The 110429-nt window shown below is 31.6% G+C and overlaps 1 protein-coding gene across 1 annotated transcript; it reads right to left on the bottom strand.

Moving 5' to 3' along the window:
• Positions 1-3820: 3820 nt before the first annotated feature.
• LOC118188926 (uncharacterized) lies at positions 3821-104039 on the bottom strand. Its single transcript, XM_035359453.2, has 16 exons — positions 103853-104039; positions 65906-66046; positions 50268-50340; positions 37888-37999; positions 35481-35646; positions 30900-30972; positions 30564-30759; positions 30208-30307; positions 27701-27840; positions 27485-27611; positions 22929-23042; positions 22671-22823; positions 18767-18924; positions 17250-17325; positions 9564-9730; positions 3821-7543 (listed from the first exon to the last, which is right to left on the bottom strand). The coding sequence occupies exons 1-16, from the start codon at positions 103908-103910 to the stop codon at positions 4244-4246; spliced, it is 5154 nt and encodes a 1717-aa protein (XP_035215344.2). The 5' UTR covers positions 103911-104039; the 3' UTR covers positions 3821-4243.
• Positions 104040-110429: the final 6390 nt, after the last annotated feature.

A 110429-nucleotide genomic window follows, 5' to 3' on the forward strand; every position in this document is an offset into this window, starting at 1 on the left:
AATGAAGTTTAAATCCTCAGATCTGAAATGGCTTCTTTACAGGTAAATGTTTAATATCGGACTGTGTGTTAGTAGTAAAAATTCTAAATTTAGAAATGCTGAAAAGAAAAGCGAAGAAAATGTTTTCATGACATTAAAAAAAAAATTATTTGATATGATCTTATAAGAAGCTTTATGATCATAAGGAACGAATGCTTCTTCTAATCCGTTGTTTGAGTTATTAAGAATAGCTTCTGTCTAGTGACGATTGTTTGAAAAATGTATTCACACTTCAAATGAACTTCAGACCAAATATTCTGAACAACTGAGACTGATATAAATTTCAGTTTGATGTGGATTATATTCAAAGAAGGTTCATTGGACCAAGACTAGATGAGATAGTCTTAAAAATATTTCTTTGCTCTGAAATTGTACTTTTACTCCCAAGGAGTATAATCTGATGCTTGTTAGAGAATGAATGGGATTTAATGTAATTTTTAGATTTAATTATTAACTAAAAATTTTATTTTGCATTAAAACTCACATTTTACAGTGTCTGTGGTTAGTATCATTAGTTGAAAGAAAATATTATATTATTGGAATCTGTAAGCCATCGCATTTACTACATTGTTGATAGCAAAACTGGAATGAAATCTAAGTTGAAATTTTAAAATGATTGTGATAAAGAGTGAACACTATAAGAAAATTCACACATCTGAAAAATGCACTCACAAGTTTTAACAATTTCTTCTTTCACTACATTGGATAGTATACCATTGTAATTAATTCAGCTGCTTATAGAGAAGAATATCTCTGCAACTTTTCATATATATGGGTGTATGTGAAGCAATTACAGTAACATATTTAAATATATATGTGTACTGATAATGCATAGTTTTTAATTAATTCGATTTTATCATTATACATAGTTGTTCGAACTATTTGTAAGCATTTTTCTTCTTTTAACCTATAACTCATTCATACGTAATGTTTTGAAATTTCCGTAATTATCGAAAAAAAAATAATAACGAAATTATAATGATTTCTGGACGGTAATTTGAATTTTTAGTTTTTAATTTGTTAGTTGAATTTTGTTAAGTAAATGTTATTTCGTTTATCAGCATTGTTTACAGTAAGTAAATAGACCTGACTACAGAGGTTGTTCGCACCTTTTTTTAGAAGATTTTATTTGTGTTGCCGAAAACTTTTGCGTTTTATATGTTCTTTTTGATAATCCTTATTCTTCTATATCTTTCTACATCGTAATTTCAAAAAGAATAGAGCCTTTTTTAGCGTAAGAAGAGGTATTTTACCTCATTCTTCTGAAACAGTTTTCCAAAATCTAAGGAGTGTTGTTGGTCAACGTTTGGACAATTCGTTTTTTAAAAGTTCCAAAGCGCAAAAATCCATCGATGATACATCAGAATATTTACTAGGGATTATGAATGAAGGGTAGGGGCTTGATACCCGTTTTTTGTTCCATTTTTTCTAGGAAATGAACAGTGGATTTTTGACGCATGGTTACTTGCTTTGTTTTGATGCAGTTCTACTGATTGATGGCACTGTGGTTAAATAGAAAGTATTTCATACTTGAAAACTGGGTATCAGATATGTTCCTGATAATATGTGGAATTGATCTTAACGTTCTCCTCTTTATTTTTTATTTGCCGTTATATGAAAAACCAGCAACAATCATAAATTCCTTTGAAAAACTTTCTTTAGATCCTTTGAACCATGTTTCAAGAATGTTTTCGTCCTCTTTGATGATAATAATGGATCTATTTTTATTGTAGTCATTTAAATACGCCCAAGATTCATCTATTATGGCAACATTTTTCCATTTTTGTCCGGATAAATGTTTCTCATCAAGACTTCTGCAGCATGTTCTGCGTTGGGTGATATCTCGTGGAGAAAGATGATGCACATTATGTTTTTTCACCTTTTTAAGATTCAAATCAACATTAACCACTTTGTTTGCAGTTGGCAGTGAGCATTTTAATGATTTTGCGATTGTCTTTCGACTTCTTTTAACATAAAAGATCTTACCTTTGCAAAATTCGAAACATTCAGTTTTTTTTTCGTGGATATTATTAGGAGCAATTTTTCTGCTTGCAGCCAAACTTCGACTTTTTTTTTCTTTCTTACTGACAATATTACCTATCGTAGTTTTAGATATCAAAAAACCATATCTTTCACAGATTTTTTAATAACTATATACGAATAATTATCTTCGGAAGGAGCACAAGCATAACCTTCCATTAATTGCTTGTTTAAAACCGACATTTTGCATGAAAACAAAACTGTCAATTAGCAGATGATAATTAATAATTTAAAAAATAAAGCTGAAGTTGAAAAACAAATCTCCAAGCTGACGAATTTTCTTATAGCATAGCAAAATCGTCTAAAAAGTGTGCCAACAGCCTCTGGGTAACCTAAGCCGACAATGCCCGGATGTAGGACGATACCAACATACAAATCATTCTGTTTTTCCCTTACGAAAGCAAGTACAGTAAGGCCTAGACTAGTGATGAGTCGGTACTACCGAACCGGGTATTTTGTAACGGGTACTTAGTTGTAACCGGTACTGAAAATCGGTACATCCAAGTACCCGTTACTTCAGTACCGAAATCGGTACTTTTCGGTATTCGTTACTTCTGTACCGAAACGGGTACTTTTCGGTATTCGTTACTTCTGTACCGAAACGGGTACTTTTCGGTATTCGTTACTTCTGTACCGAAACGGGCACTTTTCGGTATTCGTTACTTCTGTACCGAAACGGGTACTTTTCGGTATTCGTTACTTTGTAACGAAAATATGCGTCTCTTCTCGGTATTTCGGTATTCCTTACTGGAGGATGGATGAGGGTTCAACTCACTTCGGTTTTGGTACGAGGACAGTAGTATCTGGTTGTATTTGCGAAATGGTGATATGCGCTCCTTGTGTCCATGAATGGTTTGCTCCTCAGACACTTCCGTAGTTGACATGTTTTCTGATATTCAAAATCTTGCTCCGTACAGATAAAATCAAACACGTGGTGACGTGGCAGAGTTCTTTCAGTGCGCAAAATCGTTAGCTGCGTACCACCAAATCGTTACTAGGGCACTTCGGTACTCCAAATCGTTACTAGAATACATTGCTACTCCAAATCGTTACTAGGGTACTTCGGTACTCCAAATCGTTACTCGGGTACTCCGGTACAGTAAACCATTACTAGGGTACTCCGGTATAGCAAACCGTTACTCCGGTATTTCGTTACTTCGGTACTCCAAATCGTTACTTGGGTACTCGGTACTTGAAATCGGTTTTCGGTACTTTTCAAAGTAACCGTTACTTGAGTAACGGGTATTTTGTACCGGGTACTTGTCTGTACCCGTTACTCTCGTACCGGGTACAAGAATGTACCGAAGTTGCCCATCACTAGCCTAGACTGCTCCCTAAAAGACACCATGTGTTTTAAGGCGCTAGGATGGCTTAATCAGGCCCTGCTCGTAAGTTGCTTAAATGTATCAAATTACATAATTCGTATTTGCTCGTACATTATTGGGCAAATATCTTCGTAGCCTACTCTGCCATAATGTTCAATGCAGAGACCCAGAAAGTTCAATAAAAGAGGAATTAAACATCATTTAATTTATTGGCTTAAATAATATAATCAATCCAATGTAAGATTTTAAATGTATGATCATACATACATTGTCTTAATAATTTAAGTATTAATTATATGCTCACATATTTCATATTTTATTTTAGTGCTTATTCGTTTGATTGAAATTTGGAATAAACTCCACTTGGTAACTGGATAAGCATACGTAACACACACAGAAATCAGAATAATCAAGAAAAAATTATAAAAATTAATTTATTCAGGCTTTGTTGCATCTTCGCACATGAGCCTTACAAAACTTCAGCTGCTTTATTCGATTTAAGAACAATTACGTGTTTGTTAGCCGTAATTCACTTGAATGAAAACTGGACTTCCAAGTCCACAAAGTGTTGAATTCGTCACAAAGTACCCTCAAATGTTTATGCTGATGATGATCAAGTGTGACTAAAAAAAGAGATGCAACAGCAGCACAAATGGACCCGCCATCATGCGAAACCCAACATCTGTCTTATGGGTTACGTTTCGTGGAAAAGGCAAATACACATCCTTTTTTTAAGGTTTAGGATGATGAATGTCGAAAGAAATGAAAATAATTTTGAGTAAATGATAGCGTAATAATAAATAAAATTGCTAGAACTAAACCATGTTTTCTATTGCATTTCACTTTTCAGAATCTGAATCACGCGGAGATGGTTTAGAATGTTGCGGTTCTCCACCTATAAGGGACAGTACATGATTTAAAATGGAATAATCTGTACCATTGTCATGAGATGGGTATTTTTGCAATATATTTTCTGGAAGAGTGATATTTTCAAGTGTTCCAGGAGTAATAGGAGGTGGGGTGGAAGAACTATTTGAGCTGTTGGGAAGGATATTTTTTCTTCCAGCGTATATAGGTAGCGAAGGATTATTTGAATTATCACTGAATGACGTCTCAGCAGTAGAATAATTATTCTGTGTTTGGTAATAAAGTTTAGAATCAGAAGATGATGAATTATCGTTAATAAATATTGTTAAATGCTTCTCAGAATGTGAACCTTTAAATTCATTGTCCTTTTCTTCGATGTAATCATTTTTTGGATGGTCTGAAGCAACATATTGAGATATGGGATGATATGAATTAAGTCTGCTCTCGTCTGAAATTTGCGTAGGAGGAATGGTAGTTAAAGATTTTGGTAGTTCTTCTAACTTATTTTTTGACGGTAGCAAAATTGTTTGAGATTTGCGGCGGAACTGCATTGGGATCTGTGGAACAGGATAAGTAGGTTTCGGCTGGGTTGGTCTGCGTGGAACATCATAAATAGGTTTAAGCTCCGGATGCCTCTGTGGGGCAATATAAATAGGTTCTAGTTCTGCTGGTCTTTGAGCAGCAGTGTAGACAGGCTTAACCTTTGAAGAGCTACTTCCAGGAGATTTTAGCCTTGCACCAAATGGTACGTCATAATCAATATATTCTATTTCAGGCAGAGCTGAATATACATCAGAATCATTGATATCATGCTCGATTTCTTCATAAGAAGCTATTTCTTCTTTAATAGGTTCAGCAGCTGACGAATCGCTTTGAGAAAAATTACCGTCTACTTGTGGTTCTAAATCAACATTTTCAAAATCACTGGGATGAAGTTCCGATTGAATGGCATCGTTATTTTTATCGGTAAGAACTGCTTCCGCTTTTCCTGTCTCTTTATTACCATGAAATTCAGGTATTTCTGTTACAAAATATTCTTTCTGATGGTGATCTGATAATAATTCAGTTGGGATTATGTCAATGTTGTCTCTTTCCTTTGAGATATGTGCTTCTTTATTTATATCGGATGATGCGATATCTTCATGAATGTTTTCGGTGGGAGATAAAGTTTCCTCTATTTTCTGAATTTCTGGAACAGGTGATGAGTCTGGTAACTTCTCTGCATTCACTTTATTCGAATCTTTTGAGAGAAATGATTCTGAGACACTGTGAGGTCGTTTATCTTGAACATGTGTATTTTGATTTACAATGGGTAGTTGATGTAAAAACTTTAATGATGGGTGTACGTTTTTATTATTCTGTTGAGCAAGGTTTGGATTGAACGAAGGATTTTCATCTTTTATTTCTGAAGTTGATAAATCAATATCTTCTATCGATTTACTATCTTCAGGCCTTATAACAATATTCTTGTTTGGATTCCTTAAATGAGAATTCGGTTGAGATTCCTCCCCTGTAATAAACGTGGTGTCTGACATTGAATCTACTACTCTAATGTTAGCATTACTTTGTTTTGCTTGATGGAAAAGAATGGGTTTCTGTTGACCTGGAAAATGTTGAGCTGGATCTGTAAATGGCCCTTGCATAAATGGTTTGGGATGTCTCGGCTGTCCTAGTGGTGGCCTTCTTTGAAGTCTGTTACTATGCTGAATATCTATGAGTGTATTAGAAGGAAAGAGCCTATTACCTTGTTTAATATCATTAATTGGTATGTTTGCATGGGGTAAATGCATATTACTTTGCTGTATGTCATTAATTACTCCGTTATTTGGTGGCAGAGGTCTGCGGAAATTAAAAGGTCTTTGAAATCCTCCTGCTTGCATGACAGGTTGCATGGCAGGTGGCATTCTTTGCTGTTCGGGGCGGTTGTTAATGTTACTGCCTAATGGCGGCATAAAAGAATTGCCATCAGATGGTTTCTTCCTTTGATTATTCCCACCAATCTCTCCACCTTCCACGAAATCAGGGCGACGTTGTATTTGCTGCTGATGCATTACTTTATTAGGCTGCAAGCCATGTTGCCGTTTATGCTCGTTTATGTGCATAATTTGCAAATTTGGCCTTCGACCTATTTTTCCTTTATCATGTGCTGGATTTTGTAGAGCAATTTGTACTCTTTGGGATGATACTTGTGCCAGTTCTTCTCCCTGGTTTTCAAGAGGAATATTCGGACGCATTTTCCTTGGAAGTTGTACTGGTGCTATTTGATGCTGCACACGAAAGTTAGGATTCTGTTGTCGCTGTCCATAGCCAAATAAGTGAGCCATTTGATGAGCATCTTTCTGACCATGAAATAATTGGGGTGGTAATCCTCTTGATGGCGATGAGGGTCGTTGGATAGATTGTACTTGAGGAATAGACGAAAGTGGTACATTGTCTGCAACATGATTCTGTGGTTGTGATGACTCTAAATTGGTATAGTGGGAAATATCAAAACCGCTGAAGTCAGGAACGCCTGGTTTAAAAGTTCCATGGAATGGTATTGACTCATTAAACAAGAATGGTCTCGGTGGCCTTTGCATGTGAGGTGCAGGAACAACAAATTCTTTTGGCGCAGATGATTGTTTATCTTTAACAGGATTTAATACAAGAGGCACAAACCCGCCTTCAAACTGAGGCCTGAATCCTGGCAACTGTTGTAGTATTGGGCTACCACTATCTGGTGACTGAACAGAAGGCGATACATCACGTGGGCTATCCGTGTTTACAGTAATTTTATTTCGGCTAACACTGCCTTCTACTCCTGAATGGTTTGGAATATCTGTATCTGATCTTTCTGATTCGTCGTGGGGATGTACGATACCTTCGGTAAAACTAATAGCATGTCCAAAATCTGCAGAGTGTACCTCTTTTTCTATCTTTTTATTAGTACCTTGATCGTTTAAAATTTCAGAAGTTATTCTACCATCTTTGGATCTTTCATCAAAATAATCTATTCTCTTTTCAGACTGAATATTAAACCTTTCTCTGTCTTCGGGATCTCTATTTACGGTACCAAAATGATCACCTGACGATCCTTTCGTTTGAAAGTTACCATTTTCTCTTTCACCACTGGCAGCACCTTCTCTTTCCAAACCAGGCTTGAGTTTATGACCTTTGATTCCAGAATACTCTTTACGTTCATGAAATTCATTTTGTAGGTAATTGAGAGGATTGGTTTCTTCACAAAAGTCGACCACTCGAATTCTGCCACCGAGATGCTTTCCGGTAAAGCTCTGCAATAAGGGGAAAAAACTATAGTGTTATAAATTATAATGAAGATATTCTGTCTATCATTATTTATTTTATGGAGTACTTAATTAAATATACTACAAATTCGAAACTTTGCTTTTAATGCGGTATCATTTACTGTTAAACTTTTACAGTAAAAGGGAATGATTTGCATAGTTAATAAAATGCTTGTTGGTTACATTTTACAATACATCTAAATTACTAAATTTTTTGCGTTAACTGAATTGTTTGTAATATCTACATTAATTTACAAGAATTTCTATTATTTGTTTTCTTTTACTGCATGAAGTTTGCAATATAGATTGTTTCCTTAGGAAATTAAGCCGCTCCTGTTCCTACCGATGCCCAATTTCCTCCTCTACTAAAAAATGACTTGATCTACGCATTTATTTCATGTTGATATCATTATATTGCAAAACGTATTAATTCTAATTTAAATTTAAGATATAACAGCTAATTTTTTAATGATAAAATGTAGGTTTTGCTAGTTATAAAATTAAAAATAAATTGATCGTTTATACACCGATAACATAATCAGTTTTGTGTAAAATAACTGAAAGCGACGGAAAGGTAATTTCTAACTTTCTCTTAGTTACTTTGTCTTAGTAAAGGCTTTTGTCGAATGAGCTGGCTAATGCTACAGATGGCTGGCTATTTCGCATAAAGATCATCTTCGGGTTTTCGATATAAGATGTATAAAAGTATTAAATATAGTTATTTCATTATATTTTTCATAATTGAAATATTTGATTTCAAAACTTTTTAAATTTTTTAACAGAATTTTACTTTTTGCTGCACGAGAAAATTAGCAGCGACAATGAAATCTTTTAGTGAAATTTTCTTTGGTTTCTTAATAAAAAATTTCTGCGTCTTTTTCTCATATATTACACAAGTAAATCAATATGTATTTTATCAAATTCATTAAATCCATGCATCATTAACAGTCACAATATATAATTTTGCGCTTGTATTCGCTGATTCGGTATTCATTGTTTAGCTGCGTCTGCAATTTACATCAGGTTACCTAGAGCATGAACAATATTATATTTTCTCCCGTCATTTAAAAACGTTAATTTTATTATTTTCACAGCGATCCTAAATTCGAAAATAAGAATACTTCAATTTAGAGGAAATACAAACATAGCTATCGATCCAAAGCTTGTTTACGCGTGCGATCTTTTAAGAAGGCAAAATTTAAATACACCAATATTGCAGAATTCATCAGAATTACATTAACTGCTTTACAGCTCAAAATGATAATTGTATTTCCACATTGTTTATTCTTTTGAATACTTTTAAATACTTAAAATTTTTCACATTTAAATCTTTTCTAAAAATGTGTTAGCAATCTCCAAGTTTATTCTTGTTGCAACTCGTTTTTTGCATTAAATAAACAAAACCACTTTTATTTAAAAAAGTTTTGTTACAAAGGGTGTTTACATAGTTTTAAAACGATTTCATGGCAGTCTATTTAATGTTTAAAATGTAAAAAGCATTTTTTAAATGTTCGATCTGATAGCCTTTCTTCTAAGCTCTAAGTCTGCATAGTGATTTCCATGATAAAAGGGCTTTCTGTAAAATTTCTATTCTAGTTCTACTTTGCAAAGTGCATGTAGAAGTAATTGATTAACTGTTTTTCCCTCACTGATTAATAATGTTGCGTAGTTTGCACTTCTTAACGTTTCTGAGTTATTGGAATAGGAATATTTCTGTTCTGAAAATGCAGAAACATATCCTTCAATCTACAGCTTATTTACATGCGACATTTAAAACAAAATGAGTAAATTAAAAGTAAGAGACTACATTTGTCATTTCAAGTAATAAAACTGTTGCCAGAACTTTTTATACCAAAACATTTCTTTTTTTTTTTTTTTTTTTTTTTTTTGTTAGTTCTTTATCGAAATCGTTCTAAAAAATGTGTTAACACCTTCTGTAATTAATCTCTTGCTAACAATGTAAACAAAAGAAAAGTTTCATTAAAAAAAGAATATAATGCTAATTTACCTGGTAATACACAGTGTCTGGTGTTTCAGAATTTGGTGTCCAGATGAGCTGTCCGGATTCTCCTGGTTCACAGCGTAGAACTAAGGCTGAAAGCAAGTCTACAAACGCTGACGAAACTGATTGTTCTGGATCAACATCCGACACAGACCATTCGCAAAGTTTACCTTCTATATTCGAAAACCAGAATGAATTATTATAAGGAGCGATGAAGTAAATTTCAGGCAAACAAATAAAAATACTATTTTTGTAATTTATGAGGTACATATAAACATTTTTAGAAATAATTTTAATAACACATCAACTCAATAATTTTGATTTTACATAAAGCTGCAAATTAAACAATAGAATCGAATTTATTTATTGAATTCTCTTTTACACGATAATTTGAATAAATTTTTGAAATAAAAACAGTTTAAGAACAAATACATTTTTATAAAATATTTTTCTTATAGTAAATTATGATAATAATTAGGTAAATTTTGCAGTTAGAAAGTATTAAAATCAAGTTAATATGCTCTGAAAAATTTGCATAAAAACTTAACATTTTACTTATTTTTTTTTGTTATGCATGCATAAATAATTACTAAATTATGTATATAACAATAAAATTACTTATGCATAAATATATAATTTTATTAATTTGGTGCTTAGTTTTTAGAAATTATTTAAATAATTTTAAAATTATTTGTTTAAGCAAAAATGACGTAAGAATGATTTTTATCCTAAGTCTGAAGGCCTGATTTTCATGTCATATCTTATACTTTTTTAAATTGCCACTGTATAAGCCCCTGCTAACGTTAAAAATTAACATGTTTCAGATTGTGCGCCAAAGTTTGCCAATTTTGGCGATTGAGCAGGGCGGCTCTTTCAACAACCTAATATCTAAAAGACCCACATTTTTTCTATGCCAATTCATGAAATAAATCAATTGCGGCCAACTTCTGTCATACGAGCACCAGGCATGCACTAGCTTTGCAGGCCGTTCAAAATTCCTTTGTCTTTAATGCTCGAAATATTTAGCCAATAGTAAAAATTGCCTTCTAAAATAATATTTATCGGATACATATTAATAACATACAGGTGTAAGTCCCTCATTAAATTTTCTTTTCTCCTGGTGATGAGGGACCTGAACTCGCCAAACAGAAGGCTGTTGCTTCATCTAATTATATGTTTTACTTTGGGGTGTTTGCCGCCAAGACGGTATACTGGTTAGGGAAGTGGACTGCGATACCTGAGGGCCTGGGCTCGAATCCCGGAGAAGGTATAGTTGTAACTGTCCGTCCCTTCATATATAGCATATAGCACCATTGAGCAGGCTTCCGACCTAGAAGACATTAAACCATCATTTCTGGCCTTAGTTGTGGCCAAGTCGAACTCGGCTGAGGGCCTGCCATCGGACAAGAAAGAAACTTTGGGGTGCTTCTCTTCTCTCTTCATCTATATAATGTTTAATAACAGGGCCAGATGTTTTACAAATCAGAATATTTTAATATGCTTTATGGCTAACGGATAATTAACAATACGTTTACCGTTCGGAAAGAGATTCCAATGTTACATATTACTATCAATACCGTAGTTACTTTTGTTTTCCAAATGATCCTGTTTATGAAAGACAAGGGAAAAAACTTGAAAATGTAGGGTGTTTCTAAAAGAATGAATTGGTTTATCTGTTTAAAAATTTATTATTTCTTATAAAACTAAAAATGTGGCGCTTATCACCTAATGAACAGAGGATGTTAATTTTATTACCTCGCATTCAAATGTGCATCTCTGGTATGCAGGTATACATCAAAGCGATAATATATTTGAAACTGCATGTATTTATAACTATGCAATAGTTATGGAATGCACTGCTGAAAAAATTCCGTGATAAATTTCTTAAATTGTGATCGGTAACAAGAATATAAATACAGAAAAGGGAATTCTGTTTCATTACACGAGGATCGAGAGCTACCAGTTGGCAACCGGTGAAATAAAAAATGTCATATGTAGTTAACATCAAAATTTTATGACGCATTTTAAAAATGTATAACAAATAAATTAAACTATCGATATCAAATTTTATTATACTGAAAATAGTGGTAAACACACTAAAAATGTTTTCACATATTTAACAAATTTTTAATATGTTCACTGTTGATGATTGCCACATAAATTATTTGTCTGTGCTTTAAACTTTGATGGTGGACATCGGTGCGATACGTTCCAGTATGTCATGGTCGACCAAAGTTACAGTGTCAGCAAAGTGGTTGCGAAGAACTTCGAAAGTGGAGGTAGGTGCAAAGTGGGTAGGGGAGGTACAAAGGATTTGATGAATTAAGTAAGGTAGCAGCTTCTTACTTAATTCATCAAGTCCTTTATACCTCCACTACCAGCTTTGTAAGCAAATCTCAGCAGTTGTTGCTCTGGTAATGAGTCGGACAACTGTGCTTCGGTAAAAGAAGTAATCATCACTGCTTTCTTTTAAATGTGGCTCTATGAGCCTTACAGTATGTGCAGTTCCTCTAATGATGCACAAATGTTTGCCTTATTGGTAAAAATGGACACATTGAACGTTAGGGAAATATATATATAAAAGGTGAGTTTACTTGTATTCCAGTGTAATAAAATTTGATATAGGTTGCATAGTTTATTTGCTATAAGTTTTTAAAAATCTTTCGCAGATTTTTGAATAAGTCTGTATTTTAATACAGCAACTCATATATGTCATATTTATGACCTTGGTATTTAGCAATCATATTTCAAAAATAGCTTTGCTAACGCAAAAACAAATACCGTAATTTCGGGTAGATAAGCCGCGGCTTATACGTGTTTAAAAGTTGAAAATTTAGGTTGGCGGCGTATCTGAGGGAAATTTATTTTTCTTCTGTCCTTAAAACTTAGCTAATTCAGATCGTAAGTAACGCAGAAGCGAGGCGGGACGAATTTGCTGCAATATTCTAACCTCAGATTGTGCTAAGGCAGTGCAATGAGTCCGTCCAAATTCCCCTAAGATAGGTGGCGCTCTTTGTAAAGACACTGTAATGCATGTACTTCCTCCTAAACTCCATGGTTTTTCCCGCGTTTCCCTATGACTTTTGGTTTTACTGGCAACAGCTACTTTACTTGCCAAATGATGTGTTCATTTCATACACGTTTTTACTGCTTTGTAGCTTGCTTTTTGTTTGCCTTATCATTTCCGCTTTAAAAATATTATTATTGTTATGGCTCCTACTCGAAGAAAAAGTTATACTTTTAAGCTTTCGGCAGTGAAGAAAGCCATCGCAATTGGAAATCGCGCTGCGGCTAAAGAATTTCAAGTTGACGAGCGATGCATTCGGCGGTGGAAGTCTGAACAAGAAGAATTAGAGAAAATGCCTAAGAATAAAAGATCTCGTCGAACTGGTGTCATAGCCTGGCCTGTTTTGGAAGACAATTTAAAGAAATGGTCAATAGAGCAGAGAAAAAGTGGATTATCAGTATCAACAGTTAGATTTCGCCTTCAAGCAAAGGTAATTGCTCAACAAATGGGCATTAACAATTTTGTTGGAGGACCTAATTGGTGTTTCAGGTTCATGAAGCGAAAGAAATTATCCGTCCGAGTCAAAACAACAGTTGGACAAAAGCTTCCAATGAACTGGCTTGAAAAAAAGATAGCTTTTTGGAGTACACATCTAAGAAAATTAAAGAACAAAATTTGGAAAGAGGGCAAATAATTAATATGGACGAAGTGCCCGTTACTTTTGACTGTCCTCCGAGCAGAACTGTTTATCAGTGGAGTAGCGATGGGGGGCCAAGGGGGTGTATGATGCCCCGGACGCCGCTCGCAAAGGGGCGCCAAATGGTCTTCAAACGAGATTTTCCGGAAAATTTCAGTTTTTATTTTGATCGATTTCTGGAAAATATATTTAAAATTAATAATTATTGTAATATAATTAATTATTTTCTTGATTTGTCTGATAAAATGTTTGCAGTACATCAACCAAATATCTGCACATACAAAACGTTCTTTCTGACCACTTTATTTCTCTAAAATAGAGATATATTTTTATGTTTTAAAACGAAATGCACATATAGCTCTCGTTTTTTATTTTAAAACAATAACACGACATTGTCCCGAATTTCTCAAACATATCCAGGTTCCAGAAACCGATTCCATAATCTGGAAATGACATTTTCGGAAACTCCTAACGCTTCCGCTACTATGGATTGCGTTTGACTCTCCTGTAAACGACTGATGGCCTTCCTGGCTATCGATTCAAATAAGTTATCTTGTTGAGACATCTTATATTCACTGCTACAAAGCATTCAACGCGTGTCGATTGTTTTTTTTATCTCCTATTACAAAAGGAATGCTGCAGGTCGCTCCGTACTCCTTGCCTAAAACGCATAGTTTTAATAACGTCACAGACTAAATTTTCATATTCCCAACTTTGTAAACATTATAATTTTCCTTTATAATCTCTTCTATTTCCTTTTGTTTAAAAGGTTGTCGATTATATGGTTATTTTATACAAACCCCACAATATACCCTAATTGTTTTGAGCAGTGAATGTAACTGCAAGATGTTACTCCGCAGTAGAAAAGGAACGGAACTTAAAACTCCATCACAGATCTATAGAGAAAATGTTTCTCCAAACCTAAGAGTCGCACTTCAAATACTCCAGCTATTTCATTTTCAAATGCTACCCGTGATCGTTCGTTCAGCAAATTAAAATAAATTTTGACATATTTACAAGCAACGATGGGACAAGATCCCCTAAGTCATCTAGCCTTTTTAAATGTGGAAAGAGAAAAATTTGAAAGGATCGACTTTGGTGAAGTAATTGATAAATTTGCTTCATACAAGGCAAGAAAAATGTATAAATAGTAATTAATTGTATTAATGTATTATAATATTACATTATTATTAATAAATATATCTACTTATTTATAATATATATTAAACTTTTAATTGTATAAAAATTGTACATTTTTAAAAACAATTATAAAAATATGTAAAATAAATAATACTTTTTTAACTAATTCTAGATCATCGTATGTCTGATTTTTCCGCCGACACAGATACATTTCCGAATCCAATGCTAGTGCAGATAGGTAGTGACTATTCTTAATATATTTTAGAGTATTTTATGGCATATTCAGCATTTTATTATTTGCATTATTTTCTTATTACGAATATATTCTATACATTATACTGTAAGTGGTTTTTTTTGGGGGGGGGGGTTGGGGCGCAAAAAAGGTATTTTGCCCCGGGCGCCAGTTATGCTTGCTACGCCACTGCTGTTCATTCGATAGGGAAAAAACTATTTCAGTGTTAACAACCGGGAATGAAAAGACTTCTTTTACTTGTGTTTTGGGTTGTGCCGCCAATGGAGAAAAGTTAACCCCTTTGATAATTTTCAAAAGAAAAACAATTCCGAAAGAAAACTTCCCAAAAGTAGTTATTATTTGCGCCAATGTAAAAAGGATGGATGTACGAAGAAGTGATGTTGTTTTGGCTGACATAAATTTATCGGAAAAGGAAAGGTGCTTTTTTCCAACCCCGAGGACTCATTAATTCTAGATTCAATGCGATCTCATTTAGCGGATACGGTAAGATCTGAAGCAAAACAACTTAGCACCGATGTGATACCAGGTGTACCACCGATGTGATACCATGATACCACCGATGTGATACCAGATGTCTCAGTGATACCAGGTGGGCTTACAAAAATTGTACAGCCGCTAGCTCTCACTATAAATAGAACTTTCAAGCACGAACTACGAAAGCAGCGGGAGGAATGGATGCAAAGCGGACTCCATTCCTTCATGAATTTCCGGACGAACGAGAAAAGCTTGTATGAGGAGGCTGCCTTATGGGTCGATAAAGCATGGCAATCAGTCCGAGCTGATACGATCGTATCGGCTTTCATTAAATCGGAAATCATTGAAAAAGAAAATGAAAGTGAAGATAGTGACTTTGAAAGAAGTGATTTAGAACAGAATGATGAAACTGACCTTGATGGTCCTTTGTTAAATTTATTTAAATCAGACATCGATGAATCGGATTTTGAAGGTTTTCTATAAATAAATGTAGTTTAATTTAATTAGAAAATTCTGTTTGTTCATCTAATTTACGTATTCTTTTTCATAATCTGGTAATTTATGCTGATAAACGGAGTTTACCGAAAACGTAAGAATTAATATATTAGAAATCATCAGAGTTCGTTTTCGGCAAGTTCAAGTTAAGATGTTTCTTCTTTATTTATGTATTACTGATTATATTTATGTTATAAATGTTATCAATGATGATTACACCAAATATGGCAGGGAATTACTAAATGAATGAATATTAAATTGCCATGTTTCGGAATGCTTGGCTACTGCGGTGCCGGCTTATCCGATGAACTTTTATTTTTTTTTCAGTCAATTATCATGTGTGCGGCGTATACGCCAGGGCGGAGTATCTACTAGAAATTACGGTACTATTATTTATTATAAATAGTAATACTGGCGTAGCTGTGATCTTCATAAAAGCTAACTTATTTATGAACATTTCATCAATCTTAACTTTTTCTTTCTCATATAATGTCTACAAATACGTATTGTATGGTGCTGCCATCTATTAGCAATTATATGAGCTACAATCTCACGGGAAAGAAAAAAAAAAAAAATATTGCGGTCTAAAAAGAGAAACTTGTTCCGAATATTCTAAAGTATTCTTACAAAAAATTGTACGTGAGAAGAGGTTTTTGATAAGGGTTTTTTTAGTCCAAAGAGATTTGAGTCCCGAAGGACTATTACTTTCGTTTTCGCATTTTGCGTCGGACTCCTATAAATGTCGGTTCACTTTTCAAACTATTGCCCCAAAATGTTAGAGTCCTGCATTATATTTGAAGAAATTATATAATGAAAATTTTGCATAAATGTATGTATTTCTCGCATTGTAATAAAACAACGGTATCTAGAGCCATCTAATTTTGAATGACGTAATCCTACTGCAAATATGGGCATCTGAAATCCCAAATTTGAAATTTGGAATTTGCTTTATGATCGATTTCATATTTTGTAACACTTTAACGAATTTTTGAGTAACAAACTCAACGACTTAAATACGAGCAATGGCAACACTATGGCGGGAAAAAAACCTTTTTATCTCCAGCGCGTCGAACTGTGTATCGGAAATTCTAAAGATATGCTCATTTTAAAATTATTTTGCGACGTTGCTATTCAACTAAATTTTATGGCTTAAGTGCAAAGAACGTGATATTTAATAAATAAAGGTAACACACAAAACGTTAAAAAAATGCCCCTTTGGACGTAATTTAAAATCTGAAACATTTCAGATTTTTTTTTTTTTTTTTTTTTTCTTTTTCTTTTTCGAAACAGTATTCCTGAATAGTTGTTTACAAACCTTATTGAGGGATACAAATCATCCTTTTAAAACAAACTGGATATTTATTAAATGATAGCTTAATGTACATAATTTAATGCTTATGCTAACGTCACACTGCTGTTACATTTATTAGCTATGAATAGTAAAATAATAATGAATAGATTAGTATGCTAACAGAAATATGATCTCATGAAGTTAAGACTAATTTAAATTCGAGATATTAGCTACTTAATTCAAAAATATGTTCACCAGATAATTATTTTGTGAGTACCTGAAAAATTATTTTGAGAGCATGAGAGATATTCCCTATACAGCGAAATATTATTTACCTGCTGTTGGTAGATAAAATCCAGTTGCTATGTCTTGTTGGACACCGGCATACATTGTTTCGGAAGTCTGTCGACCCTGCTCGAATAAAATGAAAATTTGTATGATCAATTAAGCTATCATAAAACATTATATATACATTACTAAGTGCAACTTTTCCCTTGAATTGGGTATCCTTTAGCCATTTTATTATAAAGATTATGTGTTTATAAAGATATTTAAGAAAATTTTTAATGAGGATTGCTTGAAATCAGATAGTTTAGTTAATGATATATACATATGCAAAACGTAAATATTTTAAAATAGAAATCTTAATTTTTAGATAAATTTTAATTAGGAAAGGCAAATGTAAAACTTATTTTGAAAGGCTTTCTGACAAACAAAATGAGAATATGCAACTGAAAGCTTCGAGATCGTTAACATTGCACAGGGAATATTCAATACAGAGTTTTAAAAAAAAGGGAAGAGAGGGAGGGGGGAGAAAGGTTTCAAGTTGGCAAATATAACTTAACAGTAACTTAAAATAATTTTTTTTAATTAAATGTTTAAGAAGAAGCAATCACAGATATGGGGTCTAGAACCCGAGTTATTAATAAAAATGATTTATTTTAACAAAATGTCAATAAAATTTAATTAATTGATTGCCTAATTTCAGTACAAGATAAATATGTCAGTAAATAATCAGCAGTGAAATTTTGCTATTTTTTATCTCAATTAAATTTGAAATGAGTTTGAACTAAAAAGTAAATATGAATATAGATTATTAAATAAAATTTCACATGAGATAGATTATTAAATAAAATTTCACATGAGATAAGTTAGGATTAGCAACCTATTAATTTAAAAATCATTCGTTACTGTTTATAGAATTGGATTTTAAAAGCATCAGTATTTAGATATATGAAGTACATAATAAATTGGAGTTTATCTTGCATCAAATTAAGCAGAAATTCGTCTCTATGCCGTATTAGTTTTACAAAACTCAGGATAATAAATAATACGTGAAAGGAATTTTCACAATTATTCTCTTGTTAAGAATTTTGTAAAATTTGTTCTTCAGTCAATAATGCAAGATCGAATTTTTAAATGCTGGCTTGTTAAAAATGAAATTCAGTTCCAAAACAAATTGCTGTAATAAGAAAACGAACCCTATGCTGTTGATAGTGATTTTCAGAATGTTATACAAAAAAGGCAATATATTTTATTTTTGATTTTATTTAATTATGACAAAGCACACAACGGCTATTTGCCTAGGTGGGGGATGCCTTCGTGGAGGGCGTTCTAAGAGAAATTGGCTCATATAACACATTAAAAATACGGAAAACGACGAAAATGCCCAGGCAGCCAGCGCGCTCGGCACGATTCCGGGCACCGATCAAACTACCAGTGTTTAGCTACCTTATCGCTGGGCCGCTCGTGAGCCAAAATAATTTTGAGAATTGCTTCACAGTACCTAAATTAAATTTTAAGGGAAAATTTGTATAAAGTGGAAATACAGTACATTTTTGCGTAATTTTACCTGCAGAATATCTTGATATAGACCTCCTTCATTGCTGCTGGTGATATATAACGGATTTTTTCCGCCTTCAACAACGAATGTGTATGTGTTTCCTCTTTGGATTGTCAGTTCTGGTGTTGGTAATCCGTTTATAAACCATTCTTTCTTTACTCCGCTTCCTGCTTAGAAAAATGGCATATGTAAAAAAAAAAAAAAAATCACTCCTGTATAATACATTTATTAACAAGTTTATTTGTTGCTAATAACAAAACAATAAAAATAATGATATCTAATGTCTATGAATATCAAGAAAACCATACGCTATGACAATAATTTGGTATACAGCAGAATTTACTAGAAATAAGTGACTTCTCTTTAAAATTTTAATTATTAAAGGAAAAAAATTTCACACTCTGCTCGCATATTAAATCAAAATACATAAGCTTTATTGAAATTCTAGTTTCAGAATTTAATGTTTTGTAAGTATGAGTTATATATTTTAAAAGTTCTCTTAACGGACTAAATTAATATGCTCTAAAAGTCAGTCTACTTTTAAATCATAACTTTTTAGTTGGAATATTGGAAATTCTAAAAAGTTTAAAAGTACACATATTGAGTGTTTTATTTTCTGTATTGAAAAATTAATAACATAGATTACATGTCTAAGTATATTAAAGTTTCTTCAGAGATCTTGATATGCATTTATTAGTTGCAAGATCTATCCATAAAGAACAGAATTTTTCTACTGTAAAAAACATTTTCCGATGCCAAACTGTTATTTGAGAACTAAAAGCAGACTAAACAATAGAGGAACTAGAGTTTCGGAAGCTGAATGAACTAGTAAGAATAACTTCGATTCTTTTTACGAAAAGTGCTGTTCATTTACTGTTCATTAGTTGTTATGGAATACTTCTAGTTTCATTTAAAACTACCAAATTCTGTGCTTTAAGGAATAATTTATTGTTCCGTTTGATGATCTTTAAATGCATTAGCAAATTTTTTTAGTTTTCAAAACTTCATCTATCAAAAAATTTTCAAAAATTAGTAGCTTAAATGAATCCTTAAAGTTTTTACGACATTCTATTTTTCACTGGCAGAATTTGTCATTATACTTAAGACTAAAAATATCTTTTTTCATCACTGGGAAATAATTATGTGCGATAATCTAATACCCACCTAAGCATGAAAAATAACTGGATATATTTCTGATATACAAAATTTTTGTGATATATATTTTTGCAGTTTTTAGTATCTTTCTAATATTTATACATTTTAATTTTTGTCCTCAATTCCAAAATTTAATTACGCAAATCCTTGTCGAATAACACAATATAAAGCGTGTCAGCGCGGTTTTATACACTGTCATAGGCCGCTGCAAATTTTCAAACTGTGTCAACGTCATTTACATTAGTTATAAAACAAAAGCTGCAATATAGGAAGGAGTACTGGCTTTTCTTTCTTTCCCTTTTTTTTTTTTTTTTTTTCTCAGAAATTTTAATTCGAAACAGCACATTTTAATCTTGTGGTTGAATATTATTTCAAGATACAGTCTTATCTGATTTATGATATTTTTTAGAAGTTATTTAAAAAATATTTGATTTTAACTCATGGCAAAATGTTTGATGAGTGTCGAGAATATATTCAGCAAGGATATATCTTTTAATGTATGTGATACCAGTTCTAGATATTTCAATTTCGCCAATGAGAACCAAGCATCATCGAGAATTTTTTTTTTTTTTTTTAATGCTAACAGTCAAATCTAAAACTTCCTGAAAATAAAGAAAAAATAAAGAAAAAGTATTCACTTCTTCTAACTTCTAAACACGATTTTAAAGCAAACTCATCTTTTCTCTTAATACTAATCAGCAACTTATTAAAGATATTATGTTACAAATTAAGCAAAAAAAATTTAAGAAGTTTTTTTTTTTTTTTTTTTTTTTTTTTTGTATTCACAGATGTGTGTCAGTGACTAATGTCACTTCTGTGACCTAACCCGAACAAGCTTACGGAAGTTATCATAGCAAGGCGTAAAAGCGTTTTCATCTGTAACTAGCAAGAGCTTTGGACACCTTGTAGGTTGGACAGTACGATTTTGCCCAGTTCCACCCAAATTTTAGCACCCCGGAGGGTGTTCTGAGGGTCTCTCAGCCCTCTTCCCCTACTACCAAACCACACGAAAGGACTTCCGTCTCGCCATATATTTAGACTACTCTCCAGCTACAAAATTATTATACCCATACAAAATCCATGCTTTCTCCGGGATTGGAAACCGGACTGTTCGGCAAGGTAGTCAGATTAACTAGCCTCTATCTCACTGAGCGGGGGGGGGGGGTATCTACAGATAAATGAAAGGACTCGTGCACATTATACCTACAGACATCAATAAAATATATACATTGTTGGCCATCAAAAATGCAATACCATGAAAGAAACAGATGGCAAACTATATTTATTTTACTAATACATTATAAAGAAAGGGTGAAATTTTCAGGATGAAAATTTCAGGGAGCTTTGAGATAAAAAAAAAAAAAAAAAAAGAGCAGAAATCAGAATCAGTATCTATCAGAATCTATATCTAAATCAGAATCTATGTTTGGCACAAGCGGATTTCCGAGCATCCGCTTGTGCCAAACATAGAAGCTGTTATAAGACTGAGCAATGAAGTCGAAGAGATTTTTGACGGTAGCTGAGATATTTAAATCCAGTCTTCTTATCTACGCCGAAGTTCATCTGTTGAATTGGTTAGGTGGTGCTGTCCGCAACAATTCACTAGACATTTTCATTAGGTGAGAGATCTGGAAAACATCTCGGTCAAGGCAGGGGTCGAATACCTTGTGTATTGAAGAAACATATGACAAAGTTGGCAACATGTGGTCCAACGTGTGATGGGGCGTCGGAGGCACAGAAGATATGGCACAGCCACGGATATTAAAACCTTAATAATGTAACAGTGGCTGGTGAGAATACCGGATATATGGACTGCAGATGATTGAGAAACATACCAAATAGCACCTCATATCATCAATCCAGTTGTTCTCTTTGATGTCTTTACACACAAATACGTTCATCATGGTTCCTGAAAGCAAAAGCATTCACTTGTGCTGCATTTTAGGCGCCGATTCTATTCAGGAAGCATCAAGAGAAGCCCAAACAATCGTCGCCTTGCTGACAATCCATGATATTAAAAATATCATCGCATCATATACGCGTGCGAATACTTAATATTGTGCAAGACACCCTATTTCATTAACAGAGAACGTAATGTAGCTGTACGGTCCCTAATTAGTCGACAAATCTGTAATCTCAGAAAATCTAAGTTTCAGACACTGGTGAATGGGCGCTGTCGAGACATCACATGTGCTCCTTGTGGCCCTCCTAAACCTATTAACTGCAAATTTTTCACAACAGTCATTGGATCTCGAACAACGTGAACAGTAATTATATGATAATCTGCAGCAACTCTAAGAGGCACTTATCGAATTTTGGGACTTACTGGTAGAAGTCTTACTGGTTTCTTTCTTACTGGTCTTACTGGACTTACTGGTTTCTTACAAAAGACATAACACAGCTTTGAACACAAAAGCAACTAGTAAACGCGATTTACGAATGAAAAATCGCCATTTCAGTTTGTTTTTTCATACTGCTTCGAGGCACTGTTACTCTGCCTGTAATGTGCGCATACTTGTAATTGCGTGTAAAATGTTTATAATCTAGATATCTTAACATGATCTACTTTTCACGCAAATCTCAGGTATGCTGTGTACTTACGTTATGGTATTATAATTTTAATGTCTAGCGATAGGTATTTGTTATTATTTATCAAGGATTATATTTGAAATTTTTATCTGAATTATATCAGAAGTTTTATCTGGAATTCTAGAAAATGTATTCATCAATAACTGAAGTTTTACAGATAGCAACTTACGTGAAGAAGGACCCAACTGAGCTCGGAATAACCGATCACTTGGGCAATGTATTTCAGAAACCTTTCTTTTATTTTCAGCTGAGGAGGCAATTTCAACTTCCGGAGGAGGACAATTCCAATTCGGAGCCCGGCCAAAGTCTAGAAGCAGGTTTCCTGCATAGAAATGTATTTATATCGAATAAACTGTAATGAAAACGATTGCTACGTAAATTGGAATGATTACTTAATGATTATTAAATAATGCGTCAAAGATATTACCTCTTGATCGCAGCTGCGGTGGTCCAGTTAGTCCATTTTCCATAAGAGGGCCTACCGCCCACAAAATAGCTTGCGGTCCATCAGTGTAGATAGTCTGATCATATGTTTGGTCGTCTAGAAAAGATAATGATATTTAAAATTATATTCATTACCGTATGATACTTACTGAGCAAAAGGATTGCTTTGCACATATTAATGGACGGTAATGCATTAACATGGAATTTTCAGTTCTCCGATATTTGATTAATGAAACAAAATTTTGTATCGAATTATGGGCATCTTAGGCTGTTTATATTTTCAATCTTGAACTGGGAAATCCTGCATTACTGTCGTGTCCCCACGTTTTAGTAAGGGCTCAACAGCGGCCAAGCGATAAAGTCGCTGGAACACTGGTAGTTCGGTCCGAGGTCGAATCCCGCGAATGGGTAGGTTGCATGGGCGTGTTCGTGGTTTTCCCCTTGTGTAACGTGCGTACGAGCCAGTTTCCCTTAGAAAATCCTCCAGGAAGGCATCCTTTCCTTTAAGCAGATAGCCTTCAAGGTTTTAGAGGTCCCTATGTCATAACATATAAAACAAAGCCACCGTTTTAGTAAAAGCTTCAGCTTCGTGCCGTTTCTTAAATATTGTACTATGCTTAAATACCGATTTACCATCACAAAACAAGTTTCTTTTAATGGTACCAGTCATTCCTGTGGAGGAGGATTACCCGAAATCGATAAGAAAAGGAAAACTCCATGTTTCACAACACTTACCCATCTTAGACTTAGCATCTGTAACTCTGGTTAGTTTGGTTATTTGAACACGGCAAAGCCATTAAAACTATGTGCCTAAGAAGAGGGATGTATTTGTGGAGCGTTTTACGAGTGAAACTGACTCATATTCACATTAATAAGGAAAACCAGCCATGCAACCAGCCTGTTCGCCTACGCTTGCCGAACTACCAGTATGCAGCGGTTTTAGCTACTCGGCTATTAGTGGCGCTGTAGCACAGAGCTAGACATTCAGCCGGTATAGTGGTTATTGACAGTGATTCCCATAGCGATGGGCTAGGATTTGAAACCGGAATAAAATATGGGTGTTTACTAGGGTATAGGGTCTATGCGGCAAGGAAGCACTCAAAATACATGGCGAGCTAAGAGCTCTCGAGAGGAAGGTAGGTGGTAGACTTCGGACCGCCCCCATGGGTATTCGCCTTCAAAATTGAGGCGGAATTATACGACCAATGGTGAAATTCTGGTGTACAGTAGCGCTGCGTTAATTTTTCTTATGCGTTCCATCTGGTGTGAACACAAATGTATGCAGTTCATATGCAGTGTAAAATGATTTTAATATCAATAGTTTCGTGTAATAAAACAATTTTGTTTTTAATTTTACGCTATTAATAATGTTCTAGTTCTGTTTTTGTGTGACGTAATTATGGTATGGTCAGCCTACTATATCTTTTTATTCCGAAGTCAGTGTCTTTCAAACCGGTTCACCCTTCCTTTCTACTGACGTGGGTTTTCAAATGGTTTACTTTCGATATAAATGTATAACAATTTCCAGATGCTGCTTTTGATTTTAATTTAACGAGTGTTACCTAAAACTACTTTCTTCGTTATAGATTTAGAAGACAGGAAGTTATTGCACATTGCATTATTTGATTAAAATGCAGAATTTTGTTTCTTGAGATATGTTGGTAATTTTTTATATTAATAATAACTAAAGTATATTAATGGCATTCAGTCACTTCAAAATGTTCACAGAAACAGATGGTGCCTCAGCTCTAAGACCATATTAATTTTTGTAGATTTGATTAGTTTTTTTTATGTTTACTTTTATTTTATTAACAGAACATGGATCTACTATGAATTAATATTTTAATCTATCTACGGTTAGTTATTACAGATAGCACTCAGGATAGAACTTGAAATAATTGTTTCTTTTAAACACAGAAATTACTATCTTTACCCTTCTTATAATTCCAGATAATGTTTCATTTTTTTTTTTTTTCAATCGTAAAATTTTATATTCTTGAGATGACTTATGCTTTTATATATTTCGCAATTTACTTTACTTTCGTTGTGAAATTTCTAGTTGTTTTCTTTCCTGTATTCTGATGTTAAGATTTTATTTTACTCATAATTCCTTTATTTATTTGTTTGTTTTGAAATTAAATCTTTACCTTACTTCACGAAGGCTATTATGAAGCTTACAAAACTGAATTATGGATATGCTTTGTAGTGAAATGTATCTGCGTTTTCACCGATTATTATTTTATTCTGAAATGCAATTGTATTACAAAATTATCTTTACTATGAATTTTGATTCAGTTATGTTCTTTGTAACAAAATTAAGTTTTATATATAACCCAAAGACTACGTTTTTTTTTATCGCACTGATTTTAATTTGAGGATACACTTGTTCCCTTCATCAGTCTTTTGTAAGCCCCAAACACATTCATAATAAGAAGCATCGTACATAAGAAGACATTATTACTGTTTTAATTTGATTTTTTTCAATACGTAATGTGCTGGTAAATATAATAATATTGAGGTGTTGAGGAATCATCTATGTTTACGTTTTAACAATAATTTTTACAATAGCATGAAAGATTACACAAACGCACCTCCCAGCTACCGAATCAGAGAATTCATTCTACTTATCAAAATTCATTGTATACTAACAGTGAACAATGAATTTTAGCAAAATAGCTAGCAATAAGCAAAAATAGGTAAGCATGTGGTTCTTAATCGCACTGCTGTCAAAAGATAGCGCAAACAATTCTTTAGTTAAGAACATTTATGCACATAAGATTCAAACGAGGATTTACTTTGGGATTTATGTACCTCTTAACATTGTCATTGTAGTTCGAATTACTTGTCAATTAATCTATTTTGAAACTCAATAGTTGCAAAATTATCTGTGATATTTATACCTAAGGATTGATTCTGTAAAGCATTTTTCTCCTTCCTTACTCTCGCCTTTGTAGTATAATTGGAAGCATGTCCGGAGTTCGAACCGCGGCGAGGACATCGCTGATTTTTCACGATTCTCAGTTTAAAAAAATTCTAGATGATTCTATGAAGGAGATAAAACTAAACTTTAGTGGACAATAATTCGTCACCGCCTGGATTTGGCCAGCTGGGTCTCTGTCTTTTCATCGTCCTTTAACTAAGAGAGAATGTAAAGAATTTTTTCTCTTTCCTTATTGCGTATCTGGGTGGTGTAACCGGAAGCATATCCAGATGATCGTAGTCGGGAGGTCAGAAGTTCGAATTCCGGCGAGGTCACTGTAGATATTACTTATTTGCAGCTCTGATAAATGCTTAACCCTTTTACAGTTTTAAACAGACATCATAAAAAGTAAACAAGAACAAAGAAGGTGAGGCAAAGCGTAGAAGGCTAAAATCCTTTCATATGAATTAAAACACACAAGCTGAAAGCTAATTCTAAATTTTCTAATGTGCACTGCATAATTCTACGATACAGTTATCTATATGTATGAAAATTATTAATTAGTCTGATATATTTTCATATAAATTTATTCTGAAAGATATTCAATTATTCTTAGTAATCTTAGTTAATTTAGCTTAATAATTAAGGAAAAGAAAATTTAATACCGAAAGATTGTATCTGATTTCAAACAGATTTTCTTAACTCTATTTTATTATCGCAATTTCTTTACAAAACGTATTTCTGTAAAACACATGATAGCTTTTATTTGTATGAGTAAAGTATATAAAAGGTTATTTTAACACTAAACTATATTCACTGTCAGTCCAGTGTTTTAAGCCATGAAAAACTAATAATTTTATTAGCAGTACAATTCCAAGCAACAGAGCAATTCAATTATATAATATTTAGTGCTTTGCTATAAATCAAGCCTTAGCCTGATATAGATTTATGATTTACAATGAGTCAATAAGTAGGAAATAATAGCATTGAAATATCTATTACTTTAGAAAATCAATTACTTTTTACATATTAACTGAAAATAGGAGTTTTCTAACATTTTCCAATAAAAAGAAGTATAAAACACTTTAAAGAAGCAATAAGAAGTTAAAATATTCTGCCGTTCAAAAATTTAAAGGCCAATCTATGCGATTTTGTGTATTAGAGAATAAAAAAATATCTTTGGCAATAACGCAGATAAAGCTTTCTGTGTTATACGTACATTAGTAAACAGTTATTTCAAAAATATAAAAATGCTTAATGCATTAAGTTATATTATAATTTATATTGTTTATTGCATTATTATTTTAGTAAGTCTTTTCAGTTGCAGTTTGAGCTGCGATATGAAATGTTTTTGAATTCCAAATTTATTTAATGCTTTTTAATTGAACAACTTTTTCAATCGTTAATCCAATCCTTTTAAGAAGAAGTGAAGTTTCAATTGTTAGTCCTGCCTTAATAATTCATCAAATGTTACACACATAAACTGCAAACGAATATTTTCTCAGGTATCCATTCTCGGATAAGAGTTTCATTAGAACTCATTAATGTGAAAGAAAACACAATTTATTCGTTTTAAGTATTAGCTATTAGTACAACAGAAAAGAATGATTCGTAAGTACCTGCTTTCAGAGGACGTTTCAAAGTAACTATTTTTGTATCACCAATTTCCACAGCTTCTAATAATTCCAAATTATCTCTTGAACCTTGATGAACAACGTCAGGGCACATACCGTGTCCATTTTCGCACTAAAAAAGAAAATTAAATGAGTAGTAAAATTTTCTGATTCTCATTTCCTGTAAAAATGTTCAAAAAAATGTATAAAAATAACCTTCACCTTTTCAGTATTTTCTAGAAAATAATCGACGGCATGACCCTTGCCATCAGAACCAAGCCAAGCAACTACAGCATCGGCAGAATCAAATCGAGTTTCCGTATCATCTTTACTCAAACCTAGAGCCATGTATTCAAATTCCCCTGTGAAAATAATGGACAATTATATATTTGCTAAAACGAAATACATGAAAAATTAGAGTAACCCTCCAGAAATTTTATTATAAGTATTTTACTATGGATTGTTACGTTGGGAAATCTTTACGTACATGCACTGTATGCAAAATGTAAGGACATGGCAGGTTTTTCAAATGCAACGTGTTGCAGCAGTGTTCTAGATTGTTACAATCATAACATTTCCCAACTTAAGGATTACAAGGTAAAAGAACTATTCTGAATAACAGAAGAATCTAAACAGTAAAGAAACACTTTTTAAAAAGGGTTTCAAACGCGACAGAACACGGCATAGAAAATTCACATGTCAGTCGGCAGGTAACATGAAATCTCTAGCTTATGTATTAAGACAAGAGTTTGAAAAGACATGATCTAAAGCTTTGAGTACGATGAAGGATGTGTATCATCTGTCTACCCTCAATACGAAATCATTGACGAGCTCTTGAGAACTAACAGTTCATGCCTTTCGTAGCGTCAATCGTAGGCGCTGAATCATTACTTAAGTCTGACAACATCCTGCCAACGATCTTCCGAAAACGTTCCTCGATTGTATTAAATCCTAAAACCATGCGGGCCTCTTCTCGAAACCTAAATTTTCACTCTGTGACAGAACAGGACAGATACTGTACGATGAGATGTAGCATTGACATTCAAGAAGAGGAACTCATAGTGCAAAAGCACCTGTGTAAAGACGCACATGAGGAAGGAGAATCTCTGCATAATAGCCATCACCAATAACTGAATTTTATTGGAATATTTTTAACTCAATATTGCCCATCAAGAATTTCTAAACGAGGACTCCATCATTTCCAAACTGTTTCCTTTCAATGAGGTGGTGTGATGTGACACCCCGTTGAAAGACCCACCCTCTCTCTAGACATTTAGGCGTCAGAATCATTAGTAAAATTAAATCGGCTTTCATCAATAAAAAGCACTCGACACCAATGCTGAAATCTACGGTCCTTATGTTCGTAGCACGTAGAAAATGCCTCTTGTAATCCAGTAACATATAACGTATTTTTTTGCTGACAGTGTAAATCACCTATGTGCAATCTCTTGGCTATCATAAAACGCTGTATTGGTGCGTTGTATGTGTTTGGCAACTTAAACCGGCGTCTGCTGTTGATTTCTCGTCGCCTGAAGGATAAGATGCTTGTACTGCGTTCGTCGTGATTGCTTGTGGGTAACAACTACTAAACCACTAAACTACTACACTACTTCAGTCAGTGAATCTTGTCTTTCGAAATGCCTTTCAAGCTGGTGACACGACGCTCTACGTGAATACGAAATTCCCAGCCACACTTCAACCCTCTTCTAAGTTTCCAATAATTTGACTCAGAGTAAAGTTGTTCAGATCAGTTGTCCATTATCAAGGACATATCACATTACGACAGCTAGTCGAGGTCGCTCAAATCCATGTGCACAGTGGAATAACTGATACTGAAATCCTAAGAGTTTCGCTTTCGTTTTTTTGTATCTTTTTCATACGTCCGCAATATATCAGTGCTTTGAATATATATATGTTATACAATATAGGACACTAGACGATCTCTTAATCAGTTTTTCAGACAGTTTGTCCGTTCATGGCGCTATCACGCTTATTTCTCTGCTTTATCCTTAGTTTTTTTCACGTCAATGTGATAAGCAAAAATCTGTTGAAACAGATGTTAACAAAGCATTAAGTTCCAATTCAGAAGTCAAACAACAAAAATCAGCGTTATATTTACAAAATTTTCACAGGACTAGTTTCGATGGTTTTACCGAACCACCATCTTCAGCTGCAAAACCGCAAATGAATCAATTCATTTGCGGTTTTGCAGCTGAAGATGGTGGTTCGGTAAAACCATCGAAACTAGTCCTGTGAAAATTTTGTAAATATAACGCTGATTTTTGTTGTTTGACTTCTGAATTGGTATTTATTCGGCGTGTTATTGTGTCTTAAAGCATTAAGTTATTTAGATTAATATTTTAAGTATAATGCATCATCCTTGTACATATCACATAAGTTCTTTTTTGGCAATGCTATCTGGAAGAAAACTAAGAGCTAAACGCCTAAACTAGACCTTTCAAGTTTTCGTTATTAACTGAATAGTTTACCTTTATGATCTTGAAACTTAATTTATATGCCTCTTGACGAGCTCTTGAGTATGAGTTAAAACATACTGAATGTGGGAAATAAATTGTCTTAAATGGCAATAGATACTTTAAAATATATAAGTTTGTCTCCTGTGAAGGATAATATATTAAATATATCAATTTATTCTTTATATCCTAGCATAAAACTTATTTGAGGAGAATGGTAGAAAGGTTCGACTTAATTGAATGTTCTTTACTTACTAATTTTGCCGACGAGATGCAGAATGATGTCTTCACCATCGATGAGCCAACGAACTTCCAGACCTAGATTATCATTCAGCATTTCACAGTTGAATTTTTTCTGTGAAGAAATATAAAACGATATTAATCTAAATTTTTAAAGAATGTATTAAATATATCATTTACATTTCATTACTTTATCAAATTATGATTTACTTTTGCGCACTATTTTAGATTTTTTCGTTGTTATATTGAAGAATAATCTTGTTTTATAAGGAAATATCTTGTAAGATGTATAATATAAAATTCTTATTTAGTCACAGAATCATTAGTGCTGTTGATTATTAATTCGCACATAAATCAAAAGCAACATTTACTTTGTTATTTCTTGGTATAAGACCAAGTACTCTTGGTGAAGGTGGTACTCTTATATCTTTTGGTATCTGGATAGAACCATAGTCGTCCGCATCAATGGTATTAAAGACACTCAAAAGATCGTAGTCCAAGACTGAATGACCATCTGGTAAAGTGACGACAACTATCTGATTATTGTGCTGTTGTAAGGGACCATCTCTAAATTTGAAAGAAAATAAAACTTAGTCTGGCATTTATACAGAAAGAAAAACATGATATATGATTCATCTTGAACCATTAACACGTAGGACTTGCTTAAATTTAAGAGATTCCTTAAAGAAAAATATATAATTCAGAACCTGGAATTCTCCTCAAAAAGCCGAAGACCTCCAAGGTTTGGCTGCATGCCTCTGGATAACCACCAAAATACTCCTAGGAAATAAAAATTCATAGTCAAGGATCTTGGCATCAATCATTTCAAATAAAAAATAACCATTTTCAAATAATATTCAGTTAATTATTTATGTTATTAGAGCAGATTTCTAAATGATTCAGTTTTCTATTAAAGAGACCTTGGGTCCACTGCGCAGGACTGATACTCTCTTAAAATGCCAGACACGCGCTGTGTCATGCTGAGTGAGTGAGTGGGTGAGACAAAGCAGTTTTTGTCAAGAAACCACTGGGAAATAGTAACTGATAAAATTACAGTTTAGTTTATACGAGAGAACTGTGCAGCAGTCCTTTGGCATATGGCTAGAAATGTTAGATACTAGCATTTATTGGAGACTACAGCCGTTGACAGTTTTTGACCGAACCAAAATATGAAGCGCGTCTCCAGAAAATTGCATTTGGTATTACACGGAGCTGTATTGCACCCTGAACTTGAGATTGCGTGCCTGAAATCTTATCAACATTTCTCCTGAACTCGTCATCTAAATGTTGGTTGCTGCTTTCTAGGGCAATGTTATGTTTATAATCGATGTACGAATGAAATAACGGCGGAACAAAGAAAAAAGACCGTTTTTATACCTACCACTGTGGCAGCGCCCCTACATTAGGAATGCGTTCCTTATTTTTTGACTATACACTTTCCAATTTTTCGACTTTGTATGCAATTTTTTATTTATTTATTTATTTATTTATTGAAATTTATAGAAACGAGCTTATTTATTCTCTTACACTGTATTCAATGAACTAAACAGAATTTTTGTTGTTCTTATGACTAACAAAGAATAAAATGAACACACTCGTTAATGAAGGCCACATAGTTAACATTTTTTTCTTAACAACAAATTTATCCCATCGTAATTCTAATCACTGTGCTTCTTGCAGAAAGTTGACAAGAAATATTATAGGATCTAACTCTCTTTGACCACATAAACTCAACTAGATCCTATTAATGAACCTAGCCTCTTCTCGAACAGGAGTAAAATAATAACAGCCCAGAAGAAGGCGAAAATTACCCTTTATTATTTTCAACTATGAACAGAAAGTCACATACTTCGTGCTTTACAATAACACCGACAACTTGCGGAGGAACTTAAGCGTTGTTACATAAATCAATTCAAACGCTTTTTCACAATATAAAGCTAACCAAAACGTTGGATACTAGATTTATATGTAATATATTTATAATACTGTCTTTTATGCTGTTATTGTCGCTTTCGAGTCCAGGCGATGCACGGCTTTATGAAAGTAGGGGTCAATTGAGAAGTACGCTTGTCGTTGGTCATGCTAGTGATAATGCACTTTCTCAAAAGCTACATCACAGTTTTAATCCAGAACATCCTGAGATTAAAATACGAGAATCTTGTAGCCCTCTTTCTTTAACCATCAATTTCTCAATAGTTCTCCATTTTGCCAAGTTGACAATCATAATTGTCTAGCGATAGGAATCTAAGCCTATTAAACAGATTATCGACGAATGCGGCATTGTTCATATATTACATAACATATCTCCTACCTTAATGTTAAATGGACTCATATGATAAAGAAATATACACGAAATAACGCTTGGCGTCTAAAACTTAGTACCGTTTGCTATAAAATCCACTCGCAAAATCAGATAAATGGATAGGAAAGTAATTGGTAATTTATTATGACAAATGACGTAGTTGCTAGCAAGCATAACTACAGCATGATGGTATGAAGCATTCAAGCTATTCCTTATCTATTGGAATTCTTTTCTTATATTCCTTTTAACTCACAAATAACTCCATTGCAACTTATTTCCATATCATTCCCTAGAACAACGATAACCAAACAGCATTTGTCACTCTACTCATTATGAACCATATGATACCTTTATCTTATAAAACACTTTTTATTATACAAATTTATTAAGCATCACATTTCGCTCTCATATTTTAACATGTCTTCAAAATGCGAATTACATTTTGATTACAAATTTGGGCAAAATCGAGAGATCCAAATCTCTTGAGTTTTACCAATCTAAAGATATTTTAAATACAAAATTAATGCCTATCTCCTTTGGACATATAATTGGATTTAGATACACCGTTTTTCATATAAATGACACGGTAAATCATTCTTCAAATAAATTGCATTATAACAAATTATAGCCATGTGCGTATTCAAATTTTCATATTATTTTTAGTATATCTCATAGCATGTTAGAAAGAGAAGAGGAGACCTGAACTAAATATTTTATACCTTTTTCATTATAGTATCGTTGTATCTGCTCAAATTAAATGATATTATCTAATTAATAGTGTTTTTTACAGAATTTTAATTTCTTTTAGAGATATTTCCATCAGAAATTCTATCATGCAAAAATAACAAACTTTACTTCGCAATATCGTTACTTGAAATAATAATGAGTAGCAAATAAAATAAAAATTAAACACTTTTAATTTATTTCGTCTTTTTGGACCTATTTTTAAATTAATATGCTAACAATATAACCACAATATAGCTTTGTATATTGCAGAGAAAATATATTAAAATTAACATCTCCTAGAACAATGATGCAACAGGACAATCTATGAGTTAATATAAACAGATAAAGAACTGTATGATTCAGTTAATGAGTTGCAATAGTAAAACATTCAAATATTAGCATAATAGTAGAATGTTAAACAACAAAACGATCACAGTAGTCTCAACCTGCGAATCATAAAATTATTTACCTTACAAAATCAGTCAAACGTTTGCAGTAATTGATTCAACTAAAGATGCAGCTACGCTCACGTATCCCAACTACGAACCAAACATTGCATTAGTTCCGTGTTTCCCTCACTAATTCCTAGAAGCTTTAAAATATCTTTCGTGAAGTGCTTCTGTTAGCCAAAATTTTTCCAACAAACGCTATTTTTCCTGTGAAAATTTCTATACAAACAGCTCTTCTTCCTTACTTTACTAGTATATATACAGGGGTTGTCTGGAAAGTAGTAGGACTGAATAAAAAAAAAAAAAAAAAAAAAAAAAAAAAAAAACTATTCACAATTTTGATACATCGACTTAATAGTTTTCAAAATATGCCGCTTCTGCATCAACACAGAGTTTCCAGTGACTCTGCCAATCACTGAAAGCTCTCTGGAAGGCAGAAACTGGAATGCTCTTTAGCTCCCTCGTTACGGCCTCTTGAATGGCCTGGAAGAGCTGTGGTGCCTCCTTTTATGAACCTTTTCCGTCGGAGGAAGAGGAAGAAGTCTGAAGGAGTGACTTCTAGGCTGTAGGGTGGCTGGGGAAGCTGTAGGCGGTGTGGCTCGGCGCATTGCCGTGATGGAGCCTCCATGAACCAGCAATTGCTGAATGGACGCGGGTGACTCTCGTTTTCTCAGTCTTTCAAGTACTTCCACGTAAAATGCAGCATTTAAATCTGACCGAGAGGTACAAACTCTCTATAAACCACTCCTTTGCAATCAAAAAAGAAGATCAACATTAATTTCATCTTCAACGTACTGCCTTTCCTCCCGAAACAGTTTGTGCCACTCAAAAACACTTGATCGACCATGGCATCAAAAGCGGTCTTTGTCATGTCATGGGTCTCACTAGCAGTTTTACCCAGTTTGACGCAAAACTTCATCGCGTAACGCTGCTCTAAGGAACGATTCATTGTGGAGATGACAAGGCATGTCGATAGGGGTTCACCTTAAACTCGATCTACACTCCGTAAAGGCTTAGAGACGACTGGCGACTGGTGCACTGGTAGTTAAGACCTAACCCAACCCAACCAGCGCAGTAACATCTGCCTCTCTCCTTCACCATGTTTTGACGGGAAAAAATCAGTCCTATTACTTCCCGGAAAAACCATGTAGACTGACTACCAATGATGCGACATAGTGCGATTATAATAGTACGATTATAATCATACTTTCTTCTAATACTAAACTAAACACTGCATGTATACGTTCACATATATTATTCATATTTGTAAATATTTGTGTATAGTTTTTTACATTCTAAAATCATTATTTATTTATTTATTATTTTATTTATTTATTGTAAATTGGCACAAAAATTCAACCAGATTCGATAAAAATCTAGCGTAATTTATGACACATAAATCATAGCAGATACTTGAATTAAATTTTAATTATATTTGATAGTTGGAATGGAATACCTCATACAATAATCGACTGAATCACAATTTGCATTATTAAAACTTGATTATTTGAATTTAGAAAAAAATATATAAGTTAACTTTTCATGTATGAAGGACGGATCTGTATTTACTTTACATCCCCTTCTCAGAACCAAATCATTAATCTAATAAAACCAAATTTTTTTTATTGAGCTCTAACAAAAGTAAAACATAATTAAAGACTGCATATAGCGCAATGCTGTAACATAATTACTGCGTTAAAAAATCAGCAGTTGATACGAAAAATTTCTATCATCGACATAATCATCAACATTGGTAAAAGGACACCTAAAGGTCAATAAAAATTAATAAAATGAAAAAGAGACAAAGTTACCGTTCTTGTTGCCATCATAGCTGAAGTCAGGTATTAAAAATGTCTGAGTATCCAAAATTAAAATATCTCCAGATGAAACTCCATTTTTCGTATTCTTTAGTGAACCAATCACAAAGGGTCGAGGAAGAATAAGATTTCTGGGGAATATTATTGAACCAAAACTTGTCTGCAATAAAATGATGAAAGGTCATTCATTCAGCTTATACATATTTTTGCTTTATAATAAAAATACAAACGAGATCATTCGCAGAAAATGGAAATGAGGGACATGAAACAGCGAACTGCGACATTCTCCTCATTTGCAACGATTCCATTTAATACTGCAAACTTTAAAATTTATATTAGCATTGGGTTTTTGTACAGTTAAAAAACATTTATAGAATTAATAATTGGGACTGTTTTAGATGTCATCTACAGCTAGGATATTTCTTCCCTTTTTTCTTTAAAATATTTCACGAAGAATAGGGCAAAATAGCAGGGATATCAATGAAAACTGCAGTATTTAGTGTAAGCGATATCTGCATTAACTCTTTATTATTTTTTATTGCTGTTTATAACTAGCGATTGGCGTATTATTTATTTCCAGCTTACTTTCAAAATTATCAGAATATTAAACTCAGCACTTCTTTAAGCCCAATAAATAGCATTAGTCGGAGGGTGTGTGTGCATAACTTCGTATACAAATAAATATACATGTGTTATGGTCGTTTAATGCGTTTGATATGATTCCTTCTGAGATCATCGCGTACGACTTCGCTGTCTCATATGTTAAATTAGTAAAAATATTGTAGAGTTCTGCGCAACACATTCAAAGGTGTCTTCGCACAAGCATCAAGAACCACGTCTCAAATGACATTGTTTATTTGCTTCAGACTGTATATTACAATAATCAGTGAAAAGTAAATTTTACGAGTTAAATCAAGTGGAATCATTCAGTACGGTTTCGTTCTGCTTGAGAGTGCTCTGCTTTACGAGAGCAGAGCATTCCCAAGAAATGTTTCATAAGACGAAATGGCATAAAGTAGAGAAGCAATTACTTCTAATATTAACATAGGAAAAAGTCCTCGAGCGTTCCGAAATCTTGAGAAGAAAAAGAAACCTATAAAATCATACCACGCATATCTTATAATCTGAAATAAGGTAAAGAAATAATTAAAAGGTAATGGATAGCTCATAAATGAAGAAATAATGTATGCACCACATAGTTTCAGTACACAAAAGTAAAAAAACACCGAGTTTACTGGAAATTGCAAATGTGATTACAGTATGATCGTACGTGCGTACGTTGAGCCGTCAGAGATCTGATAGCAGAAGAGCAGGATGTACGGTGTAGGATATTGTGTTTCATCGTTTATAACCATCTGATCTCCAAGTTTTACAATTGCCTATTTGAATACTGAAACTCGAACTCTCTTAAAATTAGGCTGGTGTAAAAGTCTTACAGTAAAATAGTATGGTAGGCTGCAGTATATGTTTTCCCAACTGAACAGTTCTTCGCAGGTATCAATTATATCTTATAAAAATTGCCTCAAACTCCCTCCTTCCATTATGGTACATATCATGATCAATCAGACGTTTGTAATCATTGTAGAAAATAAATTCTGCTCTATATTTTCGGGTTTAACCTTTCGTTGAATAAGCAAAAAGGCTATTCAGCTTTCTTTGATTAATAGAAAAACAGCTAGTTACAAATTTCCACAATGTAAACGTTCGTAAGGCGGGGATATTAGTAGTTTCAAAATAAAATTATAATGAATATTATACCTGTTCATTTTTTGGATTAGTTAAATTCTTAATTTTATTCGAGATATCCGAATATTTAATTTACTTATTAAATAAAGTATTATATATTTTAGAGATTACTTTTTAATGTCCTTTAAAATTTTTTCATTTGCAGGTTGTCAATAATTCACATTGTTACTTATTTAATGACCTTGACCTTTAGGTCATTTTGATAAAGATAAATCCGCCAACAATGATTAAATGACTGATGACCTACTACCAGAGTGGATCAGCTGCGCAGCAAACACCGGAAAGCAAACACCGAACTCTCGCTTTGCTGTGAAAATAATAACATGGTTGAACACAAGCCAAGCATTGTTGCCCTGAGTTCTAGCAGAAAAAATATAAACTTTAGAAAAATAGATTTATTTAAACTTATTAAATGTGTGTGCATTTTATTGTCATAAACTGAAGGAAGGTCAAATTGTAATGTAGAATGACAATGTAGACAAATATGATCAATGAGGTACATTCCGCAAGAGAAGAAGAGGAAGAATGACCTTGTTGTTTACATTAGCTATACATAAGTCATGTGATCTCTGAGGTCATCTGCATTGTTTGTTTACATTAGCTACGCATAAGTCACGTGATCTCTGATGTCATCGGAATGTATCTCATTACTCACAGCGTGCATCCTACTCCAGACTGACAGCCAGTGAATATCATCAATCGATTTCCCATCCGGCACTCGAAGAATAACGTCTTCATTGTTGAATGATGCCAAAGGCTCCTCGAAACTGAAAAAAATAATATAATTACATTTTACAGCACGTATAAAGATGCATTTATAGCGGTTTGAAATTTTTTGAAAAGATTTTTTCATCTTCATTTAATTTAAATATTATCGGAAAAGTAATGGATTTCTCTTGCCGTATAAGAATTATATAGTAGGCGACTACATAAAGTCCTGAACTAGTCGCAATTTCGTCCCGTATTCTGTTCCAGGAAATGGAATGAGTTAGCTGACTTTCGTAATTGATTTTGAAATTTTCCCAGTCAGAAACTTAAATACGAATTTGTTTTTCTTAAAGTTCTTGACAAATGCATTTCTCCCAGTATGCAGATATTCTTCACGCACTGCCACAGTTAATACTCATCTGTTTACGATATGTAATAATAGCAATATATGATAAAAAAAAGAATCAATTATATGATTTAGTTAAATAATTTACTTCTGAAGTTATTTTATATCATACAATTTTTCTAAATATTAGCAAATTACTTTAATTGACGAACAGTGTTTCATTAATAGCATAAGCTAGGTTATTTATAATGTTTCATGAAATATATCATTACTAAGCATATGAATTAACTAATTTAATATCGTATCTCATACCCGCTTGTGCTACTAACGTAGCCACATATTTTTTTACGAAATCATTAATTTAACAAAATTTATGCAATTAAAATAAAAAGTCGAGAAACAGAAACTTTTTAAAACAGCAAATTAATTCGAAATGCTCTGTATGTACATAAGTTTAAAATCATGGCCTTGAAATGCAGCTTAAGATTAACATCTTAATAGATGTTGATCAAAAAGAATTAAAAACACATTTTGAAAGCAATGAAAGAGAAAATCTTCTAAACACGCAAGTGCATCAGATCACAAACGCCTCATTTCACGAATAATTCTGTTCACAAATTAATTATTTGAACGAAAAACGCTTCGGATGACGAAACGTATCTTGAGTTATGAACAGTTAAGTCAGTAACATGTGATTTTGAAAAGTGTTTTGAGTAACCTATGCATAATTGAGGTAACTTCGTTGCATATTACGAAAAGATGTGTTTATGAATATTTCAGGATGCAAAAGTTGAGATTTCATTCCAACGAAAATGTGTACAGGGTGTTGCAGCAAATCGGTTGCAAGCTTTCAGGAGAGCTAGAGTACACCTAGACGATGGAAAAATACATCGCAGTGCATGGTCGGAAAGTATGGTCCATGGTGGTGTGTATATCCTGGCGTGGTAGTGACGATTCAAAACACAAGAAAGGAATGACACGAACAGGTGAGAATATATTTTTATTATGCACAGTGCAGCGGAAACCAAGACATAAGAATAAAAACGGACAACCGACATCAAAGAAGGTGTTCGAAACATATCATCAACATGTGATCGGCAGGGGAGGTGGCATTAGCCACTGAGATCACCAGACCTCACTTGCACTGAGTACTTCCTCTGGGAGTACGTCAAGACAATGGTGTACGAAACACCCGTTAGAAGTGCTGATGAACTTGTTGCATGCATCCTGGCAAAAGCTAAAAAAATCAAAGACATACTCGGTATTTTCCAGAACATCCGGTTTTCCATATGCTGGAGATGTGAGGTTCAGGGGTCGTAATTTCGAACACCTCCTTTGATGACTATCATTGTCTATTTTTGTTCTTATTTCCTGATGTTTGCTGAACTTAGCATAATAAGCATGTTTCCTTACCCTGTTCATTTTGTGTTGTCACTACCACGCCAGGAAACCTTTTTGGCTCCGCATTGCTATGTGATTTTCCGCCATCTAGGTGTATTCTATCTCTCCTGAAAGTTTGTAATCGATTTGCTGAAACACACTGTATATTTAATTGGAAATTACTTTCGATTCAAAGGGCTTTTGATGGTTCAATTTCTTATAAGATGCTCCCGTGAAAGTAATACATTGAAATTCAGATTCTTGTGTTTCATTGCCGTGATATTGTCGAGCAATAAAGTGCTAGGAAAGGTGCTTACCGAGCAATCCCAATACTACTAATCATCAGTGTTTCTGATGTTTTATATAGAAAATCAGACCAGAACATTTAATTTATATTTGATTTAAGGCAAAAGAGGAAGGAATATTTGTAGCTTGTTAGCAACACAGAGAGCTATGCTTGAAATAAGTGAATTTGCTGATTTATAAAAAAGAAATCAAGTTTATCTTACTTGGGATTTTATCTTATTTGTAATAATTTTTATAGTATTAGTACACATAGAAACAGGTCTTAAATAAGGGAATTTTTTTGGCAGTATAGATGATAAATCAGATGGCAGTAGTGTTGAAGCACTATCCCTACCAGCAAATGTATAACATAAACTTTTGTCTGATGCGAAAATTTTTCAGTATATTTCTCTATTTGTTATCTGGAGAATATTCTGCACAGATAGAAATCAGTGCTCTTTTCAATGATTTGTATACTGAAAAGCTAATACTTAGTCGTCAATTATACGTATACCATCTCTATAATAGTTCCACTTTTTATAGTTTTTATAAATACTAAGCAACCGTTAGTTAAGGTTTATGTTTATTTACATGTTACGGAAGAATTAGGAATCTCTTATAAACTGCACTGTAATTCTAAGGAAGCAGTAGTATGAAACATCAGCATTATATATTAGAGTTTCTAATGTTTACTAAATCATATCGCATCAAAAAGCGTCACAAAAAGATATGATGTAGTTTCTTATACTGCATTATATTGAAACCATTTCACAGAATATTGTTTATAAATGAGCTGCCTGAACTTCTGTACAGAAAGGTAAACATAAAAACAACCACACCTGGAAGCTGTATTCTGTGCTACAAAGGTGTTTTTCTAATGTAACGCGTCAAATTTGGTTAGAAAAAGTTAAATTTACTTATAAAGTCTCCTAAAAATATTTTTTAACTGAAGTAGATAACTTTCGGGGATTAACTGATACGAATTACCTACGTTCCCTCAAAATTAATAAAAACAATAGTTATGGACATGTTATAGGCATGTCTATAAGCTGGCTTCTCCATCTGCTCTAGTAGTATTACCGTAACTTTCGTACTGAAATATCATGTCTTTGTATCACATTTCCAAGTATTACAAATAGTCAATTGCATGAGACAGTTTAAAAAAGCGAGTTACTTTCATGTTAAGTTTTATTTGCAAAGAATATTACGATATGACCGTGAATTTCGAGATAAAGTTTTAAGTTTCTCGTTCCAAACTGAAGAAAATAACGAAACATAAAATTAGTTTTCCAAATTTAGGAAATTCATCAACATCCAAGTATTTCTTTCTTAAATCTAGAACAATCAAATCTAGCAGTGTAAATCTAGATTTCTATCATTTCGTTTGTAAAGAACATTTGGGGGGAAAAAGTCTTTATTTTCGAAGTTTTATAAAGACTTCTCTATTTAACGAAGCATAAAAATTAAAAGAATGATTAAATAAAACGTGAAACCTTTTTAAAGCAAACTATCCATGGTTCCAATTTCGTCTTCTATGGAAGTGGCTGCCTTGGAGAAGTGATGGTGTTTATATACTGGTAGTTTTCAGAGACGGTCGCCGTAAATGATTTTATTTGTTACATTATGAAAGGATTTAATGAAGAGCAATGTTTTATTTTTCCGTCTTTTATTCTTGAGAATTTCCGAAAAGCGAAATTTAGCCCATTTCACTCTGAAAATAGATTTCGACGCTTTATTCTTCTGAAAAAGTAAGACATAATTTTGCCTGAAAATATATTCTGTTTCTTAGACAGTAGTTGAACATTATCTTTTTATATTTTGAAAAAAGAGAAGCATCTTGTTTTAGAATACTTATCTGAAATTATCTGAACAAAAATAAGAGGGCTAACGTTAGATATAAATAAGTAGCATAAGTGGCTCGCATTTTAATGCTCTTATTAATGAAATCACACAATATCACATGTATATCCTTTGGCCTAAAACTTGTAAATTCGTTAAAAAATGCGCAGACGAATTTTAATTCTTTATTGCATGATAATCTCGTTTTGAGGATATTATGATCAACTTATTAATACTCATCCATACAATATAGGCATTCCAGATTCTTCCTAGAATCTTATTCGCACTCATTACATGACATATGTAATGATAAAGTTTAATAAAAACAATAGTTATATTTCCAAATTTCCTAAATTTGGAAAACTAATTTTATGTTTCGTTATTTTCTTCAAAACTTTGTCTGACGATGTGTACATATCGTCAGACAGGAATAAATATGACTTAATAAATTATAGGTGATGAATCACATAGCATGTCACAATTTAGAAAATTTAAAATCAATTACTCTATCGTGTAGAAACTAAAGTGACGTGAGGCTGTCTGAATTGCCTTAAAAGCGTCGGTTGTTTAAAGATGCGTCAGAATCGCTTGAGAACAAGATGTGTCAGACAAGATGCCTACGTTGTGGCCTTGATTTTCCGCAACTTTGTGAATGGCGGGCGGAAGAAATTGCTCTCAACCTACTTTTTCACGATTACTCACAGAATTCAGTATTCTCTCAGCATTTCCTTTCCGCCGTTTAAGATAATACATACGTTATTTTAACTCATAATTATCTAAACACGTCAAACCTGTTTCTGGTATTGAAAGAGCTCTCAGAGCCTCAGAAATGTGGTTTAATCCACTTTCCAAGATTAACTTGAAATACTATTTAAAAATAATTAAAGAATAAAACAGAAAGTAAGACAAAATATGCACGTACCCAAAGTAAAATAATACAGTATCACTTATATGAAATGAGAGGGACGAAGATGCCTTTGGATAACTCGAGTTTCATATAGCAAATTAGTGAAAATTCGCACGGAGTCCTATGATTCCTATTCAAGCGTGTTTTGATGTAACAATAACGGTTTCATAACGTTGAACTGAATAGAAACAAAACTGCAGCTAATGATAAATTTTTATTCTTATTTATAATTCTGGCATGGAATTTCTTCATTTGAGTCACGTTTAAAATTCTGATGAGGTATCCGATCTTTTTAGATTGTTGAAACTCTGCAGTTCTCGAATTTAATACATTAACAATAGTTAACATTCAGTACTAACTGCTTCAGATAGCGATTTTCTTTGTTCTCATTTGGGAAATCACTCTTTCATTTATTTTTATCACAAGAGTATTCTACAATTAAAATAAACCGTAAATTTAAATACAAATATCTAAAAATTAAAAAAAAAAGAAAAGAAAAAAGAGTGCAACTGAAATTCGGAAAAAAATTACATAGAAAAATTATTATGAATTTTTATAAATTAATATTTAACTAATATTATTAATATACTGCCAACTGATATAAGTATTAAGCATAAATTATTTATTATTGCTAACTGGTATGAATATATTATGATGCAAATATTAAAAGTGTAGCGTTTTCACCCAATTAAAACTGTCACTGTGCTAGAACTAAAACAAGAGAAACATAGTTATGATATTTTCATTTGCATGATTACTTAGATATCGTCTGACTACGGACAATGTAACTATAATCACAAATATACCCGTCCGATTCGGACTGGTTTATTCACAAAGTAGGAATGGTAGAATATGAATCATTCAAGAAGTACATTTTTTCTGATTTTATCTTTCTCTAGCGCCCAAAAAACAAAAAATGAGCATCAAAAAACGGTTGATGCACATGCATAACTTCAGAAATATTAGATGTGCAAAAGCTTCTAAAAGGTCATTCTACTTAGCTAGCGTTTACTTAGCTGATATATCTACTAAGTACTAGCGTTTACTCAGCTGATATATCTACCAGCAGGATTTAAGTTTTTTTTTTTTTTTTTTTTTTTTTTTTTTTTTTTTTTTGCTGACAACAAATTAGAACTGCATTGTCTTTGGTAAGAAAATAAGATTCAACCTTGGCATTAGTTGCGAAAATGAATAATATTTTCCCAGTTCATTAATGTTTTCCTTAAATTTATTTTGAGGGTTTTTCTCTAATTATATGTCTGCTCTTTTGTGAATGACAGAATTTGATATTAATGCTAGAAATAATCATAAAGTTAATTGAAATTGGAATTTTATAGTAATGAAACCTGAGATTTTTCAAAATAAATATTTAATAAGAGATAAAACGGGACTTTCGAGCTTTTGAAATAATAAATGCTAACTGATGAAATATGCTGAAATAAGCAGTCAAAACGAGGATAATTTTCACTGCTGAAGAAGAAGTTTCTAGTTAATCTTCGAAGTTATAGCCCTGCAAATTTATGCTTTTTTTTCGCTGATTTTTGTTTTTAATTATTAGTATCTTTAACATTCGTTCTTCGGCGTTTTCTTTTTGTTACAATCATTGAAACTACTTTCAAAATCAGTAGCTTCTTCACTACAACACATCCTTATCCTTCTTTTCCTTTTATCCTTCTTACATCCTTCTTTTAATAGCTTAGTCATATAATATGAATTAGTTATTTTGTGTCTAGTTACACACTTTCAGTAGCTGGGACCAGCAGTTGACCTTCCCCGAAGTGATACATAGTTAAGCCAAGCTGAAGGAAACATAAAACAAGGTTGACATCAACATAAAAGTGTACGTTGCAGTTTTAGAGTCTTAAACGGTCAATGAGAACAACTTTTAAGAGTTACGAGAATGTTTTCCTTTAATATGCAAGTGATGCACCAGCTATGGCCAACAGATCCTTTCTAATCTGCTGTTTGTTTGAATAGATGGTAAAGTTACTATCTAAAGTATATTTTATGTAGTAATAAAAAAAACTACTATATAAAAGGACATCATAGAATTAAAAGTAATGTATTTACAGAAAGCATTTCTAATAAACTTTGAAAAATACTTTTTTAACTCAGTTCAAATGTAAAGATAATAATTTATGCAAATTCGAAAAGGTACTGAATAAATTTTGTTGCAATAAATCTAAGAAAACAACAAGAGCAAAAGTATTGATTAGTGCTTGCTTTGTTTAATTTATGTTTTAAAATAAACTGAGAGAATTCGGAGAACGATTTATAAATCAGGACATTAAAAGATCATTAAAAACATGTTCGCAAATAATGATCAATCAGATTTACAAAATTCCTGTGATAAATAATTTATGCGCGTATTTAACTCGAACACTAATACAAGCAATAAATAAATAAATAAGTAAAATAAATCCAAAACTACTATTTTGCCGAATAAGCTGCTATTTTTGCCGAATAAGAATTTTACATAGGATGTTCCATAAACATATTTAAAAGCTTTTATTACTTTAAGTATCGATTCTAGATAGTTTTTTAACTTAAAGCACAGAATTTTATAAAAATGTTTCTACAGTGCTTGTCAAAGGATTCCGATAAAAATAAAAACGAAATTTTTTTCTGTCCCAGAAAAGATTTATGGTGTTATTAGTTGTGCTTTATTTATTTAAAAACAAAAATTCTGTGCTTGAAACAAAAACATCTTGGACTCTACATCACCTCAAAACGTTTATTATACAGTTCTGTGCCTTATTTTAGAAAAGCTATAAGAAGTTAATACGTAGAATTAATTTTTAAAAAAGAAAATCTTAAGCCACCTTGCACCACGCAGCTTTAGGATGACACAAATTGTTTGTTCGTAAAATCATTTATGAACTAACAGATGCCTCAAGGAAGGGTGGTTGCTATCTGAAGTGTGGAAAGAGATTTTTTTATTTATTTATTTTGATGCTCTCAAGTTGTTAGAAGAAATACGCCTTTAAGTTGCCCTTGTCGTTCGACCTTACAAAGGAAAAATTACTCAGAAATGAATCTGATATTATTATAGTAGATATGATGCAATAAGTAACAGCAAAGTTTTAAGAAAATTGCATGAACATTAGATAAGTCGAAAAGCTGCTGCCCCGATGCTACTTTTATGAACTGTTTCCTTACATAATAAAAAGTTAGCTAAAAATGAAATGAAATTTAAAATTTTGGCACATTATTTTAAATTAAAAAATTTCCCACTTTTTAACTTGTTCGTTTGAGCTAAAAGAGTTTATTATTTAGCTTATGAAAATAAAAATGGTATATGAGAATAAAAATGGTATACACCCAGCTAAAATATAAATTACATTTGTGCAGAAAATATTCAGCACAGAACTACCGATTTTCAGAATTTAAATAGTTCTTAAATCATTCACATTTTTAATCACTGTTTTAATGATTCTAAAAATGAAGAAAGTAAATATATTTTTTTTCAATAAAAAAAAGTCTAATATGTTCCTAAGAAACTTAAAAATAGGAAATAAAGTTTATCTGACCTGGAAAGAGCACCAATGCCCTTCGAAACAGAAATTCAAATTTACTGCTGATAAGTATACTTTAAAATGCAGTTTATACCTGAGATACATATGAATGAAGATGCTATGAATCGAGGAAAACAGGTACTAGGTTAGTAGTAATAATACTGCCTAAATCGGTCAAGGCAATTTTAGATTTCCGACCTTTGGGAAAATTTAGTTGTATACCAATTTAATGATGCATTACATGTACAGTAGTGATGTTCCGTCATATATTTTCAGAGTGCTTCTAAGTACAGTTTTCACGATGTGCTGCGTTTTGTTAAATTATAAAAGAAAATGCCTCATAGTGATCTTGCGTGATTCAAGATATGATTTCACTTGAGTTTATGCTGGTTTTTAAGATCTTTACTGAAGCATGGGTTTACCAAAAAGGATATGCGTTTAAATTGCAGTAGAGGTAGTTATAAAATTTTCAATATAAGTTCAGTTTTAGTGGAAATATAACTGTAATAGTTCGCAATTATTTTACAGCATTACTTAATTTTCAACGACTCTGCGAATACAGTGACACAAATTTCAAAACTCAGCGCTCATATTAGTGAGCCATGAAGGTTATATGTTTTCGTAGAAGACTTCCTTAACAAAATTAATTTTGTATCTCAAAAATACTAATATTCATATTAAATAAAAAAATAAGATTCATTTTGACGTTTCGCCAGAGGGAAATGGAGAAAAGTCTTCTATTCCCCTTACATTTAACAAAACCTCACGCAGTCATATTCTGAATGAACCCAAAGCGTTCAATGGTTTTATCCACTCAGATTATGATGACTGACCAAAAAGAGCTGGAGTTTCTCTATAAATTTCGGAGTGAGTTGGAACAATTTATATTTGGAAAAAGCCAATAGAGTGAAGTTTATGCATACTTAAATACATCTATTTTTTGTGTTTCTCTTTTATTATTAGCTATTTTTATTAATCTCAACAAGTATTCTATTAAATCTACAAAGAGAAATATATAAATATAAGGACTGTTTTGTTTTTATTTCATCATATATTTTTAATGATTTATATCTTAACATCTTATCACAATTTAAAAAGAAAAATTAAAAGAGATTATATTTCCTACAGTAATAATAATTTCTTACGGCTCGTTTTGGAGCAACTGTCTAGTGATTCTCAAAATCAAAAGGATGCATTTATACAGCATATGGCAACCTTAATTCTGAATTGAAAATAGAATTATAATAATTAAAAATCAGAAAAATGATCATCATCGAGAAAATGTTGAGTCTCAAGGGTGAAATCAAGCTGTAAAGTTTATGAGTTTCATTTTCAGCATCTATGAGCATATAAAACGTCATCATTCAGCCATATTTATTTAAACTGTTAACAAAAATATTACTCATTCCGAGATTATCTGCCGATGTGAATGGTTAGTAAAATAATACTTTTTAATATTAATCTTACAATGCGAAAATCCATTGGTTAAAAATCCTTCATAAGATGTTTTGTATTATTATTCAGAGAATGCTTTCCTGATAAACTTCTGGACACGTACAAGAGTTTACTTGACTATCGCATAGATCAATTTCTTTAAAAAATAAACATCTCCATTTCATTCCTATGCATTTGTAAATAACGGGTATGCTTTTCAGTGCAAAATGCAACAATCATTCCCGAAAGAAAAGTAATGACTAACACTATGCAATGACCAAAGCAGCTAAAAAAATTAAGGAATAAAAACAAATCATTCCCTTCACAGCAAAATAAAACTTATTTAGTTTTGCAGTTTTTCTGCAGTAATCGATTAAAATTTAAAATGAGGCCTTTTTTGTAATGTAAATTTAACCTTTATTTGAAGTGTGCTATTACAAAAATTATCCACATCGGCACTGTGAATGAAATATTCATTTTTCTCTAACACTGACTTAGAATGAATTACAAAGGCGTTTTCAAAAAGTTCAGATAGTATCTCAAGAGCTCAGTTTTGCTTTCTGATCCATACACAACACTGCTATTTACAACATAATATAGTCCAAAAGAATGTGAAATACCAAATCATTTTTCAGTTTTCGTTTGCCACTTTACCGAGCAAAGAATGCATAGAAAAAAAGTTTAAATACTAAAAGGAGAATTTCGATATTATGGATGCAATGTAATTTCAGAATTATTCAGTTACTATTAGATATAAATTACTATTTTAATTTAATGCACACCTATTTTAATATCACGGATTATAAAAACGCAATGCGTAAGTTTTAAGCTCGAACATTTTTTCATCAGTATCAATGATACTGCCAAATACATTAATAGCGGTTGGTAATGGTTTATAACACATATGAATTTGCTTTCATTAAAGGAAAGAAGTTTCAATGAAATTCTCCGTTTGATTTTATGGTAATCAATATCTGCTGTTGGTTTGGTTTATTTGATTATGGCAAAGCACTCAAAAGCTAAATGCCGAAGAGGAGGGATGCCCTCTTGGACGGCTTTCTAAAGGAAACTGACTCATATACAAGTTACACACGGAGAAAAACACGAAAACGCTTATGCAGCCAGCCGTCCTCCGGAATAATTCGAACTACGGCCCGAAATACCAGTGTTCAGCGACTTTACCGCTTGGCCGCCAGTGGGCATCTGCTGTTCGAATTTAGTGGACAGCAAAAAGGAAGATGGTTTTCTTCGTTTAGCGCAATTGTTGTCGAGCAGCTTATTGCAATAAATAAATAAATAAATTTCTTTAATTCCCTTAGCTCGCCAGTTTTGATGTCCACGGAGTATTTGAGAAAATCTCACTTTAAAGGGCACTGTTTCAAGAGCATTTCAGATCAAACTGGAATTAAAACACTCCAGCGTAAAAGTTAAAATAAAGCAGTTTTAGTTTGGCATAAATTTTGATTATAAACCTATCATCGATTTCGATGGCAATCAAAGATAAGACACAGGTTCCTCTTCCTCAGGAGCAATTTCTTTTTCTGAGAAAGAGGGATCTGTGTCTGATTATCTGTGAAATCGGTAGAAGTTTATTCAAAATCTTCGCCAAATTAAAACTGCCCTTTTGCTAGATTTTAAATTCATGTCAAATATTCAGGAATCGTTAATTGAGGAATGGAACAACATTCGAAATGTTTACTTCTACTAGCAATCCAGAAGCTGCATAAAAATATTTTGGAAGAATTTCCACATTTAATGAATTAGATAATTTTGGGCAAACCTTTCTACTTTAATCGATTTAAATTCCAACCTATTTTTTTCTATCCAAACTAAAATTAATTATATCTCAGTTTACTTGGATCTCTGGTTTCATTTCCAACCATAGATGACGTTATAAGATTTTTTTTCTTCATTTTTCCGATGAATGCTCATTACAGACAGCCTTTTTAACAAATAAAAAGTTATCAAAGATTTGATTTTATAATCTTCATGTCACTCACCTTTTATGTAGACAAAGAAGGTAATGCTGTTAAGACAAAGAAAGTATTGCTGCCAAGACGAAGAAGGCAATGCTGTGATGATGCCAAAAATACTTCTCGTTTTAATTAGTTATGGTTAATAATTTAATAATAACCAATATCTTTGACTGTGTACATAAACATTTTATTAATTCTTTTCAACTTATTAATATTTCTTTAGTGAAACGCAATAGTTATACTCGTAAAGTGACTTATTAAGTAATATGAAGTGTAAAACTTCGTACCACCATAAAATTACTATCCTGCTATAAACACTTCTTAACATCCCAGTATAATTTAATTCTATGATACAAATTCTGAAAAAAATTTAAAATATTAAAATTTAAATAGGCAATCAGTTTGTCAAACGTAAGAAAATGGAAATTTTTGTGAAATATTTCATTGCATATTTATATTTTTAGAATCAACATTTAAAAGCGTAACTGAACCTCTGGCGAATTTATACGCCAAAATCGCTTGTAGAAACTAAAATTAAGTTTATTGTAATTAAATAACGTCTAGCAATACGCAAATAAAGTCTTTTTCTGAAAAGAATTTTGGACTAAATAAATTTTTGCGCATATCAATGTAGGATCTACTTACGTAGCATTGTGTCTTGGAACAATAAAGCCTGTATTATCTGGTCTGATAGAACTTCCAGCCCAAAAAATGGCATCTGTAAATAAAAGTGAAATAGGGTTTTAAGCTATATATTTAAAAAAATAATTTATTGAATTTTAGTATTGAACTAATTTTATAAAATGCCTCCTTTTGTTTTCATTAAGGGAATATTGTCATATATCAGATTCCAAAATTCGATTATTATTATTATGTATTTTATTTTTCTATATTCTTTTAGAATAAGTACGTTGAAGAATTTCTTGCAACTGTCAAGAAATAAGGAAATTATGAAGGTTTACAATCAAGTCAAAATTGAGTGCAAATACGTTTTCCTCAAAGTTATGTTTCTGGAAGTGGTGACTATATCTTAAAAACTGAAGAATGCTTTCTCAACCAGGATTCATTTGATTTGTAAATGAATACTCTGTTACCACTAGAACAGAAATAATATGTTTGTTACATTTTATCCGATAAAATTCGCAAAAATTAATAAAATATCCAGTTTCTTCATATTTCGTAGCATCATTTTGAACAGACTTTATTTGAAAGTTTCCAGTTATAATGTTAGCCATAATTATTTATAAAAATGCTTTGTTAATTCATTTGAGTCCTGTACAGGCCTTGCAATCACGATAACATTCAAAACTGCACAGCCTTAATTCAAAGACCAGAAGAACTAAAATATTACAGTTCTTAAAAAAATAATTAGTAATACAGGTAAAAGAATTAATAGAACAAGTCCTAATACATTCGATACTTGCATACTTGCTCCAATAATGTTTTAGTAAAAGGCATTACAAGTACACAGAAAAGAAATCTCTATGTGTAATTTTTATTGGCAAGAAATGATAGAAAATATTCTTTTGGGGGGTTTTCCTGAAAGATAATACTTCTCCTTAACATAATTTGTAATGTTAATCAAAGTAAATGATGATGATATGTTACAAATTTATATGCATTATAGAAATTTTCTATTACTAAAATATTATATTGGAATAACCAGTTCATTTTACGAATGCTTTAAGAACTGAAATATTTCTGCTTTCCGAATTAATTTTACATAAATTTGAAGTTTACCTCAAAACTATGCGAAAGAAATCTGATGTGGACACCACATGAATTCCTTGTACGGCCTATTAAATTATAAAAATTTTGTTGCGCATATCAAGTCGCACTTAACTTTGAAATTGTTGATAATTCTACAACTATTGCATGCAGATTAATTAAAGGCATAAAAACCTTAACCGGATCATAAGAAGAACATAATTCAATCACCTTTAAAGCAAAAACTGCACAATTTACAAACATATAAGAATAATAATTAAAAAAAAAAAAAAAAACCTGAGCTCCCTGAGCCTAGTAACAGAGTGGGTATACATGTATTTCTATACTTTTGGTGCGACCGATTGCAACCAAAAAAGGGGGTGCATAACTACATGTTATAGCGGTCCCACGTACAAAATTTTCTAAGGCTACTCGTTTTTGAGTTATACAAGATACACACATACGTACGTACGCACAGACGTCGCGAAAAAAAATCTTTTCTGAATCCATTTTTTATCCGTTTCGAGAAAAAGAGACCTTTATTCTGTCCGCACATACAGATGTCCCTCAAAAACATCGTTAAGATGAATTCGAGAGCCGTCAAAATTTATATTTTCGTTGAAATATAATACCTGAAATTTTTTGCGATTACAATATTTCCGTTAGTTCGTATAAGGAAATAAAAAGGGGCACTGCTAGATTGAATGAATACAACGGGTTTACGTGAACAATAAAAAATTCCTGTTGTGGAAAGCAGAATATCTTCATTGGCAATGATATGTATTCTAATGAACATATTATAATAATAAAAAAAAATCTGAAATGTTCCAGATTTTAAATTACGTCCAAAGGGGCGTTTTTTTAACATTTAGTGTGTTACCTTTATTTATTAAATATCACGTTCTTTATACTTAAACCATAAAATTTAGTTCAATAGCAACGTCGCAAAATAATTTTAAAACGAGCATACCTTTAGAATTTCCGATGCACAGTTCGACGCGCTGGAGATAAAAAGGTCCCCCCCCCGTAGAGTGTTGCCATTGCTCGCTTTCAAATCACTCAGTTTGTTACTCAAAAATTCGTTAAAGTTTTACAAAATATGAAATCGATAATAAAACTAATTCCAAATTTCAAATCTGGGCTTCCACATGCCCATATTCGCAGTAGGATTACGTCATTCAAAATTCGATGGCTCTATGTACCGTTGTTTTATCACAATATGAGAAATATACATACGTTTATGCAGATTTTTCCTTATTTAATTTCTTCAAATATAATACAGGACTCTAACATTTGGTGGCAACGGTTTGAAAAGAGAAACGGACATTTATAGTGATTCAACGCAGAATCGCAAAACGAAAACAATAGTCCTTCAGGAACAAAGCTCCTTTGGACTAATAATGCACAGAGCCATATATGTGAATTTAAGTAAGAAGTGATATTGGTTTCAAGTATGAACAAAGATATTTTACTAAATGTACTGTATTCTCAATACAAGCCAAATAAAAATTCTTGACTGACAAAAAATTCAATTTCACAGTTTTATTAAGTTTGAAACACAGTTTTATTAAGTTCGGAAATTTTATATGTAAGTTGCCTACAGTAACATGCAAAAAAAAAAAAAAAAAAAAAAAAAAGATACTTAAAATCCACTTGCTTTTGATTTTAGAATTTTAAAATTTAGTTTCTAAAACTGTTTCTTCCTGCCAATGAGCTTGATCAAAAATTAAATACAAAGAATTTTGTAAGGTGATTCTTTATTTACAACGATAGTTGCAAAAATTTATATGATTTGAAGAATTAGATTTTTTTAAATTTCTCCAAATTTTCATTTGTGTATGCATACGAAGGAAAATTTTACACTAGGTTTACGGACATTTTTGTACAGTTGTATTTCATCTATCAAATTGACGAGTATAGGAAACCGCGTATTTTCTTACAAAATGATTAATTTAAATTAAAAAAATTCTATCTTAATACCTTCTGATAACCGTCAATTTGACGAATTTGTGATTGTTTTTATCGATGCAAAAAAGTTACGGTAGTTTAGGTTTAACAGATTTACCAGAGCTTGTACTACAGAAATTTCCTTTGTCTCTAGCAGTTTAGTATCTCATTTTGAATTACTCATTGTGACTAAAAGATATTTCATCAGAAATAAAGCAAAACTAGTACTTTTCCCTAATTATATAATAATAATGCTAATAATCATAACTAGTACTTTTTTCCTCTATCGCCTCAACTCGCACTCATTGAATTTTTTTCTAAAACGTCTTGACACGACTAGAGCTCAATGACTGCAGATCGTTCCTTAGTTTTGAGCTTAATGCTTAATTTTTACGCTTTAGACGCGTACGATCGACAGATAATCACAGTGACACATCCCTTGTTCTTTCAACCGCGGTGCGTTGATACTGGGTTCGGAAGTTATGAAAAGATATTTTTGTTGATTCATGATTTTTATTTAGTATATACTTTCTAACTATTTTTACATTTGTCACCAGAAAAATAATATCATAAAAAACCGGTTTATTATGATTAACTATGAAACTAGCTTACCCGTCATTTTGACGGGTATCCGTAGAGAGAGGTGTACATCATACAGAGTTTTGAAATTAAACGGCTGAAGAGGAAATAAATTTAAGTATGTATTCGTCTCATTACATCGATATTCGTCAGCATAAAATTGAAGAAAGTAATGACTTTTCTAATTTTTCTCATGAAGTCGGAAATCTGTCAAAATGTCGAGTCCTGTAAATCTAGATTTAAAATCTCGAGCTGCAATCATGCGATTTCCTCTGCTTACAATTTTTGGGTTAAAATCAGAAGTTGAATGATATCACCATAAAGCAAATTTCTATCGAACTCCAGCAATCGAAATTTATGATAACTACTACATTTTTCAATCACATATAGACGTAAATCACTCAAGAGAATTATTTTGCCTTGACATTTTTTTCACGTCAGTTTTGATGACTTGAAATATTACTTTATTCTCCATTCAATGATCAAACGATCATTACTCTTCTGCTCACAGTTCAGTCAGGGTAAACAAATTTTGTGAAGATGCAAGCCTAGGCAAAGTTTTACGAACGACCTTTTATAAATGAAAAGAACGAATTAGTTCATACAGGTAAAGTAACATTATATAAAAACAAGTAATATAAAAAAAAATAATTCCTACTTAGATCAACAAAGAAAAATTTTATTTTAGTTGCTTTTCATTAACATTATTAAATTTTTTTCGTTTCTAATTTATGAAGCTGATGGTGGTCTACGACTCAAGACGACATATGCTTAACTTGCTGCGAAGATATTTCCTCCAAGATATATTACTATATAATCTATAGTGTTACAGTGGCTACAGTGCTTTGCAACTTACTTTGCGAAGTAACGGGACATTACATCCGCTTCACCCAACTCTATAAAACTACAATTCTTTAATTCCATACACTTTAAAAATCTTTAGAACTCTGTCTTACTGTTGCCACTTATTTTTGTTAAATATTACAATCCCATTTATCACAGTCATGTACTATTATTTATAAGTTGTTATAAAATTAATTTTTACAGCACGTGAAAATTCCTAATAAACGGCCATTATTTGTCTTACAATATATATAAGAACAGCATATCTTTAGTTCCGATAAACAGGAATAAATAAGTACGAATTGACTTTAATATGTGAAAAAACTGTATTAAGATCAAATGTCATCCACTGTAAATTTTAAAAAATGTACATGAACTTGAGTGGATGAATTAAAAGTATTTTATTAACGATTGACAATTTCAGCAAGATATAGAGAGAATGTGAGCTAATAGTAGGAATTTAATAAGATAGAGAAAAAAGTTCATTAACGTCCGCATATTATCTTAAATCGTTCAGTTTACTGCATTTATTTACAATATACTATTATAATTTGAAAGGTAAACGGGCAAGAAAACTGCCGATGCCTATCAGAACTGACAGCTGCCAGGTCACATATAGAATTAACGCTATGATAATGTAACGAAATGTGACATAAAGCAAAAATAAAATTTGTTCTGCATTGGCGACTCTAACGTCAATATTTCAATTAACTGTTCAAGACCGGAATGAAGAATTTCATTACATTGTAATGCGGTGATTCTTTTATCAAAATGATGCTGAAAATTAATGAAATTAAATAAACTTATGCATTCATATCAACGCAAACATAGACGGTGTGTATGTATATGTAAATAACTAATGAACAGAATTTAACCACTACTTTCAAATAATTTTGAAAATTAATTAAGAAATAAAAAGTTATTTATGTATATAAATGGGAATGTTATAAATCACCAGCTGATAAACACATATTGTCAAACATAATTACTCTGAAACTTTATATTATTAGAAAAATATTCTACAACACTGGTTGTTAATTAGTTGCAAGGTGAACAGGAATAACCCTGCAACTGTTACGAAAAATATTAAATTATATATATTGTTACGAAATGTACAGGCGCGGTAAGATGGCTTCCCCGCAAAGCAGTTTTAGGATTGCCATAAAATAGCAAGGAAGGCAGGGTTGCCACATTTGGCGAGAAATCGCCCATTTGACGACAAAATTGGCGATATACCGTGGACGGATGGAGAAACTTCTGGAACGAATTCTTACCGGTTTAGCCCAGAATGTTCTCGAAAACAAGCCGAAAGCTATATAAACCCTGCTGGTCCGCAGTCAGTGAGTGTGTCTCATCTAGTTAGTCCGTGCGGAGACGATCGAGTTGGCAGCCGGCCAGCGAGTGCCGAGTGTGTCGTCGAGTGCATCGAAGAGTTTCTTTGTGTATCGCGGTTAGTGCATCGTCGAAAGAGTGTGTTAAGCTCCGGAAATGACTGAACTGAAGAGTCGGGAGCTGTGCTCTGTGTGTCGTCGAGTGCATCGCGAGTTATAGCGTGGAAAGTCTCGAGAATGCATGAAGTTCCGAGAACGACCGAGCAGAGCCGGGAGCTGTACTCTGGTACTTTGCAGTGAAGCTGTTTTCACCGTTATTGCCTGACAGTGTGGAGGCTGTGTCGCTGATTGTTCCAGCGTGTTTAAAGTAGATCTTCGACGACTGTAAAAAGTGACATTGGAGCTGTCCTGATTAATATTGGCTAAATAAAGTGTGTTTTGATACTTCATCAAGTGCTGTCGTCATTATTCACTACAAATCCTCACGAACCCCGTACGAACGTGAAGGAAGAAAATAACGTAACAACTGGTGTCAAAAGGAAGAAAATAACGTAACAACTGGTGTCAAAAGGAAGAAAATAACGTAACAATATATATGATTTATCGGTCATGTACTATATATTTATTAAATATTATACCAAGTAATTTCAAAAATAGCTACAGGCTAAATTTCTTTAAATACTGATCTTGCAAACAAAGATAGGCAGTTATAAGACAGCAGTTTCAGCTCTTGTCTGTAGCATTTTGTAAATATAAAGTACATTTGTATATATAGTGTTCGTATAGCCAAACTTTCAAATAGTACGGTGAATAAGTTAAAAACAAAAAGTGAATGCCTTTAGCTAAAAACTTCACGAAGATGTTCGGAAATGAATTTAATAACAGAAACTCAATTTTATGGAGCAATCAGAATGATCAGTTGCCAACCAAATTTGTTCTTTTTGTTGATTAATGTTTCCGTATTGCTTAAAACAGCACTCGTAAAATTATTACTCATTAAATTTATAACTGCTATCTATATAAACTATTAAGGGCTCTTATTCCTGAGAATTTTGCTTGTTAAGGAATGTAACTTTTTGTGTTTAGCTTATCGAGAAAATATTTTACTATGAGAAATTTTTGCTTTATTGAGACCATACAAAAATTAAATTTTAAATCTATAGAACACCTCTCACTTGCTGGAAACTTCTTTTATAAAATTCTTTATCTGATTTTGACAAACGCTACAGCTTTAAACGTGTATCTAGGATTAAAGTCAACAGACCTCGTTTCTGAATTCGATAAATGAATGCTAATTTGGAATAGCCTGTATAACGATGGTTTTCAAAATCTGAGCCGCTTTTTCTAATGGACTTCAAACATTATTCGGCAAGTTTTTGATGCGAAATACTATCGTTATTTTGCACTCTACATTGAGAAGCTAGGAATCATTAGGATTTTTTTTTAGTCCAAAGGGACTTTGCTACTGCTTTCGTTTTGCGATTTTGCGTTGAAAACTTTAAAAGGCTGTATCACTTTTCAAATCGTTGCCACCAAATACTATCGCCCTGTATTATATTTGAAGAAATTAAATAATGAAGAATTTGCATAAATGTATGTATGTTTCTCGCATTGTGATAAAACAACGGTACCTAGAGCCATCCAATTTTGAATGACGTAATCCTCTTGCGAATATGGGCATCTGAAAGCCCAAATTTGGAATTTGTTTTATTGTCGATTTCATATTTTGTAAAACTTTAACGAATTTTTTATTAACAAACTCAACGATTTAAAATCGAGCAATGATAACACTCTACAGGGGAAAAAAACCTTTAACTCCAGCGCGCGGAATTGTGTATCGTAAATTCTAAAAACAGGCTCATTTTAAAATTATTTTGCGACATTGCTGTTGAACTGAATTTTATGGTTTAAGTGCAAAGAACATGTTATTTAATAAATAAAGGTAACACACAAAACATTATAAAAAAGCCCCTTTGGACGTAATTTAAAATCTGAAACCTTTCAGAATTTTTTATTTTACTTTATGTTGCGATATTATTATTATTATTATTATTATCATTATTATTTATTTGGACTCAGCAAACTCGAAAAAGCCCTTTTCACATAACGAAGACACGCGGAAAGGATGGACATTTAATTTTCTATCGCTAATCGTATATGCACAAAAAAAAAAAAAAAAAAAAAAAAAAAAGTGATTTTGAGTTTTATTTAATAAAAAATGCATGCAGAATGCTGTTATGCTTCGTGATTTATGAACTAATACTGAATTCGTGCGTTTTCTGTTCTAATTAACTCAAAAGAAGATGGATAGGGTTTTTAACTTTAGTAGAAACGTGACTCCTTGCCCATAGCACTTCGCAGTTACCGAAAGGAAGGAAAATTAAATTATAGGAAGTATGACAACAATTACTTAGATTTTCGCCCATTTAAACCTAATTGTCACGCTATTTTCACGTTAGATTGTGGGAAACGAATAATAGCTTAATAAATATCATTTGTTTTTGAGGTTTGGCCACAAAGAACATGCTATTTAATAAAACAGAACTTCTCGTGGAGATAATTTTTGTCTGGGAAACAGGAATATTTAAAAAAATATCTTCTTTTAAGAGTTTAAAATCTCTTTTGTAACATTATGTCGATGCCAGGCTGGATTTTCATCAGCAGATGTCATTAAAAACAAATACTGATTCATAGATAAGACATAAAAGAACTGAGCAAAAAGAGCTTATGACGAAATTTGATCTATTGATGGAGAAAGAAGTTAATTTCATATATTGCCTGAGTTTGGCTAAAATACCGTTAAAATATTGTGCTATTGAAATGCATTTTCCGTAAAAATGTTTTTGTTTGTAACAATCATAATTCATTTCTTCTCTTATTTCAAAACTTTTTAAAGTTCCAAGACAATATTTTACTCTCTGTGAAGCCAAACTAGCAAAAAAGTGTATACGAAAATATAAACGTGAAAAGATTTCTCATGCATGCTTGTTACAATTTTTACAGACGAGAATTTTTTTGTAGAGATCAAAGAGTCTGCAGTAAATACAATGAAATAAAAATATCTTAAAATTTTAAACATTTTGCTTGCTGTTGAATAACAAAACTCCAAGGCTAAAATTACAGAATGCTTAGCGAAAGTCCAGCGATTCCGTTTCGCATTTTAATTTCCCAATATCGGGCTTCGCAGTAGCTTAATGACTATGCAAATCTGAAGCTAGTTCTACTTACAACCTGTTTCTGTATTTTATTTTTTGCAAAGTTTAGAGGAAAAAATGTAATTTCTTCTCACTCACGTTGGCTGATTGGAAAGTTAATAGCATTTTAAGGAAGTTTTTATTTTTTTTTACTCTTAGTACAGGTCATTTTTCATGAATTAGAATCTAGAACGTTGTCATATTCATATGACTATTTATATATAGTTACTTTTCATTGCCATAATGTAAAAGACAGCAGAGAATTCAAACAGTTCTCTGAAAATAGATATCTTGTAATTTTCTTTGAAATAAAAATTCATCTGAAATCTGTAAATTTGTTACCCAAATTAGAAATATTAGAAAAACATCATACAAAATTCCTTTGAAGAAACGAGATTAATATTTTTAGCCTAAGCCTTCCAGATATATTCGATGCAGAAAGAAATGTTGAACAATTATTTTTTTTTCTTTGAGGGGGTGAGACCTATAATTTTAGTTTCTTAATAAAAGAATGAGTAATATTTCCTGATTCGGAAGCAGTTTATGGTAGTTTTTCAACTATGAATTAAATTAAATATATCGGAGAGAAAGGCCAATTTTTGAAAATATTAACCACATTCGAATATTAACAAAACGCTATTAATAATAAATGATATTTTTTTTTCTGATCTTATAAATTCTACTTAAAAACTTTTGTTTTGAGAGTGAATTTTGCATGAATTTATTCGACTTTCTTGCACAAAATTTTAGATCATTTTAAATCAAGCCTGTAGCTTTTAGTGAAGTTCACATCTTTTACTGCATTCGCTAGAATATAGCAGTGTTCATGTTGCATACGTTTCAGAGAACTTCTATGCAAATAATATGATTAGTTATTCATAAATAGCATACAATGCAATTAATAATGTGGCACAATGCGAATAATATAATGCGATATGTTGTTCATGAACTGAATATTGCGATATGTTGCTCATGAACTGAATATTGAACAGATGCACCTCTCTCCTAATGATCGGACATTAGCTGGAAAACAGCTCGTCATTAACAGCCAAACCCATTGGTTTTCTAGTCATTTCATCACTGAGAATATTTTCAGGTTGCATCATAGGGGTCAGACCGATATTTCACCTGCCAGAAGGAAGAAAATACGCAGAGAACGCGTCAGGTGAACCCCTCCTCCTTGATTTCATATTTACACAATAGGGTGGGTTATATTCTGCTCCCATTTAATTAAATCTATTGGCTCGATTTCTGAGCTTTTATTACAGTAGCAGTAATAATGCATAAATCACCATAATTGGTATATATTTTATGGGGTTGAAAAACAGTTTTCTCTTTCTAAAAATGTGCTTTCTTCATAATACGTAAAGTTTTAAGTTAAAAGCTCATACTCGAAATTGTTTAATTTTGGACATGTAAGCTATACACAACGGTTTCCAAGTTTCATTGAAAATATATTACGAATAATGTCAGCAATTTCTTAACAGGAAATCTGAAACAATAAAAATTCTGAAAAGGATGAAAGGAAATAAAAATTTTCAAAATATTACGAAACTTTTTAACACTCTGATTTTTTTTTTTTTTTTTTTTTTTTTTTTGTAAATTGAATTTTTGTTCCACATTTTCCAATATTTTGAAATTTATATACGTACATAAACATTTTTTTATTTCATATTAGTATGCCAAATTATTTTGATTTTTGACGTGAAACAAAATGTAGATTTTTACCTTTCACAAAACTAGGTAAAAGGCCGGATCTTGTGCACTATAAGGCCGCAGCTTTCCCACCCTTGTTCAAGATCATTAATTTTGATGTGAATTGTGCTTCTACTATTTGGTTAATTGCATTGATAAAAAGAAGTTATATTTTGATGAAGTTCATGTTACGCTAAAACAGGTGACGTAAGCAAAAATACAATGCCTAATTCCTTTTTTACTTAAGTCTGATTGTATTATTCTGTTTTTCAGATTAAGCTGAGATTGATTAAAAAAAAAAGTAGTAATTGATATAAAAGATTATTAATGAAAATCATCTTACATTAGTAATTCAATTTGAAAACTCTTTAGGCAATTAAGATGAATATTTATTATGCTAAATCACGTGAAAAATATATGCTTTACATATATTTTCATTAAGGGTTTTTTTTTTCCGTTATAAAGAAAGCAATATTTTCAGCTATGTTATTATATGATTTTTTGTTTTTTTTTTTTGTTTCCCTATTTATTCAAGATGAAACTAAACTTTGCAGATAAGCATTACTAAATAAATTTTGTTTCTTTTTTATGTACAAAAATGAGATACATGCTTAATTTCTTCTTAAAATTTAATTAAAATTTTCAATTTAATAACTTACCCAAAATATGATTTCAGAATTTAATCTTCGACAATATTTATACCTTTATTTAAAAAATACCTCAGATCATCGGTAGATACATTTGCAAAAAGGTCTTTATCCGCAAATGGTTTGAAGCGTTTCCCCCAGTCCACTATATTCTGAATAAAATTGAAAATCTAAATTGGTTTATTCGGCCTAATCTAATGAATCATGAAAAAAATCTCATAAATCTTGTTATATACTTACTGCCATAAGTTACGCTCATTAGTTTCAATTAAAAATTTCTGAAACAAAATTCATATTCTTTTTGTAATAATAAGGTTTAAATTTTTAATTTTCTTTCGTTTGTTGCCTGATATTTCATTTTGATGTTTCAGACATAGTTAAGTTGGAAGTTTTGCGTTTTAAGCGATCCAGAGAGCTACAAATATTCATGCCTTAATCGACATTTACGCAGATATGAAGAAAGCATAAAATATCATTAATAAGATAACATAAAATAATTCGAACGTAGGCTTAAAAGGAAAACAGAAAACATGAAAACAATAAATAAATGAAAAGTATTTTAACTTCACAAAGCTCTTTAATTAATAAAAATAAGCTTATACAAAGTTATCCTGGGAAAAAATTAGCAAAAATATTTAACGTAATGAAAAAAATTAATAAATGATTTTTAAAGTATGTGCTTTTGAGCCTTTTGTGTCTTGAAGTAATAAATCCATCAGTTTGGAAATGTGGCAAAAGTATGAGGGTAGGGTACGAACTGCGCGAAATTTGATCGAAGATCCCCTCCCCCCTCTTATCTAATCCACGAACTGCGCGACGTTTCCTGTCCCATCTTTCTGTAGCAAGAAGATTGGGTGCTACAATTATTAATGGGACATTTTATTGAGATTGCAAGCGTCTATTTTCGTTTATCAATATTGTAAAAATTGTGCATACAAAACAAATACTAATTTAAAATCTGGTGTGTGCTAAAGTAAAAATGAATTTCTTTTATACCTTTTAAAGTTTTATGATGCTTAAAAGAATGATGAGCCAGATCTTTTTTATTCTCTGTAAGAATTAAAAACTTTCCAAGTTGTAGATTTTAGTCCCTGATGACGGTCTCTTATTTGAAAGTACGTGGAATTAAATAGACAGCCCCGTAGTCAAGCTGTTTTTCTCGCCTTTTCTACACGTACAGTTATAGAATGTTCTGGAGATATTTAAAGTGAACTGGAATGGCTGACGAGGCTGACGTCATTTCTTGGAAGCTCCGTCTTTCCAGAGGCTATAAAAGGACTCGCAAAGGAATACCGGGGTCTTTTCTTTAATGTAATGATGCAGTAAACTTCATACAAAAAGTTATTAGTAGTTCTTTTTTATTTACTCCGGAGATCTGATTTTTGTAACTGCTATTTCTCCTGAATAATAATAAATGGATCCTTGTTTTTTAAACTTATCGTCTGATACTTTGAGCGTCGACTACGTCTATAATTCTTCACCAATCTATTTATTCCGGACAAAAGCTGGTACATGACATATATATATGTGTGTGTATATATCAGTTTTGAATAATAAAATTCATAGATTAATAACATACACAAAACTGATACATAATAACCTATCAATATCGAATTTGTAATAGTTTAATAAGTTAAATTTACACCTTAAATAAGTTTCTTGTCTACATAAATATTAACAAATCATATTAGATAGCAGAATGATTTTAAGTATCAAATTTACCATTTTAGGTAAATAGTTCTAATTTAATTTAAACAATTATCTTTATTAAATCTAAAAATTGGATTTCTTAAGTCGTTCTAAATTCACACAAATATTATTGCAATATATTGCCGTATTAAGCTTTCCATTTTTAGTCATTGAAGTTATTTAACTATTTATGGTTTATTATTTATGGTTATTTTAAGTTTATTTAACTTTCTGACAAATTCCATATTTTAATACTAGAAACGTTTAAATATTTATTCTGTTTTCCAGTTACTCTACCTGATGTACTTTGGCATACATTTAATTTCTAATGCACATTTAATTAATAAATTTATAATTATGAGCGTTCGCAGAATTTTCATAATTAACAAAAAAATCGAACTCCTTTATATTCATATTTTGGGATTTTCAGTTTCCCTTTTAATCCATTCCATTTTCAAATATTGTTGCATTGTATTCATGTTTCATATGTATGTTATCATAATAATTAAAATTTATTTACACTTTATACATCAGTGTTCCAAACGCATAGTAATGTTATTATAATAGATAATATAATTTGTTATAATTGATTGTTATAATAAATTTATAAATATAATAGCTGTTATAATAGATTTTATGCTAAGCTTTTTTAAAATTTATCTATTAATTTCTGCAAATATTTACATGATTACTTTAATTTACAAAAAAATATTTCTAGCACACTTTAACACACTTTGATACGGAATAATTTTTTGCACGCCAGTGAACTATATTAAATTTTCCAGTCTAGTTCAGACACCTTGACTATTATTGATTTAATTTATAAAAATATAATTGGTATGCTATACAATTATTTGATTTATGATATTATTGTGATACTCTTTCCTCTAATATTGTAATTAATAAAAGATGTTTGTAATGCTAATATGTATGTTTACCAATACCTTTTATTTTCTTTGTTAGCTCTCACCTTTATTACTGTTATTCAAGTAATTAGCCTGCTTGTTAGATATTCTTTACTTGTGATTGTGATATGTAATTCTATTTCTTAATTTTTATTTTCCTCTTGGCTACAATTGGCTTCGAAAAGTAAAATTGTAACCCTGTAGGCAACGGGAGGAAGAAGTTTGGATTCGCGCAGTTGGACTATACCATGACGAGAGGGTGATTTTCATTCGCGCAGTTGGAGTACACCCGTATGGGAGTATTTGCTTTAAGACAGGTGCTTTCATGGCGAATATTTTATGGAAATGTTCGTGGAAATAAAAGCAAAATTTTTCGGTTAAAATTATTTATCATTTTCACAGTTCACTGCTTCTTTAGAGGAGCAAAAACAAGAAGTGAAAACAATTATTAACTTTATATTGTAAAATATTAAAAAACTATTACAATAAAAAGTTTTTATTGTTAAATTCGTAAAAAATGAGTTAGTTTTCTGCATGCCCACACTGATTCTTTAAGAAATTGACTTAAATCACTCAAAAATGTAGACTATTTTTACGCATAATCTTGTTACTGTAGTATTATTCACATTATTTTCTTTCTTTACTTGTCAAAATGATTAAGAGACAAAGAATGAACTTCATGAAGATAAACATAGTAATTTAATAAGCAAACAGATATAAAAAAACAGATAAAAAATTTAAAAGGCATAGGAATTTTCCTCTCATAAATTGACATATTCCTGTAATTAGTTATTTTAATCTTTAACATATGACTCATTGTTGTCTATGGTTATCTGCTACAGCTGCATTTGTTTGTATGACCTTCATGGAAGATTTTCTTAGCTCATATTCAGCGAAGTATTTTTCCAGTGTGAGATTTCCGTGAATTTTATTTTTCCGAAGGTAAGCAAAATTAATAAAAGACGGGTGGGACTAAATTTGAATTTTGTAATGAGTAAAACATTACCTAATTATATACCTTGGAATTATTTTGTGATGTAAATAAAATACAGAAAACTGTCAAGATGAAGAATAATATTTTGTTGTTTAGAATAATTGGGAGTTCCTTTTTTAGGAACTTCGTTCAGTTTTAGCAGATTGCATATCATTGATAAAATTGGACATTTTTTTCCATTTACCGTACCATTTGGAAATATAGAAATCAATATAACCACTTCGATGCAAATGTACCCTTTGTAATCACATCTATTAGCAAAGAATATGTAGTATTGATCCATAAATGCAGATATAATATACAAGTTTCATCGGTTGTTGTAATTCAATCCATAAATCTTTTTTTTTTAAATCTTGATGGACAAAGAGTCTTCGTAACATTTTTTCCCCTCTAAACGAATGCAGAATCTGCTTATATTGATCTAGTAATATTTTGCTGAGATTTTGCTGAGCGTGATTTTTGTTAACCGTTTAATATATAGCGATCCACAAGTTCTCATAAATTTTGGCATGGCAAGTTCTGGAATCAGTACGCCATCACTAAACATTAATCTAAAATATTACTATTAATAACCGCTCTATAAGTACACACAAACACTTTCACTATTTTAAAATGTAATTTGTTTAAAACAAATACTTAGAAAATTGCATGGAAAGAATAGTATCATTAAAATGAGCCCTGATGAATGGAAGATAATGAACCCATCATGTAAATATACAACTTTCATTCTCAGCTGAATAAAGAAATCTTACCTGGGCCTTTTCCGTCGTAAGTAAAACCTTTGATGAATAACGTTTTCTCGTCTACCGCATAGACTTCGCCTCTTACGTCATGAAGATGCGTGCTGAACTTGCCAATTCTAGTTCCATAGTAAGGAGCATCAGCAGATGACACTGCAAATGAAAGAATTGTGTGAATAATAATGTCTAAAATCTCTAAATAATCTCAGTCATTTTTTCTAAAGTTATCAGAATATTAATTACACTCTATCACAATTCTTAACAGAAACTATACTCGCACACATACTCACAAACTCTATACTCGCACACATACTCACAAACGGCCGATTAGCTGAGAAAGATGAAAGGTAGTAATTCGATCTGCTCTTGAAAAACTGAGCTGACTGTATGGTACTTTTATGACTTTTCCTAAGATTAATCTACTTACCAACAACTTTACCTTAAAATATTATCAATGAAGGCAACTCTCAGAAGACAGTTCTCGCAGGCCTATATCTGCTGCCGCAACACAAACACGCTAAAGCAAAATGCAGCATTTTATTATACGATAATGGTCTATTATACGATTTTATTATACGATAATTCTGAAATTTCTAAGAGAAATTTCTAAAGGAAGATTAATTTATTATAAAAATTATTTTTCATGTAAGCTTGTTTGGCTCAAGTATGGTTGTAGAGACATTAGGTTATTTCGAAAGCAGGAGAGATGAAAAATGAGCAACGCCTTCGCCGGGACTCGAACCATGCGCCTCTCGAATACGCCTCGAGGGTGCTGAACACTACACCACGAAGACTTTACTAAGAAGGCGGGAGAAATACTTTATATGGTTGAATAAATGTAATGCATAAAACACATAAATGTAATGCATAAAACACATAAATGTAATGCATAAAACACATAAATGTAATGCATAAAACACATATAAGGTATTTTCTCTCTCTTTCTTTGGTGTAACGATAGCACATTCGGCGCGTAATCGGGAGATCCAGGGTTCGAGTACCGGCGAGGGCAGTTGTGGATTTCTTCAGTTCCCTGCTTTAAAAAAAAAAACCCTAATGACTCTACAAGTGGCGCCCGACAATAATTCGTCACCACCAGGACTTGGCGATTGTGTCCCCTAATCTCCAGTCGCCCTTTAAAAGGCGAGTATATAAGGAATTTTCTCTCAAAATAATCAATCAGCAAATAGTAAATCCAGCATGCTTTCATGGTTTCATGGTGTAACGGTAGCAGATATGACGTGTATTCGGTAGGTCCAGGATTCGAGTTCCGGCGAGGGCAGATGCAGATTTCTTCAGTTTTTCTGCATTTAAAAAAAAAAAAAAAAAAAAAAAAAAATCCTAATGACTCTACACACAAAACCCAGTTAATAGAATTAACCCAGTTAAACAGGACACAATACGATTTTTACTTTATTTAAGCATGAAATATTGTTTTGCTATAATCAATGCAAAGAAAGTCGAAAGAGATTTAGTAGCTGAAGATGATGTTTATTTCATAAACTTAATTCAATTTCTTTATTTTAATTATGAAGTATATAAAAATTTCCACTGAAAAAAAAAAAATGATGAAATCTTTTACAAGAAAAATTGTAAAAGGTGTATATCATTTTATTTTTTGTATAAAATTTTTTTAAATTATGATGCTACATTTTCTCACCATAAAAATACACAAAATGCTCAATTAGTTGCTAAAACATTGGAAATACTATATTCATTAACGCAAATACGAGACCCATAAAAATATTAAAACTCATATCATCTGTCACTGGGAAACACTAAAATAAATAATAATTTGAGCTATGCAGTTACGGTTATTTTAATTTGAATTAACAAATACCGTATTTCATTTACTTAATTTTAGAATGTTTATTCATAACCAAAGTTGCTCATTTACATGACAATTCAAACACATGTTTGAAAAAAAAAAAAAAAAAAAAAAAAAAACGAATTAACACTAAGAAATATATATAAAAATAGATTTATTTTTGGAGGAGTATTTGAAGTATTATTATAACAAGAAGTTCTTTGAAGCTAAAAAGATGCTATATTTTGAATCTTTAATTAGAAATTCATATTACAAGATAATTCAAAGCACCATTTAGTCATTATGAAGCTTAATTTTGTTTTTCAGGAAATTTCTATCCTTAAGTTTTTTTTACTTTTAGAGAGAAAAAGAAACAATTTATTGTCAGTTTTTTTAATAAAATCATAAGATACTCTTTTCAATATTCTATTTAATTAAGAACATTACGTTAAAGAACTAATAAAAATAATTAATTAACTACCAAAAGTATATTACGCACAAGAATTTACACAGTTTAATATGAAACTGCTATTAAAATTTCCCTGTTAAATATGCGTTTTGAACACACACACACACACACACACACACAAAAAAAAAAAAAAAAAAAAAAAAAAAAAAAATGAAGAAATAAAAAAATATTGGAGAAACGATGTAGATTGGCAGATAGTAAATTAAATAATGAAGTCGGTATATTTTGAAATGATTATATATTTTCCTTTTATGAGTTATCCACAGCGATAATATTAAAAGAATTAAGTACAGTATTGGAAAATATTTTGAAATTATGAATTCATATGATGTTATTTGTCGTGAGATATTTCAGTCTTAGGTTGCTTTCGACTGTAATATTCTGCACAATATTTTATTTCACAGTATTTTATCAGCAATTTCAACACCGCCTTCTTCCCACCTCAACATTTCGCTATATAACGGCATTTTATTTTCATAATAATTTCTTCACAATGTGTTCCCAAAACTATAACAAACAACTCCAAATATTAGCAAACAAGCTTATTTTAAATAGGTAAAAACATAAATGCAACCATGTTTTAAATTCGCTCTAATGAACTACGAATCTAAATGTACTTGAATTGAAGTGTCAAGTCAAGAATAGAACAATCAGCAAATAGTAATAATAAAAAAAAAACCACGAAACTCAAAAGCAGAACGAAAGATCGAAACAAATACGTTCCGCATGAGAAGTATTCCATTCAGATGACATGGATAATTACAGATTAAGAAAGCTTAAATCGATGTTTTTTGATTTATTAATAGTCTAAAAGACATAATTCAAGTTCAAACTTCTGAAACTTCATTTGCAAATAATTATGCACTCGCTTTTCTTTTTTTTTAAAAAAAAATCCCTTTTACTCCAAAAACAATAGTGCTTTTTTTTATTTATTTTTCCCCGTCTTTCAAATTATATTATTTTTCAAAGAATGTGATGATGATGTTTATAATCTAAGACGTTCTTCTTTTATCTGACTGATTTATTTTAAGGCAAAATTCAGTAGGTGTATCTTCAGACTATTACTGATTCTTGAAACAAAAGGCTGAACATTTTGGTTGCTGGTAAGTCCACTTCCGGAATGCTAAAATTTTATGGCAAATAACAATTTCCTTTTAAGTAGGAATTGAAACACGTTAATACTTCTCCAGAGCTTATATTATTTACTTATTGATTTGAAAAGTTTTAATTCTTTTGCAAATGAGAATTTCTAACATAAAGAAGTAATTAGAATTATGTCATTTGAACATAGCCAGTTCTTGCAAACGCATATTCTTTTAATTAAAAATTGTTTCAAAATTATTCAAAAACAAACAATTCCTGTTATTAGGTTAATAAAATTATGGAACAAAACAAACAACGTAAAGTAATCAAATGTCACATTTATAAGTAGCAAGTCTAAATAACAGAGTCAAGTTGAAATAGCAAATGCATTACAAAATGCCATTAAAAATATCAAGTTTTAAAATGTCATAATAGATTTAAAAAGGTCAGCTTGAATAACATATGTTATAAATTTTTAATTAAAAAATCTGTGATGGATATTATACCACATAAGTATATCATAAATTTCACTCAAATTTGGCCGCATATATTATCAGATAAGCACCCGCAGACATTTACTTCAAAATTATGCATTGATCCATAGATCTGGCATAATCATGTTTAAAACTAAATACTCGATTACTGGTAAGTAATCAGTTAACGAAAGTTTATAGTAAGATATATTTTAAGACTTTTAGAAAAAAGGAATAGTAGTTCCTATTCATGCAGTCTAATTATGATTATGCGGCAGCATCACAGGGCATGAAAAATACCTCAGTATAATCATTACTTATCATATCACAGATTAATTAAAAATAAAATTTCTTCTGTCTTTAAATAACGGTACCGGACGACTAGAAAGCACAAAACATGTTATTAAACAGCAAGCATTATACAATAAGACATCTGCATTTTGTTTATATTAAAATATTTCATTAAATTAAAATACACTTTGCGCTAAAGACAATTTATTTTTCTTTAATAAATTTTAAAATCGTACACTAATGCTAATAAGAATTTACTTCGAAATTAATATGAATTATTAACAACACGAATTCATTTAATTCGAGTTACTCGTCGCACGATTTCAATTAAATTTAATTCGTTCAATAAATCGATTTTAATCGAAGTTTCATTAAAGAAATTCCAAACCATTGGAAAGTTATTCTTCTTGATTAGTTTCCTAATTTTATGCAGAGAAACATTGCATTTTCCTCACTATTTATGAGGTTTTCGAGAACTTCTAGTATCTGAAGCCTTAGGTCTGTAATATCTAGGTCCACCGGTAATGGTTTCTTAGCATGAGTCATATATTGGCTGTTTAGTTTAAAAATATAAATTTGGTATATGACAAACTTTTGTGGTACATGTATTAAAAAAGCAAATATTAGCATCAGAATATATATATGCAAATTAGAATCATTATGATTTTTCTGTACATTACAACCACGAATTAATTACACCCTTACTTATCGTAGTTATTCGATAATATATTTAAACCATTTTCATATGCAATATTTATATCGTATATGAATACTGTCTTTACTATAACATAAAAATCGCTCTCTGTTATAACAGATGGGCCAGCGGGCTAGCGGTAAAGACACGGAACACTGGTAGTTTGGTGCAAAGTTCGAATCCCGCGAACGGGCTGGCTGCATGGGCTTTTCGTGGTTTTCCCTCCATGTGCAACGTGTATACGAGACAGTTTCCCTTAGAAAGTCCTCCACGAAGGCATCTTCCCCTTCAGGCAGCCCTCGTGTGTTTTGCCATAATTGAATAATCCAATCCAATCCTGTTGTTATAAGAGACTCTCTATATTTTAACACAGATTTTAAGAAATAAAAATTTATGCATTTTGTCTTGCAGTAATTCTGAACAGAAGAGAATTTTAATTTTTTTTCCTTCCTTCACGAATTTTCTTGAAATAACAGTACCATTAACCGTGGTCTCAAGGATATTTATTATCAGTGATACACTGTTACATACGTTACTGATTACACTGTTTCAGGCATACTAACGTCCAATATAGTGAATGCAAACCTAAATTAAAATCGCCGAGCTACATATGGCTGTAATAATTAGCGGTAGTTTTGCAGCTTGTAAATGCGGTAATTATCTGTGTGGTTTATTGAGTATTTAAACTAGGTAATTATTCTACTATATAGTAAGTTAATTAAACTCCTTCTTCTCATTCTGCAATTTCATTTATCAAAATACCCATGTATACCCCGTTTAGATCCTACCAAATTTTAGAATAAAAATATAGACGGGGAAGGAACCCCCCTATTTTGTTTGTTTAGAGTAAATACCGTACATATGCAAATTTGCTTCCAAAAATTGTCATTTAAGGTAAATTTTTCAAAAAGTATAATGTGTAAATATGGTCCATAAAATAAACAGAATTAAAACTAACTACATTTTAATAAAAGTAAGTTTAATAAAATGTGATTTAGGTTTGAGAAGAAATTAAATAAAATATTAAAATAACATTCATGAACCGAGGAGTGGAAATGTTATAGACTATGTAGGAAATTAAACATGTTTTTTATTTCGATGAATGCTCTCAATATGCCATTTCAATCAAACAGCAAGTGTGTGATTTAGTTTGTGATTTTTATAGTCCACAAGACGCTTCTATTTTCAGAAACGGATAGCGAGAAAGCTCACAGCGAGGTCACTGACTGGCTTCCGTTACCTGGCGACCTTCAAAAGCGCAAAATACCGCCTGACCGTACTTCCTGAAGGTCGGGCAGAGCCCCTAGGGTTAAAAAAAAGACTCCCTAAAGATAGCCAATTTCATCAAGGCAATGTTTAATTGTAATTAGCATCCCTCTTCAGCAACATAAAATAGGTAACATATATACCATTACTTGGAAAAAAACATAAAAAGATTCAAACGCATTCTATAGCGTTTATGCAAATTCAAATAATAATTTGTTTGTTATATTTTTGCTGAAAAACCATTTATGGGTTTTTAACAATAAATATAACATTAAAAAATGATAATAAACATTATTATAAAATTAAACTAAAACGGCGTAAAAGCGTTTACTCTAAATTTAGCAAAAAATTTATATCAAAGTAAAAAAAAAGGGGGGGGGAGAAAAAGAAAGGAAACTGAAGTTATTATTGTTTCACAAGAAATAAGAATTCTGCTTTTTTCATTTTCTTGAATGTTTTGTTAAGAGATTTCTTTATAAACATATACATTTCTGCTAAGAATTTCTTTCTATTACTCTAAATCAGAGTTTCTTCCCATGGGGGTCGCGTGACCTGCAGTAGAAGGTCGCCAAAATTTTAGTAGTTTTCATATTCCTTTAACTTATCATATTATAATAATTTTACGATTACTAAATATTTTTACACAATGTATCTAAAAATAGATAAAGATCAGTCAAATAAAAAAAAAACGAAAACGTTTCGACGCATTTTTTTTTATAACATAAACGTTCATTTTAATTGCTTTACACGTGACGCTGTCATTTCGTGTGTTACTTGTTTAAAATTTTCACATTTTTCTGTCTTAAAATTAGAAATTAAAGTTAATGAGATAAAACTGCAACAGTATATTACAGTACAAGTGAAAAAATTGACAGTTTAACTCACGCGTGTGTTCGATTTGCGCAATGCTTATGGGGTCCCACAAAATTTTCGTAAATATTATGGGGTCCTAGGGTCACGAAAAAAATCGCGAAAAAAGTCGCAGGGTCGCGACTGAAAAAAGTTTAAGAAGCCCTGCTCTAAATTATCAATTTTGTGCAAAATTTAAAAAATAATAGGTAATATTTACTCTGAGAAAGAATCTTGTTTCTAAATCTGTTGATAAATCTGAGCTATTTCACTGAATATGAAAACACAGAAATTACGCCCACCAGCAGCCGAGCGGTAAAGTCGCTGATCACTGGTAATTCGGTCCGGGATTCGAATCTCGGCGAATGGGCTGTTTACATGGGCTTTTTCGTGTTTTTCGCCATGTGTAATGAGCCAGTTTCTCTTATAAGGTCTTCCACGAAGGCATCTCTTCCCTTAGGCTGATGGCCGTGAGTGCTTTGCCTTAATCAAATAAACCAAACCAGGCATAGAAATTACTGTATGAATTACACTGTAAGTTCTGCTCACATTTTTACGTTAACATTTCCATAAAATACTGATTTAGCAAAAAACATGTAGTAAAAGTGCATATTATTTTCCAGCTCCAAAGTCTTTTGTATGGAGCTAATAGATGTTGATTGCACTTTCAGTGATTCTCAATAAATCCTTCACTATTACTAATATAGTCTTCTGCTTGGTTAACTCATGGAGCAAGGGATACTTTCATCACGGTTAAATCAAGTTTTTACATTCTTTTTTATAAGTAACAGCTAATACGGAGCTGGATCTACAATTTTATGATAACAGATCATATATAAGGTAACAGTTTTAACCATATATAGGATAATAATTTGGGAAGTGATCTTTTTTCAAATTGGTATTTTGAACCTGAGATTACCTTTCAGGAGTTGAAGCCAAATCCATATCTAGAGTCGGTTTATTAGACTTTTTCAAAACAGAAAAATGTAATGTTCCTGCACAAGATAAAATCTCCTTGAGTTATCTGGCCCACCAGCGGCCGAGCGGTAAAGTAGCTGAACACTGGTAGTTCGGTCCGAGGTTCGAATCCTGCAAACGGGCTGGCTGCATGGGTGTTTTCGTGGTTTTCTCCATGTGTAACGTGTATACGAGCAAGTTTTCCTTAGAAAGTCCTCAACGAAGGCATCCCTCCCCTTAGGCAGATAGCCCTAGTGTGCTTTGCCATAATTAAATACACTAACACCTTGAGTTATCTATAAGTATTTATAAATACTACAACGATGAAAGACTCTCTTCTTAAATTAAAAAAGGAATTGTTGATAACAGACACAAGATTGAAAAATAAAATCTATGTGCATACAATTTAATGCACAAAAACGCCATGAAAATAAAATTCTTATCACACCTTAATAATACTGAAAGAATGTGATCGTTTTAAAAAGTATCAGTTTAGAATAATTTAGTATGAAGCTTATTTAAGTATGAACTACTTATTTGTATTACTCTCTCGTTTGAGTTTTGGAAATCTTCGAGTTTGTCATCGGTCGCGATCTTGTTAATGTAAAGTTTCTGAAAATCTAACAATTTTCTCTACTATCAAACTGCGAAATTTTTCCTTTTATTCGTCGCGTTAAAATTACTACTCTAGCCTTAGTTAATAAAACAACTTTATCCTTTTTCTATAGTTACTAAGTTCTATAATGAAAAGAATTCCAGAAAGGACACTAACGTAACCGTCAATCAAAAGAACTAATTAGCAAGTGGCGAATAGAATTCAGAAAATAGCTGATATTGGAACTAAAAGAGGATAAGATTTTATATTGAAAACGAACCTATAAATTAGTTTCAGCTACGTTGTATGTACGCAAAGGTATTTAAACTGCATAAAACATACAGAAAGAACATATTATAAAAACAATTCAGTTTCCAATTATTCTTAAAAATTATAAAATCATATCCAAGGATTAAAGCGAAGAGTTTGGAAAATAGATTCGGGTTCAGAGTCATGAGCTGCATGAAGAGAATTTACCATTCACCTTTATGACTTTTCCAGGATAAGCAGGCGAACTCATAAATTTTGCTTTTTATTATGCTTAGTACGAAATAAATTTTATGAGACATTTAAACGTGAATGATTGCATTTAGAAAAATGAAGTATGACATCGTAGCACTTTTCAAGAGAAAATTTTAGAAATCATTATAGCTGAAGTTAAAAGCCGCGCTAGACGAAAGCATAAGTGCAAGATTTTTGAATTAATCTGTCTTCTAACTCGATGATAAATTCATAATTTTTTTAATAAAAAGTGATAATTTTTCTCCAATATTTCTTAGTCAGCAATATAATGAATGCCTCGAAGGCATCCGATGAAATTTTTTTAGTCAAAAATGTTTCCAAACAACATGAAATCATCGAGAATTAAGATCTCAAAAGTAAAGCTGTTCTAAATGAAAGCAGACTTTTCCTAATTAATCGAGATTCATAAAAACATTGTTCATTGCATATCATAGATTTCATCGAATTCTTTTTCATCCGTAGAAGCATATCAGGACTCAAAATTCGCTTGAAAAAACCTTTAATTATATTTTAACGTTTTATGGAACAAAAGATAACCACAATGTAATTTTTATCCATGTAAAGATTTTGCGAAAAATTTACATATTTACTATATTACTAAATCGCAAACTTCATATAATAAATCTAGTACAATAAATGATCCCCAATATACAGAAATTCGCAGTGATAATATTTGCTTCGTTAAACTTGCGCAAATAACTTAGTTTGAATTTCAAAAACAACCAAATTGTAACAGGAAGCACAGAAAACTGCATCCTCTAAGAAGGAAATTTCAGCATGTATTATCTGAGAACAACATCAGAGGAAAATTCGGTAATTTTAGTAAATCAGTGTGACAAATCTTCTTGTAATCGTTAGTTTCAAGTATCTGAAGCGTAGAAATGAAAACATGAATTTTTGATTGATTGATTTCAAATTGAATGGAATTTATTCCTAAAGCGCTAACTCTTACAAGAAAAAGGAGTTTAATCATCCAAAATTTAATGACCCGAATGATGTAAAAGCTGACTTAAATAACTTTTCTTTTATTTTAAAATAACTAAATGCTGAAACATTGGGTAAAAAGAACGATTTAAGGGCATTTCCTTTGTTTTTAGAAGTTCTGGTTTCATTCTTTTTTTCTTTTTTTTTCTTTTTTTTTTTTTTTTTTTTAATTATGAATCTCTTTTAGGATGGTAATGTTTCACATGATTGATTTCATTCGAAGATAATTAATTTTTATCAAACTCTTTGTAAATTTAAATTAAATAGTATATAATTAACAAATTTGTTTCAATAATTAATGGCAGATACGTGGCCCGTTTAATAAAAAAATAGTAAAGCTCAGTTTTCCTCATGTGGAGATATTTTTAGGGGTTTACATTTTAGTCTATCGAAATTAGTAATGACATTTACTACATTGATCAGGTTCTGCAATTTTATTTTAAATATGTGTAAAATCATTACATAACTGATTTTTATGAGAATTAATTAAACTAAATATTGCATCTTCAGACTATAAAAATGGATTGTATCATTTTATGTTCTAAAAAATAACAATTCAAAAAGGTATTTAATTAGTTTAATTCGTAATATTGGTTATTTAAATTTTATTTTACTTGCATAAAGCCATATTTTAATCAAGATTTTTTTTTTTTTTTTTTTTTTTTACAAATAAGAACACCAAAAAGTTATTGTTTATCCTCAATGATTAATTAAATTGCAAATTTATGGTTTTCTTCTCTTTGTATTTCACTTCGTGTAGTTACGTAGAACAGTTTTAATGTGTTCTTAATATTACATAACAAGGCAATAATTTCATCATAAACTTTTTCAGGCATAATATATCTAGAATTTTCAGTAGAAATATTATTTGCCTATTATTTTGATATTATTTGCCTCTATTTCATTATAAATAATCCATATATCTATTAGATTATAATAGTGCTGTAGAGACATTAGGTTATTTTAATCAGCAGATGTGAAAAATGTGCAATGCCCTCGCCGGAATTCGAACTTGGACCTCTTAAATATGCGCCGAGTGTACTACCGTTATACCACGAAAACATGTTGGAAGGAGGGAGAAAATAAAATGTGAAAAGCAAATCTCATTTACAAATATGGAATTTACTATCATTAAGATACAATAATATTCCGAGCAAGTATTAATTAACAGCGTTATTGAAAATATAACGCTGATAATTAATACTGTAGAATTTTTTTAAATGATTCCATAATATTAACTGAACCCTCAGCCCTCATTCTTGCCATTCTGTTCACTAGGAATTTGAGAATTTGTTTTTTCAGTTTAACATACTTCATTCCTTCTGTGTAAATTTAGAAGTTCATGCCCTTTTATTTTGTAAATACGCAAAATTATTTGGTTATATATATTAGCAAAATCATTTTAAAATCATTAATTGGTTTTTCTACCGATTTAATTCTTTTAATAGCTTTCTTTTGAACAGAGATAAAACAAAAAGATTATGACGGGCATAACACGTAAAAATACATAACGCAATAGCAAATAAATTAATTTGCGAATTCAGAAAATTAAGAAAACAAGCAGAAAGAAAATTTCATAAGTTCAAATATATAATGACATTTCAAACTAGCACACTTAAAAAAAATTTAAATAAAAGGCCTAAGAATGCAAAATAAATGTTTGAAATTATTAATATCGTATGAAAGCGGAAGGAAGCAAATTAATATAAAATTTTAATTATTTAATAGATACTTGTAAAATAGAAAAATATTTTTCTGACAAGTAAACTTTCCTTTCAATATGCAAACTTTCTCTCTATTTTCAGGAAAGTTCTATTGACTGAACTTGGCTTGAAGCACAGACAAATAAAATATGATTGCAAAGTTTTAAAATACGTGTCATACAAACTAAGTGTCATTTCAAAATATTAAACATCATACAAAATATAATACAAACAAAAATATGCATCATGCAAACTAAGATAAATACAAAATATACATCATACACGTTAAGATACAAACAAAAATATGCATCGTACAATCTAAGATAAAAATAAAAATATACATCATACAAACTAAGATAAAAACAAAAATATGCATCATGCAAACTAAGATAAAACCAGAAATATGCATCACACAAACTAAATATCATTTCAAAATCCATGCTGTCAGCTTTTTCTAAACGTAAAGTTACACTAATCTGAACCAATATTTTTAGGATCAGCTTACTATAAAGGCCTTCACAATGCTGCTATTGAAATAATAAATCATTCAGTTCTAATGATTTAAAAAAGTACGACAACGCACGAAATAAAAAAAGTTTAATGACATATGTATGAGTGGAAGTTCTTAAAATGATAAATTTTGCAATACGAAAGCAAACAGAAATATTTTGCAATCACTGGACGAATTAAACATTTATTCTAATCATTGTTTCTTATTATCTACGCCTCTTAATTCTTTTTTCTAATAAAACCACTCATAAAAGTATTGATGGGCATTCAAATGAATTACAAACTCACATCAGAGATACCTGAAAAAATGATGCAGATGGCGTGTGAAAGAGAGCTGAGAAGTAAATCTTGGCACATAAAATAGCTACTAATAAAATTATTGAGTATTCATGTGAAATAAATTCGGATAAATTTAGTCTAAATGAATTCTGAACATAGATAAAAATGAAAATTTATGATGTACTTATGAATTCTAAAAGCGAACTCCTTTTCTGCTTAAGAAAAATTATATATCATAAAGCAGGCAGGAGTAAGAACATTCTGATAAGATAATCAATATTTACTATAGCAAAAAATCTTTAAATTGCTTCTTTAACAATTATGAATTACTATTCGGCGATTACGATATAATTACAATTATGAATTACTATTCAGCGATTACGATAAAATAGTTTAATTACGATATAATTAAACTATTTTGCTTCCCCAAAATAGTTTAATTATATACTACATAGAGAATCTTAGTAGTTTTAATTCCAGTTATAATTTTGATGAAGTTTAGGAAGTTATATTAGTTTTGATGAAGTTTTCAGAAAACAAAACAGTAGATTTGGGAATCAGGTGGTTGTATAAATAACCTTGACCTTTAAAAAAAACTGCTGATTTTTTTCCTACCATTAAACAAGGATATTGATGAAGGTCGAATAGTTCAACAATCTAGTGCCAGTGGATATACTCAGAGATATTTAAGTTTATATTTTTCCTGGCCATCTGCTGACAAAAATTAGGTCTTGAAGCAAATCCAGTCAATAAATGATTCTTCCATACGTCAACCAAACACGTTTGGGGCTTGTCTAACCTCACAGAGGAATTTCACGTTTTTTCACGTTGTACTGCATCCGTTTGATCCAGATAGCGAAATATCTTCAAGACACGTTTATTTTGTCTTCGAGGCATTTCCTTTTTGTTTACATTAAGAAATGGCAAAAGAAGAGTAGATATTTGATGACAGGTGCTAATTTCAAAATCAAAACAATTAGAAAAAAGCTATAAGAATTTTGTTGACCTGTTTGGTTAAGGGAAGTAACTTTATCGCAGAAATAGGTTCACGGCGTAATAATGAAATATGCCTGGGATACTTTAATCACACAGAAAGTACAAAAATACAGCAGGGTATTATTGCTGCTAAATAGGGTCAGTGCCTATAATAATACACTATTATTCCGAATTCGATCTTAAATATTTAATTTTATACGATAATGATAACCAAATAATGACAAGCGGCTTGGTTAACAAAATTTATAATTATTGACCATGGATTTCCAAATGGGTGAATATTTTCATACTTTTAACTATCTCTACAAAATTTTCAGGACTTGTTGAAATAACAACAGTATCATTGATTGAGTTTGATGAACTTGTTCCTCGCTTGAATGTCCACAGTATCTCTAATCCATATTTTGTCACACAGTCATTAATCCGCATTAAGCCTTAGGACACAAATATATACTAAAATTCTAACCGGCATTTTGAATATCTTGACTTAAGCTTATATTTGCTCTCTTCCCGCCTTCAAAATTATTTAAACTTAATACCACAAGGATCTTGACGTAACCGGTAAATATTAATCCAAGACATAAATTTTTCGAAAACAAAATCGGTGAATAGTCATAACAGTATGAGCCAGGAGAGTGGGCATATGCACATGACTATCCATGTTGAGACCTAACAAACTAACGGAGAAAGGCAAAGACCCCTCTAATTAAAATTTAGCATATAAAGCCCCCAAAACAAAAAGGCATATCGGCCAGAAAGAAATAAGATTAAAAAATATCTTTTATTAAAAAAAAAAAAAAATATGCGTCGGAATGTCCAAAAATGCCTAATCTGACTTCGGGCAAACAATAAAATTTACCATCATGAAAATACGTAGTATCATGGTATAAAAACAGAATAAAATTTACAGTCATAAATGAGTATAGCATTGACAAAATTCTAAGATGCCGTATTTCGTAAAATATTGTTTATACAGTAAAATAAATTTAGTAGTAAATGTAGTAATGCTGAGGTATTACTACACATTGCATGTAATACCTCAGCATTATACATATATATTATAATGTATGAAAAACATGTATTCTATAGATGCCTAGCGTCTTTGGACAGAGTTTGCAATATTCGAATTATTTTAACATCATATATACATTCCCTACACATTTCATGTAATACTCAGGCATTTTACAGAATTACAAATGCTATTTAGCCAAGTATCAAAGAATCACGAAAAGAATTTTATTGCAAAGATGGAAAGTAATACTAGATAGCATTAAGGCCTTTTTTAACATGATAAATCATTTTACCTTTGTTTTCCACTAACATCTCATTCATAAAGATTCAAGAGGTTCGAATCCCGCGAACGGGCTGGCTGCATGGGTGTTTTCGGGGTTTTCCCCATGTGTAACGTGTATACGAGCCAGTTTTCCTTAAAAAGTCCTCCACGAAGGCATCCCTCCCGTAAGGTAGATAGCCCTCGAGTGCTTTGCCGTAACCTAATAAACCAAACCAAACCAAACCATAGAGATTCAGCAGCTAATAGTGCCGCGGTTCCTTTTTCTAATCATCTTGTCCCTTTCCTAACTTCTAGAATCGACTTTCACATCAACATAACGTGCTTTCTTACCGGTCACGCTTCCATTTTTCGTATAGCATACTATGGGCTAAACCAGGGATGGGTAAACATTTTTCAGTCGCAGGCCAAATATCGAAAGAAAAAAATTGAGGGTCCAGATAAGTTTTTCTAAAATTTTAAAAACTACATACAAGTATTACATGTTAAATTTGTTAATGAGATGAATGAAATTGTGATTTCATTTTTAAAAGTTCCTTATATTGAGGTTCGAAGTGAGATATACTGATTCTAAGGAACGAGGCCAATGCTCATTGTCAGTCTACTTCTGAAATAATTCTTTCTAAGGTTTTTTAATTGAAAACACTTGTTCACATATATAACATAAAGCAAACATAGCACTGATTTTCTGGGCGTGAGATATTAAATTTCAATTAATTTAAGCTGCAAATATGACCTCACTGTTTCACAATTTACGTTGAGAGCCATGGTAAAAATATCCAGTTCAGTTTGAATGTCACTGAAATCTGCGTTAGAACTCAAAATGCAGTTTTTTTCAAGCCATCTTCATAATTCTTAAGCTTCTCTTCACTTACCGAGGGTACTGAATTTAACCTCGGGAAATGAGATAAGTCGTTCTTAGCTAGATGCCCAGCAAACAGATTAAATTTTATTAAGTTTTCTAAGTTAAGATTATGAGGTCTCATTCACCTATATTAGATTCCCATATGTCTGCTCGAGAAAGAGATAACGCTTTTTGGCGTCAATCTACAGCTATAAGTAACAATGAACTTCCACTTTTAACACTTTACCGATTGAAAGCTGTTCTGTGCTTGCAATTTCCGTCGATTTATGTTTTGTAGAACAAAAATAGAGAAAGTAAAAATATCATCAGTCCCTTGAAAAAATATTTAAACAAAGTAGGAAAGGAGATGGATACATAATACGAGTATATACTTCTTTTAATGTGCCTCAGACCGGCAAATTAAAATTCTTTCGGCGGGCCGGAGTTTGCCCATCCCTGGGCTAGACTATCTACTGAATGAATTCAGAGTAGTATATTTTGTCACTTTTGAACAAAGACTGAAATGCAAATTGCGAATTTTTCATCTGAGGCTAGCTCCTAAAGTCCGGTGTTTTGTCACATGACTTAGCATCATTTAGCGGGAGTATTATACACCTTAATAGTTTATCTTTTTGTAATGCAGCAACCGGTTGACTTCGCATTTTAGATCAAGTCATGAGACTACGAACTTTTCTTTTATGTAAGCGCGTACAATACAGACTACTGTGGAAATCTGTATACATCATATCACTCTGTTCAGTGACTTGGAACAGAAACATTTAGTTATTTATTTTCTACCTCATTACACATATTTCCGCGCATTTCTTTAATTTTAGAATCAGACCTGGAAATTCCTTAATGCGATGTCTTAAGTAGCATATGTGGCAAACAATCATACCCACTTCTGAACTATCCTACACGGGACTTATTTATTGCCATACTCATTTATTGCCAGGCGCCTTTAGAGGCACAATCTTTCAGAGTAGAAGTCGAGTAGAAGCCTCGGTAATCTCGGCAAATAGCAGTAGTTGAAGTTGGAGTCTTTTAGGATTGCGTAGATTGCCTACCGTTTCATACTCTGATGCCCAGTTTTTGATATTCTATACTATCGCCCAGGCATTTTATACAATGTGTGCTTATCATACATTGCCAGTAACATATATAATGATATCTTTTGTTTTAAAAAAAATCACTAATCTTTGCATACCATTACAGCATTTTGAAATTGTAAGTTTAATTTTCCTACATTGACATCGTACATTCACTTTAAAGGAACGGTCGGCATATCGGGAAAACTTTCTATGTCATGTTACAGCTTGAGTTAAATAAAAATCCGATCACAGAAAATGTTACACATTTTCTTTTCCCATTATTATTTAACTTTCCTTTGTAGGTTTCTTCATTATTCCCTTCTGCTTGCCATTTTTCTTTAAATTCTTTACTAACCAAACTTCTAATAATCATGTTTATAATCGGAAAAACAATAACGATGTCTTTTTAAAATACTTAGAGATTTTGCTAATGATTCAACAATTTCATTACCATGGATGTTACAGTGAACAAACAATTTTACATCAGACATACTTATATTGCCTGAAATACTATATATTCAACTTTTAAGATGCTAAATATTGCAAAATACATCGATTATCCCTAAAAATTTAATAACGATATTGTTTTATAATATTTCCAGTTTAGTAATTTTACAAGTGATATCTTCCTTTGTTGCTGCTAAATCGACTTGACAGATTAAGGAAGTACGTTTTTGTAGCTACTTTATTGTGCAATACAGCTTATCTCAAACATTTTCAAGTGGGGACCTCTTTTATAAATTAGAATGTTCTTCAGACTACCTTATTCTTGCCCCCTTCGAAAACAAATTTTTAGAATATGTTGTAGATTCATTAGGTTTGACGAAGCAGGAAACGCAAAAATATATTCTGTGCCTTCTAACAGATTAAAACTCCAAATCTCCCAATTGTCTAGAAATGCACGCAATTTAATTGTACATAAGCCGGAATATATAAACATTGTTAAATCATCTCTACTTGTAAAAGTAAATCGCTGAATCATAAAATAAATCAAGAGCATAACTATTAATGTTCTATTTCACATTAGCTTCTGTTAAAATACAAAAGAAACGTAAGCAAAAGCAAACAGCAAAGTGTACTGCATAATGAGATAGAAACAAAGGATATGGCTAGAAAAAAAAACATAGATTAAATATTCAGAATAATTCATTTGTAATTATGTAATGAAATTTTAGAGAACATATTTCTGTATTTTCTGTACAAATCAGTTCATTAATGAAACATATGTATAAAGATAGAAGCGAGCTTTTCCTAACGTGGACAAGCTTTGGAAAAAAATTAGATGTTTTACTTTTTCATGGCTTAGTAACAGTCGTACGGGACCATCTATTAACTTAACGGTAAAGAAATGCAAAACAAATTTAAGAAATATAGTAAAATTATAAATGTAATTGAATTTGGCTATTAATTTAATTTGATTAGTTTGGTTAATTATTCAGCCTTGGTAAGTGTAACTGTAGTTTTTGGCAATTCGAAGTCATGAACCAGAATTAATTCAGGCTATCCAAAGAAAAATATATGTACATTTTTTACAACTGATACTTCATTTAGTGGTTCGTCATTTCAGACTTCACTCCTTTGAGCTAATGGATAAAGGCGGCGGATTAAGATTTGACTAAGAAAATTTATCCGAAAATTCCAATGGAAATTAGAGAGTTAAAATGCAAAGAAAGTTCAGCAGAGAATTTCAAACAGTTCTAATTATGTGATTTACGATCATGCAACTTAAAGATAAATTTGAAGTATAGAATTGCTCAAAACATCCACAAGATCTCAGACATCGATGAACCCATAAAAAGCCCATTTCAGGACCTTCGAACTGATGAAAACATATCGCCAGAATTTACGAAAATCAGCGACGCTAGCGAATCGAGCAGTTCTGTAAGTGGTACTTGACAAGATGTACAGAGAATACGCTATTCCCAAGAAAAATGTTCGAAGTGATGATGCTAATTTTTTAACCAGGCATTTAGGAAAAGAATTACTCATTTTTGTTAATTAATTTTTAAACCTATATTAATTAATACTGAATATTCAAAGTGGATATACCTTTTATCGTGGGCATATGTAGTTTTTAGATTTCCCATAGCTTTTGTAGAACTAGCAGTTCTGAAAAGCTTCAATAAATCTACAAACTTTGTTTCGTTTAATAGTTAATAAAGTTTAATACAAGATGAAAAATTAACTACATAGTTTTAAAATTTACAAGTAAAGTCAACTTTGAAGTCCAAATCTTTCTTTCGTTTTTATATAAAATCCTTATTCTTTAATAAAGAAACTAATTACAACAGGAGCTTGTTGACCTATTTGCCTCTTTTTTATGTGTACTTTAAAGATCTGATTTAATTCATTTTTATTCATTTATCACGACGAGGAAGTCGAACCCAACTGAACTAGCAAATTATTATCACGCAACGAAATTTAAGTAGTGAATGTGATTTCCTACTTCCTCATCGTATTTTTCTGACAAAATGTTTCAAACTATGATCTACATTTTAGGCCTCAAAATAAGAATTATTAATACTAGGGCTTCAAATTATTCCCAAAAGCAAGAATAATTACTAATCTTTCTATACTTTTCAAGATGCTGAAGACAGATATTAAATACATTTCATCCTTTTCTTGTATATATAGATGTGTGCCTGTATTAAAATATACGAAATCATGTAATTTAAAGGAAAATTACAAAAGCTTTTGATTAAGTGTCAGAATATTGAAATTTCATCAAATTTAATTAGTTAATATAATTTTAATATATTTTAGTTGATTAGCTCAATAACGCACGAAAATAATCAATAAACAGCGTGTTCATATAAAAATGAGTGGAAAAACATTAAAATTACGAGCATTACACAGTTTTAGATGTTATGGAGGGTCGCGGAAATGTGTTTGCATTATAAAATCATCTTGCTTCAAAACTTTGAAATACATTGAAGTGATTTAAGTATTAAAATGGGGCTAAGAATACAAGTTTTTGTGGATGTAAATGAAATTCCGCCGCTAGAAGATTGACATTTCAGTTTGGCTGTGCTGAAACCCCAGGCATATGGTCAATAACTTTAGAACACTTTCAAAGAGAATAATTTCTTACCAAAACACACTAGTTTTGCGGAATAACCAAAAAATCTCGCTGATGAAAACAGTGTAATCTGCAAAGCCTATAGTAACGACCAATGCGTCAACAGACTTGAAGATAATCGAATGGAATTTCAGAATTTATTGTGTTACAGGGGAAATTCAAGTTTCAACATTTGAGCCATTTTGATGAATTTAAGAGTTTGAGTAAGTTGTTTTTAGAATCCGCCTTATTTTTTTATAACTCCGTTTTACACAGATATTCACCTACACATCAGGCAACTTAACGCACTACAGGGGATATTTTATAGCATTATAGGAAGTAGCATGTTATGCAGAGCTCACATGAAAATGAATATTTTTATAGAAAACAAATAGAACTAAATCTCAAAAATTAATCGAGCAGTAAAATACTATGAATAAATAATTAAATGAGTACAATTTATAAACAGTACCAATAAATATATACAAATATAAACAATTTATATTTTGGATTAGGATAATAACTATTTAACTTTACCCGTTTAGAACGCATTCCGTTTCGAATCAGATAAAATTCTTGATGAACAATTTTTGTGCTTGTTACTATATACAAAATATCTTGAGCTTGACTCATTTCGATTTAAACAACTCTAAAAGCAAGGTTTTTATTGAAAACATAAAGAGGAAAAGAAATATTTTAATTATGCAAACGATAAGTTCCAATATTTTACATCGATTATTAATATAACTTTCATTATCCAAATATTTTCCAGTTCTCTCTGCGTGTATCTTGTCTTTTTTTTTGCGAGATAAGTAGTTCGTAAGTAAAATGAAACACTTAAAATAAGCCTAACCAGAAGTTTGTCAAAAAATACACTTTTCTCTCTCCATTTTTGAAAAATAAATAAATAAATAAATAAAATCTTTTGTTTGTGAACTTTTTTCTGTGTAGCCCTGCTTCCGTTCTCTAGGTTTAGCTTGTCCAGTGCAGCTACTCTGCTCTGATTTGTAAAGGTCACGAAATAGTATAAGTAACGCGCAGCGAGGCACACAAATTCACAGTGTGGCAGATCAAGACAAAAGCGGGCAAAGGTTGCGTTTCCCAAGCACACATTTCTCATGCGTGAACAAATGAACTTTTCTCCGCTGTCTATGTTGCCAAAGTAGAGCAACAAATTCTCATGTAAAAATGTCCTGCCAATGCTTTTATTCAAGTGTAAATTGCGTCTGGTTATCACTGTTTGACCTTTTCAAATGCTGTTTTCAATTACATTTAAATAACTATGAGGCTATTTGAAAAACAATTTAGAATGCATATTTTACTGAAAACTACTTCCAAAGAAAGGCAAATTCCATTGTAAATCGCATAGAAAAATAAGCCCTTTTGCTATACATGCACATAACATATATTCTCTCAAATATTATATAGGAATGAAATATTGAACTTATATTATAGATTATGGATTCCCATTTCGACATGCGGTCCACCAGTGGCCGAGCGGAAGTCGGTGAAAGCTAATTGCTCATCCGGGGTTGGAATCTCGGCGAATGGGTTGGCTGCATAGACGTTATCGTGGTTTGCCCTATACGAGCCAGTTCCATGGAGGTAGGAAAGGGAGGAGGGGCCATTCCCCGCTAGAAGTGAAGCACTGCTTTGAAGCTTGGGTCACCAGACGGGGTGTTTTTTGTTTACATTCAGAAGCTCGCTTGACAAAATTCTGATAGTATTTCGACACACGACAGTTCCATAGAAATCGAAAAAGGGACACTCTCGCATGAAAGAAACATTCATAGTGTGATGGATAATAGCAATTTGTATAGTTTACTGACATTTACGCAAAAATCACATCTTGGTTATTTTTCGATAACTAACAACAGCGATTTTGATTATGAATTTGTTTTATAAAATTCTAAGCTGTTGCACTACAAAAATATAGATTTTAAGAAAATTGCTAAAAGAGATCTGCCAAAATTTATTTTCTAGAAGATTTGAAAAGTTTGAAACTTGATGGCTAAATGTAAATATAAAATTATGTATGTTAAAATATTTGTAATTAGGCACATAGGTCAGATTAAGTTTTTATTAAATAGAGTAACGCATGCAAGGGCTATCTGCCTAAAGAGAGAGATGCCATCGTGGGGGAATTTTGAAGAAAAACTGACCTTTGAGTGGGTATTAAAAATAATACTTATAATTTTCATTCAAATTATATTCATATATATTTTTTATGTAAAACTTTCGGGTGTATGCTAAATTAGTGTAAATTACTTTACACGAAAAATATAGTGAATGCACAGAAATTAAAGATTTGCACATGCCGGAAATGATAAATAGGAAATATGTATGGGTATTTATGCATGTGCTTGCAAAAAGCATGTATCTGCCTTTGACAAAATACTTAAATATTCATTAAATTATTTTTAAATGTATTTGAAATGAAGAATTTATTCACTTATAAACAACTGTGATAGTACTGTGAAGAAATCTAATGATTAAATGTATCTAATTTATAATGATTGTAAATGTTATCTAAATATATAATAACCTTAATATTGAATTGTAAACATAAATTGAAATCCTGTTGACAAATACGTTATAAAACTATTTAAGCAAGAATTGTTCGTATTGGAAAGCAATCTGTTAAAAGGTATTGTAAAGCAAATGCTATAAGATGCGCACTTAAGAACGTAATAAAGAGTTTTGGAATATGTATTAAGTATATAATACATATTCCTTTAAATAAGTATTTCGCTAATTCCTAATAATTCTCTAATTTAAAATGAACCGAATAGAGCATTAATTATAAATTGACTTACATTTTTCGATTTAAAAGAAGCCAAAAAATCATGTCGTATTTAAGAAAGTATTTTAGGAAGAAGCTCTATAAATAGAAAAGAAATAATGCATAATTTTAATATTGATAATACAATAAACTTTGATCTTAATTTTTGTACTTTAACCGAATAAAACCGAATTACCTTAATTTTTTTTTCTAATGTAATTAACGAAAACTTGTGAAAATATTTCATTCAAATTAAACCATTCTGAGAAAACTGTCCTGTGAAAAGTATAGCATTTGATTCCGTTCAGAATGAAATGTTGTTTAAAAATATGTTGTTTTCACATACTTAGGACTCTGAAGTATTGTAGAAAAAGAAAATATATACATTTATATGTATATTTGCGACGTAATTACAAAATATTTACACCCGAACGCGTCAAATCCCATAGAACTCAATGGTAAATGACCCAATGTTTTGGTCACCACGTAGGGATCGCCGGTGCTTCAGAGCAGGGTACGGAGAAACTTGTTTAGGGCGACTCCTTCTTACTTCCTACCTCCATGGCCAGTTCTCACTAGAAAGTCTTCCGCGAAGATATCCCTACCCTTAGGTGGATAGCTGTTGAGTCCGTTGCCATAATCAAATAAACAAAATTCTAATTTCGATATCCAGTTTTCCCCAAAATTCCCATTTGCAATTAAATTTTATGTATTTAACCGTATTAAGACAGCAGTTTTGCTAATATCTTCTCATAAAAGTTGAGTTATTGAAAGCAAATTTATATCAACCTTTTGCACACGAGGCTTTCGCTCGGGCGAACCAGCAGCTCAAAACAATTTTTCACATATCTTTTGAATTTCTTACAGCAAACTTAAAGTGAATTTTACACACAGTTTAAAGAAAGCTAATGGTTATTTTTTTCCTGAAGATATTTCCCATCCTGCGGCTCTTTCGCCAGATACAAACAGTATTATTTGTAATATTTCTTCGGATTCTGTGCACATTACTCATTTTAAGGTTTCTGTCTCTTTTGCCTAATGACTGTCGCTTTCACATTCACTATCACCCCGATTTTTCACCTTATTGCACCTCATACTTCATCACTGCTTTCCTTCTCTCTATCGTAAAGTAAGACGTAATTTCGTTCCTTATCAACAAAATGTCGAACTCATCTTCACTTGAACTGATTCCTTCTCTCTATCGTAAAGTATGACGTAATTTCGTTCCTTATCAACAAAAAGTCGAACTCATCTTCACTTGAACTGATTCCTTCTCTCTATCGTAAAGTATGACGTAATTTCGTTCCTTATCAACAAAAAGTCAAACTCATCTTCACTTGAACTGATTCCTTCTTCGTATTTCATGCTTATTGAGCTTCGTAACTTTGAAAATAATATTCCTATTGCAACGACTGTCGAGTTCGAACTAACGTTGAAAACGCATATGTAACAATAAATCTAAAAAAACTTATTCAAGATTAAAGACTGGCAGGTGTTTTATACGCATATATTGTTGAGTACACTCTTGTATTGTTGAATACACTCATGAAGCTTATTTCTCTTATTATTGAACTTTAATAAACATTTACCGCTCTAATTATCTCGTCAAATCGAGTGGTGATCGAGAGTTACCGCATCAAATTAAGTGATGATCGAGAGTCACATCTCGAATTACAGCATCATTTCAAGTGGTGACGGACAGTCATCTCTAGAATGCAAAGGGTTAAAGGAGGAAATATGTGTGTTACTTTCTTTCTAAATTTAAAAATTTAATGCTATTTCAGTTCTCTGAATAGATATAATCAACCAGTTTAAACTCACTGCAAATGTGCTAATCAATAATTATTTTTTCTGCTTCATAATAAGCCGTTTTAGGCCAGTAATAAATAGAAGTTGTATTTCAGAGACCCAAATTTTATTTTTGCTTTTCTGTTGAAAATAAAAGGAAATCTAAATTTTCATTTTTTCATAATTCCTTTATGATAAAATATAAGAGACCCCAAAATTTCTTCAGAGCCATTCTAGCAATTAAAAATATTTTATTTCTAGGATATTCACGCTCACATGAAAAATATTAGCTGTTCTGCCCATTTCTATTGTCGCCGTAGATAAAAGGCTTCCTAGCCTTACAATGTGGAACTGTATTAAGAGAATACATGCAAAATTTATACCTGAAAGACTGACATTCCATTCACTGATCCAAACATTCATATAAAGAAAGAAAGAAAAAAAAAAAAAAAGGTTTTAAGGTAAACGTATTTAAAACGTATTATTTTGATAAATTTGCTAGACTGTCAAAGAAACTTTATTTTGATAAATTTGCTAGACTGTCAAAGAAACTTTATTTTGTTTAGAAGAAAAAGCGATTGACTTCAATAAATGGACTGATAATTAAATAAACATTTTATTTAAAACTGAAAAGCAATTAGTTTCGTGCAATATAAAATGAGAGAGACTCTTAGGTAAATAAATTACTGTTTTAAAATGTTCATACTTTTTTCAGCATTGTAATTTGCCTTTCAGCAATTTCAAAATAAATTATTTCGTAACTTAATATCTAATTTAATTGCATTTATTCACAAATAATTGAATTTGTTTTTAATTGCTTCAATAAAATGTATATATAAATTACTTACAAGCATTCAAAGGGGATTTTATTTATTTATTTATTAGCCCAAAGGGACAATTTGCCCAGAAGGGCTATTAATTTCGTTTCGGCATTTTGCGTCAACCACTATAAAACGGCGTTTCTCTTTAAAAACTGTTGCCACCAAATATTACAGTCCTGCATTATATTTAAAGAAATTAAATAATGAAGAATCTGCATGAATGTATGTATGTTTCTCGCATTGTGAAAAAAGAACGGTACATAGAAACATCAAATTTTGAATAACGTAGTCCTCCGCTCGAATATAGGTTGTTTATCTAAGTCTAAATTTGGAATTTGTTTTATTATTTAATTCATATTTTGTAAAACTTTAACAAATTTTTAATTTACACACTCAACGATTTCAAAGCGAGCAATGGCAACACTGTACAGAAAATAAAAACATTTTTATCTCCATCGCGCGAGACTGTATCAGAAATTCTAAAGACAGGCTCTTTTCTAAATATTTTGTGATATTGCTGTTGAACTGAATTTTATGGTTTAAGTGCGAAGAACATGATATTGAATAAATAAAGGTTAAGTCAAAAAGTTAAAAAAGCGCCCCTTTGGTATAATATAAAATCTGAAAGCTTACAGAATTTTTTAAATTTATTTTTTCAGTATATAAATATACAATAAACATATTTTCACAGAATTTTACTCAGGATTACAAGCATCGTTTGCTAGTACAAATTTCATTTGACTCAATTTCATTCAAATTTGTTCATTTGACTTTTCACTCCCGTAACAAACTCCTAAAACTTTTCTGTTTATATTTATCCATATACTTCAGTAATCCTTGCATACCCCAAACTGATTCTATATCGAAATTATAACATTCTTGTTCTTACTATGCATTATTAATATACCCGGGGGATAAAACCGCTGAACACTCCTAGGACGTGCTAAGCTCTGCTCATAGGAACTGGATATGCTGTTGCGTAAGGTTTCCATGTTTTCTGTTCCAGACGGGCTATAAATCCAGTTTCTTTTAAAATATCCGCTATGAAGGCATCTCACTAATGAAAATAGATTTCGTGTGCTTTTCCATTAATAAATAGCCTAACTTATTCAATACAAACAGCGCCCTAAATATAAATATTACTATTTTTGAGTAATTGTTCACCTTGAATGTAGAACGCCATTGAAACTAAAAATGACGTAATCAGAGCCCAAAAAAGTTATTTAAAAGTAACTTCTACGAATAAATTCTATGAGAAAAATCTCCTTAAAAGGAAATACTTGCGGTATTTACTTAAAGATTGTAATCAGACTTCGAAGAAGAATAAAATAACAGTTTCATTCGTCTCAATTTGTTCATAAACGGAAAACCGTCACACCGCGTTACTCCACATGATTGACGGGAAAAAAAAAAAAAAAAAAAAAAAAAAGAGTCACGAGTTGCTCCTGCGGTTAGAAGTTCACCTATAACCCGAGGGCAAGCCGCGGTTGATAAAAAGAAGCTTTTGCTAGACTAACTGAATCCTCCTTTCTAAAAATTTAAACGGTACATTACAATGCAGAAGGAAAGGATTTGTTGATTTGTTTCTAGTTTGACAAGCTAGTTTAACTTTTAATACTATTTCTGATTAAAAAAATTGCAGACGCTCTCATTCTGATCTGTACAGTGAAATTGAGGGTAAGAAGGATGTGTAGTATAAGCATTTTTAACTATTTTATATAACCCGTAGTTCCTGTATGACACTTTTCTTGCATAATAATAAAAATTCAAAACTTGCCAATAAAATGGGCGCATGGGTTGTATTTATAAAACACAAGTTTGCTATTCCGTACCTGAGATTCATCAATTAAAACAGAGCAATATATAATATAATATGTAACATAATGGAATTGAACACAAAAGTGCATGAACATAACAAAAGTAGATTTAAAAGACACTCTGCTACACTTACACAGAAAATGAATGATTTTTCCCCGTTCAATATATTGAGCAACCATACGGAAGCATTTCTCTTTAATTCTTGACGTTCTTTTCTTTTTGTCAAATGTGAATGCTTTTGGTCATATGGCATGAATTAACCATCTGCCTCATTTTCCACATTAACAAATAGCATAGAAATCTAATATTTCCTAAAGCCAGTGTTTCCCGAATTATAAGCGAAATGTTATAAATAATGTAAGTTAAAACATGAACGTCAGTTATTTAAATACACACACACACAAACAAAAAAGTAACTGTTAACAAAATTTAAAAAAAAATTCTGGAAGGTTTCAGATTTTAAATTACGTCCAAGGGGGCACTTTTCTTAACGTTTTGTGTGTTACCTTTGTTTATTAAATATCACGTTCTTTGCACTTAAACCATAAAATTCAGTTCAATACCAATGTCGCAAAATAATTTTAAAATGAGCCTATCTTTAGAATTTCCGATACACAGTTCCGCGTACTGGAGAAAAAAAATGTTTCCCCCCCCCTCCCCCGTAAAGTGTTGCCATTGCTCGCTTTTAAATCGTTGAGTTTGTTACTCAAAAATTCGTTAAAGTTTTACAAATATGAAATCCATCATAAAACAAATTCCAAATTTGATCTTCCCCATGCCCATATTCGTAGGAAGATTACGCCATTCAAAATTCGATGGCTCAAATGGACCGTTGTTTTATCACAATGGGAGAAATATACATACATTTATGCAGATTTTTCATCACTTAATTTCTTCAGACATAATACAGGACTCTAACATTTGATGGCAACAGTTTGAAAAGTGAAACGAACATTTATAGTGATTCAACGCAAAATCGCAAAACGAAAACGATAGTCCTTCAGGGACAAAGCCCCTTTGGACTAAAAGCAACTTCGCATAAACTGACATTGATCAGTCCAGATTCACTATAATCTGGTTTGGAAATTTGAGAAACTCAGTTTTAATTGAGTAAAAGAAAAATAAACTCTAAAAAGTTAGTAAACAAAATTAATTTTAATACAAAAATTAACTTTTTTTTTACATTCTTACACAATCAAGTCTCTTTCTGAAGGGTTTACTTTTATATAGCTTTAAAATTATGCGATACGATACATATTTCAATTTTTGGTAAGGTTGTACCTATATGCACCGGCAATTCGATCTTGAGCTTAGACGAGAATTAACAGCTGATCCTTAAAGAATTTCTGGAATGTTTAAAACTCAGATGTTTAAAATTCTTTGAAATAAAGCGTATTATTGAACTTGATCTTAACATTAAGGTAGTTTTACATTTACCAAACGATAAACAACATTGCAGTTCGTTGCTGCAGAGAAATGTATGAAGAAAAATGGCCAAAGGGAAAAAAGTGTGCATATAATCTGATACTGTAATTTTTAAAGAATGACAGGTGAATTAAAAAATTACGCACTTTTTAAACTGTTGCTAACACAGACATTTGAATTTATTAAATTTGAATTCATTTGAATTTATTTGAATTCGCCGGGAATCGAACCGCGGACCTCTGGAATACGCGCCCGGCGTGTAGACCCCTACACTGCGAAGGCGGAAGAAATACCTTATATAGTTATTTAAAAAATGTTGTGAAAGCCATGGTTTTTTTCGATATCTAAAGCTACGATAGATAATATTGTCAACAACAAAGGGAGGGGGAAGTCAACATTTAGCTTGAAGTGGAAAAATTGTTCCAAACACATTTTCAACTGCAAAGCTACTGACTAAGATCTGTCCCTAGGCAGTCTCGGCCACGAGGGTTATGAACCTTTTACTTCTGGAGGCCCCGGAAAGATCACTTATTGGTCGGCCCGTGGGATTGGCAGGGTCCTAGAGCTGAGGGCTCTAGTAACCCGGGGTGGGTTCCCGAGTGCGCTGGGTAATGTCCCTCCGCGACAGGTAGCCCAAGCGACTGTTAAGTAGCAGATTGACGACCAGTGACGCACTGAGGACCGCTTCAGGTGCGTTGGCGCCGATCTCTCTATGGTGCTAGGACATGGGTTGAAACCTGGGCCTAGTTTGGTAGGGTATGAGGATCCTTATTGTTATTAACTTAACGGAAAGGGGAATGCCCGGAGATTATCTTAAAGGTATCCAAGGAAAAAACGGAATGTTTCAAACGTTGCAAAAGTGATGTTAAAAGAAAATCCGCCAAGTCAAAGCGCAATCATTAAAGTGCTCAATTTCAACTGTAAACAAAGTGATTAATGTTAATCTGAATCTTAAAAAAGCGAAAAAACATAATGTGCGTCGTCTTTCTCCACGATATATCGCCGAATGCAGAACACGCTGTATTTTTTATGAGAAACATTTATCCGGCAAAAAGCAAAAAATGCCATAATAGACGACTCTAGGATGTACTGAAATGCCTGCAATAAAGAGAGATTCATTTATTATCATCAAAGAGGTGGGGAAAAAAACTTGAAACATTGTTCAAACAATGTAAAGAAAGTTTTTCGAAGGGATTTATGATTGTTGCTGGAGTTTCATATAACGGCAAATTAAAAATAAAGAGAGTGGAGAAAAATGTTAAGATCAACTCCACATATCATTGAAAACATATTTTATACCCAATTTTCAAATAAATACCTTCGCTTTACGCGCAGTGGGAACAATCAGCAGGATTGCTTCAGGATAAAGAAAACAAATTTCCTCTGGAAAAAATGGAACGAGAATCGGTTGTCACTCACATCCTTACTAAATCTCCCGATCTATCCCCAATGTGTTTTTGAGCTTTTGGACTTAAAAGCGAGTTGTCCAAACGTCGACCAACAGCCTCCTTAGACGTTTGAATGCATTTCAAGAGTAATGGGATAAAATAACCTCTTCCGATGTTATAAAAGGCTTCATTATCTTGGAAATTACGGTGTATTAAGAAGTGAAGAATTATGAGTGAAGAATAAGGGTTATCAAATAGAACATTTAAAAATAAATATTTTAGGTAAAATATTCCTGCAATTACAGTGAAAATCACCCAAAAAGTGCGCGAACAACCTTTGTTGGTGCAGCTGTAGACTAAGGGAAAAGTTAACTGTCTGAAGTTAAAGTTGGCAAATTGTCATAACCACAAAGGACTCTTAATTTCATACTGCATAAATGTGACAAATTTAATATGTAATCTTTTTTAATAGATTTAGTTACTGTTTAGGTCTCTATATGAAAAATCATAAAATTAATTTTTTTATACTCAAATTACACCATTTTTTCTTATTTTTGAATATTTTATTGTTAATTCTTTCAGTTTTAGACTTTTTTATTTATATATTCTACATTTATTAGTTATTAACATCTTATTTTTGATCTATTTGTATTTTATTTTCACTACATAAAGAGAAATTTTTGCGTAGAATGAGCAGTTTCAAAACTAGCCTCATTTTCATTTCTATGTCAATGAATGAAGCAGGTTCTAAATCTTCACCCTATTTAATCTGGTGGATAATATGTATTTATCTTGCTTTTATAAAATTTTGGTTTCTGCTAATCATTATATTTTAAATAAAATGGTCTAGCTCCCCATTACCTTAGCGAAAGAAATGATCAAAACACTCTAACTATACTCACATATATATATATATGCTAATATTCATATATTTATATCTAGCCTGATGATGATTTTTCGTACATTTATATCTATTATGTTTTTATTTTGAAGTTTTTCATACAAAATAATTTAATTTAAATATTTAAACTTAGGATTTAATGAGAGAAAAAAAATATTGTAAAATATATTTCTCATAAGACTGCAGGACTATGACACTAACTTAAGTTTCTCAAGGATATTGTCTCTTAATTTTTTTTTCCACTATCGCATTATTCGAATGCGAATCTTTTCTTTTTACTTCAATGTACGAAATAAAGGGAGTACTGTAATCCAGATAAATTTCGGATACCATATTTCAACGGAAATATCCATTTTGACCGTTCCCGAATCCATTTAGATTTTTTTTTTTTTTTTTTCTTTTTTGTATGATGTATAGACAGAATAAAGGATTGTTTTTTCCAAAACAGATTTCAAATGGATTCAAAAGGGATTTTTTCCGTGACGTCTTTTCGTACGGACGTAGGTATGTATCTCGTATAACTAAAAAGCAGTTGGCCGCAGAGCGTTAAATTTCGTATATGGAACTGGTTTATCTTCTAGTTGCGCAACTCCCTTTTTTATTGCAATCCGCAAAGCTAAACTTATATAATACACACCAATATTACAGAAGTGTTTAATCGCGAAACTATTTATGTTTCGTCAATGTGACATTAAAAAAAAAAAAATAAATAAATAATTTGGACAAATAATGAAATTTTACTTTTAATGCATTCTCCTGGTTTCTATACTTATATTTGAGAAGTTTTATACTAGTCACATGAAAGTTTGATTCCCATATAACAAAAATTGATCGGGATATTTAATTTCAAAATTTGCAGTTTTTGATATCATTTTCAACTTGCCTTGAAGAAACGGTTATTGAAGTTAGAATAATTCGAGTAAATACGTTTAAATGAAGTGCAATAAAAATTATGTACAATTCAATAGCCGCACAAGGAAGTCGTGTGTTTCCCATCAGATTAGATTTTGTTTTAACTTCTATGAGTCATAAAGTCTCAGCTAAAAACAAATTCCTTTTTAAGTGAAATAACCTTTTTTTCCCTCATTATGAACACTGCATTACTGTTTATTAAATTGAAAAAGAAATCCATTGATTTAGGTTCAGGAAAATGAAAAGAAAAAGAGGAAAACAAAAGCAAAATTTATCGAATTTTTCTATTAATTTCACAGAAACGAAATATGTAGAATAATGATTATCCGAATTTCGGTTATTTGATTTTTCTAGCTGCTGTACCATTTTACTTTCAAGGTCAAACCATGCATCAGAAAAAGAATAGATGAAGATGAAAACAATTTGTTACTATAAGTGATCCAAGATCAGGCTTTAATTCTTAGGAATAGTTATAAAGTAATCTGAATGGCAGAAAACTATGATCTAATGCAATGTTAAAAGGATTCTGCAATATGCCTCTATCTAGAAAATATCTTTTGAAATGGGAGATAGTTATATGTTTTTAGCCCAAAAGGGGTATTAATTTCATTTTGGCATTTTGTGGCGTTTCACAATAAATGGCGTTTCATTTTTCAAATTGTTGCCCCCAAATATTAGACTGAATTATATTTAAAGAAATTAAATAATAAAGGATCTGCATGAATGCATGTATGTTTCTCGCACTGTGAAAAAACTACGGTACCTAGAGACATCACATTTTGATTAATGGGAGTCCTCCATTCAAATGCGGCCATCTGGTAGCCCAATTTTAGAATTTGTTTTATTATCTATTTCATATTTTGTAAAACATTAAAAAAATTTTGATTAAGAAACTCAACGATTTCAAAGCGAGCAATTGCAACACTAGGAGAAAAATTTTTTTTTTTACGTTTTGCGCGCGAGATTGTGCATCGAAAATTCTAAAGATATGCTGCTTTTAAATTATTTTGCGATACTGCTGTTGAATTGGATTTTATGGTTTAAGTGCGAAGAATATATTTAATAAATAAAGGTAACACAAGAAACTTTAAAAAAGCGTCCCTTTAGGCGTAAGATAAAATCTGAAAGCTTACAGATTTTTTAAAATTTCTTTTTCATTAATAATTTTTTAATTAATTAACCTAGATTTTTAGAAAATTTATATAAATATTTTAAAGAGGCAGAATGTGAACACCATCTCCAGCATTTGTCAGGATTGCAAGATGGATTAAATTTTACATTGTTTGCCCCGTTATCCGAACCTTTGTATATTCTAATTGTTGGAGATCATACCAGGCTGAGACAATTGACATACTGTTATATTCCACTACAGACTATAAAAATGAGAGGTAAAAGATTACTAGGTTCCATGTCCAGATGTGTTTGATCAAAAATGGATAAAAATGTGCATATAAACCCCACTTGCTTGCTCAATCTAGAGAATGAAAAAGAGAAAATCGGAGCATTTCAATTTTCACTTTTTTGCAACTTATTCCTGTTCGTGTTTTGCGGTTTGCGTGAGTTCTTTTTTCTCGTTGATTCGTTTACTTAAAAGTATTAAATTTCCAGCATCCAGTTGAATTTGGTCACTGAAGTGACTCATGAATCCAGATTCCTTTCTACTGTATTTTCCCAGATGATTTAAAAATCCTTTTCAAGTGTCCGAATGAGCTGAAAACGTTGTCGTATCTCACTCACCACAAGGACATCCAGGTTGTGGTGGGCGGCGTTGCTTCATGCAGCAGCTATTCAGGATCAAAGACGTCACGGAATACGAGGAATTGTTGTCTTCGCGTTATGTCCCGATTACGCGTCGAAGCATGAGACATTCTTATCGAAGCCGGCTGTACCTTTAGGGCTTTCGTCTCCTCCCCTGAAAAAAACTCCCTTTTCAGAAAGAGAAGCAGTGTTTCAAAAACCAACAATTAGATCTTTCGCATCACTTGAGGCCCAGCTTTTCTCCACGAGATAGGATTATAAGCGTCGCAAATGCCGGTTGAAGTAAAAACAAATTTTCTTCGCTTCGGAAAGGAAAAACAATAAAAGGACTACACCCACCGACTTATTAAAGTATTCTAATCTTTAAAGTGAATTGCTTTTTAAGTGGAACGTTTTATAAAGCAACATTTTTAAAAGCCACCAGGTGATTGCTACTTTGTTTCGATAATAGCATAAATATAACTATATTAATGGGGTTTTAAATACTGCTTTTGTCCTTTTTATATTGATGTCACTAGAACGCTAAATTAATTTTACGTATTAAACAAAAGGGAGCTACAGTTTACCGCTTTAATTTAAGGATTTCGTTTTTAATACTTGAGCTACTAACTCCTAAAACAAAGTATTACAGTATTCTAAATGAGCTTCAAATTCTCCAATATTCTAGTATTTTACGCAACAAAATATTTGTTTATTATTCTTTTGCAAGATGGAGGACCGCCAGATATTCATCTGAAAGTCAATTCCCTTTTCGGTAACGAAAATTTGACTGATATATAGAATCGCATTTGTAGCATTGTAGTTTATTTGTAAATATTGGTTTCAAAGATGTAAGAATCAATATATGCTTTTAATGTGAACTATTGATATACCAATTTTACACGGAATAGCCATTGAATTGAGTGGAAAACTCATTTCCTTTATCATTTCAAATATCGTATTGTAATGCTCAATATGTTTTGGTCGATGCATGTTTCTAATTGATCTCTTTGATTCAGTCCATAAAGCAGTCTTTAGCCAATATTCCAATCAAAGGGATTACAAGTAATTCAAATCTAGTTGCTAATAAAACCTGAAATGCGGATAATGAAGAATCTTGTTGTGAATGATCAAGTCTTATTGTGAGTTAAATACATTATACTCTCTAATCATCGAAACATAATGTGCACGATCGACATCAAGATGATTAAACATGATGCTAAAAATTGTTTTTCAACTTCAAAGTTTTGTAAATGTAGTTTTACATTTTAGACTAACTAATTTTAGCTAATTTTAGACTATTTTAATGGAATTTTTTTATAACTGTTTAATGCATATGTTTACGTGCATGCTTGTGTGTGTGTACTTAAATGTTTCAATTTGAATATCACACAAATTCGTCCCATGAGCGAATTATAATAGCTTTGTACACAGAAATTTTGTCCTTGTTATAGATAAAGATAAAATTTCATATAGTTTAATTATTAGAAAAGATTTAAATGTCTACAAATCCTTCAAAATTCAAATCTCTACAGAAATTTAGATTAATTTCTTGAAATTTCATTGTATTCAGTAATAAACTCGGCCATAAACTTATATTTGAGGTTTCAGTATAATTCAATATAAACTTACATTTGAGGTTTCATCAGCATTTCAGTATTTTGTATTGATTACTGAAATACATTTAAGAAATTCATAACTCTATCGTACGGAAAATAATATTAAAAAATTAATAACTCTGTCATACGGAAAAATAATCAGATTTATTAATGGCTTAAGTTTGTTCACATTTTATGAATGCCAAATAGAAAGTTTGCATAATTATTGATACTACACAACTTGTTCTGCAGATAGACAGGAATCGTATTTCTAGCGACGGGGGCGGGGGTGGGCGAGTATAATTTTTCAATTTTCTGTCTGTTTTTTAATATTATGAAAATTCAACGTAAATACGGGTTCTTCATTTTATTGTGATTTTGCATTATACGAAACTTCAGATACTCAACTTAATCGACTTTCACATATGCAAGAACTCATTTATCCTAAGCGGCGGAGAAAAATAATTCTTAATTTAGAAAGTCTAAAAATCAGCCACTTCTAACTTCCTTCAAGTGAACTTTCTACGCTATCTCGTCATGTATGCGCATATTTTAATGCAAACCCGTAATCTCAGTATAACGTATGCCAAAGCAATAAATGGTTAAATGAAAATATAGCGTACGGTTAAACTTCTATCCAGGAGTATCTACGTCCATTTAGAAGTTATTTAGAAGTTTTTTGAATCGAAAGCATCAGATATTTCAAATTTTAGTCAATACGTTTTTCATATGTTAGAAAATATTTATCACTTGTTATCAAATATTTATCAGTTTACTACTAGTATGATGACGCAATTATTCCAGATGAGTTTTTGAAACTGGGAAATTAGTACAGTTATCCAAATAATATAACGGGTCCATTTTTTCATTTCATTTTTATAAGCTGCATTTCTTCTGTAAATACTCATGCATTTACCTAAAGAACTAATAATTTCCGACATGCTTTTTCCCAGCTTTGTCTACGGAGATTTGATTTAACAGTATTAAACTGAGGAAAAAAATTCCAAAAAAAAAAAAAATAAATAAATAAATCATTTATTATGATCATTATAGAGACATTTTTGTGATAAAAATGAAACAAAATGAATAAGAAAAATGAAAATTTTGAAGATTAATTAATGCAAAATGCATTTAAAATAATATTTGCCGAAGATTATGCTTAAGAAATTATATTTTTATGAAAACCAACTTGACTAGGAACCTTTGGAGGGAGGGGGGAGATATTTCTGGAAATACTTCCGCTGTATATAGTTCCAGTATACGGAGTTTTACTTACAAAATATGTTTTTTACGTACTTTCCAGACACATTGGCAAAAATACGTAAAGTAATTATAATTTTTTCTGACGAAAACGTGTTTTCGAACAGTTAAAGAGAGGTTCATATTTTGATGATATCTGGTTTTAGACTTCAGGTACTTCTCAATCCGTTACATATCGAATACAATTACTGTAAATAAACAGTTTATAATACTCCCCACACACACTTGCAAATTTCGTTGCTACAAATGAAAAAGAAACTAACATTCGCTTTAGGTTTAATTTAAATCATCTGCAGTAGAAGACTGTTGCTCTAACCTTTTATTTTGTAGAAAACGAGCATGACTTCCGAATATACATATGCATATGCAAAATCCCATTTAAAGATAATATGCAAAACATCTTACTCCGGTGGTTATAAAATTCAAAATAAATTTAAAAACTGATGGCAAAAAGTGAGTGATAAAGTTAATGAAATCATTTTTAACCTAAATACAATAATAATTGTTTTATTCAATTACATGATAATTTTTCGCATTTTTGTTTAATTATCAATTAAAAAAATTAATAAAAATTAAAACTATTAGTATTATATATGTTTCTTGCCTCTAATTAATTATTAAATGCGAAGAGATATACAGTGACGTTAGAAATTTTGTAAACTATCTTATTATTTCTATGTTTTTCTTGATGGGGGGACTCTACGCTTTTTAAATAGTATATTATACTGCATTGTGTTGCATAAAATTATTTACATACTTTAAAAATTTTTCTAAAATATTTTATAACATTTTTCTGGTTTTTAGGTATTAATGCATATTTTATTCAATCAATTTACACTAATACTTACTAGCTACTGATATTTAAAAGAGGTATCTTATTTATCTTATGTCCGACTAAAATTGATCGGAACCTTATGTTGACATAGTAAAGCAACTCACCTTCGAAGATATAATTAACATATATATTCATGTTATTATTTATCTCAGTATCTCTCACGACAGAAAACAACACAATATTCAAATTTACCGCGTTGATACCCGAGCAAATATAAAATTATGAAAATTTGCTTTTAGCTTGAATATGAGCTTTAAGCAATTGCGCTGATTTTTTTAATAATTAAAGCAAACAAGTGGTGGTACTTAAATTCTCGCAAATTTCAATCCATTTAATTTTAGTTTTAATCAGCTGCGAGATAATTAATAGAGAAATGTAAATTCATCAAATTTAGTATAATAGTCAATATTTCAATCAGACTTGCAATATTGCATAACACTTTACAACATATATTACTGATTACATAATTATTTATGAGTAGGGAAAAATTGTACACTAGCATTTCTCATGCGCATAAAATAAAAGTAATGTTATAGTATATATGAAAGAATATTTTGGTATGACATATATTTTGGTATGAATATTTGGTATGACAAACGATCAGCATTTCAAAACACCTTGTATTTTTACTTACAGGTACAAATATTTTTATTCATAACGACTAATATTTAGAAACGAAATAATCCTAACACTAACACATGCTACATAATAAGCATTCTACTGTAGCAGTTATAAATATTATTGTTTTAGAGCCTGCATTTACAAAATAGTAAATTTAAGAAAATAATTTGTTTTTATACGAAATTTCCTCAGAGTTAAATATAATTACTTTCACTTTGACAAATAATAATAATACATTTTACATTTAAGAATAATGTTTCATTTTATATTTAAGAATAAAAAAAAATAAAAAAAATCAGAAGAATATTTACCTAAACCGGTAACACAAAACAGCAGTAGCGCGCTTACAGCTACCCTTAGCAGAGCCATCTCTTTTCTAATTGGGAAAAACCCCAGTTCGAAAGGATAACAGAACTTAATTGTTACTCATAGACTTCAAATTCGCCGGTCTTCCGTATCTTTTAGCACTAGTAGAGCAATGACCGAAACGTTAAGTAACTTGCTCTTTTGTAGAAACTGGCGACGAAACTTCTTTTCAGGTAACGCGATGTTATTACTTGGCGAGCAAAGCTACAGTAAAACGGGATTTTATACGCCAAAAGACTTTTTGAAGCTTTTAAAGTAGCCACATCTGAATTTTTGCAAATATCGTTTTGCCAGGGCCTAATTTCTAAAATTAGAAGAGCCTACCGTAGACCCTCAAGAAAGAGGAACAAGAATAAATAAATAAATAAAATAATTAATTATTAAAATAATCAATGATTAAAGTGATTAATAATTAAAGAAATATATTAAAATTTATTTCTTTGGTGATTTTAAATATTAGATTATTAGTCCAAAGGGGCTTTTTTCCTGGGGGACTATTGTTTTCGTTTTGCGGCGAATCACTCTGAATGTCCGTTTCACTTTTCAAACTGTTGCCACCGAATATTATCGCCCTGTATTATATTTGAAGAAATTAAATAATGAAGAATCTGCATAAATGTATGTATGTATTTCGCATTGTGATAAAATAACAGTATCTAGAACCATCCAATTTTGAATGACGCAATCCTACTGCGAATATGGGCATCCGAAAGTCCAGATTTGAAATTTGTTTCATTATCGATTTCATATTTTGTAAAACTTTAACGAATTTTTGATTTTTAAATTTCAAATTTGGTCTTCCACATGCCCATATCCGTAGGAGGATTACGTCATTCAAAATTCGATGGCTCTATGTACCGTTGTTTTATCAGAATGCGAGAAATATACACACATTTATGCAGATTTTTCATTATTTGATTTCTTCAAATCTAATGCAGGACTCTAACATTTGGTGGCAACAGTTTGAAAAGTGAAACAGACATTTATAGTGATTCAACGCAAAATCGCAAAACGGAAACAATAGTCCTTCAGGGACAAATCCCCTTTGGACTAACTATTATTATTATTTTTCTTTTTTTCGGTCTTCGGGCGTTTCTGAAGTCGAGAGTTCATTGCATATGCAGAATTTTTTTTCCTGAAAATAACTAAACACTTCCAGCAAATGGATGGGAATAGAGCATGAAATACATTATTTGCTTATTCAATGAATTATAGCTCTGGAAAGGACTTTGGTATGCGGCAGACAGAACAGTTAAAATTCGTATTTCATTGACCTGACGCATTGCAATACAGGAAAACAATTAGTACAATCGAAAATTTGTAGATGTATTTAGAATCACCATTTTTCAGAACACAAAACAGTTTCTTTTTCAGGATGGAAGATAAATATTTTTAATTTAATACAGCTAGTTGAAATCTTAAATTAAGAGTCCGTAGGCAATTCTTTTGTTAAGCAGCAAATCAAGTTTAAAACATATGCAATTCATTGATGCAAAATGCATAAAAAAGCTTTTTAGAAGAGGTTATACTTATATCTGACTTCCTAAGGTTTGTTTTACGTAATATGTAGTAGAGACATTAGGTTATTTCGAAGCAGGAGAGATGAAAAATGAGCAACGAACTCGCCGGGAATCGAACCACTTACCCCTGGAATAGCGTCCAGCGTGCAGACCCACTACACTACGAAGACATGCTGAGAATGCGGGAGAAATACCTTATATACTTCCCCTTTTAAAGGGCAACTGGGGATTTTAGGGGACCGAATCGCCAAATCCTGGGTGTGGAGAATCATCATCCACCACCCTTTTAGTTCAGGCGCCATTAGGTTATTTCGAAGCAGGAGAGATGAAAAAATGAGCAAAGCCCTCGCCGGGAATCGAATCACGGACCTGTGGAATACGCACCCAGCGTGCAGACCACTACACTGCGTACCTCATAAGTGTATAAAGAAAGTCACGAAATTGGTATCAAATAGGTAGTTTAACCGCTTGAAATAGTATTCAAACATAATGTACCAGATCTCAAATTTCAGCCACTTAGTCATTTGTGGCCAGGTACAAGTATTTTAATTAAGCACAAATCTTCAAATTTACTGCATTTTCGTTCTGTAGACTATTATTCTGAAGTTAAATATATAAAATACATTACTATTAAAAATAGAATGAGATTTAATCTAATAAAAAATTAGTTGAATACAAACCACCTTGAATATTTTTCTAAAATATTTCATAGTAAATTATTTGAAATCTGATTATGTTTAATTACCATCAAAAATAAATAAATTTATTCTCAAATTAGCTCAGAATAGCTTTAAGAAAACTGTAAATAAATGTCGCATATGGAAAAACTTGTCACCAAATTCAGTCAATTAGAATTTTACAATACTTTTTTTTTATTTTTTGTTATGTGTTCACCAATGGACGAATCAGCTGAGACTCATGAACAACGGTAATTAATTGAACGTGCACTCGATTTTTGGTAAATGGAGTATCTGTTTGGGATTTTTTGTTTTGTTTTGTTTTTCCCTCATGTAACATTAATATTAACCAATTTCCCTCAGAAAGTCATCCATAAATGCATCCCTCCTCAGGCAGACAAACTTCGTTAGATTTGTTATATTCGATTGAATAAACAAATAATGTATTTCATGCTCTATTCCCATCCATTTGCAGGAAGAGTTTCGTTATTTTCAGGGAAAAAAATTCTGCATATGCAATGAACTCTCAACTTTAAAAACGCGCGGAGACCGAAAAAAAGAAGTAAAATAATAATAATAATAATAAATTTCATATTTTTTAAAAATTTATTTAGTTATTTTTTTAATGTTTCGCAAACGCCCAATATATTTGCCTTTGTTGATGTGGCAATATCTACACAAAAATTCATCTTAGTTCACACTCGTGCTAGCATATCACGATCGATTAAAGTTATAGCATCGATAATATCGCTCTTTCAAATTAATGAAAAGGTGTCAAAACAGTCCTTGACTCCCCCTACACACACAAGAATAAGTCACATGGAATAAATCCGAAGATCGGACCACGGCATCAATACATGCCTCACCTCCATATCTTGTACGTCATATTCATCTCAGCTACTTTGTTTGATTGAGATACTTTCAATAATGGTCTCTATACTTGAAACAAAATTGGACTAAAACACTCTCGCAAATAGCCTATAAAACAGTAATAATTGTCTTGCCGAAAGAGATAATCGTCACTGTTTTCAATCAAATGCGACATCAGCCAGCTTTCCAATAAGTCGAATTAAATTCTATTGATGATGCATAGATATACGCCATACAAGCTAAGATAGACACAATGAGTACTTTGCAAATGTATATATATATACAGGATAATGCCGTATTATTAATTAAATGTTCAATTATCCGGAGCTACTGCCGGAGAAACTGGTGATGGATAATTGAAAAACACTGCTAATAGAAACTATCAATTTTCATGCATATTGTGTGTATTTATTTCTTAAAAAAATCACTAATTTTATTTTGTTTTTGATAACGCTTCAATATTTGTAGAATTTCCCTATGCTTTAAGTGCTATTTCATCATAGTATTCGAATCCCCTCGAATGGTCGACGAAGTCCAATAGAGTTTCAACAGAAGTCATTGCTGTCTCAGGACTAATGTAATTAATAGAATCTTCTTCGCTTATATTTTCAGTATCATTTTCAATCTTTTATGTTCGAGTGACATTTTAAACATTAACTGCATCACTCAAACACCCACACACTAAACATACACTCATCCGAATCACTATCGAACCATTTGTCGATGTTTTTCCTAATCGATATTTTCGAAAAATTTTACATTTTCAATTTTTTAACATTCAACTTATGTTACTGCCTCAACTTTTTCCTAATTAGATAAATCTAATCTCATACGTAGTATCATATCTTCTGTACTACTTTTGTCTTGGAAGGTATTTGTGCAAGTGATAGCAAATTATTTGCATTATCCCATCTACAGATATGGATACACAGACAAAAATATATAAAGATTTATGATAAGATCATCATAGACCATGCTCTGTGCGATCTGCCGGACTAAATCAATATTGAATAAAAGCAATTGCCTCGTTATAGCCAGGATATCAATAATAATAGACAATCAATTACTTATAGTGATCTGATAACCTAGAATCTCTTTCTAAATTTAAGTGTTGAATGGCCTTCTAGGTATATTTCACTACTCACTGTGAAAGCTAGGAAATTCAGCAGGAAACGATAGAATTCTTTAAATCTGTAAAGACTTTTTATTCTTAAAATCTCAATGAATAAAAGCTGTCCATAAAGCTCCCAACTGTGGACCAGTTTCATTTTGCATAAATACGCTCAGTATTTCTATCGAAAAAAATTGAAGCTGTGATTGAGCCATAACTTAAACCCCCTTCGAAACTTATAGCAGCACGTAAACCAATAGTAAGCAAAAGTATTGACGGCAGAGGTGGCGGTTATAGCCTCTTTCTTTCTCCTGCCAAACCTCGGCTTTTAAATACCTCCTTCAAAATAGAAATTTGCATTCCATCACACGTGCTACAAAATTTAACTATTCTGACAATTAGAGGAATGAAGGCTTATAGGAAAGTTTAAAATAAAATTTTAACTTGTTAGTTAAAAAAAATATAAATCCCTACAAAGTGAACCACATACTAGCATCAGAATTAAGACATCCTTAAAAAAATTCAGTTGGAAAAAATGCAGAAGAATCCATATTTTAATTATCAGCAATTTATATGCAGGTTAATTTGAAGGATAAGTTCATTTAGTTTCGTAAATTAAATTAGCATTTGAAAGAGAAAGACCCCACCAGTTTTAAAGTGTTTAAAGACTATTGCATACCGATAGTGCATCTCATGTTTGAATCCAAGCGAATGAGCTAATTGCATGGCTGGTTTTCCCTATGTGTAATGAGTATATCAGCTCTTTCCTTTAAAAATCCTCCATGAGCACACACCTCCCTTTAGACAGATAGCCCTTATGTGCTTAGACACATTCAAATAACCTAACCTCAAAACTGAAAGAATAATGTTTTTTTTTCTTACTGTTGTATTTTTGTAGAGGTTGATGGGAAAATGATTAATGTTATACACCAAATTTACTTTATGATTTTGCAATTCATTTTTTACAGATAGTTTATTTATTCCATATTAGATAAATTAAACTATGGACTGGTGCAGATTATAACTATACCTAAATACTGTGACATCAACTTTTGTTTATTGTTGTCCCATGCATTTTCTTGTCCTTTTTGTACTTTCTGTGAAACTTTTGCTTTATTCTCATGGTTCGTGGCAATAATTTTTCTAGTATTCTGCAACAGGCAAACTTAACTTTTTTTTTAAAGCAGAGTAGGATTAATCAGGAACACTAACATCACTGTTTATGGCATCAGACTCATTAGGTTTTTCTTTAGATAAATTAAGCACCTTTTGAAATCTATACGAAAGAAAAATAAATTTCATCTATGAAAATAACATTTTCACTGTGATTATTTTTTATAATAATCACCGTGTCTTAAGCAAGTACAGAAACTTGAACAGGTTTAAACAACTTTTTTATTAAAACAGAACATTGGATATAAATGCATTTCTTGTGCTAACTGAATCAACCACCACTTGTAGCAATGTAACTAAAGTAATAATCAAATTCAAATTTAAAATGTACATAAGTAGTCAAAGGCTCTAGAATTAAATTTAAATTTAAGCTGGCTCAAGAAGTATAATCAAATTCAAATTTTGGCATCGAAACCAAATGTTAAATGCAGTTGTTTGTTTCTATTTAAAATAGTAAAACAACACAAGAACATTTCAAATAAAATATTGAAAAATTAAAGCCAATGTCAGACATTGTGAAGAGTTCAGGCATGTTGAGACATGTTCTAACCTGCTCTATAATCTCTGGCTTTAACTTGCTTTATAATCTGGGTTTAATTACTTTTGAATAAAATAAATCTAATACATAAATTTCTACTATCCTTCCACAATTTGCAATAGAATTCACATTATCTACGACTGCTTAATTCAAGCTAATTTTTTTATGTAAATAAATGCAATTTTGATTTTCAGAAAATTTAATATGGTACATTTAATGACAACTATTTTCTTATATGCATATACAAATAAATTTCTAAGAAAAATATGCTATTTTATATTACAGTTTGATTGGAGAAGTGAAATAATTTTATTATTGGAGTTATTTAACTCTCTCTTTCTACTAAACAACACAGATCATGAATTTGAAATTTTCTATTTTGATAAATATCCACTTTTGTATATACATTGCACTATCTAGCATGATTAACATGAGTAAAGAATTAATTTTTTCCCTCAACTTTTTACATGTTCAATTCCAACATAAATGCAACTTATAGCTAGTTTTTTTATAGTCCACACAATAGGCAACCATGTTTGCATGAGTGGCAAATAGAAATATGCTCTTAAAAATCACACTTGCAGAGATTTTTCTGCTATCAGAAATGGAAAATATCAGAAGAAGAAAAACTAA

The sequence above is a fragment of the Stegodyphus dumicola genome, chromosome 1 (assembly GCF_044657685.1).
Source record: "Stegodyphus dumicola isolate Sdum_Otavi_A_Nest chromosome 1, ASM4465768v1".
NCBI lineage: Eukaryota > Metazoa > Arthropoda > Arachnida > Araneae > Eresidae > Stegodyphus > Stegodyphus dumicola.

Bases quoted from the DNA above. Each gene is read 5' to 3' on its own strand.
- LOC118188926 (XM_035359453.2), bottom strand. From the start codon at position 103,910: ATGGCTCTGCTAAGGGTAGCTGTAAGCGCGCTACTGCTGTTTTGTGTT. The intron at 38,000-50,267 runs GTAAGTAGATCC...TATTTTTTTCAG, and splicing joins GTTCCAAGACACAATGCTAC to TTTCGAGGAGCCTTTGGCAT. The intron at 7,544-9,563 runs GTAAATTAGCAT...CCCTTATTGCAG, and splicing joins CAGACACTGTGTATTACCAG to AGCTTTACCGGAAAGCATCT.